Source organism: Phalacrocorax carbo, chromosome 1 (assembly GCF_963921805.1).
Source record: "Phalacrocorax carbo chromosome 1, bPhaCar2.1, whole genome shotgun sequence".
Taxonomy (NCBI): Eukaryota; Metazoa; Chordata; class Aves; order Suliformes; family Phalacrocoracidae; genus Phalacrocorax; species Phalacrocorax carbo.
Window position 1 is genome coordinate 42,588,943 of NC_087513.1, and position 144,179 is coordinate 42,733,121.

General features: G+C 41.0%; 2 protein-coding genes and 1 long non-coding RNA gene across 8 annotated transcripts; 1 reads left to right on the plus strand and 2 right to left on the minus strand.

Moving 5' to 3' along the window:
* Positions 1-20,338: 20,338 nt before the first annotated feature.
* BBS10 (Bardet-Biedl syndrome 10) lies at positions 20,339-22,598 on the minus strand. Its single transcript, XM_064449907.1, has 2 exons — positions 22,387-22,598; positions 20,339-22,311 (listed from the first exon to the last, which is right to left on the minus strand). Exons 1-2 carry the CDS (start codon positions 22,581-22,583, stop codon positions 20,370-20,372), a joined length of 2,139 nt encoding a protein of 712 aa, XP_064305977.1. The 5' UTR covers positions 22,584-22,598; the 3' UTR covers positions 20,339-20,369.
* Positions 22,599-22,717: 119 nt separating this feature from the next.
* On the minus strand, positions 22,718-118,079 carry OSBPL8 (oxysterol binding protein like 8). 6 transcript variants are annotated; one of them, XM_064449863.1, is made up of 25 exons: positions 117,849-118,079; positions 93,822-93,905; positions 87,571-87,669; positions 81,622-81,658; positions 76,560-76,697; positions 56,793-56,863; positions 52,140-52,220; positions 51,176-51,277; positions 49,742-49,945; positions 44,979-45,063; positions 43,677-43,848; positions 39,577-39,811; positions 38,015-38,199; positions 37,164-37,245; positions 36,323-36,421; positions 35,784-35,880; positions 35,349-35,447; positions 33,819-33,916; positions 32,348-32,437; positions 31,649-31,785; positions 31,146-31,331; positions 28,524-28,611; positions 28,022-28,124; positions 27,312-27,417; positions 22,718-27,046 (listed from the first exon to the last, which is right to left on the minus strand). In XM_064449863.1, the coding sequence occupies exons 3-25, from the start codon at positions 87,610-87,612 to the stop codon at positions 26,911-26,913; spliced, it is 2,673 nt and encodes an 890-aa protein (XP_064305933.1). In that variant the 5' UTR covers positions 87,613-87,669; positions 93,822-93,905; positions 117,849-118,079; the 3' UTR covers positions 22,718-26,910. The 6 variants fall into 6 exon arrangements, with proteins under 6 accessions (XP_064305933.1, XP_064305923.1, XP_064305949.1 ...); XM_064449853.1 differs by lacking the exon at positions 93,822-93,905; XM_064449879.1 differs by lacking the exons at positions 81,622-81,658; positions 93,822-93,905; positions 117,849-118,079 and having other exon boundaries at positions 76,560-76,694.
* An 11,485-nt stretch (positions 118,080-129,564) lies between these two features.
* On the plus strand, positions 129,565-133,420 carry LOC135314337 (uncharacterized). The gene is made up of 3 exons (XR_010373858.1): positions 129,565-131,285; positions 132,537-132,706; positions 133,194-133,420. It is a non-coding gene; the product is annotated as an uncharacterized LOC135314337 (long non-coding RNA).
* Positions 133,421-144,179: the final 10,759 nt, after the last annotated feature.

Below are 144,179 nucleotides of genomic sequence, written 5' to 3' on the forward strand. Positions count from 1 at the left end.
AAATCCTTGTCACCAAGCTGCTCGGTCTTGGTTTGTCCTGTTAGCTAGGGTGCTTTTACCCCACGGACTTCATGGGCTAGGTGGGACAGGTGGGAAGAAGCCAGGCTGTTCCTCAGGCCCCCGGGCAGCGACTGCTGCTGAGGGCCTGGAGGAGCTGAGCTCCTGCCTGCACAGCCCTCCCTGCCACGCCATGCTGCGTAGTGGTGCTCGTGGAGTGTAATGGCAGCACTGCTCATCAGCAGACACTAGTTTTTCCTCAGCATTGTAATCATTTCAAGATATGATCAAAGAGCTGGGCCCAGCAGCACTAGTTGGCTCCTGCCCAGACTGCACATTCCCCTTTCCCATATAGACCGGGGGGACTTCGTTGTCATGTCACAAGCTCATCTGGACCGTACTCCTCTCAGACAGCACAAGGACAAGGGACCATGTGTGACATTCTTGATCCTTCCTTTCTGGAGGGTGATAAAACAGCCGAGTTCCAGGACTGCCTGCCAGCGCAGCTGGGCAATCACAGATGCTGCCTTCTCTGTGTTCTCCTACCACTCACTGCCATCTGCCCTCAGCAGCTAGTGCCCAGCCTTTGAGAGCACAACACAGAGTAGGTCCCAACAAGGGGCTTGCTCGGGGACAACGAGGCCACCCGCTCTGATGCTGACACCCGAGGAGAGCTGCGGATCACAGCCCCGTGGTGTCGAGCTGGGTAGTGGAGGAGAGATGATGTTCAGCAGTGCACGCACAGCGCCGGCCCCACCACTGCCCATGCGTGGGCATAGCTCTCTATCCTCGGCACTGGCACGGGGCCAGCTGTGGGCACTCGGGACTGAGACCTCAGAGGCACTGGGAATCATAAAATGCCATCTCAGAGGTAAGTGACGGTCACAAGGAAACAATGTTAGGGGTGACGAGGAGAGGAAATATTATTCTGTGGCTGTAACAAACCTGGGCATGTGCATGCCTTAGGTATCATGCATTGTTCCAATCAGTTCTTTAAAATGTATTTATATAGCAGGGATAACAAATAAAAAGGTGAGGGGAATGAACATAGAGGCATAGAAAGGATTTGTGTGAGAAAGCCTAGACTCTTCTGCTTGGAAATGAGAAATGAAGGAGAAGAGGAGGTACGAGGTCTATAAAATCCCTAGTGCCCCTAGAAGGGACACACAGAAAGTGACCTGCCTCTCGGGTTAGTGTAAACCAGAGGACATGGGTCCTCACTCAACCCACCACTGCACTATAAACATGTTGCCTCAGGGTGCAAAACCCAAGGGTTTTGATCTTGGTTCAAAAACCGAGTGGATGGATTCACCCAGGATAAGGCCAGTGGTGGCAATTAAAAATAATGCAAAAAGGACAAACCTTTCTTTAGACACGGTGAGAAAGTGGCCCTACAGACATCTTTCATTAGAAGGTGGGGAGGAGAATAAGTGCCTGAAAATACCTGTCCAAGACAGTAAGGAGTAACAGGCAAAAAGCCTAGATTAAATGAGCAATTATGATTTAAAAAAAAAAGGTTAATTACTACTAAAAATCCAGCTGCTTTGTGCTGGGTTACAGAGCTGTACCAGAGAGACACAGAAGACACTGATGTCCGGGATGAATAGGGAGTCCAGCAGGACAAGGGAATGACAAGAGGCATTGACCCTCAACTCAGTAAGTTAAGAGGATTCAGTATGCGGCGAGCATATAGACAACTCAGTGTACCTGCAGCTCTTTCATTGGAACCCAGCCTGGGTCTAACCCTAGGCTACATCCCTTGATATGAAGCTTTTCCTCAGCAATTCCCCAATTATCTAGCACCCAACATCCCTGCTGGATCCGTGTGTTGGCAGGTAACGAGGCGGGGAGCTGCACACAAGAGCCACGCCTGGCAGCACGGTGGGCTTGTCTGTGGCTAACCAGCTCTTAGGGGAGTCTCTCCTGTGAGTGAGCGATCTCAGGTTTCCCCTTCGGCCCTCCCTGGCTCCTTCCTTCGAGGATTTAGGTTTGTTTCTCATTTTCCAACAAAACGAATGGGCTGGACTGGCAGCCTCCCCTCTGTCTGCAGGGGTACTGCAGGACACGGGCTGGCTGGGGCTGCCAGGACTTCTCTGCTTGCTTGTGCCTCCCCAAACTGAGGTGGGATGTGAGAGGCACAACTCGATTCAGGAAAATGACTAGAAGCTGTCCTCTTCTTGCCAGTACTGTTGCCCTTCTATCTCCAAAGGAGAAGAGGAGGCAAGCCGCAGGTGGGGCTAAAGGCTGGAGGAACATTGTTTGCATGGTGCAGCAGAGGCTGACCTCTTGATTGCAAAGGTTTGGGTAATGATGTGTAAAACCACTGATGTTTTGCTTCAGGGGCTCTGAGAGGAGGCTAGGAGGGCTCAAGTGGCTGGTTGTGGGGTCAGGCAGGGATGGGACCCAGTGGTAGGCTGGGCAGGGGAAGACAAAAACGTCACGAGATGGAGAACTGGGTGGGGAAATGAGGCACAGTGAGGCTTCTGCCATCAGCCATCACAAATACAGCTGGAATCCTTTTTCCTTACACCATTCACACATACTGGAGGAGGCTCCTACTGCTTAACCCAGGGCTTGACCGGAGGAGATGCTGGAGACTTCAGCAGCAAACCTATGCTTGTGCTTTTCTAATGCCAGAGGTTACTGCGGTACAGTGGCAAGTCGAACGCCCGTCATACCAGCTGCTTTCTCATCAGCCCACACGTGGTGAAATACGGGGACAAACAGGGTCGGCGTTTGGCCGGAGCCAGCTGTACCACCAGGGACCAGTGGCCAGGTTGCCAGCCTAACTCTTCCTTCAGACCCAGCTCCCAAAGCCGGCCAAGCCCAGGAGTCATTTTCATCCTGCGCTGCTTTCTTCACTGGGGCATACAGGTGCAGGATTATTAGCAGATTCCAGCACAAGAAATGTAAAGATTTTTTCCTGATAGGTTAAAAAAAAAAGTAATGCCAAAAGAAGGCTTTTGGGTTTTCCAGAGATAAAGCTGCTGCACTGGATACACCAAGAACAAAACCACGCATGGGAAAAAGTGCCTTTTTCATTTGTATCAGCATCACAGGAGCTAGCAGATTAAAATGCGGCAATAAATAAGGCAAATATGTGGTTTGGATCTCTAACAGCCATTAGAGCCATGTACCCCTTTTTGCAGTGAAGAAAAGGTCAGAGAGAAATATTTCCAGCTATAAGTTGCTTTATGTGCTTCAGCTGAGTAAAGAAAAGCTTAGTTTATACCCTGCTGTTTAGCAACAGCCCATTTCTAGGGCTCTGACTCAGCTGGAGCGCGGCAGCCACGTATGCTGTTTACTGAAATGCCGCAAAATTGTGTGCAGCACTTACGGATAATATCTGATGTTTTGTAGTACAGTAGGCAGCAAATGCCTGCTGTGGTTGATTTATACCTGAAGCAAAGCAGAGGTACAAAATGAAACTCAAAGGCACTGTTGCTTCAAGAAGGAGCTGGGTTATTTCTGAAAGGGAACACAAACCAGCAAATACCTTCTCCCACTCACAGCTACTGGAGGTGCAGCTGGACCAACTTCACCTTTTCCAGAAGCATGACATAAGAAAAAGCCTGGGTTGAAGTCATGCACGGAGGCAGGCTTAAATAGCGGGTTGTGCCCTGAGAAGCTGGCTGGGGAGAACAAAACGAGGCGGTAACCAGGGAGAGGGCCAGTTCTGAGGATACAATATGCAATATTTTAAGATGGTGAGTAGGAGTGCTTTTGTTGGAAACTTCACATTACTCTGTTGGGAAGGACAGTAATTCCTGCTCAAGCTACCGCGCTACTGTATGGCAACACAGCAAAAACCAGGCTTACAGTATGTGTGTCAAGGACTGGAGATACGCCAGTCATTTAAAGGTTATTCGATCCAGTAGCTTACCTGATCGTTTCAGGGCATTTGACGTTTCCTGCTCCTTTGCTGCCACTGCAGGAGTACTACACAGATAGCAAGGCATGAAGGCGGTTGCAGCGCTCGAGTGCTGCGTGACGTGGTAGTGTCTTCCTGGAGTCACGTCCCTCCATGGGGGTTTGGAGCGTGCTCTGCTGTCCTCGCTCAGAGCCACCGCCATCGCCTCAACAGCCTGGAGCCCCGCCGGCAGCTGCCGCACAAGTCCGCCTTCCTCCACTGACAGCACGTGGGGCGCAGGCACCTCGCCTAGGAGCGCTGCTCTGCTCTCCTTTCCACTCCTGCCCAAGGCGTCAACCTTAAAATGCAAGGGCGACCCCTCCTAAATGAGGCTCGGGGAACTGGGGACCCTGCAACCCAGCACTGAGATCTATTTGAAAAGAAAATAATGTGAAAAGGATCAACTGCTAATAAATACCGTAGACTCGAAGGGCTTCTCATAGTGACAATCTGCCACCTCTCAAAATGGGCTGGCAGGGATTTAAAACACTGACAATCAAATACAAGCCATAGGTTTGGGAGGCCCTTCCTAAAAGACTTCTTTGAGCAAATGATAGCGTTCTCAAAGAAAACAACTTCATTTTCAATTACAACTTTTAATACTTTGGGCTTTTATTAATTATTTTCAGCCTTCTAAAATTCAGTTTTCATCCTATTTCTGAGCTGTTATTCAATATTTTCATCAGTATTAACAAAACCCAGGGAGCACTTGCAGTTTTAGCCTGGATTAAGCCTTTATTCCTCATTGTTTTAAATGTGTGAAAGTCAATGGAGTTGTTTTGTTTGATGTTCTCCATGCCACAGTGAATTCTGTGCTGTTAGGACTGTAAATGGGCCACGTCATTCATGAATTACTAATCCCTGTCACTCACATTTTCTGGGGAACACATACTATATTTAGCCTTTATACCTGGAAAAACAAAGCTGGAGAATTTTGCGGCTATGTTTCTCATTAGGAGTCTTTAGAATATTCCCTGGAAAAAAAATGGCAAGATAATTCAGTCACCAAGTGTAAGTGCAATTCATTAACCATGGTGGAAATGAGACCCTTGAATTGAGAGGCTAATTAAGATAATTGGATCTAAAGCCTGAAAAGAAACTATGCAGACATTTCTTAAAATCTCATTTATACTTGCGTAAATCTGGACCAACTCCACCATCATTTTCTGGATTTATACCCAAGTAATTGAAATCACTGTTGAGCTCTTCTAAGCTCTCAACATCAGCAAAAGGTATTGAAGTCTAACAACTAATGGATAGGTGTTTTTCCCTATCTAACTTCTAGATGAACTTAATATCACAATGCTCTTCTTTCCAAAGGTACTTTGCCATTCTGATGGATTACTTATTTTTAGAAAATAAAAAGCTTGACGAATTTAGAGGGCCGTCATCAGTTGAAAGAGCTGCCAACTTTTACAGCATTAGCAGATGAAGAAAGTTGAAATGCTTCAGCATCAACTGCTGCCTCTTCCAGGAGCACCATTATCTTTAATCCATGGCTTTCCTATGGATGGAACTTTCTCCTCTGCTGTTTCTTGCGACTGCCAACTGCATTGAGAGCACCGTTTAGTAAAAAACACCAAATAAATGCTGTACACAAAACAAGTAGAAAAGTGGACATAGTCAGTGGGGGACACAACATAATTATACACAGGTATGAATTTTAACTGTGCATTTATGTGCAATTGCCTGCTATGCAATCATCAGGAAGACGAGCCCTTCTTGGCCTGTATTTAGTAGGGAGCATTAGGCAGATTCCTGACTGCATGACGTGCTCTTCTCCCTCCCACCCCATCTCATCAGTGATATTAGCTTTAGACAGAGCTGTGCCAGTCTGTCTTACATGGAGCTAATGCGAACTGAAAGGCAGCCTGCCTAGACAGCTCTGAAACACTGAGCCCTGCAGTCTGCCTCTCTCACATCCAAAATCTAGATTACTGCGTAATTGTAATGAGAAGTAGGGAGAGCTCATGGCTCCCTCTGACCCAGCTGGCCTAAGATGAATCCAGGGGGCACATGCCCTCACACCTAAAATCTGGAGACAAGCAGGGATTAAAAAGCCTGAAAATCTAAACCCTGTCCATCACCAAAAATACAATGTTATTTCATACTTTGGAGTTGATTTTCCTTTCAACCTCAAAAAACTAAAGGAGCCAGGAGCAAGAAGCAGCCTGGAGGAGACCAGATGCTTCAGTGAGAGCTGTTGGTGAACAGTTTACAAAAATATATTTAAAGAAAGGAGGGGACAAGAAGAAGGGCACAGGAAGATGACAGCAGGACTACTAGCTCAGCCTAAGGGGCTCTCCAGACCTTTACCTGTTGGTTGACACCTCCCAGGTAAATGCCTGCAAAGCCTCTCGGGAGTCCTGGTTCCTCCGTCATCACTCGGTGACATTTCAAGCAGACCAACAACATGGGGAGCATGCACAACCTTTACATGGTATCACATGCTGTGATGCGCTGTCTGGGGTAGGAAGAAGGGCCTCCAGAGAGAGAAAAAAGAAAGAGGCTTCCCTTCATCTGGGGTAAAAAGATGTAGAGGGGAGCTAGGTTAATTTGGTATAAATGTGCCTGCACTGCTTTTGCATAAGGCACTGAAAAGCATCAGGATACCTGAAGCAGACGTGGCATCTGAGGTCAACATCTGTTCTCATTACTAATACGAAGCGTTGTTTCCTTTTTTAAATATTTTCTTCTTTGGAAGGTTTTCTAGAGCTGTGCGCAGCAGTCAGAGACTGCCAACCTCGGCACGGGGGGCTGCTGCATCACGGGGCACGCTGGTAGCTCGGCGCTGGAAGACGGCCAGTTCTGGCTCCTGCAGCTTTGGCAGCTCGGCAGGAACTGGGAGTCATTGCCTTGCAGACAGCAGAAATCCCTGGCTCGCTAAACAAGCACAGTGCTCTCAATGAAACCAGAGACAACTGCAAACAGCCCCTTCAGTCCAATCCCCAACTCCTCTGCCCATTTCACATCACTTACTGCCTGAATTCAAATTTGTGGAGTCAATGCGAGCATTTCATCAGCTCTACCAAGTTCAGGATCAGCCCTTCCCAGCTGTCCCTTGCCTCCTACACCTGAACCCTTCAAACCTCCATCCTGTGGGAAGCCATGGAATTCTGTGGAATACCTTGAATTTAGGAAATAAATTTACAAAACGTAAAACCTAAAAGAGGTCTCCTTTTCACCAAATACGCAGGGGAGTTCAGGCCCCAGGACTGTACACTCTGTACCTTTCCCACTTGTACTCTAGAATTTGATTTTTATGTATTAGGACAAATCACTGCAAGTGACTTCTTTCTGCAGGCAGTAAGGAAAGGCAACTTGCCAGCTACGCACGACCCAGGGCATGAGGCCAGTCTGTCCCCCTGGGCATGGCAAAGCCAAAAAAGCCCTTCCCCTCCTTCCCAGTTCCATCAACGCGCTGACATTTAATGTCACCCGCAGACTGGTGTGGTTATGGTTCTCCAGTCAATCTTCTTTGCGGCAGCAGTCGGATTTTAACCAAAATCTGTTGCTTGTTTTATGAGCAATAATATACATCAACCTTTTTTTTTATCAGAAAATTGGGGTTTCAGTTGCTAATGGCACATGATTCAGTTTTCTCTGACTTTCCCATATAACCTTCTGGGTAATTAGTCAGCTTTTTAACACAGTCATACCTCTCTGTCCTTCTCCTTGCTGCTAGGCTGCTCTCTCTGTCAAGGTACCTGGGGAAATTACAGTTCAAAGTCAGAGCATCATAACAACCTGACTACAACTAAGTCTGTGAATAAACATCTAATACTCTACACATTCAGAGTACAAGAATTGCTGTAGAAATGGCACCCTGTGAATTAGGTATTATACAGCCATCTCGCAAGCAACCCAAGTCATCTCTCATACCCAAAAAGAAAAACAACAAAGGTTCCTTTTGGCCCAGTGGGACAAAATCGGAGCAAAATTGCTTCTTTCTCCTGTGTATATTAGGGCTGATGCACTGAAATTGAAAAACTGTGGATTAGGATCCCAGATAAGTATCTTATTTTGACCTAGAGGTTTGGGTTGGATTTGTTATCAGTGTAAACACAAAGTTTCTAGTCTTTCAAAAAAAAAAAAGTGATCTCCAATACCTAAGGAGAAAGAAGCAAAATTCAATAGATAAATGAGAAATACGTAGGTGTTGGACTCATTATTTTAATGGCAGTTAATAAATTTTCCAAAATGTAGACTATTTCATGGAAGATTATTTAAGTTTAGCAGTCAAAGGAGAATCACAAGACATTTTTACCTGTGCTGATGATTAACATAAGCACATCTTGGAATTACGTGGCAGGCATAAGCCACTAAATCGTCTGTCTCTATATGTTTTATTCTAAGATAATCATCCAGTGTTACAGGCATAGCCTGCTGCACACTTAAGGCTCTCTCACAGCAAACCAAATTACACACTAGAGAACAATTCGTCACGTGTCGTTCCCTCAAAAATTAGACCTGGACTTGGATTAAGGAACTAATAAATCAAAAGATATGGCTGCAGGGGAAGAAGAGACAGAGCTTCCCATGCAGTGGTTTTTCCATACACCTTTCCTCCACTGCTTTTAGGAGACAGAGCAGGTGCCAGGCTGTACGATGAGACTCCTAGCTGGTTGGCTATGGAAAAGGTCATATAATTGAACTGGACACCACCATACCATGCACACGCCATGCCGAAGCTCTGGACAGTCATGAAGGGTGAGGACACACAGTTGCACAGCCACAAAGATGCTGTGTAGTGCCCTTGAGACCAGTTTCCCACCCACTAGCTCTCCAAAAATAATGTTATCCTTCACTTGGCTGTAAGCCAACACTGGCATCTTTAGATGATGGGCATGAAGGTTTAGACAAAACAACAAGGCACTGAACCTGCTCCTTATAGCATTTCTGTGGGCAGTGATGGGCTCAGTGAGGCTCACACTGCAGGCAAACTGCTGTGCCACCAGTTGTCAGGTTGGACACCTGGACCACCTCAACCTTCACAAGGGACTTTGGGCTGAACCCAGCGCTGCTGGAGTACGTGAGGCATGGGCTGAACGGCTCAGGGCAGCCCACGGAGCTGAGTGCAGAAACATCCCTTTGTCAATCCAGGTGATGAGGAGCAGAAGACTGATAATTATACAGTCCATGCAGCTGAGATGTGAATCTAAAGAGCACCTCCAGGGTCATAAACTTATGGTCCCAGAGATGCTTTCCGACAAAATCCCAAGCACCTCATCCAGATGTGGAGGCCAAGGGCAAAACCTCCAAGTTTGCTGACTTTTCTAGCACCTTGAGCCAGCTCAGTGCCACCTGCACAGGCCTCAGCACGAGCACAGGAGCGTGCACAGGGATGGCCACACCACTCCCATGACCGCAGCGACGTCCCTGCCCAGAGCTGTGCCCTGCCACGCAGCCCAAACCGTGGCTGGCCCGGCTGCCTGGGGTATTTCTGTACCGCATTGCACTGCGAGCATGCACCTGCCCAGTACTTTAGGTAAAGGAGGGAGTTGCCTGTAATGTAAGCAATACATTCTGCCTATATTTCTTTTTAGGAGCCTGCGGATGCTCATACGGAGAAAGGTGAAGCATACCCCTCCTCCAGCCAGCTCCGGAGGTGAGGCAGCTCACCCTGGAAGGCTGCCTCAGCCGAGGGACCCGGGGCTCCTCACACCTTTTGGAAGCCACTGATACCTGTCCTGGCTGGGCTCTGCCAGGTATCTTCGTTACCACTTGTTCTGAGCTGCCTGGAGTTCAAGTCATGTGCAATGGCTCAGGGAAAGAGAGGAACAAATATACGGCTGCCCCAGGGGAAAGGGACAGGCTTGTTAAAACCCTTGCATTTTAAACATGTCACCGTACTGCACGCAGAGGTCCTTAATATGCGAGGGAGTTTCTCTTGTATTAGAAGGGAAAGGAATGTAGGAAATGGTGTCTGCTTCCTCGTTAACATCTCAGTTTTCCTACAGTAGTCATGGGTAAAAGAATAAAATACACAATATCTGCAATCCTGGTAGAAATAGTTTTTCACACTTTATAAAAAGATAATTAAGAGACTGAGAGGACATCCAATACATTGTATTTTTTCTTTTAACACACAATGACTGCGTCTGCATCCATCCTCAGATTCCCAGGGATTTAAAGCACAGCCTAAAACCTTTATGAATATGAAGCGCCCTACTATCTCATGATGAAAAATTAATCACACGGGCATTAAGTGACTTACTCCAGGCTTTGCAGTAAATCAGTGCTAGTGATGATAAAACCCTGGGGTCTTAACCTCTGCCTCCTCCTCTGGCTGATATCTTTACCCCATGATATTTAACAGCTATTCCTGCAGAAGGCCAACTGTTTGTTAGTTATTTTTACAAGAAATGTAGGTTGACGTATTACCGTTGCACTGGCTAATTATACCAATAGCAGCAAACTAATTATATGGCGATACTGTCCAACTATAAAGCCATCCTGGAAATTTCTGGTAAATGAAAACCATTTTAGGAGAATCCAGTTATCACCAACTCTAAGATATTAATCCGGTGCTGTTTGTTACTGTGAAAAGTTTGAAAAGTCCTCAGCACTTGTCTTCTTTAAATTGAATATTCATATCTGCTATTCTCTATTGAATCATTCAATGACTCTTGTATTAAAATAATTTTTCAACAGGGTGAGTACAATATATGTTAACAGATAAGTCAGGAGAAATTCTGGCATCTAAGATTTTAACAAACCGTGATAACTCTCAACCTTGAGGAAAAAATATGGATAAATAATGGCTGGTGTCACATGACACATCAAAACAGTGCAAGGAAGGAAAATTAGTGAGGGAAAATACATTTCACATTATGGAAACTAAACAAAGGTGCGCGCGCATGCGCGCACACACACACACACTTCTTCCTACAGATGTGGGTGTTTTTATGAGTGGAACAAATTCATTCCAAGCTCAAAACTGGAGCATTTAGAAAGCTCGCAGGGACAAGAGCAGTAACATTAGGAGCTGTAGAGGCAGCATTTCAAGGCAGCAGCATTTATTCTACCTTGTGACGAACACCCACTCATTCTGACAATGGGAATCCAGAGGGAATAATGATGAGAAATTTCCTTCTCTGCATTTCAATATATATTCAGACTTTGTTATAAACCTGAGCAGTGCCAAAATGTAAAGGTAAAATTGTTACAAAGCTGTACAATATATGAGATACCAAACACAGTTTGCAGATGCTGCCGGTTCAGGACCCAATCCTAACCTCAGGTACGCATCGTTATAACACTCCAGAAGACAAAATTCACTGGTTTTCCCCAATGGTTCATGGTAATAGATCCCCAAGATATTCAGAGGTGTTTGCCACATTTTAGTATAATTTGATCTTTGCAGATAAAATGTTACAGCCAAAGTCAGGCAGTTACTGAATCAATAAAAAGTTTTTAAAATCAGCTATTAATTTTATTTCTAAAACCCTACAGATAACACAGAATGAATGGTTAAAACTCAAATATGTTAAATACAATAGCAAGAGAACAATCTATGATCTTGTTCATGCATTTCAACTTTTTTTTTTCAGCAAGAAAAATGAGAATTATCAATTAAAGAAAAACTGGTATCGATAATATTCTGCTCCGAAGTATCAGGTAATTAATTTTACTGGTCTGGTACCCTGTAAATTCAGTACCTTCTGTTTATAATTACTTGAATAGGTTTGGATTAGATGTTTGGGGTCTGAGTATGCAGAAGTAGAAACCTGCTGTTTTCAGTGGGGATAGACCTTTTTCACAGACATGAGTGCCAGCTATTAAACAAACAAGACACTATCAATAAGACATTGGTATTTGAGATGCTGGAAATATATGATTTTTAGAATAATTGTTTCTCTTGAAACTTTTCAGTCTTATGAGAAGTCAGAACTATACAAGAGAATTATTTTTTTCCTACAATTCAATCTAGGCTAAAAGCATTGAACTCCTGTCATATTTCACTACGAAAAATAAGCTTAGAGGTCCTAGACATGCTTTCTATGCTTTAACACAAGAAAATTTAGATTAATTATCTAAGGCCTAGCAGATGGCAAATTTATCAGATGATGATTTATGACTTCAGTAAGGGTTTGTACAATTATTTTCAAAGTAGTAAACCCAGCAGCTTCCCATTACAATCCTGCGTTATTCACTGCATGACCTGTAACATGAACTTGCGCAGTATTCCCCAGGCACAAGTAACCCCGCAAGCTCAAGCCCAGAACCCCTCCCCACTGAGGCCGGGGAGCAAAACACAGTGTTATTGATGACTCCAGCCTGTATCTTGTAAGTACCTAAGGTTCAAAGCATATTCCAGAGGCTCAGGCCAGTGAGGGCAAGATGTGCTATCTAAATAAACGTAATCCACACCCAGTAATTTCTGCACCCACCCCTAGACTCTTTGAGCTTCAGGAACAGAAATGTGAATCGTTACCCCAGGCTGTCGCACGTTTACAGCCCGGGCTCCCTTGGGATACGCAGGCAGGCAGTCTCCACGTCTCTTAACACTATCTGAGGTAGCTACTCTCCTACCCCAGCACAGGAGAAAATCAGTTTCATGGATTTTTGTTTTTTTTTCCATTTGGCAACCATCTCTTGCCACTCTTCCAAGGGTAGAGCAGAACTTACTGTCTTCCCTTTGCTACTGCATCTCCAGGGAGGGACATGTGGAAGCTGGGGCTGCTTCTTCTCATTCATGTATCTGAGACTCAGTTCTTCCTTCTACATGGCAGTCCTTCTCTGTGCTCTATTTGTCATTTAAGCTTCATCTTTCCCCCTCTCTTCCTTTTGAACTGCATCTTCTTATCTCCTGTCTTCTCTTATTCTTGTCCGTCCTTCTCTCCACCCACACACCCATGGAGTTATTATGGTATTACACTGTCTCATGAGCTCTACAGTCAAGCAGAGAGTAGAAGCAATGACCCAGTGAAACAGGAGGAGAAAAATTCCTGCTTTCTGCTTGATTACAGATCAGCACCTCCTCATAGATCCAAGCCACATACCTTCTGCAACACTTGGGATTATGGCCAAGGTGGCAAGCTTTTGAAAAAGTCCTACAACAAAATGGTGCTGATAATACTTGCTAATAACCACCAAGGCTTAAGAAGTGTCTCACTGAAGAATTCTGCAAGGTGATAAAAATTTCTCAGATTAGAGGGAACATAATTTCCGGTACTTGCTATATTAGAAGCACCAGTTCTTTGGAAATGCCACAAAACCGCTCCAGCTACCTCCACTGCAGCTTGCAAGGTTTACTGAGCTGCCCAAATTCATCCCTAAACACTACAGTAAGCTGAACTGTATCGCATCTAAGCTTGGCACAGTAGAACTCTGCTTCTGTGTGACTGAGCAGCTTTTGTATTTTTCAGCATGTGTCACCAGAGTGAACCTGGTGAGAAGCACATGATTTCGGAGACCCAGGACAGGAAGTAGAGGATTTGGGTTCAGATTCTTTTGCTCCCTGGTTCATACATCCTTCCAGCTCTCTTAGTAAAGAAGTAGAAAACTGTGGTCCCAGCAGTGAAGCAAAGAGATTGCAAAGAATCTCAAATAAAAGATCATAGAAAACAAAGGCAAAACAAAGTACGTTTTCTAATTTGTTTTCCGGAAACAATTTAACTGCTTGGCCAACGTTTCCCGCGTAAGTCAGCAGGAAGCAGTCACTCCTTTTACAGTGTGGGGAGAGACTGCACCCAGGCTGAATTACAAGTGCTAAAACCTGACTTTCATAATGGGAAGCACTGGGTGTTTCTTATTAAAAATTGTCTTTACAGTACCACAGTTCTAAACTTTTCTTTTTAGATGTGTAAGTTACGAAGAAAGGTTTCACATACACAAATTCATCAATCACAAAATTAAATAAGCTGTCCTTTATTTGGTCCTATGAATTAAAAATGCGCTAGTCACACTGAAACAAGAGATCAATTGAAGCTACGTGTACTAGAAAAGCTGAAGAGTGAGGCAACAGATGACTGCTAGAGAGCAAGGGCAGCGCTGCCCCCGGTACCGACAGCAGTGGCAGAAGCAGCCTTGCAGCGAGGCACTGGTCCTCAGGACTGATTTTTAACCAGCACGTTAAAAAACCCTCCTGCCAATAAACATCTCCAATACAGTCAACATTAACAGATTAATTTTTCTGCAGCACTAAGCAACTATTCTGTACTTTCTTCAGTACTGCATTGGCAATCGAGAGCATCAGAGTATTTCTGGCTTTAGGGAATGGATCCCCTGCAGTTTATTTGCCCTATGAATATAATCCAGCAGTTTCTGCAATGACTTTCACTGCTCCAAAAGCCTAAACGTAATCCTCACACATGCTACCAGACACGTGTCAAGTCTAATGTTAAAATCTCAACAGACGTAACTCTCATCTGGAGCTGCCTTTTCCCCACATACACAGAGAAATCCCTGCCATGTGTTCGCTCTCTGCGTTTACGTTTTAAGGTAATACTTAATCACATGCCTTGCCTGGAAAATGAAAACACCCACTGAAAGTAGGTCATGACTATTATCAGAAGAAAGATCACCATGCTGGATTGTTTTACTGGGAATCTCAAAATCAGAACAGGTTAGAGATTCTGTTGGGTAAAACAGTACCTTTTTAAAAATACCTTAAATAGAAGTATTTTTTACAGTGAGCTCTGCTGTAGGTGGTTTAGGATGCAGCCACGCAGGAATCAATATTATTCATGTGCCCTTAATCCCGCACCAAACCACAGCCTCAGCGTAACAGTTGTTTTATCTGCTGGTGATTTCATGAGAAATAAACTGTCTGCTGAACCCGCAGGAATGGTTTTCCTACTTTTGTATTCTTTTTGCCAGGACTCTTTTTAAAAAGAGTGCACTGCTCTATCTATCACATCAGGAATAAGCATCACTTCCCAAGTCTAGTCTTCTGTTGAAATGTATAATAAAGAAGGAGCTATTATATATTAAATAGTCTTTCTTTTCTATCATTATTTTTAGTTTTTGGATGATAAAATTCTTATTCCTGGAAGTAATTATTAGTTTACTATTCTCAGAGGGAAATAATTTGTATAATCCTAGATCCAAACATCTACTGCTCCCTAAAACTACCTGGAAGTGGGTTGTTGTGAGGTGGGTGTTGGTCTCTTCTCCCAATTAACAAGTGATAGGATGAGAGGAAACTGCTTCAAGCTGCACCAGAGGAGGTTTAGATTGGATATTAGGAAAAATTTCTTTACCAAAAGGGTTGTCAGGCATTGGAACAGGCTGCCCAGGGAGGTGGTGGAGTCTCCATCCCTAGAGGTATTTAAAAGATGGTAGATGTGGCACTTAGGGACATGGTTTAGTGGTGGACGTAGCAGTGCTAAGTTAATGGTTGGACTTGATGATCTTAAGGGTCTTTTCCAGCCTAAGCTATTCTATGATTCCATTCTATGAATAAGAGAACACAAATGATGCCTTACACAAAATGCTACTCAAAATTATATTAATACCAGCCAACAGATTAATGAAGCTACTGTTTATAAATTCAGACATTGCTCTCTTGATTTGTTCAGTCTTAATAATGTGGTAAATAGCACAGTAAATAATGCAAGTATTTGATCTTTGGTTTTACTAGTAACAAAAAATGTTTCCTAGTTTTCAAGATAATTAAAGAGATTTTTGCAACTGAACATTGAAATTGTTTCTCTCTTAACATGAGATTTAAAAGAACCTCGCCAAAAGAGATGCAAGGGGACAGATTAACCTGAACATGCATAGAAATAAATTTAGCAATCAAAAATGGAAGTCCCTACCGCTAATAGCAGATTTATTACATAACAGAAAGCAAATTAAGTACAGGCTCAGAGGAACGCAATTCTAGTGAAGTCCAGGAGATATATGCAAGTGAAGAATTTAATCTTCCTTAATCTTCTCGCATGGTATGATTAACCACCCACCTGTGGACTCTGCAAGATGACCATTACAAAGATAACAACAGAAACAATATAAAATTACCAGAGTCATGCCACTGTACAGTTATGCTCGCAAACAAAATACTGCAGACCCCTACTCCCTCTTGTAAATGTGATTCAGCAGTCTGTGAGTTGTGACACAACAGAATAATATTCTTTGTTGCGACTGGTTCCTATCAGCGATATTCTCCGTATAGCTGCCAAAGGTCAGCAATCAGCTAAGCGTAGATGAAAATATAAGGCCATGTTTAGGTTCCATAAATTCCACTGAAGAAGTTAAGCAATACCCATTTGGTGAACGGGGATCTGGTGTCGCTGGAGATCAATGAGAAGGGCCCAGGAAGGTGCTGAGCAGTGAGCTGTGGCGTCAGGCAGTGGGGGAAGGCAGCTGGAGAAGCGCTGGGGAACAGAGGCTGCCTCGGTGCGGTCCCAGCACCTCTAAAAGTCTTCTGAGGCTCAACCCCCACTAAAATCAACAAACAAAAACAGCCCGTCCTTGTCATGTAAGTAGATGATTGCCATTCTCAAGAGCTGTGTGCAGGATGCAGATTCAATCTAGTCTTACTGTATGTTACTACACATGCATCTTAAAACCTGGGTTTTTTTTTTTAATTAAAAAAAAAAAAGGAACTACCTGCGTGTATGTGAGTCTGCTACCTGACAAATGGGATTACCTTGCTTAAAATACACCTACACTCCTTGTGGCTGGGGTGAGCGCCTTTAAAATATTCTCATGAATTTCATGTGAGGTAGAATATAGGTTTGCTGGGGGGTGCAGAGAGGAGAGTCAAACATCAAGATTTTTCTAAAACCAGTCTTTTAATTTTAGGCTATTACCACCAGCATCCTTTTACTTTACATCGTATTTTGAGTTTGGACCTGAGTCCACACACATGCCCACGTGCACCTGACTTTCACTTTGTGTGGAGGCCAATCCATATTTAGAAATATAAAAATACTAGGATAATAGCACAAAACAGAAAAGAAGAAAAACCCATGGACTTTTACAACCTTAGTGCATGCCCAAACATACCACTCCCTGTGGTTTTCACTGAGTAAACATATTCTTCCCAGCTGCCCCAGGTAACCCCTTTGTCCCTGCCGCTATGTCAAGCGTTCACTCTTCGAGTCATCCCCATGTCACCTGTCAAAGGGCAAGTAACATTTATATATAGCTTTAAAATTTGAGATAGCTGCAAGATGTCACGAATAATTGTATACCTAAGGCTTAGGTACCAATGAGCATTAACAGCCTGAGCAGAGTGACTGGGTAACCACGGCCTCTGCAATCGGGGGGCAGCTGCTTAAGCGGGTCAGAAACATCAGCGGAGGAGAAATGGCACCAACAGCACCTGAGCCGCAGCCCAGAACACAGACTGCTGCCACTTCTCGGGGCTACAAACAGACCATCACTTAAAAAGTAGATGGGACAGCAGTGATCCCAAAATATTGTCTAAGATTAGGTCATGATTACACTTCCAGGCTAACTACTGGAGAAGACTCCTAAAGATAAGAAAGAGCCAAATCCAGAAGTAAACCTGCTCTTCTGCCCAAAGACTAAGTTAATGCCTCTTTCTTCCTTGAGCTGGTGCACACCTTGTAATGTGCTTAGACTCCAGGACTGGAAACCAAATAGCCATGTCCTGAACGGGCATCACCCCAGCAGTCCGAGGGAAAGGCAAGTCATGTTCTCAGCTCTCCACACAAAATAGGGGATCAGCAGTTCAAAAGGGAAAACCCATCATTCACAAAATATAAAAGGACAGAGAAGTCAATGAAATATAGCAGCTGACTCAAAGAGCCTTCAGACTCCAGAGTTTTCACCTGAAACAGATCAGAAAAATGTTTAATGTAATTCTCCTTTTTAAACTCTCCCTTGTACCTCTGGCATACCAAACCCTGAATACTGTGTTCAGTTTTGGGCTCCTCACTACAAGAAGGACATTGAGGTGCTGGAGTGTGTCCAGAGAAGGGCAACAAAGATGGTGAAGGGTCTGGAGAGCAGCTCTTATGAGGAGCGACAGAGGGAACTGGGGTTGTTTAGTCTGGAGGAGGCTGAGGGGAGACCTTGTCGCTCTCTGCTACTACCTGAAAGTGGGTTGTAGTGAGGTGGGTGTTGGTCTCTTCTCCCAAGTTACTAGTGACAGAATGAGAGGAAATGGCCTCAAGCTGAGTCAGGGGAGGTTTAGATTGGATATTAGGAAAAAATTTTTTACCGAAAGAGTGGCCAGGCACTGGAACATGCTGCCCAGCGAGGTGGTGGAGTCACCATCCCTGGAGGTATTTAAAAGACATGTAGATGTGGCACTTCAGGGCATGGTTTAGGAGGCATGGGGGTGTTGGGTTGATGGTTGGACTTGATGATTCTAGACGTCTTTTCCAACCTTAATGATTCTATAAAATTTTTTACTTTCTTCTTCTCAGTGATAAGAATGACAGAATTTAAATTGAACAGTCAGAAGGCCATTCACAACAAAATATTTTTGTTTTAACCCTTTCCAAGGAACTGCAGTAAATCTGAAAGCTTGCAGATGTGCAAATGGTATAAAATAACGTGAAAAGGTACAGTATTCTCTTGTTTTACCTGTATTTAGAGAACACCTAGCTTCAGAATACAAAAGCAGCTTCTGCAGCAAGCCCCACGGCTGCCAGGCTTCACACGCTCTGCGCCACAGTTATTAGAGCACCATGAAGCAAATTATTAATTTTTTGGCTAGCAAGTTGGTCAGCAGTTTGAACAGAGTATGCAGAAACCTGTGCAAAAGCGAAACTGTCCCGGCAGCTCATTACAAAGTTAAAATACAGAACCCAAGTGCCTGCTGAAGCGCCAGGGCTGATGGAAGGTCCCAAATGGCCCCGAGGCCATCCGGGCAAGCAGGGAACGCAGCTCCGAAACACCAGCTCTTCCACCACAGAGATTTCTCTTTGCTTATACTGGACCTGTGGCATTAAGCAGCTACCAAAAGCGTGCAGTAACAGCAAGAATGTGATTTTCTTTCCTCTCCTCTGTGTTTAATTCTCCCCCACCTCTGCACCCACCAAAAATGATTCTAAAATAATTAATTACTGTCCCATGTCCTTTGTTAAAGAAATCACTCCAGTGAACACTGCATTTCACTGTTTTTCATATACAGATGTTTGTAAGAATATACAAGTCAGGAAAAAATAATTAAAATATTTTATATTACCAAGAACATAAATAAACTTTTAACAGAAAGTTGTAGTCAAACAAAGCATTGCTGCCAAAATATCTGAAACAACTTTGGTACACAGACTCTTCCAAAGAAGCTGAAAAAGGGAAAGCAATAGCATAAATTAATGGGGAAAAAATCCGATTTCCAGTTGAAAACATCTCACGTATAGCCACAAATATGGTTCGTGCCTATGATTTTCAATATCATAACTAAATTTTATTTAACGATTTTTAAAAATCCAGTTATTCTAAGTATTACACAAGACTGGCAATGGCACATGCCGAACCAATGCAATACCGTTATCAGCTGCAGCTGTTCAGTTACTCAAGATCTCCCACACCAAACCAGTTTTTTTTTTAAACACAGTAGAAAAGGAGGCATATCAGCATCTAGGTGATACTGAGCTTAAAGCAAAACGTATTAGGGTGAAAATCCTGTAGGGACAAAAAGAATAAAAGAAAAAACCAGCCAACCCACCCACCCCAGAATAAAATCCCAAACGATCCAAGTCTGAACTGAAATGTTGTCTCAGGTTTTTCATACAAAACTGCATTATTGGGTCTGTAAACTTTTCCCAGGATTAAACAGCCTTTTGTAGTAGCACCACAACTCAACCCAGGATAGCTGAAATTTATAGTTGTACTAAGTTATGTCACATAAACTAATTTGCTTGAGCATGTGCCAGCCAGCCACAATATGAAATTATCCTTAATCCTGCAAGCCTGACTGAACTCAATGGAAGATAAAAATGCTGCATCTCCTATCAAGACGAGAAAGTTCTTCATTGGGATATAGTGCAGTGGCCTACCGCTGCCTGCCCCAGCGCTGAACAGGCTAATAACAGTTGTATTTTTCCCGCTATATTCAAAACCACAATAGATACAAATATATATTTATTTAAAATAACATTCAATCTGGCGTATTACGAAGGCTAAAAAGACCCCTTGCTTACAACTTGCAAGTTCAGTGGCTCATGTCATACTGGCAACATTTAACATGGCAGAAAAGCTAATGACATCTATCTTGCATGAATACTCAAACCTCCAAGAGGCAAAGTTCACCCTTGGCTAGAATGAACACAGGATCCTCCACAGGTGGATGGAAAAGGCATTGCAGAACTTCTGCAGTGGAAACTGGCTACGCTTTCTCACGTTTGCAACCCTGTTTTCCGCAAATCTCAGCTGGTCAGCCTTTTTTTTCCTTTTCTTCTAAGAGGAAAGAGGCACATTAGGTCTCTGGGCCTAAAAAGATATATTTCAGTCTCTAGCACTGCATTTTGAGACACTTCCATTTGACAAGAAGACACCAGAAAACACATAACCAAAACAGTCTTTATTAATGATTTCAGAAATCGTCATCTGAGTCACTATCCTCAATTTTTTGCAGTGGACGCTTAACACCAATTATTAAATCTACAGAGAGAAGTTGTGTAACGCAATGAAGAACTGAAACAACTAACTGGTATTTGCAGTACACTGACTCTAAGCCTTTCTCATTCACAGGCAGCGGCTGATTTTTTCTGAGTGCATTTATGGCTTTGAGATAGAATTTGGTAAAGCTGTTTCGTTCTGTTGTCCTGTGTAGGGACTTGGGAATACTTAGCAACGCATCAGCAACTACATTAGATATGACAGTTACCTCTGGCTGCTGACACTGTTTTGCATAGTACTGAATATAATAATGTAACAGGATTTCAAAGTAACCTCCTACTGGCAAAACTGATCCTGCTTCTATGAGGGAGCTGGAATAATCCTGTGCAATACTTACACAACTCTCTTCATGTTTGAATGGAACTATATTGCAACTTGTTTTCTCTACATCTTTGCCAATGTCTAGGCATTCACACCCAGCGACTATACTAGTGTTATGTCCTGCTGATACAGCAGGGCTGTAATTCTCTCGATTGTCCAGAAGTAAATCATTTTTATAGTTCTCATGCACATCACCTGGACACTCGCATTTCGCTTGCGGTTTCTGTATGTCTCTTGAAGAGCCATCTCCTTCAGCGGCAACACTGAATTCTTTGACGTGCGAGATGGGATTTGAGGGTATTTGCAAGTTTGTTTGCACACATGCTAGATTTTCACTTCCCTGCAAGGCAGGGTTTGCAATCTGTGTCTGTGTTTCATCCCTACATGGTTTCAGTTGTTGATCAGAAACCTGATTACTGTTAGAAGAAATATTTTCTACCATGATTTGCTTCTGAGTAGCTGGCAAATACCAGCCGCAAACATCTGTGGCTTCGTTCTGGCTTTCACCTTCTGCTTTGCATTCCTCCCTCTGATCAACTCTTTTAAATAGCTGCTGCAGCATTGTAAAAGCACCCTGTAAAGCAGCAGCATGTTGCTCATTAACACCGTCGACCGGTCCACATAGAATTAGGCAATGGGGCTGAAAGGCACACACGCTGGTGAAGCCGATGTGAACGCACCTCTTTGAGCCGAGCAGCAAGGGCTGGCAAAACGTTACCGGTACGGTTTCAGTTATTTCTCTGTGTATGTTATCACCGAAAGGTGTGTATGGTGAGACCCCTGCAATTTCAAAGATGAGGGCCATTTCTTCCGACGATAAGCACTCCACCACAGACACGCCGTATAATTTTGCATAGTAGATAACTTCTTCTGCTTGCTTCACGCTTGACAGTAACAGTTTAACGCTGTTGTTCTGCAAGTGCTTCATCAGGGCTTCTGTCCTGCTGGAGACCCAGCGCAGGGAGGCCCGGTACTGATCCTCGGAGCTGACCACGAGCCGCCCGCCGGGGCCGGGCAGGGGCGGCCGGAGGGGCTGGGTGACCAGGACGGCCCGCAGCTCCCCGCCCGCCGGGCAGTAGGCCGCGAAGTCCCTGCGGAGGACGAGCCCGGGCAGGACCCTGGAGCTCGCCACGGGGACGCCGGGCACGGCGACGTGCAGCTGCGGGAAGCGGCGGCCCAGCAGGCGCAGGGCCTGCGGGCAGGGGCCGGCGGCGGGGGCGCAGCGGCGGCAGTACTCGGCGCAGAGCCGGGCCAGGTGCCGCCGCTCGCCCGGCCCCAGCCGCCCGCATAGGTAGGCCTCCAGCACCGCCTCCAGCGCCGCCTCCCGCCCGAGGAGCGCCGAGAGGAGGTGCCGCCGCAGGCCGCCCGCCACCGCCCGCTCCAGCACCCGCGCCTCGAAGGCCCGCAGCGCCCGCCGCAGGCCGCCGCCGCCCGCCGCCCGCAGGCCGCCCAGCACGCCGGCCAGCAGCAGCACGAACGTCTTGGCGCCGTCCCCCGTCGCGGCGCGGTGGCTGCAGGCGCAGGCCGCCATCATCCTGCGGGCACACCGGCGGTTAGGCGGGGCCGAGCCCGCCCCGGGCCCCGCCCCGCTACCCCACCACCCCCGGTACCTGGCCGTCGGCGGCTCCAGGCTGAGGGCCTCCAGCAGGCGCCGCCCGTCCCGCGTGAGCAGCGCCTCGCCCGTGGGCCGCACCAGCAGCGCCCGCCCGCCCCGGGGCCCCAGGGCGCCGCGCACCACGCCCGCCAGCGCCGCCGCCTCCTGGGCCAGCCGACCCACGTCCACCCGCGACGCCATCGCCGTGGCCATGGACACGGCCGCCGCGCCCCTTCCGGCGGGCACTGCACGCCGCCCCGGAACAACGGCGGGGGGCGGCGCAGCGCCGTGAGGGGACGCGCGGGGGTAGCGGGAGGCGGGGAGCGGCGCACAGAGCCGGCGGGACGGAGGTGCGACGTGTCTTTATTGGGGGTGGGGAAGGGGGAGGCCCTGCCGCCGCCCGGTACCCGTCCCCATCCCTCAAACCGAGGGTGAGCCGTACAGCGCGGGAACGGCGGCGACCGAGCGGAAACACGCAATAGAGACGGACTCTGTGTCGTGATGAGTTAAGTTTCCCGCTTGGTCAGACGAAAGGTCGGGGAGACAGGTCCGTGGCAGGGGGCGGCGGCGGCTAGGAGCCCGCCCTCCGCCTCACGGGTACGGGTGAAACGCCGCAATAATCCGTCTGAGACGTTGTGTTACGTCGTTAAGAGCCGCTGCTGCGATACCACGAACTAAGTACTGCAGCTCCTTTCTATCAAACACCGGAAACCCTCGTCCACTCGTGGCGGGAGGGAATAACGTGATGTGTTTTAATAGTTTTGGTGTGGGTTTTTTTCCCCTCTTTTTCTTTCTTCCCCAGAGTCTGACAAAGCAGGAAAGTTAATCTTCAAACACAGAAGCCCTCACAAAAGGTCAGATGTTACATATGGCACAAACTTGACAAATCTTTACATGTCTCAGAACAGCAAAATCCCATCAAGAAGGCACTGTTTACATACTTGAATACCTGCTAAATTTTCTGTGATTTGAGGATACCCTTGAAATAACAATAATTAAAACTACAGAAGTACAGAATCCTTGTTATATGTTATTTACACAAACAGTGGTAAAATAATAGCCTTTAAGAAACCATATGAAATATTGAATCCAAAGTCTATTTCATAAACACCAGTCTAGCAACAACAACAAAAAAAAACCAACCCTGAAGGCACAGGAGGGCAGCAAACAACAAAAAAAGGAAGAAACCACCATCGCTATATTTTATGGGACAACCTTTCAAATAATTTACAAGATTTAATTGGGAAGGGGGGAAAACAACCAGGCAATACCCTCATTAAGTAACGTCAACTCTTTAAAAGGAATCAGCATGTGAAATGCAAAAAACATCATCCACTGCTGAAACTGATACTTGCTATATTTCACATGGCATATTTACTTTTTCTTACCTCAGGTCATCTGTACCTAACTAGGCAATCTGTACCAAAATGGCAAATTAAAGGCTTAGAGTGCATTTGAAAAAACAACAAAGCCAAAACAACAAAATCACATGGTAACAAGTTCTGAAAATATCTCCTGTACAAGAAAAAAAAACCAAACAAAACAAGATTTGTAAATCAAATGTGAAAACAAGTGCTGTTTTAAACTTTAAAAACTAGCAGGAGGCCAAAGCCCTCAAATATCTGCAAACTGTACAATCAATTTTTATAACTATTTGCAGAGCTCAGGTTTAAGTAACATAATATTCAAGATGAGCTACACGTTGTGGTTAAACAGGACAGTGCTGAAGCACTAAGGAAAAGGCTTCATACGCGCCTGTGACCAGCTGTACTGTAAAAATCAGGCAAGAGATTTCTTTGTTCTATTCACATGAGGGAACATCATACAAAACCCAGCAAAATAGGAATTACTAGGTTTTCAATGTACTTTTTAGAATTTAAGTTACTTAATCATACAGTCAAGCAGAAGTCTGCAATTTTACTTTTCAAAAAGTTTCATCGTATACCCTTTATCTTCCTGGACCATCACTAAAACCACTTTTACAACAAAATTAAACTCTAAAAAGTAAGTTGAAAATAAGCACAGGCATTTTGTCTCACTCTGTTCAAGTCTTACTTAAATCTTAAGCTGAGCGTGAATTTCAGATATGGTGTATCTGTTTAGTCTGACATAGTCCAACACCGTGCTGCCAGCCAGCTGGCTGGGTCAGATCCACACCTTCTACCATGCAGTCCGTGTAAAAATACAAGCGGACTGTGTTATTAACTGATCTTGAATAGAAGTGATTAACAAAAAAAAAAAAAAATCAACGTGAAAGGACAGAAGGACATGTCTATTTACAGAGGAGATAAAAGCTTGTAACTATCAGTCAAGAGTTTCAGCACCACAAATTTAGCAGAGTATTATTTTAGGGGTTTGAAGTTATTGCCCAAATTCTCATTTCCTCTTCTATTGCTCCCATGTACAGAGTGTGCTAAAAGGCTTGTACTGGATCTTAAGACAGGTGAAGCTTTGACATCTGAATGTGATAATGAATGGCCAGATTCCAGGCTGAGAACATTAAATTAATGCTATTATATTCTGCTTTCTTTATGCCATTTTATACATGGCTAACAACTTCAGTTTCTATTTAGAGACTTGGAGGGCTGGGGTTTTTTAATTTTTAATTTTTGTTTAATTTTAATTTAATTTCTTTTTTATTTTTTAAGTGAGGGACTTTCTATATTCACAAATTTTAGATGTAACAGTAGTCCAATCAAGTTTGGTCTTGCCCACCAGATCACTCTGGTTAAGGTACCGCATTCCAGAGGATGATTCAAGACCAAACTATGCTAATATGAAGCTGTAAGAAATGAGCTGAAGTTGACTGCTTAAGCAATGAACTTCTAGCTGAAGCCCAAAGACGGGGAAAGTTAAGAGACGGGGAGCTGTGTGAAGATGTCAGCCACAGGAATACATGAGCTAGACTGACGAGCAACAAATAAAGAGTATTTTCACTAAACACTGGGTGAGACCGATGCAGAACAGAAAGGTAGATCACCTGGAGAGTCAGGGGGGCTGAGGCAGAGGGATAACCGGGCCATGGCAAAAAGCCAGAAGTGACCTCTGAACTGTTCCACTGCCCAGGATGGATTTGATTTCTGAGAGGATCCTCTGAAAACAGACTTGGCTGCCCTTTGCGTTGTGCCGCTCATCTTCCTGTTGTCTCATCTGGGTGACTGAGAGTACCTTTACAATGCTACAGCACCTTTTTGACTTGGTACACTCGATTGGCATGAGGAATTCACCAGATAAACACTGGCACTAAGGTTTTTTTGCTGGAATTTTACAAGTTCTATACATGCATATATTTCTTCAAAGGAAAATGTTAGAAACCCTGGTTTTAAGTTGAAACTTAAGCTTCACATTCATGTGTATGGCTACAGCATAACGAGTAGGTGCATCCGTGTGTTCTGTTAGGTAGTATATACTGCAGTAAGGAGGAATTTAACAAAGACTTAGGGTTTCACTCTCATTTGTTTTGATATGTGTGTTGTCAGCCGTCCCACAATTTCTGAAGACTTTCCCCTTGCAAACACATGTCTTCATTTGCAAGTGAACTCATGATGGTGCCCCAGTTCTGTTCTACACCGTCTGCCTTTTGGGGGGGTTCACCTCAAGCTACTTACTAAGCACCCCTTTACACCTTCGCAATTTGTTTTAAAAAATAAGCACGAGTCCTGGCATCAGCCGTCTGTCTGCTTACTGTGACATGGCCATACACAAATGTAATTTCAAAGCTGTACATTTATCAAGACTTAAAAACATACTGTAAATTCCTTGACATTTGCAATTCATGAGGGAGTGGACCAAAACAGTACCTTCCCTGGTGCTGTACTGTTAAAAATGTGCTCTGTACAGTAGATGCAGGAATGTTTTTATGAAGAATCTGAAGTTTTAAAACTATAAAAATAAAACAGCTGGCTTACAAGCCACTATAGTAATTCAGGATAAAAACTGTCATACTTCCAAAACAGATCATGGACGTTACCTTGCAGAATTCCCAAAGACTTCAGCTTTTTAACTGACTAGTTCCTAACACTCATGATCTTTGTATAATAACGTATTTGCTTGACCTTAAACAAAAGTTTACTTCCAAACACCCCATGCCATTACAAAAACTGTTGGCTACTGCAGAAGTTCCTTTGTTACAAAAATGGTAAGTTTAAATGTAACAAAGTATGCTCATTTATCATTCTATTGTAACAGGAATCGCATCCTACCTACAGGGTCTGACCTCTGAATTTTTAACTTCATCTATCCTGTGGTGAAGATTCATCTGTAGAGCATATGACGTAATATAAAACACAAGGCTGATGTCATATGTCTGCGAGACAGAGGCACACACCAGGAGCAAGCGTGTACTGGCACTTGCACGATTCTTACTTCAACTGGGTAGATGGGAGTATGACTCTGAACCATGGACGCTGAGGCAAAGTTCTGTAAGTTGTTGCTACAGGCCTCTTTTAGATAATATTGCATCATTTAAAGTCCAACCTAAAATATGGTCCCCAGTAACAGTTTGATCATTCCAGTTCAGAAAGGCCCTTGTTCACACTTCCTATTTGAACAAGAAATTAACGATAAGCTGCAGCAGAACCACGAGTGAAATGAAGACATAGTGCTTAAACTGCAAGAAATGGTAGTCCACAGGTGTTGAATTAGAAGTGACTCTATTTCGTAGAGCCATAATGTCTCTGTAAGATAAAAAATAACATCCTGTTAATTACAGTCTAGATAATTTGGCATTTTCTAGTATGCTAGGGCTCCCTACAGAAGACAGTTTTTGAGGAAGATTATGAAACATCATTGAGCAATCAATATTCGGGAAGAAGGGTAGGTTAAAGATATCAGGGCTCTAAACCAGAAAGATACATAGTAGCCCCCAAGGAAAAAAAAAAAAAAAAAAGCTAGAAAATCAGTACTCTCTAAACCATTCTAAAGCATTTGATTTAGTACTACCTCTTAATGTCTTCTTGTGTTTCCTTTATAGATTCAATGGCACTCTGCAGTTCACCAAGGTCTGTCCCTTTTTTCCTTATTCTTGTATTATGCTTCAGAAGTTGCGCTAGAGAGATACAAAAGCCAGATGTAGTTCACAGAAATGACTGCTGAGTCAAAAAAGGAATAAAGCACTAATGACAAACTCAACTAGTTGCAAAACTGAGGAGAAAGTTTTCTAACTCAGCTTCTACTGAAAACTAAACCTTTATTTCACTCACCTATAACACAGAAGGAAAGCAAGGTAAGTTTGTGAAGTACCTTAAAAGAGTCACAGTATTGTTTAATTTCTGCAAGCATTATCAACAATAAAAATCTGCCTGTAGCAACTTACCGATCTACAAATTAAAAGAATTCATGTGCTTTTAAGACAGAAAAGAGTTTACAAACACATTTTTTTTTCCATCAGATATTAATTCATGTAGCACTTGAGCCTACCTACGCTACATACTCAAGTTTAAAAGGACAGGAAAGTTTGCAGTTAAAACCATAAACCATTCTGCTGCTTTTGTTTGTCCTGAATGTGCTTCACATTGGATAAAACTGTGATCTAATACATGAACGATTTCATAAAACAAACATTAAAATAAGAAGAGTTTGTGTGACTACAGAACACACTTTCACTATCAAATACATTTAGTACTTCTATACACAAATATATCTTTTCCTACCTTCACTCCCAGAGGAATCCTGGTTATCAGGCTCTGGGGATGAGAAACCACACTCCCCTTTCTTCTGACTGGCTGGCTTCCTTTTGATTTTTGGAACGTTAACCTAAAATTGATAAACTCATGAATTATCTCCAGAGAACCAGAACTGTAGCAAAGCAGCACGCTCTAACAGTAATAGTTAAAAGCACAACATCTAATAGATAAGTTAAAATTTTTTCATGTGTAAGCAGCCTGAAGTTTGCGCATCTTCCATTTAAGGGAAAATACACATTACACTTTCGAGTTCAAGTCTTCATACTTTATATTCCTATCTAATCCAGTCTTCTCTACCACTTACGATGCAACACACAAATGGAAGACTATGGACTGGGTAAACTACATTTTTGTGGGATAACAGTAGTATTTCCCATCACTCCTAATGCTTTGATGGCTCTTACACACATAATACAATGTATACAAGTCGCTGGGTCTTGCTGCACCTGCTAACAGAACTGGAACATACCATTGGTGTCCGATGTCGAACTTTTGTTTGGATGGTGCCATCTTTTTCAAATTGGATCATATCATTCAAAGGGTCCCATGGTCTGGTACTAGACAAAGTGAATATAATTGATAAGTTATTTACGTAAGAAATATTTTCCTGCTCAGAAACTATTTGCTGTGAACAGGTTGAAGCTCCCTCTCCCTGTATAAAGGTCAGACATGGAAAAGTGATCCTATCTTCCACCTGTAGACCAGTCCTGGACTAAAGGCCCAAAAGCACCAAAATAAACCTGACGTCCAGGTCAAACCCTCAGCCAGCTGGTAAGAGTGCAAGCTACTGTAATAAATTAATAATTATATTGTTGGTTATCTGGCTAGAGATATGTATTTGTCAAACATGGAAAGCTTTCCTGCCTAACGTACAGTTGTTATTCTAGAACTATAGGGAAAATAGGGGATTAAAAAAATTATTATTATTGTTTTGGAATGTTGTTTTTTACTTTTAAAAGATGCCTAGAAAGGAGAGGTTAAGAATCAGTAACCTCAAACCTGCTCTTATCACGAAGTTGCTAATAGTAATCAAGACTGGTTTCAAGAGGCACTAATGAGCTACGCAGTTTGCTGCTTCTGATTTTTTGAGAGTGTTTTTCCAAGTATAGGTTGATATAGAATTAAAAAAAAAAAAAAAATCAAGCAAAAGACACATAGTTCACTGGAGAACAACAAGCAGCCAAAGGCAAAACCCACCATTCCCACTGATGACAGACTTTTCAGGATAGAAACTGCAAGTCAGCTGCATGAAGATTGTTCTAATTCACAGCTTTAGTGAGAACAGATTAAGCATGGATTTCCTTTCATCTCCTCCTGTATGCCTTTTAAAATGGTTGTAGCTGTTTCAGATATTGTGAACATAGACCTGCATTTACATCTTAGCTTAACCTGACGTGAATCAAATGTCATCTAAGGTAACTGGGTAAGAACAAGGTATTGCTCTCCCAAAGGTCTTTTGTATCTGTAATCCAGATGCCTAAATCCATAATCCAGACACTAGCAAATGCCACAGCTCACTGAACACGTCTTTTGCAGTAAGCGTAAAAGACTGCTCTCTACATGGAGCAGGTACTGAGCCAGCATTATTGGGTATAAAGAGAAAGAAGTTTCTTCCAGGGACTGCTGACAGCGCAGACTGCTTTCTAGCACATAGTAGAATTTCCGTGGCACATCCTTCAACCACAAGGTGTCAAGGAGACAAGAAATAACGCAGATTAACAAGATAGACCGTCCCCTGCAGCTTTAAGACCTAACAGATTTAAAGTGCAGTACTTCTCTTGATGGTTTTACACAGGGTTCAAGAGTATGGGCGGTCAGTTCAGCTGGACTAGTCACAACTCCTCCAAAAGAAAAAGCGGCATCGATAGCACTAGAAGGTTCAAACCAAGAGAGGGCGCTTCACAGAGCATTTAGTCTAGTTGGGGAATTCCCTGCTACAGGATGTTCTGGGTAGTAAAAGTCTACACAGACTTGAGAGGAATCCAAGGAAATTAATGGGAAAGAATTCTATTCTGAGTTGCTAAATACACAATCCATGCTTGGTTCCAGGAAACCTCTGAGCTGCAAATTTGCTGGACACATGAAGAGTACTCGGGATTCTTGTACTCTTCCCCATACATACACTTAGGCCACTGCCCCAGTATTGCCATTCTTGTACAGAAAGGTGAAGGGTTCCCAGGTTTAGCCATGGGAATATACTACCAGCACCCATGGCTTCAGAATTACTTACCTCAGAGTGTATCATCTTTGGATATTTTACTTTTACGATCCCTGCAATATAGAAGCGTTCTGGGTATTGAAAAAGAATCAGCAGAATGTGGCTGTTCTGTGACAACCACCACTAGTAAAGGGCTCAGCTCCAAGCTGACTCTTGCAAGCGTTGGTAAGGACACAGAATGCCTCCCAGCAGTCAGGGAGACAGCCACACCTTCATCTTCTGATCCAGATCATCACACAGAGCGATCAGACACTTGTGTGTGCAGGGCATATTTGGCTGAGCAGAGCCACCTGGTCCCAGCATTAACCATTTCTGTAAACCTGTTATTCTCAGAGTTATTCTAACATATTAGAAATTAAAATAGCTCAGTTCAACTAAGCACAGGCTTTTCCGATTTCCAGACACTAGTTTTTCTGGTTTCCAGTTGGTATGCCCATACGTACCATATTTCCCAGGCTGGGAAAATCTGTGTAGCTGCTCTAGTCGGTTGGGGGTGTGTGGGGTGTGGGCAGTAAGGAGCACAATGCATCCCAAAGTGCCATGCCCAAGAAACTCTAGAACATAGCACGGATTTGTAGAGGCACATAACCATAAAGATAAAAGAAAAAAAAGCCCAGTGCAATGGTTACATGAAACAGTTTGCTGCCTTACCAATCACTGCGTTTTTAACACTGGAAGGGCCAACTTTCAGTTAAAAATTACACATTTCAATTAAAACACATACATAAGAATATCAAATACCATTGTGTATTTCATGAGCTTGAATTCAGCTATATATTTGAGTTAGTTTGCTCCTGAAACCACAGGAAGAGGCTCAGCAACACTACCAAGCATTTAACAAGCAGCTTTTGTTACAAGCATTTCAGGACTCACTCGGCATATTTGTAGTGCCATTCTCCTGTGACTGAATCCTGATCAAACAGCTTGCATGTCCACTCTTCACCTTTAAGTTTCCTCTCTTTGGCACTCTTTCTCTGAGCTTCTTCCAGAATGTATTTCTCTTGAGTAGCTTCTGTTTGGTCTTTATTATTTATTGCTCTTGTCACTTGTTGCCAAAGCCTGACAAACGAGCAATATAAAGAGTTACAATCTGGTTGACAAAAATAATTGTAAACATTTCCTTAATTATAGGCTAAGTAAGTGAACCAAACTCTAAACAGAATATTACCATGTTGTAATACATGTTTTATCTACATTTGCATCAGACTTTCCATGAGTGTAATGTTTGTAAATTACAATCTTGTATTTAACGGTGTTGCTTTCTTGTTCTACAGGCCAATATCAGCAAACATGGTAAAGAAAGAAATCATAATTTGGAGAAGATGATGAGTTTTCTTTTGTCAAAATAATTATACGTGGTTCTAAAGTGAACTTACTTCTCTGACTCAAAGTCATCTTGCTCTTCAAACTTCACTGTATATCTAGGTAATCTACGCTGCTTGATTTCAGATGTTGGGTTCCAGAAAGTCTCTGTAACATCTGTCTTCTTGTCACTAATAGTAACTTCACTGTCCTGTAACGTATATAATCCAGTTACCTTAACTGTAATAACCTCAAAGAGTGCCAAGATAACACAAAAGGGAGGAATAAGCAATTTTTTTTGTAACACAAGTTTCTTTTCTTAACTAATCTTAGTTAAGATTAATCAGATATGGTAACCTTAAAATGCAATTTCTGCACTCTGTGCTAGTTCTAACTTGGAACAGAGATGCAATGACACCATTACCATGTCCAAAAACCAGCAGTGCCAGTGTCACCTCACCAGAACTGAAACAAGTTTAAACATTTCATGCTGGTGCCATAACAATTCTTCATAGTACTAATACATACTAAGAACGTTTCACAAGCTGAAATGTATTTTCTTCATAAACTCAAATGTACACAATCTTTTGACCTTTTAATAGTTGCAAATAACACTATGTTGATTCTATATTTTCTTGAGAACTGTCTAACTATAAAGAGATACTTTCTAGAGAAGTGGTATTTTTTTTAAGCTTGGAGTCTTTTATGTAACTGAGTGCTACCTTCACCTGTCTCAACTATCAGCCAGAATTTATAAAATACTCACTACTTACCCAGTGACCCTCCAAAATAGCCAGAACTTCTTTGCCAAGTTTAATTTTCCCTGATATTTGGTTAACACTGTCATTGTTACCTAAAAAAGGCTGCAAAACAAAAATAAATGCTTTCATGTTTGTTTTAATAACAAAAATGTTTGCACCTATGTTTAGTGTTAAGTTAAAAAGTGTGTTTATGAAATGCGATGTAAACAGCCCTGATGGCTTTTAATATTATAACTTCTGCCCATCTAATCCCCCAAACAAGTCTAAAACCACAGGTCATTGTTCTCATGTTGCATTTTTATAAAAGATTTACTAAGAAAAAGCATTTTCTAAGAAAAGTGGAGGGAAAACAAAGTAATGCAGAAACAGTGACACAATTATATCTTTCTTGAAGGAAACAGTCGTTTGCTACACTAATTTCATCACTTTGCCAAGGACCATTTGTTACTAGAGATTAACTCTTGCAGAAGCAACAACAAAACCAATTGTCCAGAATTTTCATCGGCTTTTTTGATAGTCTATACATGTATCCTGTGGGCTGATGAGGCATAATATCAGTTAACACAGCCTCCTAGCTTTTATGTTTCCTTTGTACTTCCAACTGAATACAGTTTCCCTCTCCACATGCACGCTTCTTAACAACTGCTTGTTCAGCTTTAAATCAGTTTCTGACTCAAAGATGGCAAATGTATTTTTCTGAAGCAAAGCCACCTCTAAGTAGTTTAGAAACCTTTGTTTAGCTTTTATGAGTGGGGAGGGGCTCCTACAGCAAGCACAGCTGCCAAAACTAGTCCGTGTAAACTGTTGCTTAGCACTGGGCATTAGGCTGATGTAAGTGTTAGCCAAAGCCATTGCATCATCTTTATTCGAGGTGTCATGAGCAACTTAAATTTTACCCAGGATGGAAGTGTGGAACCTCAAACCTGGGTCTGAGTTCTCCAGCAAGGGGTCACCAGAAGTTTAAAAAGACCCTGAACATTTTTAGAGTACTAAAAATCACCAAAGTATATTAACAACAATACACAAAATACTTGAACCACTGATCAGATAACTAAACACTTCCCCTGTTCTTACACTTTCCCAGACACACACTCTTGCTACTGCTGGAGATAAGACACTTGCTTTTTCCCCACTAGAGCTGTTCTTAAGATTCATACAACTAGCAATATGTTTGCATCTCTTACCCCCAGAGGTGAAGACAGCACTGTAAGTCAGTGACTTTCAGTCAAAACCTTTGGACCCAGAAGAATATATTAAGAGATGACAACATAATTCCTTTTTTTTTTTTAAATAAATAAATAAATAAATCACTATTTGCTAGATACACATAGCTGGATATGAGGAGTTGAAATGAAAAATCCTCTGTTTCCAAAAAGACAATTCCATATTACATAAGATCATATCTAAGGAGTGACCTACCTTTTTTTTTTTTTTTTAATTATGCTTATTCTCCTTCTTGTGCCCACTCACAGCATTTACTAACCTTGAGTTTGAATTCAATTGTGGCACTGTAGCCAGTTTTCTCACAGGTGATGTTGACTGTTCCCCCAAGCTCTAAGGTCATTGTGCCATAAAGAATTCCTGCAAGAGAAAACAGCTAAAATGAATGTTCATAACTGAACAAGACAAAAAACCCAAGTTCTTTAGGCACAATTCCTGGGAGTAAACAAGTCTGTGCCAGAGGAAAAATCAGATGACCTTTCTTAATGATAAGCATGATCTTTCTGCCAAATAAGATAACCCAAACAGAAACCAAAAACCTAAGTGAATTACAGACAAGCAGGAAAAACAGTTTTTAAGAAATATCTTTGGCAGCGTATACTGCTGGCTCTAGCAAGGGTGGTACTTAGTTTTATTGGAGATGACTGGAGGAGAGAAGCTTTAAGGTTAAATAAAGACAGGAAAATAACTCTATAACAAAGACAGCAATGAAAAACTTCACTTGGACAGAAGCAGCATGTACAGTCAGACCACAGGTGAAGACAATCATGGACAACCAAGACAAGACAACACTCACTGCCTCTCTAAAGACTTCTGGAAGTACAAGGTTGAAAATGCTGAGTACATTTTCTTTCCCAGGATTACTGTCTTTCCCTCTGCAAGCCAGCTTTTTTAACACTGAATATATTTTACATACAGTGGTTGAATGTGCAAATACATTTTTTTCACCATGCACATTCTCCTTCCCTGCATTTGCTTCTACCTTTCTCCCTCTCTATCAGCTTTATTAGTCACATTAGTTCTTCCTGTTTGACTTCAGTGTATGTTATGTGCTTTTTAAGTACTATTATTTTTGTCACCAAAGCCACATAAAAAATATATCCAGAGTATTAAAAACATCCATGAACAATGGAAAGAGAAGAGCCTATCGAACTGATGTCAGATTATCTAATTCTGCTAATTCATTTTCATACATCTCAAATGAAGAAAATAACATAGTTGCTGGCTATAAGGCTTCTGGAAGAGAATTCTGGCAGAGAATATATGCGTAGGTATACCTGAATAAGTAACAGTCTAAAAATCAGCAACTCTGCCATGTATTTTGTACTCCTACTGACCTTCCAGAAAGCCTTACAAACTACTGACTGGTTTACCATAGTGAAACTGAAGACAAACGGTCATGATTTACACTCAGATCACAGAGGGAGGTCTAGATACTACATTGCCTTTTATGTTTCAAAGCGGAAAATACTGGAAAAGCTCAAAACTGTTCTTAAAAAACAAAGCAACTCAAACAGTAAACTACTGTCATGTAATGACAGATAGCTATATATATGCTCTTACTATTTATGAAAAAAACCTTTTTCTATGCCAAAAAATAGATCATTGCTTAAAAAATAGATATATTTTTCTCCTGATAAAATATGTGCATGCCTAGAGCTACCAATGTTGCCAATGTCCAGAACAACTCTTCTCAGATGACAAGCTTGAATCCAACACAGGATACTATTTGGAATAATGAACTATTTAGAACAGTAAACTTTGCCACCTAAAGAATGAAGAAACCCCCTACCTTTACAATGAGCATATGGCATTGTCATGACATAATCTTCTCCCCTATTTAGGAATGTTAGCCGTCCTTCTCCATCTAGTATGGCAGATAACGAATTCCCTGAAATTTAAAGCAGAAAATCACATTTCTCACCCTGCAAGACAACAGTCAACATTTCCTATTAACTGAGCAATAAAACTAAGAACATCAGTATATTTAGCATTGCAGTCTATCCTGTTTCGTGAAGCCACTATAATAACACATCTCCCATTAAAATACTCCAAAACTAGAAATTAATATTCCAAAGACCAGTAACAAATATTTGTAAAGAAAGGATAATACAATGATCAAACCCCTGATTCTTCTAACAGCCTTCTTTCAACCACAAAACACAGGTCTTTTGCACCAATTTTACACTCCTCAATAAAGGTACAACCAAAAAACCCCATTATTTACCATAGAATTTGGATTTGGCCAGAATGCTACCACTAAGGCAAAAACCATCCTTGCGGTTGCTAACATAGAAGGCAGATATTGGGGGATGATGGGATACCTGTTGAAAAAAAACACATATTTTAAAAAAAACAACAAAACAAACAAAACCAAACATGCAACATAGTAGAAACCATGAGCTAATAGTGACAATGCAAAATTCAAGCTGCATAGAATAGAGTTAATGTATGTAAAATGTGACTATAACCTCTAAAGATAAAGATCAAGCAAACATTCTCACTGAATTTCAAGAGTTAAGAAAATTAGCAGCTGACTTTTACTGGAGCAAGAGGAAACAAATGCTGGCAACACCTTTCTCTCTGTCTCTCTAGGAAGGCACACTAAGAGAGATACGTAAAAGAACCTACATTCATCAAGAGAGCTTTTAAGATACTATTCATACACTTAAATACATTTTCTGAAACTGCCACATCATTTATCTAGCACAAAATTGCAATATGTTTATTTTTCTTCAAAATATTTGTGCTGGTTATTGCAGCTACCTGTTCTGCAATGTAAAACGTCTTGCTGTTCGTCCTTGGATGAATCCACATGCAGCGGAAAGTTTCACCAAGGATAGGATTGTATGGCTTTTTCAGTCCCTAAACAGAAACACAATAGAGAGTAACCATGCAATACTTACAAAAGATCTTTGGTGACAACTGGTAAAGACAGACACACACACACACACACAAAAAATCCTAACATATATGCTGGAGCACATTGTACTTGATTTCATCGTTTGAATATTATGCTCAGTTGCTCTGCTCTTCATTCTAAGGAAATTGGCATAGATTTAGTATATCTGCTGAACTACTCTAGGCTACACAAAAGGACAAACATAATATAAGAATTTTTGTAGGGTTATTACAGACCTTTTGTTTGAAGTTAGCTAGTAAGTACTTTCTTCTTTTAATACTGTTTCCCACCAACATGACTACAAAGAATATGTAGTATATGTATATGTATATGTAGTATAAAGCTAAATGAAGTAGTGGAAATATTATTCCTCCAACTGCAGCACGTTATCACTGAAGAATGGGGAACATAGAACAGGCTCAACTTTATCACAAAATGTTTAGTTCAACTTTTACTCCAAGCAAAAAAAAAACAACAACAAAAACAAAACCAAAAACTCCAAACAATTGAATATAGTCTATTTTAAGCATGGCTAGGGACCATAAAGGTCCAGATTTATTTGTGTAAATAATGAATACTTAACCTTACTTTTTAAAAATGCATAACAATATAATTTAAAAACAAAAACTTACTCCAGCACATCCCTAAACCCTCAAACTAGATAAAATGACTGAAGTAAAGACAAAATAACAGGTGAGAGGACACCTTTGGCTTTTTGTAGAATCCTGACAAATACCACTTCACTACTTTTTTCATGCGGTTGTAAGCATTCTCTTCAAGAGCAGCTCTGTGAAACAAACAGATCACACAGATCAAAGATCAATATTTTTTCAGTTATAATACACTATTGATCATTGTGATGTATCTTGTATCTAGGTGCTGACCAGAAGAAAGATTTTGTAATTTGCAGTACTGTAAAACTTTCAGCCTGATTGCATCAAATTCAAAGTTTTCAAGTAGTTGTCTGAAAACGGAAATCAAACAAAAAATCAGAAATGGTATTTCCATAAGTGAATCTGTTCTTTGTAACATTAAATCCTGTTCCACCCACACCGAAGTTCTTCCATTTATAAAAGGTACTACTTTAGACAACCAGCCTACTCACATACAGAACTTATTGTGGAATAACATTTCAATTTAGTGTCTTTAATTTATCAGCAGGCAACTATAAAACTGAATGGAACTTTACGCTGTATTTAAAAGGTTAACTGGTACTGTTTTACTGTTTTAAATATGCCTCCTAGAGAAAAAAAAAATTAAACTTATTTTGAGAAGTCTTCTAATTAGTCTCCAAAAGCTAAACCAGAAATGTCTGCAACACCATTGCTATTAGTAAGAGGAGCCAGACTTCAAGATGTACCATATGAGTGCTCAGGCAGTTAGCTTTCACAAAACAAGGATATCTGATGACTGATACATTGTCAGACAAACATGCAAACTCTAAGCAGTCTACGATGTTGTTTAAATAGACAGGATCAAATGTTTCAGCGTATGCTGTTGCTCCATTTTAGTTTAAAAAATTGAAAGAATGAAAACCAGAAACAGGATTGACTCACTCAGACAGAAAGTCTGCATGGTAGTAGTAATCAGACAGCTTGTCCAGGAAAGAACGAGGTTCCAAGATAAATGTAGGCAGTACAACCTTGGACAAGTCCATTCCTGGACGGACTTGCTTCAGCAGTGTCCAGATCAGACTTTTGTTTTCTTCTGACACTACTTCTGTCTGAGCAGCCTCCCCTGCCTAGGATGAACAAAAAACTGCTTACAGAAGGGAGAAAGAAAATAATCCTCCAGAAGACACGTCAACAGATTCTAAGGATGCAATGAGACTGGAAAACTGATACTTGAAATGAATAACTCAGAGAAGCTGAAGCAACTATGGGAGAAAAATCAAGTTTCTTTAAACACACTTACGATACAACTTTAATGAAGGATGATATACTAATTCAGCATCTAAAACTGCATTAATTTTCACCAGCCCTAAAACAGAAAAATTTGAGGTAGAATGTTGTTCAGAAATCCTCCCTTAGTCCTTTCCCAGGAATCAAGTACATTACCCTGTGATCTCATGTGCAGGACATATAGCAAAGGGCTGTTTGTTCTACCAACTTTTCCCCACCATGAAAGCTGCCACATTTATGCTTTTCACTGCCTTGACCAGTCAACAGTATCAACAATCTTCCTTAAAGAAACCCACTACTTTGGGATAAGTGAGCAAAACCAGCAGCCACACCCCAGTATGCTCCTTTCTATCCAAGAAGAAGGGAGATAACCTTATTTATTGTTTCTGAAATCAAAAGCAAAGTTGTAAGAAACGCATCCCTCTTTCCAGAACAGTTCTAAAATGCATACTCAAGAATTTAATGTCAACTTAAACTCCTCAACTTTTCCTAAACTACTACTACTTCTAGAAACAATACTAGAAAGCAGTAAAGCACAAAGTATTTACGACCCATAGGTATGAAAAAAAAAAATCTCATAGTTAGCACTTGAGAAGAAAGGGGAAAGCTGTGAAAAAGCTCATCTCAATTTCTGTTACTAAGGTCTTTTTTATCTTTATAGCAAGTAAAATATAAAAATCGCTGTCATAATTGCCTGTGCAGATATGTAAGACAACCTGCAAAAGTGGAATGGCAGCTCTGAGGCATCAAGCTAGAATGCAAGGTGACACCAGAAACACAGCAAGCCTTCCACTGAATTCTGCAGACCCCATGGCTGCTTAACTCCTCTCTTGCAATATTAAAAATGGAGGTGTCAGCCTGCATTAAAATCTTCAACTTGAAGAAAAAAAAACAACACAGGAATAAGCTAATAAAAACCAAATAGAAATAACAACAAAAGGATGGGTAGACATGGTCAACTCCTGCTGCAGGTGGCCCTTTCAACCTTCTGTCTGAGCAGTATGCCAGATTATCTCATTATCTCTGTCAAAATCTCAGACACAAGCACAGGAGTTGTAAAGCAGAGCAGAACATGAGTGAATAGAACTTATCTCTCCCATTACTGCAGAAAATATGAAAGCAAATCATGCAAGTCAGCTTTTAAGCATAGTCTGACCCCTAAAATATCAGCTTTCTATTTGGAGAAGCTGCTTGATGACCACATCAACAGCACTTACCTCCCCAAGTTCTTCATGACTCTGTTCTAAATAAGTAGTTTCCTTGATATCAATTGGTTCTGGATCGATGTAAGAATCATCCTGTCGCTCCGATGTGTCACTGTCACTTTCCTCGCTTTTCCCCAGTCCATCATTATCAGATTCCTCGTGGTCATGGTCATTTTCCTTATCAGATTTGTCAGAGTACATATCTTGATCTTTAAAGTGGTGCCTTTCAATTTCACTGTCATTTAGCCTACAAAAAATAAAGGCTAAATCAATCTTCAACTTCACACAATAACTTCATGTTTGTAAACCAGGATCTTAATAAAATACACACTAAAATTGCCAGTATCAAGCCTGTTCTGGCAGCAATGTCAAACTAGCTTTGTTGGAAACATATAGGATGTAAAATGCACCAAGTTTAGAATAGCTCTATTGGAAGGCACCTAGAACAGTCTTCTAGTCCAACGGCCTGACCACTTCAGGACTGACCAACAGTCAAAGCAGTAATTAAGGGCATTGTCCAAATGCCTTTTCAACACTGACAGGCTTGGGACATCAACCACCCTTCTAGGAAGCCTGTTCCAGTGTTTGACCACCCTCCTGGTAAAGAAATGCTTCCTAATGTCCAGTCTAAACCTCCCCTGGTACAGCTTTGAGCCACTTCCATGAGTCCTTTCACTGACCACGAGGGAGAAGAGATCAGCACCTCTCTCTCTGTTTCCCCTCCTCAGGAAGCTGGAGAGAGTAATGAAGTCACCCCTCAGCCTCCTTTTCCCCAGATGAGACAAACACAAAGTCCTTAGGCACTCCTCATGCCTTCCAGCCCTTTCACCAGCTTTGTTGCCCTTGACACAATCAAGGACCTTCACTTCCTTCATAAATTATGGGGCCCAGCACTGCACACAGTACTCCAGGCGAGGCTGCACCAACGCTAAATACAATGCGATAATCACCTATTTTTGACTGGCTGGTTATACTGTGCTTGATGCACCCCAAGACGCAGTTTGCCCTCATGGCTGCCAGGGCACACTGCTGACTCCTATTGAGCCTGCTGTCAAACAGCATCCCCACATCCCTTTTTGCAGGCCTGCTCTCCAGCCACTTCTCCCCCAATATATACTGTGACCTGTGTTAGTCTGTGCCAGGTGCAGATGCCAGCATTTGTTCTTGTTAGATTTCATGCCATTGATGATTGCCCAATGCTCCAATCAATCTAGACCCCTCTACAAGTCCTCCTGCCCCTCGAGAGAGTCAACAGCACCTCCCAGTTTGGTATCATCAGCAAACTTGCTAATTCAACTCCTGCATCCAGACCATTGATAAAAATACTGAACAGAACAGGCCCTAGGACTGAGCCCTGAGGAACGCCGCTGGTGACTGGTCGCCAGCCAGATGTAGTCCCATTCGCTACATCCCTTTGAGGCCTGTTGTGCAGCCAGTTCCTCACCCAGCACATTGCGAACCTGCTCATCTCACAGCTGGACAACTTGTCCAGAAGGACATTGTGAGGGACAGTATCAAAACCCTTACTGATATCCCTAAGAAAACGGAATTTTTGGAACTGTCCGCTAAAGACATACCAATGAGCTATGCAAACCTGGCAAAACAGAAGTTGAGGGCCAGAGATGGAAACTGAGAAAGAAGCACTTGTTTTACGACTATATCCTTGAGGAGAGCTGAGAGACTGATCAAAGCAAACATCCTGCCTCAGAAGCTGCTGAGAACGGGGTGATAAAGTGTATAATCAAGGAGAACAACTAATTGGGATGTGGATAAGAACTAAAACAAAGTGCCCAGTAGGGGAAATATCCTCGTTATAATACTAAAAATCAGGCCGATAGGCCAGGAACCACCCCCTTCTAGTAAGTCCCTTAATCTATGAGCATGCATGGTAAATTAAAAGTGGGCTGTACTGTTACATCTAAGTGAGAAAGAAATTAACCAATTATTAGCTGAGGCATGTCAATATTAGCTGTGATTGACACATTTACCTGTATAAATGCCTCGTAGTTTCTCAGTGCAGGGTGCTAACTTTCTAGGTTACCACCTTTGCACAAAAATGACTTGAATAAAATACTGCCACTCTGTGTGTAGTTTGTCATTTTGCACACCGGGCGAACAAACCCGCTTTTTGGGATAACATTACTAAAAATCCAGAAAAACTTCATCTACCACCTCCTCTTCATCTACTAGGTGGGTGGCCTTATCGTAGAAGGATATCAAATTAGTTAAACAGGACTTTCTCTTTGTGAACCCATGTCAACTGTGCCCGATGACTGCATTGTTCTTTAAATGTCTTTCAACAGCATGCAGTATGTTCTCCTTATTTTTTCCAGGTACTGCAGTTAGTCTAACAGGTCAGTAGATTCCTGGGTCTTCCCTCATGCCCTTTTAATAATGCTAGCTAGCTTCAAGTTGGCGGGGACCTCCTCAGACCCAAAACCTTTGACAGATGATTGAGAGTGGTCCTGCCACAACATCCACTAGCTCCTTCGGTAGGCTGGGATGAATCCCATCAGGCCCCATGGACTTAAACATTCAACTGATACAACTGGTCTCTTACAATTCAGTGTCCACAAATGGGAAGTCACTGTTCCCACACTTGTGCTACTCCAACACAGAGGACTGAACAGCCCAAGGTCTACCAGTATTATTAAAGACTGAGGCAAAAAACCACATTGCATTTCTCCACTTCTTCATCCCTGTTTTTCAGGTGACCATCTTCAACACGTATTGGTCCACTGTTTTCCTTGGACCTCCTCTTGCTATTAACATACTTCAAAAAGCTAGCTCTCAGTTGAAGCTAAAATTGCACTCACTTTTCCTCTCCCTCTCCTGCCAACCCCATCAAAACCAGGCCTGCAGGTTTTGTTGCTTAGGTAGTTAAGCACACTGAATACTCTTAGAATATGCTATATCCAAAGATCTGCTTAATTAAACCATTAGTCTTAATTAGACTTAACAGTTGTAGCTAATTGCTGTGATTGTAATCTGGGCCAGCTGCTGATATTAACCTACTATTCATGAATACAGATCTCTAGCTGAATTGTACACAGCAGTTTTGTTTTTTCCATGGGATAATGGAAGGAGCAAAACTGTAGATGAGCCTGTTTGGTCATCTGGGTAGGGCCTTAAATATGGGCCAGGGGCATTACTTTCCTATGCTTTTCTCAGACTATCTATGCCAGAAAGAACTGCATTTCTGCCAGTCCAGGTCTTCTGTCTCACATACAGGAGTATATCCTTAAGAGCAGTATAAAATTCCTGTCCACCCAGAAAAGACAGATGGGCAGCTAAATCTCCATGGGTGAAAGGGATTATTTGAAATAAATTTATATCCACCTGAAAGTACATCACATTGGTGGAAGATTACTGAGAGAGACTCTGCATAGCGCAAGCTTCAGACCCAACAAATAAAGGACTAAATTTTTATATTTCCTAATCTACTTTGGTACCACAAAGTGTTTAAAAACACCATTCATTCACCATGCTTGTTTAATAATGTATTTCCACAAAAGCTTATGCTCTCAAAAATCTGGCTGAAAGTATTTATTGAAATAAACAGGGAGTTATTCCAGGGCACTCATGCATTAGATACCAGATAATTTCAACTTTTGTGCATTTCATTTAATATAATAATAGGGTGACCGAGCATTATTCATTCATCTGATGATTCAAAGCTGAGACATGCTGAAACCATTTAAATAATGATAGGATTATTAACTTCTTTAACCAAAGAACAGCAACTTACATTCACATCTACCAACTTTTGTCACGTGTACTAAACTTCTTATTTTCAAGTGAAGCTAAAGAGACCAACTTCAAGATACAAAAAAATTAAAACCGTAACAGTTTAACTGAGTACTTAAACCTACTGATGTGACACTCAACTTTGAGTTGCTTGGGCCAAACCTCCCTCTGTATCCGCTTGGCTTGAAAAAAAGATTTTTTCATTTTATCCACATACAATATAAAACACAGTGCAGATAAGGGAAATAGAGAGAATTCAGGATCAAAAAGAACTGCAACCTTAGAAAGAGATTCTCCCTGTGGAGAAGTTATCACTACCAGGTTCTGCCTAAACGACAATCAGGTTTAGTAATTAATTCACTTACGGTAAGTTTTCTCCACTGTGCAAGTTGTTAGCACGAAGCAGACCATAGAGAGAGACATGAGTACTGTCTGCTGAAGAGTTCAAATCATGTTCTTTACCTTCTCTAATCATTGTACGTTTAAGCAGACTTGAACATTTCAGTGCCAGCTCCAAAGCATCCATCCAACACCTGCCTAAAGACAAATTTATTATTAGGCTAAAAATTAAGGATTTAGCTGAACTATACGAGTTCTATTTCTTAATTTCACAATCCTTCTGGGTCTGCTTACATTGCCTTTGAAGACATACTTCAGAGTTGTTCCATGTTACATGCATCGGATTTTATAACTTGGTGGGGACATAAAAACAACTCACAACTACCCAGCTCTAGTACAAGGGACACTTCAGGGTAGGACAAGCAAGGTAAATCATGATGCTGTTAGAGCATATTCCAGTGTTTCTTCCTTAATACAAGTATGGTTCCATCCAGGCCCTGGCAGTTGAATTCCTCCAAAGTTGCCTGCAGCCCTGCTCTAGTTTTGAAGACTAAGGAACTGCAACAGTTGGCAAAATTTGCTCATGTAATACAATAACAATGTGGAAAAGGAGCTATAATGATAGCATATAAACGCCATTTCAAGAGAGCAGGTGTTCTAAAGTAACTGAATAAATTTGTGTCTTCTTTCCACTCCTTGTTTCTTCATCTCCATGTATCTAATCCATTTTTCAATACAGAAGGCAGAGTCCTATTTTTAAAGTCTGCAGGGTTCTTCTTAATTAAGCAGCAGGAGAGCAGCTGCTAGAAAGGTTACACAACAGTCTTAAATTTTGTTTCCACATTGTAACCTTTGAAGATGGTTGCACTGATATTGACCACCACTTCCCCAGTGACGAAGGGTGTTACAAAACTATATTTTGAGGGAATTTTTACTACTAGAACTCTGCGCAACTGCTGCACTTTATAACACACAAATGCTTTAATTAGAAAGTATGCCCACATTAGCACTTTAGAAAGGTACCAGCCTGATTATTCAGACATAGATTAATATAGTTAAATCTGAAATAAACCTTTCCCCATCCTCCACCCAGCCAACACAAGGCAACTGCGAAGAGTTCAATGACACTTTCTTCAGGCCAAAATTTTCCTTTAATAACCACCAAAAACTACTAATATCAACACAACTGAATGCACTAAGTTAAGGGAGAACCTTAACAATTAAACTGCAATGACAGTGCTGTGCTAGACATGGTAAGACAGATGAAGCCATCTCTTTATAATAACTAACTGCTGTCACTGCACGAAAACACTGAAATATCTATTTACCATCTGATTCTGAAGCGGCTCGGATGATCAAATAGCTGCTGGGCAATGGCTGGGTTATAGAACCAACTGCTTCACCTTTGGGACCCTTGAAATACACAAAAAAGCAACAGCATCAGATATTTTAATTCAGTTTTACAGTTCATCATTTAATGTAATAACAAGCTGACACACTGCAGGGCTATTTACTGCCACTCAGCAACATCTAATGAAGATATGAATGGAAAGATGGACAGCCCTCTTTTACTGGATTTCTCCTTCAAATTCTAAGTATAGCTCCCAATTCAACCCCACTTTAAAAAGAATGGTCTTTGGGATTCAAATAATTTTTTGGTGGTGTTTGTTTTTCTGTTTGTGTTTTTTTGTGTTTTTTTTTTTTTCTTTTTTCTTTGGTAAATCAGACTTGGCATAACAACTTGGAAATCCTCTGCTAATGCCACTTATAGAAAGATGACAAAAGCATCAAAAGGAATGCCACAGGGGAGTCACCCTCACTGTCCAGCGATTCCTGCATATGAGTGTAGAGACATCACAAGGGACAAGCCATTCCTCTTCCGCTCAGAATTTCAGCTGAAGAGGTAAGATTGAAAGCAAGCATTAAAAAAAAACCCAAAACAAAACAAAAAAAACCCAACCCAACAACAACAGCAAAAAAACCCAAAGCCAAGACATGTCTGTGGGGTGGTTCAAGTGGTTTAACTTTGTATGGTTGTAAGATGTACAACAAATGTGGCCCAGTAGAAGACCCCACGTTTGTACAGCAACTGGCTTTCTCCCCTCCAGTCCCATCCATTCTTGATGAGAGCAAAAGTTCCTCTCAATTGCTACGAGGATGCTATGGTTCATAGCACAGAGAGACATGAGGGCAAGCCAAAACCCTGCAGAGAATGGGAGGCCCTCTTCAGTGATCCACTTCACACTTATTTTACATGACAATGCATTTGGTGTCTCAGCAACATCCTGTACTCCAGAACTGCATAATTTCTGCCTGTCTTCAGAAGACGGAGGAGTCAACTAATATTTAAATAAAATGGAAATAACTCCTCCCACCCAAACACTATGTATTGCTGTAGGATCCCACTCATCCTTTCTCCCTCTCTCCTTCCACTTCAACCTCTCTACCTATCCAGTAGTCAATAGCACACAATATTGAGGTGCCTAACTGATGTCCAGGTCCATAAAAGACATTTAGATGCTTAAGTCTCTCTATAAAGGGTATCAGCAGGACACCATGACATTATGTTCAAATAAAAGACACACAGAGGATGTCAAATGCCGGAGTTTATTTTTCACTATGAAGTTCTTCACATTCCAAATTAAAAGAAAAAAAAAAATCCCAAAGACCTTTCCATGTCAAGCTTCTTTTTGGAATAAAATGCTAAACAATCATTTTAAAGCCTCTTCAAAAAAAAAGTTTACCTATGGTAACTTTAAGACAACTGGTAGGCAAAGAGGGCTGTTTAAACATACTTGAAGCTATTGTTGGAAGCTGGGTTAAGCCTGCCTAACTGACGACTTAACACATTTTGGTCTGGATTGATTTCCCCCAGATAGAAGCCTAATGAAAAGCCAGTATAAGGCTTAGAAGAGGGAATTGGAAAGCCAGCAGAAGTTTTGAGCAAAAGCAGATAAAGGCAGATATTTTAGAAGCAAGCAAATGAAACAGCCAGAACGTTTCTGAGGGTGAGAGGCAGGTAACAAGGAGTCTTGGTGGCACTTAAATACTAATACAGGCAAACTGGTGCTGGTGTAAATAATGTTGAGAAAATCCTGAATAGTCAGTATGGAGTAACACTAACTTGGGTGTTAGAAACAAGATTCCAAACGTCAGTTTCTCTCTGAGAAAGCAGAAAGGTGTCCCTACGAAAAGTCTTTGGTGAAGTGGCAACACGGGGATTAGGAGTTAGCCAGTTATGAGAACCAGAAGGGACAAACCCATGCATGAGCAACCCTTGCCCTGAGGGTGGACAGGCAGGGAAGAGGTCTCACTCTCACCAGGCCCCTGGGGAGGGGAGAGCACTGAGGCACAGTGCGGCACCAGGGGTGGGAGAGGTGCTGGGGCGCTGCACAAAGAGGACCGCAGCATCGTGGGTGCACCAGCGCTGTGCAAAGACCGCAGCCTCACAGGTCCTTGAAACTGTCTGGTCACAGGACACGGACTAAGGACAGGCCTCTGCCCATGAGATCTCCCCTTTAGAGTTATACTGTGGACATGCAGTGTACACCACTTACTCTGTGCTAAACAACTATAATTTAAAGATGAAGTGTGGTTTTGGTGTTTGGATTTTTTTTAACGCAAGAAAGCTATAGGCCCCTAGGTGATTTGACAATAGATTGATTAAAACCAAATGAGTTATCTGCAGCAAACATTTAAGTAGGTTGACTTCTTTTGGAATAACTGCTTGTGGATCTTGATTTCCTCCAATCGACTACTGTTCCAAAGAAAAATTCCAATTTTTCTTTGGTATCACCCATTATGGTTTCAAAATCAATTTTCAGTATGCTTGTGTTCTGTACAAGAGAGACATTAGTTTCCATTTGTTAAGTGACTTTATTTGAACTGTCTCTGTTCCTGACAGAATGATGGTACAACTACTCCAATATAAGGTAGTAGGCAAGTTAAAAATTCCACTAGATTAAAAAAAAGTTGACGTTTCCTTTCTACAGAATATTCATGCCAATAAAACTCAAATGCCACGAACATTCAGAGAAAGCAATAGAAACTGATAAGTAGTCACACTTGACTAAATTCATTCATGAAAAATTATTTGCAGTAACTTTTCTAGTTATTAATTTTAGAAAACTGAAATGGCATCAGGACCAGGCACACGAGGAAGAACAAGGAACAGTGCATCAGCTACCTCAGAAAGCAGGAGGAACATTAAAGACCACAGCAACAGGCTTAAGTTAGTGTGTGAAGTGACTGGCCACAAACTACTGCAGAAGAGAATGTGCAGCCTGCCAGAACACACTGTGGGAAATGTGTTTGAGTCAGAAAATCTCCTGCAGAGCTTATGCCTGTGTAAATGTTTCCTGCAGTATCATCCTCCTGCACTGACTGCAAACACGGCTAATTTTGCCTTAGGCTTCAGGCTCATTCTAGTAAATCTACTCTGTAAATCAGTCAATTTTTATTATGCATATGAAAGTTTGCCTCATGATAATAAACCTGTAACTAGCACATTATAATGGACTAGGTAAACAAGGCAAAAAAGGGTTTCAAACTTCAAGGCCTTCCTTTCATCTAATAAAACCCAGTAATTCTCAATTGCAAATAGCCATACCGAAATGAACAAACGCCACTCCAGCTCTCAGCACATTTAGAATGGACAATATCGACTTGTTCAGGTTCAAAATTTGACCTACCTTAAAAAAGTAAAAATCTGGTGGGGCATGTCCTCTAAATTCTAAATATCTAGTTAAAAAAACAAACAAATCCGTTTCTCATTGCCAAGCAATAAAGAAATATAAGACTGATTTGTGATCTTCTGCAGACAGGCCACCACTTTGCAATGTATGTATATATGATCATAAGTAATTAAAGCACATTAATACCAAACCCTATAGCTTTGAAAAAGGACATGAAGTTTGTGTTCTGCAAATGTGAGATCACCGCTCATTAGGGAAAAGTCCTCCTAAGCAATATTAGAATAAAATCATTCAAAAGCAACTACAAAAGATTTGATATAGGTTTGGTCAATTTAGATAACAGTGACAATGATAACAATTCAGAAAGACCCCAAACAAACATCAGGAACTATACCAGCTGACTGACTTCCCAGTCTGAGTTAAGGAAGATGAAATCAATGCAGCATATTCTACAGATGTGGTAGTACATCTACATCAACTTAAGATTCAGAAGATTCAGAAGATACAATCCCACAATTAGTACCTACCTTAAGATGTATGTTGCAGAGGGCATAATTAATTTATTACGACAAGGGTCCTATTATTGTGCAGTAATTTCATCTAAAGCAAGATGTCATTTCAGGACATAAATATGTTCACTTGTGCTGTGCTTCCCCACCCCCTCTCCATATGCGAACACAAAACAAGGACTACAGTAGTTTGTTTACTAGAGTATAAACAATGAGTAATAGCAAACGTTAAAGATTCTTAGGAGAAACTGAAGTAAACCTTGCTGTGCAGAACACACTGTGCTTTTCAACACCTCCAGTTAAGAGCTTCTCAAAATATGCCATGTATGAGGAAGCAAACAGACATCAGAACTGATGGAAAACATTTATCTTCCTAAAATTGTAGCCAAAAAGGAACACGACTGGCTAACGAGTTGCAATATAAGCTATTATTGCACAGGGAAGTCATTTGAATTTCTACTCTTCCAAGCAAACTGAACAGGCTGCCATTTTATTACATGAATATAGGGTTGGAAGCCAAGAAAGGTTTATAACACATCTCAGCTGAAGGAGGTTGGCAAATTCACTTCCCTCAATTTCTCAGATTTGACTGATGTAAAATACAACATTATACACTCATTCCTTCTGCTTACAGGACTGCCAGCGATGGCACTAACCTCTTTAATGGCATCCCTCTGCACACCACACTTCTGAAGCTATTTAAGTATACAGATCAGCATAAATCAAATAGTTATCATGATGAAGAGGACTAAATGTTGAAGGCTTATATTCAGAACAAACTATTAAAGTTATAACAGAAAATGCACTTCAGCTTTTCATTAAGGTTGTCTTTACTCATAGCTGGCTAATGCTAGTCATCCATTAAGAACCATATATGCTACCACTAACCTTTATAGCCCATATGGACTGCTCCAAAGGATGAAAAAGTTTGAAACAAAAGCCGTCTTTTTTAGAAGGCCTCTCAATGAGTTCACAAGCGTTCAGGAGCACTGTTCCTACCCACTGGCCATTTTTGGGGGTTTTGTAAACAAGCAACACTCCTGGTTTCAGTACACACCACAGTTTGGTCCAGCTTTTCAAAGTACCACGAATCTAGAAGATAAATAGTTACAGTTATATCTCAGTGAAACCAACACCAAAACCATCCCCTTTAACAAAATGAAAATTTAAATTATTTATTAGTTTTTATTTCAAGCAAAGTTTATCAGATCCATCAAAAGTTTACCCAGGTTTATCAAAGACATTAGAAAGGTACAATTTCAATGCTCACTCTTCTATTCTTTCTTGATGAATACTTATTCTACCAATGGGTATACACACATCCAGACATGGGAAGTATGACAATTCATCTGAAACCTTCATGAATTTTCCTATCTGGAACATATTTTATCACTAGCATGAAGACAGGATAATTTTTGGAAACAGAGCTCCTCTGAAAACAGGGCAGACGTCTGTTAAGAAAGACAGGATATTCACAAAATAACTCAGATAAATTTGAATGTCTTAGATAAAATGTCTTATAACAGCTTTTGGCTTCAACCTATATGTGAAATGTAAGATCCTTTCAAGTCCCTGAATTTGCACATCTGATTAGACTGCTTGCATCAATTCTGTCAACTCTGGATTTTAATTACTATTGTGTCCATAGGACTGAACGTCAGCTTGATCTCTGAGCAATGCTGTAGCCTGTTTACACAGATTTTTGCGAAAACTGGAGAAACTTTGTCCAGACAAGCTACTGTTCAGAGCTAACTTTATAAATCAGTAACAGTTCTTTATTCTTGTATAATTTCCAAGGAATATATTTACAATTCTAAGGAATTATATACAAATAAATGAACTGCATTACTGTTGATGACACTGATTGCTATCCTTGAGAAATTAATTCCTCACTTTCTGTACCAGTACTAGAGGACAGTTAGTTCTCAAGAGAGGAAAGGAAAATTACCAGAAATACACAGAGAGATATTTATTCAGATATCTAATGTGACTGAACCATTTTCACTATTATAACGGACATAACAGAGCTTCAATTCTAAGTGTAAAATAAAAAGGACAGAATAAGAATTGCAAAGCCAAGTCATCTGAAGTTAATAGCTATACACACAATATGCATGTGACTATGGTGGCGGCAGTAAATGGGAGCTAGGTTCCTCTGTTCCCCTAGGACTTGAGCACAGAGACCCTGGGATGCAATTAGTGGCTGCTGTGCTTGTAGAAAAACATTAACAGCAAGTAAAAGATTGAGCCTTTTCTATTCTGGTCCGAAAGCAGCGAGCAGCTGCTACATCTTCAACTCAGGTTTCACATTTGGATTCTGACCTTCAACCAGTCAGCCATAACAATAACTGATGGGTCTGTGATAGTGCTAAGTAATTCTTTTGTCGCTCTCTTCTTTTCTTCTCTGTAATTTTTCTTTTGAACCTGTAAATAATAATAATAATATTTACAATGCCACAACCATAAGGCAGTAATCAGAGCACAAGACAACATCTATCAATACAAGCTGAGAAAAAACCTGCTAAATTCAATTTGCAATATCAATACAGAGAAGTAGCTTTAAAACAGCATTTGACTTCAAGTTGCGAACAACTATTTCATGCTTTGTTTCAAGAGCAGCTACAATGTAACCAATTTCAGATTCTTCTGCAATTTGCTTTTAAGACAGAACTTTGAAACTCCTGTTAGAATCATGGGCGAAAACCAACCAACCAAACCCCCTCCCCTCCTTCCTTTCCCGGTGTAAAGTACATAACCAAATTTGGGCTAGATTCAGATTTACAGGCACATTATCTGATCAGTAGTTTTTACACACCAGTTGTTTTCCCTCCTCAGTAGAAATCAGCAGCAATGTATCTCCCTCTTTTAGAGGCAAAAAATTTTATGTTTCTCCTGACATGGTACTTGCTGAACAGTGGAGTTTGGTCTTGTTACAACACAGGGGGAAGGCAGCAGTAGAAAAAAAAAAACAGGTACTGCATGCGAACTGTAATTTTGATAATTCAATTCATCATTTCATTGCATGTAGATGTCCTGCCAACCTGAATAATAATCTTCTGAATTATCCTATAATCTCGTGCCACCTTAAAGACTGCATTATAGAAGCCCATACTCAAGTAACACTACATTAATATTTGAAGCGAATCAACCGCACAACTTCTCACTATACTTAAATATTCCAGAGTTCCCATGACTACTTGGTGTTTTTGTCTTTTCATTAGAGAATATAGTAAAACTATGTGAATGCATTTATAGTCCATGAGGAGTTACTTGGAAATTAATTCACCTTGAGAGATTCTTTTTTTGTAAGTTTGCTTGAAGATAGAGAGATGTCCTTCTCAGAGCCATTGAAAAGCTTGGATTCAGACTGAAATTCACAAAATGCATAATAAATAAATAACAATGATAGATACAAGGATATATTGTGTTGCAGGCCTTCAGAGAGTGTTCAAAGTGCAGTTATGTTTGTAAGGTTCCCGTTCCCATTCACTTTTCTGTTTCTCCCACGTAGGGAAAAAAAAACCCAAAACAAAAAACAAAACACCGAACCGAACCAAAACCAACAAACCACAACTTGTAACATGAGCTCTTCACCACCTATTTAGAGAGTCTTTTTTCATAAGGGTTTTATGGGAAAGAAATCTGAGATTCTTCGTGAAGAAGATGAACTATATGCAGTAAATATTTAGCCCGTGTAGCCTGTATGTCAGTCTTTACTAGTTAGCCATTATTTTAGCAGAGAGAGAAGGTTTTAGGAAAACCCCAGTGTTCAAACACAGGAGTCACTCCCATGTTGCCATGACATATGAATCCCAACATCTTCATTCATAACCTGACAGCTCCTCCGAATGGATTGCTATAGAGGCACTTACCCCGTGACCCATGAAGGAAAATACACCCTCTTCAATCTAGGATTTAGTGCTCTATAAATTATCAGAGTACAACCGACCACCAGTGGCACTTGTTCTGCTCCTTCCTCCCTAATCCCACGCTCTGATTACTTTTTGCAAGTCATCTTCGAGAAGCTCACAGTGGCGACAGACAGGGGAACGAGGCTCAGGTTTGTTCATGAAACCCAAAGCCTTGTTCATGGTGCAACAATATGCTGCCTCAGCACCACATGATTTCTCCCTCCCGCCTCCCCCACATCTTGTAAGGTTCAAAGTTTATTCCTTGGCACCTGCTGCCTACAAGTTGAAAGGGAACTAGAGAGACCAAAGATTCATCCTGGGATACAGAGCTCTTAAAAAATAAATTTTAAGAGTCTATCACAGAGTTATCATCTCATTCCTACTGCAAGTCATACACCACTGAGTAGGTATCCACTATATATAAACTTTAGATAAATTACACAGAGTTGCATTTCTTTGTGCACTGAAATATAAGCCTGATGGACCCAAAGTTCCTGCCTAGTAAAAAAAAAACAACAACAAACAAAAGACAAAAAAAGAAAAATCAACGTAACCTTCCAAACTGAGTAAATTCAAGGATAGTTTATGAGAACTGCTTCTCAAGCTGTTCACCATTTCTGACTAGTCATTTCAAATCTCAGACTACAATGCAAAGTCTATTCAAATTTCTATTTTGGAACACTATTTAAAAAACAGTGAAAAAATATGCAAGTTTTGAGAAAACTTACTGCAATAATAAAATCAGTGCACTTGAGCACTCTTTTTCTTAACACACATGTTGCTCAAACTAACAAAATAAAAACTAAAGATTTACAAGTGGAACAAAGCAATTTAACTTTGATCCTTCTATGATACCTTTAACTCAGTACCAAGACTTTACAGGAATCTACACAGATACCTAGTGTCAAAGAGATATGTGCAATATCTGGCAAAAAGTAATTTTATCTCAAAATCATTTCAAAGATAGCTAAATGTTCTCTAACTTCCATATACATCTTAGAAAACTGAAGGAAACCTCTTTATTTTGTCTTAAAGGTATGTTCTTAACACTTAAAATTTAGCTTTAATACAAGCATACAACTTGAAATATCATTCCTCTGCCTAGAAGTTAAAGGAAATACAGTACTTTAAATGCAATAACGGAAGAGGACAAAATGCTTATCACTGTCACATAAGAAGAGGTAATGAACTCTTTATGCAAGCTATAATGGAGCAACTTAAGTAAAACATTCATAAATATTCTAGTTGCTCACTAACAGAAAGCTAATGCAATCTAAAGGTCATGCATAAAAGCCCCAAACCAGTAAGTATCACAGGTTACAAAGACTCATTCTCTCAGTATCTCAGTTTAAAGCTCACTAATATGACACTGAGTAAAGGTCCATCTTTACCTGTCCAATGGATTACGAGACAGATCAGTGATTCGTGTATTTTTAAGCTAGTAACTTTCTCAGTGTTACATCCACACAAAGTGGATGGGATCAAAATTTAAAAGGAGAAAACATTTAAAGAGAACCTACTGCAACTCCCAGCAAGGTACATTCAGTACCAGATTCCGGGCAAGTCTCATCAGTGCTTTCCCATCCTTACTTAGAAAGAAGGGCTGTTATTTCACCTCCACAGCTGTGACAGTTACTATCTTCTGTTAGCCTGAACTTTGTTTGTGGGTTATAAAGGAACTACTAGTCTCATCAAGCCTCACATGCAGTAATTGTGTAAAATACAGATGAAGAAAAATATGTATCAGAAGTAGGAATATTTCCCTCATCTTTGATGGTAGTAAGACATGAAAAAAAGTAATGGCAAAGCACACAGAGACTTACGATCCTAGAAAGACAAGAACCCAGAAAAATAAATATAAGGAAGAGAAAACACAAATTGTATATCCAAAGGTAAATGATTAATAGAGTCTGAAAGAGATCCAAGTTAAAAGAGAGAGTATTAACTCGATTTCCAAGTAAAAAATGATTTAGAGGTTTCTGGACCAACACAAATATTTTGATGGTAAATATGCTTCCTTGATCTCCCTGACAAGTGAGGCTCTAAGATGCAGTAAAGGTGAAAAAGACAAAGTTTTGTCATTCCAAGACAGATATAAGACACCAACAGATTGAAATGCATACCTACGTACCACAGAACTGCAGCATTAGCTGCAGAAACCAACCTGTTCACCCTAATGCAATTCTGATGACACCATTTAAGCAGGGAAATGCTACTATAATCTTTAAGTCACTTTGATTTCCTCCGATCTCTCTTTAATATTTCTCTTTAAGGCTCTGACACATGAAATATCACAGAAAAATTTGTGTCAAGACCTCGAGTGACTCCGAGGGGTGCGGCTGCCTGTGCCCAGGGCCATCTCTGAGACTGCAGCGCTAACCTTGCAGCAGGCCCCTACGGAAAGAGCTGTGTGTGAAAGCGGTGAGAAGCAGGCATCGCCCCCGTGTCCCTTGGGAGCTAGCTGTGTTCAAGCTCAGGTCCTCCCCTTCCCCTAACAGAGCAGCCCGCGCCTGACAATCTGTTTAAGTGTCCGTTGTCACATTTGCCGCTGTAAAAAACAGTGGATATCCAAGCAGAAAATAGATAACCACACAGCTGGGTAATTTAAAGCCTTTAAACTCTGTCCTGTAGAGATGCCTAAATAAGAAAAACAAGTGAACTTAGCAACTCCATTCAGTGATCAAACCATATACAATCTCCCCCTCCACAAAAATGCAGTCTTTCCCTCTTCTCTTGAATTTCTTGAAGAGAGAGATACACCTGTTTTATGAGGCACCCAATGGAAAATACTTTTTTTTTTTCTGGAATTCCACATTCTTAATACATAAAAATCCCTAGATAAAAATTTAGCGCATTGACATGCCAGGCACTTTTGCTGACCAAAATGTTCGCGCGCTTCAATAGTTACAGTAGGCCAAAAAATAAATAAGGTATAATCAGGGTGACCTATACGATGTCCTAAAACCAATAGCTTCTATAACTCTAAGCTACAAATTTAAAAGGATTTGGGAAAGGAAATATAGCTATGGCAGATTTTCCCCTATACTACTACAATGACTTTTTACACAAATCTCTCATGTACATACTACTTCTATACCATCAGAAAGAACATTTTGTTCCGAGTATGAATGCTATTGCAAACTATTCATGTAAATAATTGCGATCAGAACAAAACACAGCTCTGGAGAGACAAGACCTGGGATCACTACATAAAAAGAGTCTTTTTGGCTGCTCGGGTAGTTTACGTTTTCTTCCCTTTTAAAGTTTAGCCACCCTGAGATGCTATGGCTTTGGTGACTGCAGTGTCCATCTCCCAACTCCACTTTGGATGTTCTCAGCTTTCACTACATCTCAGTGACCCCTTTCCACCTTGGGACTACACAATGATGATTATGAATTTGCCTGGCTCCCGCCTTTTCCATTTCTATTATCCAGACTACCAGAAAGCATAGAGATGCATAGCAGTCATATCCAGTTTAATGTTCCACTGGGCATGCTTGCCTTTGCTCTCTCATTGCCTCAATGAAATGGGCCTTTATACTTGAATTCTGAAGTACAGTAGCCTTTGCAACAAATAGGACAACAGATTATACTTAACTATGTTTTACTGTGGCAATTTAGGCCTTTGCACTAAACCTTTTCCAACTACAGTTTCCTTAATATTCCTCTAAGATGATTTGCTACAGCTCAGTGAACCTATAGCTTAAAAGGATTTAAAATTCTGTTCCATAGCAAGATCTAGCCTCCATCCATTGTTACATTTGGTGAGGCAACATCCCACCCTAAGATGACAATGAAAAGATTCCATTTTTCAATTTTCACTAATTCGAACTGTAGATTTTCATGTGATGTCATCTTGAGAACTATATTAAGAAATTTCCTTTAATCTTTGTCTATTGCTAAATCTGAAGTGTAACCTTCCAGGTTACCTACAACAAGGTTAAACGCATTTGCATTTCATTAAAAATGTACTCAACTCCCTTAAACACAGTCATTTTTAAGCCAGGTTAGGAGGCTGCTTTCCTTACCTTGCTTTTTGACATGGAATGTGCTGTATCATCCTTGCTTTGTGATACATCATCCTTCCCTTTGTCAAAACCTTAAAGAAAAGACAGCATTGTTGCAAATTATTTGAAGACATAACATATTATATGAGCAAGCCTTTGAAATAAATTTGCAAATTGTTTAGCACAAAAAAGTGCAAGCAAATTGGATTTTTAAACAATGTATACACATACCAGTCCATCACATCAGTTACAAACATACCAGCTACTACAACATAAACTAATTTAATATCCACTAAGAGGTGAGAACGGTCCACTGTATTTGGATGGTGTTGCATCCGACCCAATAGCCTGAAAAATCATAAATATGGTGTGCAAATTTTTGTTCTTTTATCTTCTCATTCTCCCCTATCTGCGTACATGCATGCACAGAGCAGAACGCTAAATAAAGCCTTTTTTGGTTTGTTAATTTCTGCAGCTAGAAATAATTGTTAAATACCACCTATATGAAAGCAAATCTGAAACTCTGGTTAAGATCACCAGTCAGGTTTTTTTTGCAAGAAAATGAAACGTGGCTTACGTTAGCCTTGAATTTATGCTTTTAACTTGACACTGCATAAGTGTAACTACAAGGCTTTATATTAAAACAGTTGTTGAAATCCCACATTTTACTTCTGTTAGTGACTCACAGCACAAACCCCACACTTTCCAGTATCCAAGAAGCCAAGTGAGATGTGGCTGCAGCCATTATACGTGTGACAATGGAAAGGGGGGGGTCACGACTGGCATTAGCGCTGCTGCGCAGCTGCTACATGCCACAGAACATAGATACTGAGAACCTAGCATTCTCTTAAGGAAAAATAATCTTCTCTGGTTATGAGACAGAACATCTCAGTGATCACTTCTCTTTGAAGAGGTTGGTGGTAGCATAAAGGTTTTATAAACACGAATAAAAGAAATTGCACAATGGATTTATCAAAGTAAGCAAAAATGATGGCATTTGCATGCCCTCCAGACAGAAGGCAGATAAATATGAAGTCATACATGAATTTCAGGAATCCACTGAAAAGCCTTGCCCGATTCCGACAGTGGTACCCTAGAGCTTTAGCCCACCAGAGGGCACTACATTAGCAGATAAGTTGCATAAACAGACACCAAAAGCTCTTCCCATTAGTATCTTCACCCTTCCGCAACTTACAATACCCAGAAACTCTAAGACAGAACTGATTCATCTATCACAAATACACATCTTGGGGAGTTTCACTGAGTTATAGAGGCATTAGGTTGGTCTTCAGGTTACATGAGAGATCCAAGATTCCTCTTAGTGTTGGTCTGGTAGTCAGTCTTTTGGGATTTTTTTTTTTGTTTATATTTATTACCTTTTGCAGGGACTCTGTTTTAAGACCAGATTTTAAAAAATTATATACTGGAATACAATGATACGTCATTTTATGTTTACATAAAGTAAACTTTACATGTCTTCAAGGAAACCTCTCCATGTCTTTATAAAAGCCCTCTGTGCACAGTTCAGTAGACCCTTCCCTTTTGAAATTCTTCCAACACATCAGTGACATGTTTGTTCAGCCAATGAAAACCTATAACGCATAAGGCTACTTGATCAGAGGGAACAAGGACCTAGACAGGCAAAAGATTTGTATTATTAGGGAATCCAGAAAAAAAACCAAAAAGGCACGTCATGGTCCAGAGGCCAGAAGCCACATTTCCTATATAACACCAAATACAAAAGCACATTTTCTACAGCACCAGTCATCAGGTGCTGAAACAAACCAAAGGTTGCTTCAAGCTTTAGAGGGCAGACCTGTCTCAGTTCACTGAGAAGTTATTAGATTTGATGCCAGTCTTAGGCAGTCAAACACACACCAGAACCATAGTCATGGGGTTTTCTCCCCACCTTCCCCCCCACCCCCAATAAATCCCTCATTAAAAACCAAGTTCCACTGAAAATGTAATGCAGGAATTTGATAATGGCTTTCCAGTTTTTACTTTTTTACTTATAGGCACATACAGATGACTTAGTGATAGGAATCAACGAGGAAGTGCTAAGTCAGGTTTGTTCTTACAGAAGAGAAGCTGTAATTCACAGCTTGATTTCTAGAGCACAGCAGCTTTAAGAGCTTTACACATCCTTATCTAACATATATATGTTTTTATTTTCATACACAAGCTTTCCATTGGTATCACCAATGAAAACAGAATGAAGTACAAAGTCTCAGAGAATCAGATACGAAGACACATTTCCCTGAACTTCACCTCCTTGCTTCCAGTATCTCAAGGCCAAGAGATGCGTGTGCTTGCAGATTTATAAACACACCACCACAGTCACTGTTCCCTTCCTTACTCACATGCACGGCAAAGGGCTGTCTGAGGGTTTGCTAGCAAACCCGAGCCAGGGTGCTGCAGATCCTGGTACACCTTGCACAGCTCCATCTGGGTCTGTGAGGAAACCCAACCAGCCAGCTTCACATCCCACAGCAGCCTACTTGTAGGCTCCCTCTCTGTAGAATGGATAAGCTTACTCAGAATGCAGACAGAAGGCTTTTCTCCCCATGTGCTAAAATATAATGTTAAAAATAATAAATTGTAATTCAGGTGCTGATCCAGACACAGCCTCACCCACTGTAAGGATGCCTTTTCCAGGAAGCCTCTATTAAGATGGAGGGACCTCAATACCATACGCATAAGCTTCGCCTGACAAGAACAGCTTGAAACTAATACCTGCAGTGAAATTTGTACTGAAACATCACAAAAAGCTATATATGGGCCCAAACTGAGGACAATATGCACTTTGCTGTGGAAATACTTGGTAAAGGAAACAACAACAGAACAATTATATTCATAGAATCGATAAGAAATACTGTTTTCTCCCTTCCTACCAGTTTCTCTATGGATTTCTGACAAAGACAACAGCAAAGCTGCACCTTAAATGATGCTTTGTGTTATTGCCCTTTTTGTAATTTTGTTCACCCCAGAGGTACTGAAAATTGCACCAGAAAAAGTCATCGAATCAGTGTCTGTAGCAGAGACTGCCAGGATATGAGAGGCTAGAGGCAGGGTCTAATAGAAAGAATGAGTTTCATGTTTTTCAGTGCCTATCAGCAGTGGTTTTGGGCTTAATATTTTAGCTTACCTGCTGTTTGCCGTGCTGTAATTCAACCAGGAACTCTCTAACAAGATAACCTGAGCGCACTTTTCACAATGTAGAAATTCAGGTGTTGAAGATACAGTCCCTTTCTGTAACTTCCTCTCTATTAAATCTCTTGAATTTATGTATCATTTTCTACCTAAAATCCTGAAAGCAATCTTCAGAGTTAGGAGACAGGGAGCAAGTCCCATTTGAATCAACGTTCAGAACTGCAGATTGTGCTCCCAGTATTATTTAAAACATTTGCAAATTTTTTTTTAAAAAATATTTTTAAACACGAGCTTCACTACTGTAGCCTCTAAAGAAGTTCTGGACATCAGGTATTGTGTTCAGAGCAACGCTATGTTTTAACAGACTTTCTCCTAGTGTGACCTTCCTTGTCTGAACATCACAGACCCCGTGAGCTCTGAAAGCTGATCCCAGCCCCAGTGCAGTCAGCCACAGTTCATGGTGTGACCTTAGAAGCCAAGGGAAACTGTCCATTCATTAGTACATTCCTACTGTGAGTGCTCGGCAAGTCCTTCCAAAATTTGCAGGCAGAAACTACATGAAAACTCTTGATGAGCTTTGAGATAGATGCAAAAGCCTGACAACCACATGTGGCTGGAACAACCACAACTCCATTTGCACAAGATGTCAATGAAACAAAATCAGACAGCACTTTACAGACTGAGCTGGGAGGCGCAGTCAATACCAAAAGAAAAAACTCCTCCAAAACATGGTCTTTGACAAAAAACGAGGAGTATATACATTTTATGATTAATATTAAAGAATCTTTAGGATAAAGGTAGGGTCCATTTTAAAACAAAACTGTTTACTTAAGAGATTTCAATTTTGAAACATAAGACAGGTATCATTCTTTAAAGTCCTGCCCACAATCCATCCCTTCAATCAGTCTTGAGGGAAGGGAAAACCAAAACCAACCACATAACATCGCCTATATTTCAACTACTGGTTTTGTACCTCTCGACAAATAGCATTTGCAGTTAGGATACCTGAGAAAAATACATCAGATAAGACATGTTACTTTTTAATATCAGATCTACTTAATTCAAAAAGAAAGAATTACTATCCACTGGAGGCTTTTTTTTCAACAAACAGAAGAACCAGTAAAAAAGCAACGCGATGCATGAAAAGATCACAAATAGCAAGTCAAGCAGGAATACTTCTGACTTCCAAATGAAAAGCAAGGAACTGCCTGATTTGATTACTGGTGTGCATATGCAGTTGTGAAGAATGAATAATGGAGCTGAAAAACTATATGCTTCTGGAAGAACTATGAGCTATGCTTAGTGGGAAATATCAACACTGGTGTTATATAATATACATGGCAGAAAAGAAGTCTTTTTAAAGAATTGAGCACAAGAGTCAATAATCTTTTTAAGTGACTGATTTTCAAAAAGCTTGCCCACAACCAGTTTTAAGAATACAATTCCATATTTCCTGATTCAGATTCCTCCATGGATTTTGAAACTGAAGTAATCAGAAAAGCAAGCAAAGTCCTTTTACATATTTTCTCATAGTCATGTTTTCTTTTGCAAACACCATATAAAGTAAACAATAATAACCAAAGATTGTCCTCACTGTAACTATACATGAGTATCTTTTAGACAGGCAGTAACTAATCCTTGCTTAAACCAAACTGAAAGAGTATACCTTCCAGCATATTGTTTACATTCTTCAGATATACGGAAGATTCCAAAAGGGAAAACATTTCTAGTTATGTGTTTACACTTGATTTTTGTCATTAAAAACTGGTTTCCATTTGTAGTGCATTTTAAGAAGTCATTCATTGTCCACTTAGGGACAGCAATCAGCTTTAATGTAGAATTCTATGCAGGAAGGAAGCAAAAAGGAAATTAATCCCTTCTTGTTTCATTAATTACCAGACTACATGCATTTATTTTAAAGGTAGGGAGGATCTGTATAGCTGCCAACTCCATGCTTTCAAGCTCTGAGATCTTTGTTTCCTGAGTAGCCTGAATAAAACTCAAGCGTTACGTTCTTGGTAGAAGACTAATCATTTTCTGAAGCAGAGTGAAAGGAAACCTTATAGGATAAACCATGAGCTTTAATAGAACATGGTGTCCCACACAAATGCCCCCGCCCGCCTGAGGCTGAACATGCTGCTCCAGTGATTCTGCAAGCCAGCACTGGCCAGCGATGCAGAGAGCTCCCTCACCCCCAGCCTGCAACCTCCCCTATGCTATGCACCCCAACTCTTCTGCGGCTTCAGAGCCAGGGCGTACAAATTCAGTGAGCCATTCTGCATAAGGCATGCGATGAAAGGTGAAAACTATTTTATCTCCTCCCCCCCTCCCCCAGCATTCTGGCCCCATGGGACCACGTAACAAAGTGTGTATGCGTGCATGCGCTAGACAAATCAAACTGAGTAATTTTGGTAAGAACATACAATTTCTACAATGTTCCTTTTCAGGAAGAGGTGACCTTGTCATACATTTTCAAGCATCGAAGTTTCCTGAAATAAACTCCTGAAATTCAGGTACCTCTATCAGAAGTGTGCGTTATGGACAATGAAACTCTAGAAATTCATTTCAACATTCCAGTACTCATTTTCAGGACAACACAAATCTAAGCAAAGGAGATTCAAGCCCTTTCTGGTGTTAAATGGCTTAAAAATCTTGCACTAGAGAGTTTAGCAAGGCTATGCTTTTAGCCTTAACTGATTCTATCTTGTTATTTTATGTTAAACCACTGATGACAAGCCCACAGATTCTTCAGCAGTTATAGCCAAATTAAAACCTTCTGCTGTACTTTACTATTTTAAAGCAAGTCCATTGTGTGCAGAGGGAGTGGAAAGTACAAGGGAGGAAGGCGTTTATAAACCACATCATAGAACTTCAGTCATAAAGGCACTAACAACCAAAACAAATACTCCAGTCAGTACCAAATACACAAATGCCTTTAAAGAGAGATTTGCTGTCATGTAAGCTTACTCGCCTGTCTACTAATCTTGCCACTACAAAGAGCTATTATCTAAATGCATACAAGCAATATTCTTTCGGATTTCTACCAACATCTCAGTACATTACTTTCATTCAAGGTGAAAAATTTGAGGTGGAAATTGTATTCTCTTCTGTACATTTTAAGAAATGCAAGACCAAAACAAACCTGGTAAAGCAGGAGAGAGTTCGTTATATCCTCCAAATGAAGCATTCCGGACAAGCTTTCGGCCATCAGCTCTTGGAGAAAACACAGATGAAATCCCAGCACATGAGGAAAACCTACGTCGCACTGGACCCTCTTCCTTCATGAGTTAAGGTGTTTGTGTAAGGATTATTGTTCTCTGTGAAAGCTGGTTAGCATTAGCTGCTTGGAACAAGAGTGTTGCAGTAACAGCCTTTTACCTCACATTCTGATGAGTAAGATACAAAAGGAAAAAAAAAAAAAAGAAACAAACGAAGGGCACAGGTGAAAAATGCAGTGAAGAGACAGAGGCTGCCAAATCAGCAGCAAGCCAAGCAACACTATACTCCTCTCATCAAACCCATTAGGACGCTTAAAGCAGAATAGCTTTGCTTCAGCTCCTCTCTTCCACAAACACCACATATCATTTTTTACATCTCAGTTTTGGTCCTACTCATCTCTGCTTCCTAAGCACACAAAGATGGTGCTTATTTAGATTTAAGAATTCATTACATCAGTTCTTTTTCCCATTAGTCTTTCAAGTCTCAATTTTATATTGCACAAAGCACAACTCATGAGCTATTCGGCTTCCCTATTTGATATTGTGGTACGCTACAGGAATCTGAAAAGGGAGCCAATGTTTTGCGTTATGCAGCCACGTTGAGTGTTCTTGATTAGGTACTTACCTAGTCAGTTTTCATCAACTGATTGCTGTGGCTTCTGCATCTTCATTTCTTTTTTTATTTAAACAGTGAGCTATGGCTTTTTCTTCTCTAAGACTTGACCATATTTATATATACAGATCAGCCTGACTCCTGGAGGAGCTGGACAAAATAAGCTCCGCAAAAAGGTTTTTTTATTATTAATGCCCCAAATACTTCATGCAATGAATAAAACACTTAGATGAACCAACTTAAATTTTAAACATAAAAAAAACCAGTAAATTGTGCTTCAAGACTAGAAATCAGCTGATCCAAACTGCTTTTACTTATAACTACCAGAATAAAGTCAAATAAGCTCTCCCTAACCTCCTTCATCTACTGCTTGTTATCCTCCATCGGCTGCTTCTTTGCCCTGATGACTGGCATGCATGGCCACTCTCTTCCATATGTGGAAATTCCTTCCTGTCTGGTGCTTCTCTGCTGATCCCATTTTCCCCACCACACCCTGTTTCTTACAAAATACATTTTGAAACCTACTCTGTTTGCTGGAATGCAGAAAAATAAGACACGAAGAATTTGCTTGAAAATAAGAACTTGCGTTGTCCCTTACTCTGTATCAGAGGTCTCCTCTTCTTACGAAGTGAAACACATCCCACAAATCAATGGTAGCGTGAATTTGATTAATCCTTAAATAATACCGTTTACTCCAGCTGCTTAGGCAAAGAAGTGTATTTACTATTTGTGGCTCTGTAATTTCAGTTCACATTGGCTCAAGGATAATACAGTACACTGAAGTATTTTATAACACCTATGAAAGGTTTTAACTGTGCAGAGTGTATGTGCATTAGTACCTATAGATATATACACTAAGACACATACAGAAAACACCGAAAATAATTTTTCTGATTATGAAACACAGTAGCTTCCAGGATCCTATGAATCACTAGAATTTCTTCATGCCCCTTAACAGACTAATGTCCCAATACATGCCAAGGAAAAAAGATGTAACTGAAAAAAACAATTATGAGCCATCAATAGAAACTATTATATGTGATATGTAATGTTCACTTCTTTTATACAAGAAGTGAAAAACTGTATTCCCTTGGGCACAGGGAGGAGGAGAAACTGGATGAGCGTGTCTTGTGTTCGGGCCTGCCTCCATTTATCCATTACTGTGTCTCATACTTCCCTTGGCTGAAGCAGTCCTTGTCCAGATGTCCCGGAAGGAACAGAAAGAGCAGCTGAAAAAATTAAGGAGTGGAATGGCGGGGCAGTGAGGAGGAAATACAAGGAGGGAGAACACCACTCTTTTTTTTTTTTTAAATAAACACAGCTCCACATCACTTCTCCAAATCTATCTTCTTAACTACAAAATAGAGCAAATACCTGGGTCCAAATCTCTCCAGAACATGCATTTTCTTTTTTCTATTTAAAATCAAAAGAAAGCTGCAGTAGAAAAACTCCCCATACACATGGAAGGAACTGTATCCTCTCATTACAGACCTATCTTGCTCAGTTAATGGGTCTGTTATCTCATCTTTCAGAGTCAGGGCTATGACCCCACCCGGGAACACTCTGCTGACACTGGTATCACGATGTTTCCATGTCTTGTACCGGAGCGGCAGGGTCGCACGGACTAACGGGAGGCTCCGCTACCCGCCACCCGCACCGCTTCGTCTGCATCTGCCTCCGGCCGCTCTGCCAGCCGCTTCTGGAGCCGCTACTGAGGATGCCTGCCAACCGACCAGGTTCTTCCACAACATAGTCTTCTCTGCCACCTTATGTTCACGTTACTAAAAAGTGGCTAAAGTAGACAGACATCCAGGGGTTTGAGGAAACAACGTAATCCTGAATGTTTTCCCCTTACGTCTGTCCATGCCCTCTCAGGTGCCCTGACACTGTTCATGCAGCCAAACTGTAAACACGAACAGATTAAAAACCTCTTTCTCCTTCCTATGCCCTTTTTTCCATTTAGAAGTGAAATTGAAATCTTTGGGTACATCAAATGAAGAATTTAAATATGGATAATGTTACGTTTCCCCTCTCTGAAGCTGTCTCCCAACCAAGGGAACTGTTATCAGGGTATTCTGACTAAGTATCTTCTGCTCTAACTTAACAGCAATATAGGACAGGCAGGCTCTATGCCTTTTGCCAAAATAAGACTCTGACTCACCACCACAAAGGAGGGGGGAAAGAAAAAAAAAAATCTCATCTAAGCTTCTTCCTTCATCTCCCTCCCCTCCACCAAGTCATCTTCATATTTCACTTAATTAACTGTTTTACCACTGCAGATTTACATGGTTTGGCTGTAAAAAGTCACTAGTTTTCAACAGATTGTGATTTATTATGCCTGCTAATACTCGTATACACATGCTCATTTGCTTTAACTACTTCAAAGCAGTATATGTTGCTAGAGAGACAGCTGACGCACTAAGGCTGTTAGATCAAAAGGAATCTGTAACATTTGATAAAAATAAGCATTATTCTCCATGGTGTGATTCTAAGCTAAAGTTTATTGTAACTCTTGAACACCAGCCTGTGATACTAAATGGGTTTCTGCTCTCCACATAACCAGCACCCAAAGCTCTTAGAAACTCTCTTAATTCCTTGCAATAAATTTGATTCCTGAAGGGACAGAGAGGTACTTTTAAGTAGTTGGAAGTGTTTTTATTTGCATTTTCTGTACATCACAATGGACAGGTGAACTTCACTAGTCACCACATATTAGACAAGAAGAAAAAAAAAATCAAATTCTTTTTCTTCTCCCCTCCCTGAAAATAAATGCAGACAGAATAGGTCAATTTACTGATAAAGTCAGAATTGGTATCATTCATTAGGTGACCTTAGACTAACGCCCCAGGAAGCCTTCCATCCTTTTGGTATCAGTTCCCAGTGCCTTAATAATTGATATACTTAGCAAATGCACTAATGCACAGAGCTTCACATGGTTTCAAAATGCTCACAAATAGAACTACAGCCAAGTTCAGCTGAAGTAGTCAGACATAGCTGAAAACCTTGCATAAACGGGAAAGTATCTGCACTCTAGCCTAAATGCATCAGGTGTGTGCCATAGTGTATCTGTATGTGAAAAAATAAGGTTCCTCATAACAAAAGTTAAAGTACTTCATGAAAGCAGGCACTAGAGTAAGTATGCCACTGAAAGGGAGAAAAAGTCTCCTGGTTTCTCCGTTTTATTTAATACCTAAATCAGTAGGAATACAAAAAAACCCAACTGAAATATTTAGTTCATCTTCTCGGGGGGAGGGAATTCCACTCTCAATCTGTTGAATATCTCTTTAGAGAAGGAAAACTTTCTGTTGTATACATTTTTCTAAAAGACAGAATGTATTTCTCATATCAGCTACTCAGTCAGGGCTTCTTCAGCGGTAAATGCTGACTGAAAAACAAATCATAATCCCATGCCTAAGACATTCTTCCAGCATATTGCCTGGGGCAAAACTTAAAACTTAGTATATAAAACAAAGGCAAATAGAAGACGTGCAATATTCCAACAGCGCATGAACACTTTTGACAAAGCCTGGTTTTAGTTTTAAAACATTTCTCCAACTGAAAAAGATTTAGAGCTGAAAAAAACCATAGACTTAACAAAAAAGACCTCTCTGAATTACGCAGGTATGAATTCGAAGCGTGGAAATTGAACTCAGATAAATTATATTCTGAACAGGCCAACTGAGGAATTTTAAATATAATAATCCTTTCTATATAGACTTTAGAAGTTTAAAATAATGAGCACATTATACAAACTGATACTGATTCAATAATACTGAGAGTATATGCGGTGATTTGAAGTAAAAAAAAGAATTCCTTTTCCCCTTAGAGGTATACAAAGAAAACCCAAAACCCTCTTAAAACCAAACTCTGTAAAAGTTACAGGGAGAAGGAGGAGGGCAAACTGATGGTGTAGCAAAGAATACAGACGCTTTTTAGACTCGCCCTTCAAGTCTGACAGTAATTTGCCCTGACATCTCGACAACACTCGGTTTTCCAATAGCGTTCTCCCCCCAGTCCAACAGAAGAGAAAGTCATAAATAATTCTCCACATGCAGCACACAGTCTTAGTGATACGCAGAAAACAGAAAAAGCAAACTGCTAGACTACCATACCTATAAATGAGTTTTATCCAACACCTGATTTTTGTACATGGACTCTAAGTAAAAATGTTTTTCTACTGAACAGAAAGGGTATTAAAGGTATACTTGCCTTTAGACACCAATATTTGATTCAGAATAAAGACATCTGAACCATGGCGCTACCAGTGTGTTGGTAGTTTACAGTGGCAAGTTTCTTTCACCAAATATTCTTCTGTTCTCTGGTATTTCCAAGTTGAGTGCAGTTTAGCTGAGGAGTAATTCCAGAGGCACGCTTGACAGTGGTTATGAATGAACACCAAGGCTCCCAGTGCCCAGCAACTGTACTTGGCTGCACCTCGTCGCTTGCTAATGCTCCTGCCCAGCTCCTCCCACACAAAGTAAACAGGCTTGCTCACCCCTCAGGTTTCATCAGTTTTCATCGCAGCCCTTATGAAATTCTCAAGGTCATGGTTCAGTTTCAAGTAGGCCAGCTCTGCAGAGATTGTCATGGAGAAAGACAACTTGCTTGAGAAGTTTCACTGTAATCAGCCCTGCTGTGCTTTTCAAACCCAGTACTACACTTTCATAAAACTGTAACCCACACAGAAAGGAGCGTATGCAATTTAGCCAAGCCACAAATACTGGGTGGAGTAGCATTTCAGAAATGGAAAGTTTTAATAAACACAATGACTTGCAGAGGGGAATATGCCAGAGTATGCATTACAGTAAGAAAGCAGGAGGTCAAGATAATAGATTCAGGAGACTAACCACACACAGCAAAACTTAAAACATTTCACAAGAAATACTGCCTGGTAACACAAGCAAAAACCAGATTATTTAGGCATCAAACTCCTTCCTTGATTACTGTGACTAGAACATCACTCACATCCCATCTGAGACAAGCATCACTAAAGCTATTCCAAGTAAGTCGCACAATTTTGCGAAACTGGGGCTTCACGTCCATGAGGTACGCTCTGTCATAAAACTTAGAAGTGACCAGCTGTGTCGCTGGGGTCGGGTCCCTGCAGCACTACAAGAGATATTAATCCAGAACTACGAAAAGAACAACCAGTCCACATGGCTCCTATGTACTGCTGATTAGAAAATACTTCCTCAGCATCAAAAGACAAGTTAAGGCAAATTAAAACACCTCCCAAGACTACAGCAAGACACCAAGACTCTCCAAGTGCAAGAGCTTGCAAGGTTTTAGACAGAACTCCCATGCAGCAGAAGAAAGCAAAAGCATTAACACTTTTCTAAGACATTAGACACACTTACTCTACAGAGAAGGTGCCTGACTTCAGAAGTAATATTTACTGTTAATATGGAAGTGTTAAAAAATATACTTGTCAGAAAGCCTCAACAAGTCCTCTAGCAGTTTCTTCTCCAGTGCCAAGACAGGGAGACATACTTACAGAAAGATAAAGTGAGGTAAAAAAGCATGACATGCTTAGTAATAAGTTACTCTTACTGCGTCAAGATAGAAATTATTTAGCCATTCCTCAGCTCCTCCATTCAAAGGACAGATATAGTGGAGGCAAACAGGAGACTACATGAAGTTACGTCCATGACTAAGTCTGTCTAGGTGTAGGGAGTAAAGTCAAAGGCAACAGGAGAAGAAAACCAAAAAAAAATTATCAAAGATTAGATATAACCCAACTACCCAGGAAACAGCTTGATTTGGAACCAGATATATTGGCAAGATTTTACCATCTGCAAGCCAAATACCATTATCAAAAGGAAATACCAACACATTGAAAGTGTTAGTTGAAAGAAAAGCAGGAGCTGGCATTTAAGGAGTGATCAGTATTCTACCAGTGGAGTTGCAGCCTCCCCCATGCTCAGTGAATGCATCTGCTGCAACCACAGGCATGCAGGATTTCTCTCTCCAGCTCCACTGCAGCACCTCTCTTCTGTGACTTCAGTCTCCTGCACCCACATGAAGGAACAGACTCTCATGACCTCCTGGCAGAAACTTGGCCAAAGCACTGAAGCCAAGTCACCATCTCAAGAACAGTTGCTAATACTTTGAAAAGGCTTTGAGTTCACTGACACAGGCCTGTATCTTTCCTTTCGCTGGACCACAGTAATTCCTCTTTCTCCTAACAGCTGTTAAAAGATGACGTGTGCTATATCTTCAGAGCTTCTTGCGCACTGACCACCAGTGAGCCAGAACAGGGATGACAAGTCAGGAGCAACAGGTATTTCTTACCACCCAGACAAACAAAACATGCTGCTGTTGCTGTCAACTGAGCCAAACACCTGAAACAAACATTTTTTTAAAGGCTGCAAGTTGTACAGGTCTACAACAAATCACATTTAACTTGTTAGCTGCCTCAGGTAGACAGCAATGTCCAAGTATTGCATTTTCTTGGTCATTATCATTCCATCATGCTGAAGGCATCTCATCCCTTCAGTAGTTAGTAAGTGTTCTTTAGGACCTAGTGCTTGAAAACACCTATTTTTCACTGTGCCTTCTCTCACACGCAAAAATAGTTAAATTTGTATTTTCTCCCCAAATGCAGCATTCTACAGATTAAAATCATAACATGTCCTTTAGATGTATGAAAGGCTGTTTGCTCCAGTGTAGACAAGCTCAGCAGAGCCAAAATTGCCCTTACTCTCCACCAAAAGCAGCTTTCCCCCTCCTGCTTTCTATTCACTGTGATCATCACTGTTACTGGCAGACCTGTAATTCTGCTTCCACTGTCAATCCACCACCCTGCACCAAAGCCGCTTCTGTATCTCAGTCATGTAACACAGAATACATTATTATCATACCGCAAACTGAATTAACAGCTGCTACTACTACTCCTCCTCCTCTACTGGAAAAGGGGAGCAGATCCTGTTTCTTATCTCAGCTTAAGCTCCTTCTGGGCACACACTTTTGCTGCTTACCTTTACTTGGAGAGCTGACTTAAAAAACCAAAACAAAACAGACAACAGCAAGATGCTGTTAATTTAGCTCAAAGATTTACACTGTTGTAAAATATCTCCTCCTTAATCTTTATCATCCTAACACACTTTTCCCAGATACTACTCACATTTTCAACCCATCTGCATCTCATCAATGCTTTAGATAAAGATAGAAAAAATACTGAGGGCTGACACAGTCAAATTTAGGACCCAGGAAGCTTGTCAGCACATGTCACTGTTCTCCACATGAAAGACAGAAACTAGAGCTCCAAAATCTTAATGCATGTCTCCTGAGTTGCCAGTCTTAAAGTATCAAATGCAATACTGTCAACACAAGCACCACTGCTATTTGTTCCCATTTAAGTACGGATGATGCTCCCATTAGTGCCACCTGCAAATTAAAGTCTTCATACAAAGCTACAAAAACTTAAAATGGCAAAGTCTTTCTATAATGCATATAGTGAATTTGCATTCTTCATACAGATTTTCATCTCCTCACACTCTTAAAAAATAAATCCAGAGATTATCTCCCAAGCAAATAAACACGTATATAAATTACTACCAAGTAAAAAACTAGAAAAGCATTTCATCATTATAGTTTTGTTACTGTCATGGTTTAACCTGGCAGGCAGCTACACCCCACACTGCCCTTTGACCACTCTCCACCCCCTGCAGTGGGATGGGGGAGAGAATCAGGGGAAAAAAGGGGGGAAAAAAATTAAAATTCACGGGTTGAGATACAGACAGTTCAACAGGACAGAAAAAGAAGGGAAAGTAGCAGCAGTAGTAATAGTAGTAGTAATAATAGTAATAAAAGGATATACAAAGTAAGTGACACGCAATGCAATTGCTCACCACCTCCTTACCAATGCCCAGCCCGTCCCTGAGCAGCAGTCGTTCCCACCCCCACCCCCAGCCATTTCCCCCCAGTTTATATACTGAGCATGACATCACATGGTGTGGAATATCCCTTTGGCCAGTTTGGGTCAGCTGTCCTGGCTGTGCCCCCTCCCGGCTTCTTGTGCATCTGGCAGAGCACGGGGAGCTCAAAGAGTCCTTGACTAGTGTAAGCACTGCTTAGCAACAACTAAAACATCCCTGTGTTACCAACTTTATTCTCATCCTAAATCCAAAACACAGCACTGTAACAGCTACTAGGAGGAAAATGAACTCTATTCCAGCTGAAAGGCACACAAAGAACAGCACAAACTTTCATTAAATAAAGCCATAAACAGACAATACGAGTACTGGTGAAAAAAGTAAAGTCAGACTTTTTCAAACATCTTATTACAGAACTTTTAGTATTACTATCTTAGCTAGATTTCTCTCTTTACCACAAATACAGCTTATTATTATTTAAGCACCTATGCTCTTTTCATAAAAAGTTTGAAGTAACTTTTAACAGCATATTTGTAAGTTCGAAAATATTAAAAACTGTCTCCAAGGAGACTTCTGAATTTTTCATAAATTTTAAGTGATCACTATTTCTATGTTAATCCATTTTATCAAACAAATAAAGCGGTATTCCAATGTAAGTCTAAGTTAACAAGATTTACAAGAATCCAATTTACCAGGGATAATTTGTGTAACAACATAAACAGCTTACATCAGCAAGCAGAATTCTGCTCTACAGCTTTTGAAAATGCAGTCTCAGACTTGATATTTTTCTTTTTTAAACTATAATAAAATAGTTTTCTCAATGATTCGTTTCTGTCACACTTATGGTAGGTTAAAAAAAGTAAAAACCCCTAAATAAGCTCGATAAAAGTTTAGTTGTTTGCCCATTAATGGTTAATAACATTTGCAGCCATAGAACGCAAACACAGAAAGTGAGGTAAATTAACATTGTTCAATCTATGTGTCAGCTGCTACAACTGAAAGATGTTTTAGCAATCCTAACATCTATATGCACTGAACTTAAAAAAATATGGTCTTGGTGAGTTGGCAGGGCCATGGTACATCACTAGTGCCTAAAAACACACCATCCCACAAACATAAGCAAAGCCTGACAGCAAAAGATACCTCCCCAGGCCTGTTGAAGTTTCCATTAAAAGGCTACTGAATTATTTAGGTCCTATGCCAAGTCGGACAATTTTATATAAAATATTTAGAATAAACCACAGTATGATCATTTAGTATGTTCAAGGCATGGACAAGTAGGAAGCTTTCATTGCCTGGCAGGTAAGGCAAAAAAAACCCCAATGATCTGAACATACAACATACCAGAAGGTAACATTCACATACGATATGCAGCATCGACAAGTTAGAGACAGGACTAACTTGGCAGATGTTATGAAAGGATAATTAAAGACCTCAAAAGTTAGAATTAAAGACTGTATGTGGGGAAAAAAAGCAAAATTTCCTTTAAAAAACTTGATCTTGCAAATTCTTGTCAAATCTTTGTTTGATCATTTCCCACCTTGATTTGGGAAGCAAAGTAATCCATTTGAGTGAGCTGTTGAGTTAGAGTCTAGAAACTGCTTTCTTAAACATGAAGAATGAGCAGTGAGGAAAATCAGTAAAAGTTTTCAAGATCAACTCAGTGTGGAGCTGCTCAAGGCCACTTTCACACAGAATTCCTGAGTTACAATGATGAGAAGCTCCCTTGCTGAAGCTTTCTATGCAAGCAAGTCTGACCTCCACACCTTTAACAGCCAGTCTGTAGCCTAAAAGATAACCTAGTCTTCAGCCTCAGAATAAAGGACAGCACATCTTCAAGAATTTTAAAAACATGTAAAATAAGAAGGTGCAAATTCTTCCTGCAAATATTAGGCAGAACAATGATGGTGTAAATAGACTTTTGCTGAACAATCACTAGACAATGCTGCCAGACCAAGCCATACACTACATTCATAAAACAGATCTATACTGGACTCCAAAAATAAGACCCCCATCTCTGGCTCAGATGACATACTAAGTTCCATCTCACAAGAGTGAAAGGAGAGAGGAAGGAACAAGTCATGTTTTTAAACTAAGAGATCAAGCACAGGAAAATAGGAGCTTTCTGAAATCCAGAGTTATGGTCACATAAATGAAAATCAAGTATTTATACACAGGAGCATTTTAAATCATTAAATACATACCACTTACAACTTCACAATGACACATTACAGCGTTCTCCCTTGGTTCCAAATAGAAAACCAACAGTCCAAAGAGATGTTAAATGCTTATCTCCACTCCCTTGTATTAAGACTCAAGTTGTCATCTACCTTTAATCATATTCCTAATACTTATAATTAGGATCTTACTTAAAACACACGCAGAAGACACAAATTCAGCTTGTTCCAGCAGATTTTTCAAGTGATGGGCACTGAGCACGCTTCTCCCTGGACTGCTGCTGGCCAGCCAAAGAATCTGGCACATGTGGTGGTGTTTCCCCACTAACACCAAAATGCTGGTTGCTCCAAGACTGTCTCTTCACAGGTTTCTTTTAATTCCAGTTCATTTATTTTTAACTACAAGCTCTATACAAAACTGGCTTTGCCACACAAGGTCTTTTATTCAGGCAGCAGGAAACAACTTAGGTAATGGTGACCAAATAGCATCCAACAATATCCAACTGTACAGCAGCAAAAGCTGAGTACCCATGTCACAGCTCCCCTTTATATACATTTAATCAGTTCTTTGTAGACTGTATAATACATTTTTCTGGTTTGATTCTCTTTTATCCTGTGCCTAGCACATTTGTGAATTGTTTATGTCACCCATCTCCCAAGGATGCATTCATGTGCCAATGACTAAAGTTATCTCCGTTTAGTTCATTGTAAATGCCTTTAAATACTATATCTAAACATTTCCTATATTTCTGCATATTCTCATCATACTACACTACAGGTATATTGTAAAGATCTTTATTAATTGGATTTCAGTTACAACAGTCAATCTCAAGTACTCCATCACTTCAGACTCTGTTCTACTTCATATTTTTCAGGCTTGCACAGCCTATCTTTTTCCCTATGTATTAAGTTCACATTTTCACCAGCACTGTCATTTCCCTGTAGGAATAACTACCACAGTAAAACCACGCAACTTCTAAACGCGGGTCAACCACCTCGATAAAAATCGAGCCTACACCTCCCAAGTTGCAGACAGGCTAGAAGTTCATAATTAAAGATTGCTGAAGCCTAGCCCACATCCTACCTTTTCACTTCTGAAACCGGCTGCAAGTCAAATTCATTAGTTCATGAAACTACAGCCTCATTTCTACTAGCACACCTGGAAGACTAAGTCAGTGATAACTGATGCTAAAAAAGGCACAGATACATTTAACCAGCTTAAAATGACCTACATAAGCCCTGAAATAATCGGGGGGGGGGGGGGGGGGAGATCAGAAGAGGAGGCTTAATATCTGCAAGGAGTTTGATGTAGCACAATCAAGTCTTAGTGCTTTTCAAGCCTGTTTTAATGACTTTCCTAGGAGTGAAAGCCCTCAAAAAAGCACAACAGTTTGCCTTTATAAATTAATGGGGATAGCAACATTAAAAGGAAGACTTTACTACAATATTCAAATACACTTATATAACTACAACATTTGTCTAGTAAGAGAGACAACACAGGACATAGAGTGAACAACCAAAAGTTTCTTTAAACATAATAAAAACTCCAAACAAGTTATATAGGTATATTCTACAGAAAATAATTCCAGACTAAGTGCAACGGAAGCCAGAGAACATCAAGTGCTGTTCCAGTGAGATAACAGCAGCTTTTAGAAACTAGATCAGAGCTAGCTGTGGGTAGCACTAAAAATACTACCATACTGATTCTTAAAATATAGGAAAAGACTACCAGATTGAACATGGTAACAACTACCTTTGGTTTCAAAGCGTTTTTCATTTTATCTGAATGGTACTGAATGGAAAAACAGGAAAGTAATTCAAAGTTACCTGAGAAGCTACCTTTATTACTCTGACAGAATAATATCACTACTTTGATAAAGCAAACTATGGGAGGCTCATAGCAAAAAAAAAAAAAAAGAAATAAAAAAAATCTCAGAAACACTACTCCTGACAAGAACTAAAGGAAGCATAGATGACTAGCTTGTCTGCCAAGAGTAAAAGGCGAGAGAATATTAATAAAAGCCTGAAGTTTTCATTAAAGGACTCCACACACCATAACAAAACATGTCTAATGATATCCCAGGCAATAGGACAAGACAAGCAGTTTCAAATGCAAATAAATGCAGGGAGAACAACTATGGCTTGTTTTGGGGTTGTTTTGATTTGGTTTTTTTTTTTTAAATAGACTATCAACACATCAGGTCTACTGACAAGTTTTACTTTGCATCCCATCAGTTCACATGGATCCACTGAGAGTTTGTTTTCAACACATTTAGCAAGGCAGAGGGACTGTTTGAAAGCTGACAAAAAGTAGTGCTGAGACTTTTTTTTTTCCCCCTGCATTTCTAAAAAGAAGGATCTTTCAGTAGAAGTAATTGTTAAAAGATCTTTACACAAAGGTCGCAGGCTTAGGTGGTGTATCATAACACTTCAGCGTAACGACACAACTTAAATTGTGAGACATTAACATGACCATAGAATACAGGATTATGCACCGATAATAATTTACTATCAGGTGGACTGTTCTCTCACAAATCATAACATGCTTTGATGAACTAGTACACCACATAATGCACTTACTTGTCTTTCAGATTAACACACAAGGATACAAAGGATTACATACAGTATTTCAATATGCTTTCTTCCTTACCTCTTTATTGTAAAAAGGCAGTGTTTGTGAGCCAACATTGGGAACAGATAATTAATGTCAGCATTTAAGTTCTTTAAAACCTCTGTAAAAAACAGCTTTGTCTTACCATGACTGTGGGCAGTTCCTGGGCTGAGAGATGGTTGGAGTAACTCTTTGGTTGGAATAAAATAGCCTTCTTTCCCCTGGCGCTGGCTCATTTTTCCTGGAGTTAAAAGCTGTGATTCATCGCTGCTTGTTACCACTGCTGAAATACAAAATGGATGCTCATTCAGTTATGTTATGTGCTTGGGCATACATTTCTATTGACAGCTTCACTGCTATTTATGAAACTGGTATTCAAATGCTGTCTTGCAAAATTTTTCATTTTAGGAAATGAGGATTTCAAACAAGAGATTTGCTTTGGAGGGGATGGCAGAAAGCAGCTGACCAGACTGGTCTAAGACATAAGGCAGAAGATGAAAACAAAAACTAGGAAGAGGTAGGAAAGGCTGCTACAGAATACAGATACAGCACTGAACTGTTACTTAATTTCTGAAATCCTGCTTTGCCACTTTTGTGATGGTTCTTAGTTTAACTAGCCACAACACAACCATCCCAGGAAACAGCTTGCTGGATCAAGCTGTGCCACCATTCCAGAAAGCTAACATGAACATATTCACGTACATCACAAGAAAAAAATCTTAGATAACGTATAGACTCTGCCAAGGGAGAGCTTAAAGCAGAATAGTTACTCTCCTTGACCTTCATCAGTCTGAAAGGTTTGTTTGATGTCTTGTAGTTTTGTGTAAGATCGCCTGGCCAGCCATCCTGTTTATGGTGTCTGTACATTTCCTTAAGCTGCACAGAACAAAACTGTACCCTTTTTGGTAGTGGAAGAATGGCTGACTCAGTAACACCTCTCTTGTGGGAGCAGATATACTGACAAAAAGAGATGTGAGGGGTAAACAAAAGATGCATACTGAAGAAGAGCCTGCCTAAGAGATTGGAACTTACAATGCAGCTCATTTTAAGAGTTCCCAAGCTTTCCTCAAACAGTTTTAAAAGTTCAGCACAAGATCTAGTCTAAATGAACAAGTTCCACTTTCTGGATGGAATCTGCAAAGCACAGAGGCCCTCCTCATAGCTACAATGCAAGGATGCCAGGATACTAACCTGCACTATTTTTCTACATCAGATAAGCCCTCTAAAGCTCTGCTCCAGACAAACTATACCCTATGCAGACTGGTGCTCAGGAAAAATACATGAGGAGATAGACAAGGGAGGTAAAGAGCTCATTTTACCAGTTCAGAGTTCAAGTCTAGCAGTGCCAGAAGGCCAATACTTCAAAGTAGTGACCGACTTTGCTCTTCTTGTAGTACTACCAAACTAGCTTTTTATTTTCATGGAGCTACAAATAGGGGAAAGGCAAGGAGTGGGGGGATTGCTGAAGTCTTGGGAAGGGACTGCACCACAAAAGGTCCAGTATCTGAACTGAAAAATAAAAGGGGAGCCAGAGAACAGCTGCTTTGCAGGCTCACACAAAGCAGGTCCCTTCAAGGGGAATGAGTTATACTCATTTGTTCTAAAAATGTCTGAGGTGCACTGAAGTAGCACCAACTTTCAATCAACTGGCTGAAAGCTGCTCTCAAAGAGCCACCAGCCATTTAGCTCCATAGGAATGGGATTTCACAGCCCCTCCTGCAGGTGCCCCTGGTCAGCCCCCCACCGTGGGCAGCGCTCCAGCTCTGCCAGTGGAAGTGGCAACTCCATGGGTGGGAACATTGACTGCCGCACTGCCAGCCCTGCCGGAGACCCGCTCTGCAGCGGGAATTGCACTAACAACCCTTCCTCAAGTGACCTGTGCAGAATGCTTGTTTCTGAACGGGCAGTGTGCAGCACCACTATCTCTTTTTTTAACCTTTAATCTTTGGAAATTCCTATGGTTTTTTTTAAGCTTTTGAGATGCAATCATTTCTCAAGCAGTACTGGCCAGTAATTTGAAGTGCAAGCAAGCTCTGCACGCAAGTTTTACCGAAGCATGAACTGAATTCAGCATTGTAACTCAGTAACACCCACAGGGTTACAAGCTCCACGGTCACTATTAAGTTAATGCTCCTTCGTTAGTCTGCAGACTCAATTTGGGTCCTGCAAAGACTGTTAGCAGAGTCAAAAGGCTCCTTTCCTAACAAAGCACAGTTTATGTATCACCTCACAGAGTATCTTGTGGTAAGCACTTTGCATGCCTATGGATTCAAGATGAACTTCTTAAATCAAGTGGGCTGTTGAGAAATTCAGTCTATAAAGCTGAAGGATGATTAGAGGAGAGTTCTAAAATCTCCTTTTTATACAAAGCATCATAAAAGTACTAAACAAATGGAAATAAATCAGTTAAGAACATAAATGGCTATCCACACTGTAGCAACCACTAAGAAGTTGACCCCCTCCTTCAAAATGCTGCATCCTGATGTTCAGACATCTGCTTTGGGGTGAGGGAGAAGACAAGGCAAGGCAGAACATACCTGTTGCTTTGAGCAGGGGATAGTAAATAAGAATACTAAGAGGCCTTCATCCTTTTTCTCTAAAAGACCGACTAATGACCTGAATTTTACAAGTGCCTGTGTAATCACAGCTGTAAAATCAGCAGGACCTTCAGGCAGTTAACAAGCTCTATAAAGATATGCCTTAAGCATCTTAGGGCAGGGGCTCTGGGTCCTTAAAAGACAGAGCTGGAAACAAAGAAAGCTATTACAGTGCAACGGAAAAAGTACTTAGAAAAGAGAGGGGAGGGGAAAAGTTATGCTAGTAACAAACCTGAGTTTTCAAGATGCCATTAAATCAAACACCTAGCACTCAGAAGCAGACCTTTTTAAGAAAGCAGCTCTAATTAGTACGTACTAATAGATAACTCAGCAATTTGTAGAGGCTCCTTGGCTGCTGTTTATAGCTTCTGATGGATTGATTTTAGAAACACTATAAAAATGTATGGCACATAGTTAAGTCATCCATTTACTGACAATGTTTGATGGTCCTATAGCTAATTTTGAACTCACCTGAAGCACAGAATTATTTTATCTTGGAATTTCATTACATTCACAGAATAAAACCAACAGTGACACTGAAAGAGAGCAATAATCATTTTTTCTAGGGACCTTGCTCCTTATGAAATAAAAATTAGCATGAATGAATAAACGATGTTCCTAGTCAAAGATTTTTTTTTTAATTTGCCCAAAATACTTAACTGAAATTTACAGTTTTGGACTCATGTGCCCCACGTATCCACAGCGTACCTCAAAAACCACACTCAGTTTCTGACTGATCTTCAAAGCACTCACGCTTTCTAGTGAGTTTTGGTGACAAAAATACAAATTTTTTTAAAATGTTCCTGGGGAATGCCTCACCTACAGAAATGATCAGATAGCTGGAGCACCTCCCCTTTGAAGAAAGGTGAGAGAGCTGGGGTCGTTCAGCCTGGAGGAAAGAAGGCTCCAGGGATACCGTATTGCAGCCTTTCAGTGTATCAAGGGGGCTTATAAAAAAGATGGAGAAAGACTTTTTACCGAGGCCTGTAGTAACAGGACAAGGGGCAACAATTTTAAACTGAAAGTAGATTTAGATTGGACATACGAAAGAAATTTTTTACAATGAGGGTGGTGAGACACTGGAACAGGTTGCCCAAAGAAGTTGTGGATGCCCCATCTCTGGAAGCTTTCAATGTTAGGCTGGACAGGGCTTTGAGCAACCTGATCTAATAGAAGATGTCCCTCTGCACTGCAGGAAGGTTGGACTAAATGATCTTTGAAGGTCCCTTCCAACCCAAACAATTCCAGGATTCTAATTCTTCTTAGGTTTCACATGCTATCTCCGCAACTTTAAAGATGGATTGGGTAGGCATATGCTCAACATCTCCAACAAGACATACATTAGCATTGCCAACCATTCTTTCTACTCAAAGGCCTCAAAGTGGTGACTAATTTTCAGATGTTCACTCAGGCTTCAGAGCACTCATCCAAGAGAAAAATCTCCATTCATCCCCCCCTTTACCTGGGTGAGTTTAAACCCATACCACCTATCTCCTTGAAGATCAGCAGAGGGTTATTTTAGAGAAGAAACATCACTTAGTAAATATCAAAGCCTCCGCGGAACTCTTTGGAGGGCACATTTCAATACTAATAGAACTATTAGAGTTGATAATCCATACTTTGTTCACACTGGCCATCAGATTACTATATATACATAGTTTGCCAGTAAGATTCACGCATCAGAAGAAACACAAATTGGGGTCTTCACAGCCAATTTATTTCATCAGATAAAGCAATGAAAAGAAAAAAAAAACACCCTGAAGTGGTAGATTCCCAGTTCTTCTGTTTCTATAATGTGCATGTGATAGTGCCTACACTCTTGAAAATAGCACAAGGACATCAGATATAGGAAAAGGTTTATTATAATTAAATTCCACATTATTTCTGAATGTCTATAATAAGTGATATCAGCTGAGACCATGGCTCCTGCATAGATTTCTCAACAAAAAGAAAGAATTTGTGCCTGCATCTTTCCCTTCCCCACATATGCACGTTCCAAATCCCAGGCGAAATTATTCTCCCAATAAATCATGGGCATTAGGCCCATGAACCAATGCCATTAATAAGCCTTTGGCTGTGTGCACGCATACATACACGCACACTTAAATTTTCCTTATTGCCACACCAGATCCAATCCTTACTTGAGAACTGCAGTATATACACCTGTTGATTCCTGAAGATGTAAATTTACTGAAATTAAGTGAACCGTATAGCACTATGAACAGACAACCTCAAAAATTAAACTGTTTCTGAACCATTATTTCCAAGTCTTTATTGTCTACACTACAACAACATTTGAAAGTTTCATTTCAGACTGATTTCGATCTTTTTCTCTTCCAGGTAAGTAATTTAAAAGATTTACTTTTTTTCTAGCCATGACTAGGGAAGGCGAAGAATAAACTTTTCCCACTAAAAAAATAAAAGTTAATGTAGAGAAACATTTAGATTAGTAGTATGCCAGGTAGAATCTTTTCCAACAGTAAATTTTCATTGTAGTTCAGCTTCTCAATTACAATACAGAAGAAAACCTAGTTTTGCATATAGGCTGTTGGGCTGAATACTATTATTAACATATGTGCAAACATACTGTAGGAGAGGGGAGTCACTTACTTGATGGTCCATGAGAGTCTCTGTTATCACCATGAGGCTGTGCACACATACAATTGGAGAACGAAGAACAGCAAACAAAAAAATCCAGGCCAGGAAGAAGCAAGTGCACAAAAGCAGCAGCAGCGGGAAAGAAGGACAATGAAAACAGTGTTAGTTCATAACTAAAATACAACATGCACCTCAATACCAAAGGCAAGACCTCAAGAGACTTAGCAGTTCAGAAAGGTTGAAGCAAAAAAAACTGACAAACATGCCTAGAGAGAAGCCATTAATAGAAGCCATCATCATATATGGTTAGTAAACAGCAACTGCCCCAACTGCTAATTCTGAGTGGAACCTCTCCATCAGCAATTTAGTGCTCCTATGACTTGATATGCAATATATTTTGAGAGATTTTTAGCCGGAATGTTTTCAGAAGACTAAAGCTCTAAGAAAGCTGAAATAACACAAAATTTGTTTCTAAAACAGCTCCACTTTCAGACAAGTGTTTCGGAAAGACAAAAACTTTTAAAGCCATCAGTAATGTGGAAGCACCCACTACCGCCAGATCCAAGCCTAACTGCTTTTGCACATAAACATGAACTTGGAAGCCACAGATTCAGTTCATCGACAAACTTTTAAATGGCTTAGGATACCAGACAGGCAGTGCAGCTTTAAATTTAAGAGGACCTTTTATATCCAAGTATTTCCAAAGAATCAAGTTGTATAAAAAGTTATCTCTGTCCCACTGAATGCATCAAATATCTGCACTACAGGAGAGTAATTATATAGTAATAGTCTGTACTCCTTTCTACCATTTGATCTGAAATCTTTTATAAATCTTTTGTACCCAAAGCCACAATCAGGGCTAAGATCCCACTGTGCTCAGCTGTATACAGATGTAAGGTAAGTTCCACCTATGTCTTAAAGGTTTTACTACCTCTGAAACCCATGAATAACAGAAAGGAGGAAAAAACAAGCATACTGATCAGCATGAACGTTTCCCACTTAAAAATAAAATCAATCTAAGCATGCTGTATCTTCTATATCCCAAACAAAAAAAACTTCTGCACCATAAGGAGAGAAATCCTTCCCCTGCTTTAAAGAGGATCTAGTCTCGCCTCTGTTATCAGGACTAAACACCAAGAGACGTAAAAAAAGAAAAATAAAAACCTTAGCAAGCGGGAGTCTGTTCTTACACTCCTGATCTCAAAACACAGATTTGTATTCCTCATGGCTGCCTAGTGGTGTTAAACTGACATCGCAATGTGCAAATGTAAAGTACTGCAATGAGAATACAGCAATTGCAGTACACGTCACTGGGAAGTTGAGGGAACCCTCCTTTCATTATTTTGCACTTTCTGAATAGGCTTGATTAAACAAGAGAGGCTGAAGTAAATTGTAAGTGCATTTGGTAAACAACCTTCCATCCCTGTCAAAGACTAAATTTAGGTTAAAGAGTGAAATACTGCTAAAGGAACCCATGAACTTACCAGATAGGTTTAGGTACCAGTACATGACGTGCACTCAAGAATTCAACAGTTTTCAAGGCAAAGTGTTTCTTTTTAAGGTACAGGCAACATACTGCAGAGCAGGAAACAATTCATGTTCGGACTGGAACTATATTACCCTATGGTGGTTTAGATTCAAAAGAATAGTGACTGATAAGAGAGCAAGATAGAGGAGTCTGCAGTAACTGTACAGAGATCCAGCAACTGACTGAAGGACTGGGAGCACCACTATTCAGCACTGGTCTGCTTTATTTCACACTAAAAGTTGGAAAGCAAGAGATGAGAACTGGAGAAGTAAATCATTAACAGACACATAGGATCGGACGTTCCTAAGACTCAGACAGCATGTTCACTCGCAGTGCCTACTTACGCATTGAAGAAAGAGTGAAAAAGCACCACAGCAGGTCCTGTCTCCCTGCCTGCCTCTCAAGCAGCCTTGACCAAGATACAACATGACACCACAGAGCAAGGCGCCAGTCACCTGAGACGATGCAGGGGCTTTTTATGTAAATATTTTAGCACTGCATGGTTAATCCTATGAACTGGTACAAACAGCTCCTATGCCAGAGGCTGAAACACAAGCCTGCCTAACTCTGTCCCTGATGTTCTCCAACAGACATTCTGTTTACACACCAAACTGCCCCTGTTGCTGGTCAACCCCCTCTCTTCACTAGCACTATTTGGGCCTGTGTATTTTCCAAAAACCTGCAGACTCTATATTTCTAGTATTGATGCAAGATGTTAAGATGCTGAAATGAGACTATTTTGGCCAAAAAGACCTCTTCATGTTCCAATAGCCTATTGCACCTCTTTCATCTGCAATTCATATCACTGCAGATTGGGGATCCAAAACCCTAAGGGAAGAGAACATGACAGTTTTACTACTTGAATATTTTTTTCTGAAAAGAATGCGCTCAGGGCATTTCTGTCCATCATCTCCCACAATTTTTATACCAAATATAAGAAATTCAGAGAAACATACACTTATTTCCAGATACACAGCCTACCCTTATTTTCACATTTATTTAATTGATGACTTTGATCACAGATTACAGAATAAGTCCTTTGACAAGGGAGATTCTCAATGCTACATGATTGATTTAGCTTCTGCTGAGGCACATTTAGTTAAAATGTTGCTACCAAAACATGCAAAACCTAGCCCTCCTCCTAGTAAAGTTTTAGGTTAAGACTAAGGAATAAAACCAGCAATATAAACCATCACACAAGACAGCAGCCATAATTCTGTTTTCATATAAAAACAGCTCTGTACTTCAGAAAAGTGCTATTTTTAGACATTCATTCCTCAGCAATAAAGCTTGTAACAACTGCTATTAAACCTAAAATTGTATCTGCCAACTTGTCCTACAAAACAAAATCCTTTTCCTGTTGAAGACTAGGGTAAAAGCAAAAACATACATCACACTAGCAAATCTGCATCTCACGCTACAGAAGGTAAGTTTGTTAAAAATACTTACTAGATTTACACTCTAACCTACACCTAAAGTCTTAATAGGGTTTAAATGCATGTTTTAAAGCCAAGTTAGAGTTCTCACCCTGCAGAAGACAGACTTCTCCTGAAAACAGTCTCTAATATTTGTAAATCACCAAGATTAATCATGTTACATTTAAATTCAGGACCACTAACCCAGCCTACAAAGCTGATCAGTAAAACGGACCTCTATTCTATGCTTTAAGGAAAAAAAGGTACTTTTATGTCTGCTGATGTATTTAAATAGCAAGGATTAACTGTAAAAATTATATCAAAGACAAGTTTTGGTAAAAATCAGAGCCAACTAGACAGTTTTCTTAAAAAATAATTCAGAAAAAGAATGGTTTACATGAAACATTTCCATGCAATATTTTGAGTTCTGGGCAAATGAGGTTTGTTTAATTATTATTTTATAGAAAAATAGGCAAAAGCTGTTCTGAGACAAGAAGTCAAACCAAAGTGTCTAGTATTTTGCACTGCTTTAATGGTGCCAGACTACAAAAATAGTTTGCTAGGCATTCATAAAATTCGTGTTCAGGTACTGTGTCCATAAACCTGGTTATTAGACAGGAAAAGCATTTCATGCAAGGCTTTTCTCCCTAGACTGGTTCTGGAAAGAAAAGCCCACATACGATCATCCCCCTGTACTTGGAACTGGTGAGGCCGCACCTTGAATACTGTGTTCAGTTTTGGGCCCCTCAGACACTGAGGTGCTGGAGCGTGTCCAGAGAAGGGCAATGAAGCTGGTGAAGGGTTTGGAGAGCAGCTCTTATGAGGAGCAGCTGAGGGAACTGGGGTTGTTCAGTCTGGAGAAGAGGAGGCTGAGGGGAGACCTTATCGCTCTCTACAACTACCTGAAAGGAGGTTGTAGTGAGGTGGGTGTTGGTCTCTTCTCCCAGGTCACTAGTAGTAGGATGAGAGGAAATGGCCTCAAGCTGCATCAGGGGAGGTTTAGATTGGATATTGGGAAAAATTTCTTTAACGAAAGAGTGGTCAGGCATTGGAACCAGCTGCCCAGAAAGATGGTGGAGTCACCATCCCTGGGGGTATTTAAAAGACGTGTAGACGTGGCACTTCAGGACATGATTTAGGAGGCATGGTGGTGTTGGGGTGACGGTTGGACTTGATAATCCTAGAGTTCTTTTCCAACCTTAATTATTCTATGAGTCCATCATTAAGCTCTGTGATCACCTCCTCTGTTTTTCTTTTACACACAAGCCAAAAATACATTAGAAAGCTGACACCTCTGAAAACGACTTTTTCAAGTACCTCTTAGAAACCCCCCAAATGACTTAAACCATGTAGCAAAATGTTGATCAGTGTTCTTCATGCATATTTGAAACTCATGCATTTAATGAATTTTAATCAGAGAAATGGAACTTAAAAAATAAAATTCAGATTGTTCAGTTTTACAGACTTTTAGCTGCAATCTCAAACATGACCCTTCAAAAAATTTAAAATTCTAGGAATTGTCAGGATTTGTACACACTCAAGGTCTTCAGAATTACTGGGTCCAATCTCTCTTAAAATATATGCTTTTTTGTTTTTTTAATATGTCAGTTTCAAATTTTTATTATGATGTACAGACCAAGTATATCAGAATCCCAGATAAGCTTTCAGAAATGTTTCTAACAGCTGTAGTGCAACACACAAAACTTCACACTGTAACTAAAATTACAGTAACTAAAATAAATTAAGATAGACAATTACCCCACTAAATGATATTTTGGGAAGAAATGCTTGGAGTAGTCAATCACAGTATACTATCAGCTAAAAAAATTTTTTTCTTAGATGACACTTCAGATACCTAATCACATAGGATGAAAAGCAAATCTATCCTTACAATCAGAATTCTGCTGAAGCAGACTTGGTAAAACATATAGAGCCTCATTTCAAGATAGCTTCTTAAAATTATGCTATTGTGAAGGCATGTCACAAAAAGAAAACTAGCACATTTCAAGTTACTTTCAAGTTTATCATAAACTGGTTTTTTTTATTATTATTATTATTTTAGGAAACAAGGAGCCCAGCAACTGAATTGACAGGATTTTTAAAAAAATATATCCTATTACACAGTCGACAGATGATATAGTATGTTGCGCCTGAGATGTAGATGCATTGGCCCTGCAATAAATCAATGAAAAAACCCAAGGATTTTCTTAATGCACTGCAAACCAACTTGTCTCCAAATTAATCACTTAAGATAAAAGCAGTAATAAGACACTTGATCAAATCAATAGCTCCATGTAGTAGTTGAACCATCACAAATCAAGTTGGTCACTAATGAGGTGTTAAACTTGAGCTTCACCCTCAGTCGCAGAAAAAGTATCCTATTTTGCCTTAGGGAGGCAGTGCTTTGTACCAGAAAGCAGCTTTGGAAACTAAAAACATTTCCTGCTTCAGCCACTAGGGTGTTTCCATATAAGCCTGTGGAAAAAATGAATTCTTAGATAATGTCAACATTATGACGATGATTAAGTGTCATAGTACTCACTAGCCTTTCCTGTTTTTCAATTGTGCTTAGAAAGGAAAAGCTGGTATTTTCACTTCAGAAATTTTATAATTGGCACAGATTATTAACTCTTGCACCTGAAATAACTCTCATAACATATAATTATCACTTGTCCTACCTTTTCTGCTCCTCATTCCACCAAGAAATACATTAGTCTTTTTTTTTTGTCCAGAGTGACTAACTACTAAAGGGCCAATTAGTAAGACTGAGAGGAATACCTTTTTCTTTCAGGACTCAGAGACATCAAGGATCAAATCCAAGAACTGAATGTTTCTTGACATCCAGCCCTCTTGCCACAACAATCTAGCAAATAATGGGTGATACAACATGATATTCCAAATGCATTCACCAGAAAAGTATCAATTCAAACCAGAACAGATTCAAGGCGTTCAATTCTCTCCCTGCTAAAGCATCTTCACATTCATATGATTACCTGAAACCATATTTAAGTTACTCACTGAATTTCTATCAAGTTCCCCGTCAACTGGAACGGTCTCCATGCTGAAAGGGCGTGTTGTCTGTTCTATTAGAGTTCTTCCATCCTGCTACTCGAGATCCTGGAGGGTGAAAGAAAAATGCAACAATTTAATTCCAATGGCTGAAGCCTGTCAGACCCACCGACTCTCTCCTCTATGTTTTAAGAGGGTAAATAGTATCCTATTACAAACTTGTGTATATTATGGTTCCTTGCAAAACATGCACATTACCCATAAAAATGAACTTTTTAGGAACAAAGGGAGAGCACAGTTTCAAATAAAACAGCCAAAACAAAACCCATTCACAGAAGCAAGTGCTTACTTTTAACCATGCTTACATCAAATAAGGATGCTGGAAGAAAACAAGCAAAAGAAGAAAAAACAAAACAAAACAAAACAAACAACAAACCACAGGTTTTGCCCCATATTTCCCCATCCCAGAGTCCCCAGCAGCACACCACTCCTGCCCTGCAGGCACGTGAACACGACCTGTTTGTGTATGTAAAAGCTATTCTGGAGCAGTCAGAGTTTATACTCAGCATAACTCTTCAGAAACAGCCACGTTTTGCTTTGTGGAACAGAAACACAGAAATTACATCATTTGTGCAAGCCAGCACCCCCTGTGGCAGAGCGGGCACTCAGCTGGCAATCACCACACACAGCCAGAAAGCAATGCCTCGTTCTCTAGACATTTCCTATTTACTTTTTTTCCTAAAGAATGAAAACTACAATAAACCTTAGTATTCACACCACATTTGAAGTCACAGGTTAGACAAGAAAACGGTCTGGAATCAAGCAAAACTTGGTGGAAAAAAACATGCCTTAACCATTCGTTCATTTCATAGATATGAGGATGGAAGCAGAACAGGATGGGATGCCTGCAGAGATGCCCATCTACAGCCCATTGCTCTGCTTCTCTCTCCAAGGCTCCCATCAGCAAAAGATACAAGTGTACAGCTGTAAACTGGCCTGTTCAAAACAGTAAAGCCAGCATCCTGCAGGTAAAAAACCCTTCAGTTCCACCCTCACACTGCCCTTCCCTCCAGCCAAAGCAAGTATTCAGAGAATTAGCCCAAGGACATTTTTTTTAGTTTTTGTCCTGGGTGGGGTGAGTGGGCAGGAAGCAGCTGAGTTACAAGCCAGATTGCTGAACCAACACTTGTGCAAAAGCAGGGGTAGCATGGAAACAATGACTTTTTTAAACTATGGTGTTAGCATACATCAAGCTGCAGCTTCAGCTCAAGCTTTAGCGGAAACAGATTAACTGAGGACACGGGTGAGGAGGGTGGAGGTGGGAGGAGGCATCACAGCTCCTCCAGGGAGCCTGAGGAGCGTCCTGGGTGTAGGAGGACAGGAAAAGGGCAAGGAGAGGACCGGGAGAGAACACAAGGTCTTGTGGTTCAAAGCCTGCCTCAGGAAATACACACTCATGAAAACAAATCTCACTATAAAGAACAATCATTTATTCAACTTCTTTCCATGTTTTTATTATCATATTTTGTGTTCTCATATTATGTAAAGCACATGAGAATTAAAAATCCTTTAGGAAGAACACACAGTATTAACACACTATAGCAAGTTACCACATATGCCGCTAAAACACAAAAGAAAGCGTTAATAAAACGTTTAACAAAAAGAGTGTGTGCTAAAGAAACTGCAAAGTTTATACTTCTGACTCAGTTCAAAAAACTAACGAGGATCTTACTGAAGTACCTGAGTAATTACCGAGGCAGCACGTAACTGGGAAGCATACGGCTAGATGCTTTCATGTAAGTTAGAAACAGTAGACATCTGAAGGGTGATGATTACAAGTGATTAATTTGCATTAATAAAATGAAAGATGGCATTACCACAGAGAGAGGAATTCACCCCAGAAGCTCTGTTTCCCAGAACGGTAGGTACTGCAACATACCAATGCTGGGGATGCAGAACTGGATAACGTCTCCTGGAGATTGCTCCTTGTCATCTCTCCCCGCACACCCATGTTAGGTTCTGTTATTAGCAGGCAATTCAGCAACACCAGGCTGCGTACGTATTCAATTTATGGAAACACTAAACTCTCTTAAACAGTATGAAAAAATGAGTGGCGCTGCAAACAGAGGTATACCCTGATATTTAAAGCAGTTAGTCAGCTTTTTTAGTTACGCAAACTTGCAGCCATACTCAGTTATCCAAATAAACAGATCTTTCCTGACACAGGAACATTCACCCTAAAAGAGTTTTAAACACGCCTCTATTTTTAACAGACATTTTTTAACTCATAATTGTTATTGTCAACACTTCTGGTGTACTCTGCTCCTCTGTTCATTCACATGACCACAGCCGCTACACCCTGCCTTATCTCATTCCAGAGAGTATTACCATTTTACAGGTACCCTAATGTTTAATTCTTAGCAGCCATGGTTGTCCATGGTCCCCAGGAAACTCATCATCCACCAGGGTCCCAAAGACTGAAGAGAAGTTATCTGGAAGGAGAGAGAAAATTCTGCCTGCTCATGTTTCAACAGACATGCAGAGTAAAGGAGGTGCACAAATGGTTAAGGACTACCTTCCCCCACATTGTTTGGCTTGTGAGCAGACAGCCAGCTTGGCTTATTTTTCTTGGCAAAATGAAGGCTGAAAGTGAACAATATTGCTTCTGAAATATGCCAAAATAAACACCAAGGAGGGAAAAGGACTCTCTCAGCAAAACGATATTGCCAAAAAGGCAATATGTACTTAGAGAACAGATTTATTCTGAAAATTACAGACTGCTTCCAACCATTCGAGCCCCAAGGCTTTGAAACAACTTCCCCATCAACGTAGGGAAGGGGAATTTATTTATTGGTAAATACAGCCAGGTTATTATGAGGGGTGCTTCTACAAGTAAGTGGGCTCTTTTCCACTTCAGCTAACCCAACCATTAGATTTGAAGACACAACCCCAAATTTAAATAATCATCTTTTTAGCTTTTAGAAGACATTTATGACATGCCTTTTCTGCTCTCTCCACACTCACAAGTGTTTGCAATTCAGTTGTCTGCCTGGTTGGTTTGTTTGGGACTTCAGTTAACAGATGTTCCTGTTTCACAATCACAATTCTGAAGAGCTTAATGTTCAGAAAGGCACACATGAACTGAAATTATTTGTAAAGAATTATATGATGGCATCCCAGCTAATCACCTGTGTTTCTTTTATAGACAAAGGATATGAACTGGTAGTTAGAAAGGTATTGCTCATTTTATAGCAGCTGTACCAATTGGCCAAATCATGCCACAAAATAAGGTATTTCTCACCAATGGTGAAGAGCGTCTAGGGTGATCACCTCAGGAGCACATTTAAAGCAGAAGGGAGATGCATCCTACTTATCATATGATCAACAACCTATCATGTTAACACCTGTATTTCATCTTAATTTATTTTAGCAAATTGCATCAGCCATTGGTAGTTTGCTTTTTGTAACAGTCTGATTTTCAGTTAGCTGCCCCTTAAGAACCTTATGGAAAATCTTGCTTGGGTCTGATAGAAGCAAAGGAAAGCAAGCTCAAGGAAAGCTACTACTCTGTGTGAACAGAATTTTATCTATCTATACATATGTATACTGAAATGTCTTACGTGACTTCCTACCTCTTCCTAACTTCCAATTTAAAAAAAAAAAAAAATCTCAAAGGCCGTAAGAGTTTGCTTCATGTCCTGCATTAGGGTCACAACAACCCCATGCAACGCTGCAGGCCTGGGGAAGAGCGGCTGGAGAGCTGCCCGGCAGAGAAGGACCTGGGGGTGGTGGTTGACAGACAGCTGAACATGAGCCAGCGGTGTGCCCAGGTGGCCAGGAAGGCCAACAGCATCCGGGCTTGTATCAGGAATAGTGTGGCCAGCAGGAGCAGGGAAGTGATCATGACACTGTACTCGGCACTGGTGAGGCCGCACCTTGAATATTGTGTTCAGTTTTGGGCCCCTCACTACAAGAGGGACATTGAGGTGCTGGAGCGTGTCCAGAGAAGGGCAACAAAGCTGGTGAAGGGTCTGGAGAGCAGCTCTTATGAGGAGAGGTTGCGGGAACTGGGGTTGTTTAGCCTGGAGAAGAGGAGGCTGAGGGGAGACCTTATCACTCTCTACAACTACCTGAAAGGAGGTTGTAGTGAGGTGGGTGTTGGTCTCTTCTCCCAATTAACAAGTGATAGGATGAGAGGAAACTGCTTCAAGCTGCATCAGAGGAGGTTTAGATTGGATATTAGGAAAAATTTCTTTACTGAAAGAGTGGTCAGGCATTGGAACTGGCTGCCCAGAAAGATGGTGGAGTCACCATCCCTGGGGGTATTTAAGAAGACATGGAACTTCAGAGACATGGTTTAGTGGTGGACTTGGCACTGTTAGGTTTACAACTGGACTCAATCTTTCCAACCTAAATGATTCTACGATGCCATAATGTTACATGATATTCTCTGAGGTATAGTTGCACAGGTCACAGAGCAAAAGCAGCAGATGCTGTGGCTGTGTCAGAAGTCTCTGTGGCAGCCTATCTTTATTCACACCTTTATAGAAAAGTGGATTTGGTGGTGTTCTGTACATTCTGTATGGTAACCAGATTTTTATTGTGGCAGTGTTTACCGCAGCAATAAGTTCATTTAACTTAATAAAGGGGTATCAGGAAAGATAAGCCCTTTTTTCTCCAGCATAAGGCAGGCTCCTCACCAAATAAGTAACTTGTACCAGGCATACTAGAGTTTAAACCTGAGTCCATGGCAGTAATACCCTATTGGAGGTATGCTTCCAACATTAAAACTGTAATTCACTGCACAAAAGGACTCCTCTTCCCCTTCTCCCACAGAAGATTAGCTTCTGTTCAAACACTGCACTAAATTTGGAGAATTTCATCAAGAGTCTTTGCCTGATCTCATGTCTCAGGCGCTTGCTACGCTACCCCCTGTATCCTCACTGCCCTGCCACGAGTTCCTGAATTTCAGCCAAGGTGGAGCCACAAAGTGAAAGTAGTAGAGATGACCCCTGAATCTAATACATTTTCTGTTTAATCGATGGACCAAGTTACTTGAGCACCTGCATACTTCATTATATAGGCAGGTTTTACCTTTCTCCCTAAGTACTATCACCTACGGTCACTAGATAGGGCATTTGCACCGTGATACTGTTTTGTGATATCTTATAATTGTCAGAGTACCTCTTACACTCCAGCACCCCACCTCATAGGCAAGGTATAGCCTCACCTGTGACCTGCTAATGGGCTGCACTGAGTACATGGGCAAACAGCTACTGCACGCTGATCTTTTCCAAAGGCAAAACATTCTCCATGGCTCTAACCTCCCAGCTCTAACTGACCTGCTAAGCTCTGCTGGATGCCTGCCTTCTTTCTTTAAGGCCTAAAGTAAGTTAATGCACTTATCCGATACCCGTCTTGGGTAATTTAAGAGTATATTGTAAATTTCTTTAAGATGACACAGGCATAATTCATTGGCTTCAAAGATCAATGTGGCAACAAGCATGGGCAAGGCACTCTAGGTGAAAAGAAACCTAGTTGTTTACATTGGCATCAGGAAGGGTAAAAATCCACCTAGGTCCTTGCTGGAAAGCAGAGTCACAACAGTAACAGAGAAATACTATTCCACAGGGAATCACAGAATGGCTGAAATAGGAGGAACCTCTGGAAGTTACCTTGTCCAACCCCCCTTTTGCATTAGGGCACCTAGGCAGCCTTTGAGTATCTCCAAGGATGGAGACTCCGCAACCTCCCTGGGCAACCTGCGCAGTGTTCGGTCACCCTTACATTAAAAAAGTGTTTCCTGATGTTGAGAAGGAACCTCCTGTGTTTCAGTATGTGCCCACTGCCTCTTTTCCCATCACTGGGCACCACTGGGAAGAGCCTGGCTCTGTCACCTTTAAATCCTCCCACATTGATGAGACCCTGCCCCGAGCCTTCTCTTCTCCAGGCTGAACAGCCCCAGCTTTCCCTCATATAAGAGATGATCCAGACCCCTGATCGTCTTCATGGCCATTCACTGGACTCTCTCCAGTATGCCCAAATCTTTCTTGTACTGGGGAGCCCAGAACTGGACCCAGCACTCAAGTTGTGGCCTCACCAGTGTTGAGTAGAGGGGAGGGATCATTACCCTCAACCTGCTGGCAATGCTTTGTCTAATTCATCCAAGGATACGATTCACCTTCATGGCAAGGGCATGTTGCTGGCTCATGTTCAACTTGCTGCCCATCAGGGTCACCAGGTGACCCCTAGGTACGCACCTCTCAGGTGTGGTTATCAGTGCATTCAGTTCAGTAAGGTCCATCAGGAAGTTTAAAGTAATACTTGAGAAAGGTATCCAAGTGCTAAAAAAAAAAAAAAAAGAAAAGTTTAAAAAAAAAAGAGCTCATGGGGATAGGATCAGTTTTAAGAGATTAAAGGAAATCTATATCCTAAATCTAACTAGGGTGATCAAGCCAAGGCTCTCAAATAATCTAAGTGTCATTCAACAGTCCTATGACAGGGTGAAGGCACTTCATGCAGTGGGGGAGCAGCAATAGCACAAAAGGTAATAAAGGTACATGTCTCACTTTCAAGGCTGTCTGAATCCAGTGCACCAGAGGAACTACAGCCCCTGGATGTAGTATGAGGCCACAAGTCGTCTCTCAGGCCAGCTTCTTGCACATGACACAATGTCACTGCATGCCAAGGACCCCACATATGCTGAGACTAGTTCTGAGACAACAGGAGCTGAAGCTGAGTTATTGGTAAAAATGGAGTGGGGCCAACAGGGTCAAAAGATTCAGCAAAAGATCTGGTAAACAAATAAATTATAATTTTTTCTGAACATTCAAACTAAGCATCTTACACACGTGAACAAGACCTTGGAGTAACTAGGAAGGTGATCTATTCTGTCATTATAGAAGAGACATTTGAGAGCTGAGTAAATCTCTAGGTTCAATTCCTTCTGCTGTAAAGTCAGGCCAAATAGGAGAGCTTGACAAAACCAGTAATAATACAGGGGAAGTTGTAGATAACTAACTGCATGGTTGCATTAACCCTGAACTGCAATGTTTGAATGCTCAAAGGTCTGCTACAGGTATAACCACAGCAGACTCAACAACTGCTTCATGCATATCCCCCAAGTACATTGTGATAACTTAATGTTATCAGTCACCAAATACACCCTTATGAAACATTTCCTTCCATCCTCAGTTTCATCACCTGCCTTCTCATTTCCTGAACGACCAGTCCACATGCAAAGAAAGATGTTTCCTCTGTTTCTGTGTTGCTGTTGTCGGGGGGGAGGGGGGGGAGGCAAAAAACACCCACACAAATGGAGTTGAAGTGCTTAAAAACAAGGACTTGAAAACATCTCTCATCTAGAAAAAACTTGGAAAGCAGAAGCACAGTTCAGATACCTCAGCTATCTTTTGAGAGTGATAGATGGCAGTGAATGCCAAGAAAAGGATAGAAAACTTCTGAACAGCCACTGCAACTTTAATATAAATTACTACCTTAAACAGGTGCCCCAAAGGTAAACCCGATAAAAATGAAGGAGTACAGAAGGGGTGGTAAGAGCCACCTCCAGGTATTAAAACCCAGCATCCTCTCAAAACTCAAAGTCCCAGGTATTCTGGAGCCCTTTCACCATTAAGATGCACTTCAGAGCTCCCCAACCTGTCCCAGTCTTTGTAATGCATTATTTTGCAAGACTGCTCCCACAATCCAAAGGAGCTGTAGGTCTCAATACTAAAAATGGTTATTTCTTCACATAAGCGTATCTGGTTACCTAGACCATTATCCACTTTGCCTCTACAGGCCAGTTTTATCTAGGGCTCAGTCTAACTTTTGAGGATAAGAACAAGAGAAGCATTAAACTCTTTGCATTTATTAAGCTTGAACCAGAGAACACCTATGAAGCTTCATAAAATATTAAAGATTTGTTCTGCTTTGTTGTGATGGTGTAGGAAAAGAAGATTCAATCAAACCTTACCTACGCAAATCTAGCATTTTATTTTTACATTTCAAGATGCTGCAGTACCAACCAGAAAAATAACCAAGTGGATGCCAAACCAACCTTACAGCAGATACACTTGTACGAATACTAGCATTGTCTAAACAAGGTTAAATTGGGCAACAACAGCGTCAAAAAAAAAAAAAGCAAAACAGATGCAGACTAAATGGTTAGACACATTGCAAACCATGTTTTTATTTCACAACTCCACCCCAGACACAAAGGCACATTTGCTATTTGCGTCTTGTGTTTTTCCTGTCCAAAGATGACAAACTAAAGAAGCTTTAAGAAAGCAACATGACGAATGTAGCAATTTTAAGTCAGGGAATCCTGCCTTTCTTCTAGCAGCATTAGAAATTTTCTTTTACAACTGTAAAGGTACTACTAATAGCTTCCCACTCCCTGCCCCCATCTATCTAGTCAACCCATGTTCATCTAGAGGTTTGCTTTAGAAGCCTAGATACTCCTATTAATATCTCAGAGTAAAAAAAAAAGTTGTTCTGCACTGTGATGAGAGGCCAGCTCATACTCCCTGTGGTTTCTCACCTCCGCAGCCGCAGAACTTGCAGTGTGACACGCTCCTCTAGACACAGCTGCAAGTGGTCAAGAAGACTACTAGTCCTCCACACCTGGTTCTCACCTCTGCCTTCCCCAATGCAGCTGACACCTTTCTGACTGGCCCACAGGCTGGTCTGCGCCGGTGCTCCTGAACCCTCTTCTGTCAGAGGGACACCCACTGTTGCAAATTATTTTAAACAGACACTCTCAAAACAGATCACTTAAACTGAGCTAGGCCATGGGACTTTGCGCCTACCTTTCTGCTTGCAGGTCTGGCACAGCAGTGGTAAAGGACAGCTGAGGGCCACCTCTTAACACACCTCTGTTCCAACCATAACAGCCTGTGCAAGCATGGACTGCGTCTACAGCTACAGACTGGCCCAACACCAGCTGGAAACTACTGCAGGAAATGAAGGGAGTTAGGCCAATGCAAAAGGAAAAGCAATGTTGTTGTTGTTGTTAAAAGTTTTTCTGAAATTAAAAAGTCAGTAGCTACATTTCCACAGACAAGATGAATGGGTGGCAGAACAAGTCCTTCCATTTCTGATGCCGAACTGGAATCAGTTGCTGTCCTGAGACACGAGACAGATATGGATTTCCTCTACATGGAACTTTCCAAAACAAAATCCAACTTTGCTTTTCCCAAAACAAACATTTTTCTCTTTTCCCCTCAACAGACGTTACTGTCAAATACATAGTCAAAGCATTAAAAAAAGACACTATTTCAAGGCTATGAAAAATACTTTAAGCATATAAGAACTAATTCATTGTGCTGAAAAAGCCTCAATAAGGGGATGCTAAAAGTCTACTTTAATACTTCAAATGATGCAGAATACTACCTTCAGAGATGAAACCCTCTAAACATCTCAGTTATAATGCAATCACAGATATAGAAACATTTTAAGTCTCACACGCAGGTCAAGAATACAATTGACTTTGTAAGGAATAAAGTTTCGGAGAGCCATTCTGAGATTTTATCTATAAATGACTGCAAGCAATCATACTATTGAAGATCAATTAATTACCAACTGCCAGGTGAACTATACGTGACTAGATGAGTGCTCTTTACCTACTGCAAATAAACTAAGAAGTTAGCTTGAACTACTGTAAAGTTGCTGTATCTCAGAAGCTGCAGTGACTTTGTTTGGACAGATAGGAACCATTATGCAGACAGTTCATTGCCACATCAACAGATATTGCAGCTAATTTCCTACATTGCTTAAGTCAGCTCAGAGAGAAACAAACACAAGCAAGATTCCAGCTTGTAACAATTTCAGAATATGTACCGGGCCAGACAGTTACTGTAAAACATTTTGCTTACTAAGAGTTTACAAACAACTTGCAGTTTTAATATGAACACCAAGCAACTATCTCAGGCATTAGAGCACATATCACTTATGTTACAATACCATTTATGTTTAAAAAGTCTCTATTGCTGGGGATGGACAAGAACATTTTTCCAAGACTGTCCAAAAGACTACGCAGTCCTCTCCTTAAGGAGAGCCATCTTCTTTTCTCACAGATTACCTCTCTGGGTCCTGCTAATAAGAACCAAGAACCCACTTCACAGGGGCTCAGCTAAGAGAGTAACTGCAATCCTAATTTCCACTCTAAACTGAAATACATGAAACAGAAAAATCAATGCAAGTTCTAACATTAAAAGCATGAAAGAAGACTTAACAGACAACTCTCAGTCGAGCTCTGCTTAGCTGCTATACAGTTATATTGTGTTTGAGAGGTTTTTATGAAATGGACTTTCTGTGGGATTAAACATGGTGGATATTTCGAACAGGAACATAATGTTTATTCTCACGTACAATTTAGTTTTCTTATTTTGGCAGCACTGTCTCTCCTTTATATTAAAATACAGCTGATGACCATAATTTAGATTTCTTTTGGCTAATGCCAGAAGGTAGTTTCCACAGTTTCAAGATACAGGATATCTGTATGAGAATTTAGGAACAAAAGGCCAAAGAAGCTTCCTGCAATAGGAAAAACCCTAGAAATTCTAACTTAAAGCAGCAGCAGGTTCAAACAGGCAGCAATAGTATCTGGCTTACACATCATGGTTTATTAAAAAGATTTAGAAAGTCTAATTTAGATTTCCATTGTTTATGCCAAGGTTACAGGTTTTTTCTTGCCTAATTAAAATGAGCTGATGAACCTAACTTCTGGTTTTCACATGTCAATGCTATTCTACATATTTGCAATTCAGGACCTTTCACAGGCTTTTGGGGTGTGTGTTTTTTGTTTGGGAGGTTTTTTGGGGTATTGGGGGGTGAACTGGAAGGTTTTTTGTAGGTGTGGTGGTGGTGGTGTTTTGTGGGGTTTAAGTCACGAACTAGTATTTCAAATAGCCTTTGTACACAGGTTTAACAAGCACTAGTGCTTTTAGCATGAAACATCCAAGCTTGTCTTTCTGAAGCTACTGAGTAACTGCTGATCGACTTTGGTTTGGAACTGCTGCAATAATCTCTCATAGCTTTTAGTTTAACAGGATGAACCAATAGCATTTAAACAATATAACCCCTTCCACAGCAACAGTGAAATATTGTTGCATTGCAGACTTGACAAGTGACCTAGCACTAGACCTCTTATTTCCCCACCCATTTCTCTTCAACAAATTACATGCTCCCCCATGGCATTTCTTTGGGTGATGGGAAGCACCTAGCCTGCCACAACAAGCAGCTATGGAAGAGATACAAGCACAATCAACTGACAAATTACCTGCAATTCGTAGCCCTCAGAAATCAGCTCAATATCGCTGCCTAATCTAAATTAAGGAACTGGTCATGCTATTTGCAACAATAAACAAGTAACTTATATAAAAATCACTTTTGCCAGAGCTGAAAATAGAAGCCGAGCCTTTCACAGATCAAAGGCAGCCCTCAGGAGCTAAACATATTTGTTCCCAAAGCTATCCCATTTCTGAAAAGCCGAATGCTCTTCATTCTGGGAGGAGACACCAAGATTCTCCGTAGCAAGAACCACACATTATCATGGTACATTTAATGTTCTGTTTCATGGACCAACATAAAAGATACTAAATTAATTCAACCAGAGGAGGAAGTATGTGTCATAGTTGGAATAATAGGGTTCTGTTCCTTAACAACCAGGGAGTGGTTATAAGGTCACTTCACATAGCACAGCCAGGAAAACAATGTCTTGACACTTCCCTGGAAGTTCTTTCAAATGCTTCAGAGAAGAAAACAAAGAGAGGGGAAAAAAAAAACAACAAAACCTAGCACCCAGGACAAAGAATTATTCCCTTCAGGGCCAAACAAATATTGAAAGGACAAGAGACCCTCTCCTGCCCTTCCACCCAGTCTACTCAAGTAGTGGGAATTCTCTTTCCCATAAAATGGGTTAGCAGGGCCATCAGAGAGCTTGAGCACGTGATTTAAGGTGAATGTTATCCTCTCAGCTCTGCAATCCCATAGGACTATGTGATATGCAATCTTGAATCTTGCTTCCTCACCATTGCCTATCCATCCCCTCAATACTCAGCTAGTTAAGGGAAGTCAGAATAGCATGGTGCAGGTTGTCAGAGACACTGCACAGTTTGGAAACCCAGGGACAGAGTGAAGACAGGCATCAATGCCCAGAAGGAAGGCTGCAACCCTTGAGAGCTCCAGCAAATTCAGTTGGTGTTTTTACAATAAATAAGGGAAAGAATACTTCCTAGAGAGAATGTACTTATTTTTTAAAGAGAAAAACTACATCCTTCCCTTCACAGGATTACCTCATCCCAATATTGTCACCAAAACTGACAAGAGTTATCAGTTTAATAGCATTTTACAGTTTACTTTCACATTTAAAATCACACATAATACCAAGATAACGCTAGCTTAACTACCAAGATAATATTAGCATAAAGCAATTCAATACCCTGTATTTCTGCCACAGCAGTTAACTACACCTCTAGGTATCATGTTACACATTTTATTCCCTTGAAGGCAGTTTACGCATGTATTTCAAAGTCTAGCATTTAGGAAGAGAATGAAACGCTTATTTCCATGCTTCATGATGTAAATGGAGCTAGGCAGCATCAGCGCAGGTCTCAGAGCTATAACTGAACGGCAATGTATGTCCCAACCTACTCATAGCCAAGCAGCCACTTCCTGGGGCACATCCCATCTCTGACGCTCATTTTCACACACTGCACTGCGATGTCAGAAGGACGAAAAAGGAATGTACCTGTTTAGATTCCCTGCAGGAGTAGCTGTAAGAATAACTGGTGCTACATGTTTCCAACTGTGTGCTATGCTGAAAGTGGCGACTGGAGAAGTCTTGTGTCCTGCATTTTCAATCCATTAACTGAGTGGCCAGACTGAACATCCAAAACCAGTGGTCACAGATGCAAACCAGTGAACTTCAGCAGGTACGCTGTAATTACAACTAGAGGCTCTAACTTTTAAAACCTCTGATTTCTCCAGGAAATCTTGTAATGAACATGTAGGAGAAGAAAAGGTTTGTTGTTTGGCTGTTTGGTTTTTTGTTTGGATGGTTTTTCAAACTTGTCAAGCAAAAGCACATGTAATACCAATTTCCATTAAAGCAACAAGTGTGCAGAGCCCCTTATTCTCAAAAACACCTAAGGATGCATGATCTTTCCCATGAGAAAGGATTTCTTTCCTTCGTATTGCAGACCTCAGTAGAATTCTGTGACATTTGTAACTTCAGCTTTTTCATATCCAGATTGTCTGCAACACACCTGGAATATGAAATTAAGACCCGGTAACTCTAGGAGTGCTATTAACTTCATAAAATCCCGTTTTTAAGTGAATAGCCACTTGGATATTTCAATGCCATTTATAAGCACCAAACTGTAAAATAACCAAGAAGCTTATCCATCAAAACCACCTAACCAAGCTAAGCACACAAGCATTCTTGTTACACCATGAAGTAATAACCCACTTTCCCCCCAGGAGAAACGCACTGTGCCAATGTTTCACATACAATGAGAAACGACTGTTTCCCAATGTTGATAAGTGTAATTAACCTTCATAACCCTGTCTTTGGCCTTGAACATTAAAGCTGAATTCAGCTTGAAAACCAATTAAAATGTTAAGCAGTCTATCCACTTGGGGGCTGGAGAATGGCATACTGCATTCAATTAAAAAAAAAAAGCAAAGCACAATTGTCTCCTTAGACACCTTCAAGGATCTGTTAGTTGTTTTACTAAAAAATATCATTCATTAAAAAAAAAAATAATCACATTTTAACAAGAACTGAAGAGTTCTTCAATTCTCCATGAAGACCCTGAAACATTAAAGGTTGATGAAGGGAACTCTCTGACCCTAGCAGAATTGAACGTTTAACAGAAAAAAATGGGCACAGAAACAAAGGATAAAGATGAGCTAGGTGGGCTGTGAAGTTTGATTTTGCCTTTTCATGTATCTATTACAACAGATATTAATCATATCAATAAGGGCCAGAATTCATTCTCAGCTTGCACAGTGCGGTTCACATTCAGAGAGCTTAGCTTCATTCTCCGCCAATAAGGTACCCTTATTCATTCTGCCTTTTGGATTGAGTATTGACAAGGAAAGCTACTTAAAATTTATGTTGCAAAACCTGCTTTCTCTACGGTTGCTATTTTTAAATTAGCAGAAGGACTAGACAGGCAGATGGACCTGGAATTCTCATTTTTCTAACTGCTTCTTTCCTAGATGTGAAAAGCACGGAAAATCCTGGGCTACAAATCTTAATTGCAAGGTAAGGCTTCAGACAGACGTCACAGCCAACTAAAAGCCTACATATTCAAAGCTTCATTAAAAAAACAAAAGCACATTTCAGAGTGGTAGAACATCCTCAGAAATCACCTCTGTAAATCCAACTGGCTTTCAAATAATAAGAAATACCACAAAAATACAACCAATTGCCCATTTCAAAAATATCTCTAGGACTGGTGCCGTTCCAGTTTAGACACACAAAGTGCTCCAAACTGATCAGAAGTCATTCTGAACTTTTAAAACATTTTGTTGTATATTTTTCTTCCTCATTGAGACAAAAACATTTTTGGTGACTTTACAATGGGTATCGTACTTCCTCCTACAAAAGTAAAAAGCATAAGCATGTTGACCTGACATGAAATTCAGACACATGGATCTCCAGCTGATGATCAGGTTTCGTTTCAACCCCTTGGTTTTGTTGCAGCTGGGGCAACCACTATGTTATTCTATTACCACACCCTGAAATGAAGGTAATAGAAGATTATAGTCACACCCCTAAGTAACGAAAAGAACAAAAGATTAGAGTAAACCAATACCCAGCCACATACAAGAGCCTTTCAGAGTATCCAGACTCTGAACAAGAGCTATTTTGCATGACAAATACTATCATAGGTGCAGACCAAAAGCACTCTGTGGCTTTACTGAAAAGTAAATTACTATCATTCCTGGTTTCCACACTTTCCCTTTGGAGCTGGAAATTTATACCATACTAACAGATTTTAAGCCAGGTATGAAATTCTACTCTTTTAATAACATTACAATTTTTCCATGCTATTCTGTATACAAGGCTGTCACATCATGACAACAGAAGAAAAATCTGCATCTCTCCATAGTTCCTTGTTGCATGTATTCCTTCACATTAATCACCATTATTAGTGTTTAGGGTCAGATCAAATAAATTAACGGGGGTTTCTTCCCAGTTAAAACACTAGGTAGAAACTCTAAGGAGTTGACTGGTGCCAGGTTACTTTTGACAGCCCTTGTACAAAGCTGTGCTGTAGATGGCAGTATTTTACACAGCTCAGCTCTTTACCTTAACCTGGAGGTAAGTAGCACAATATACAGAATATACTGTAAGGTTGCTGCAAGAACCTTCAGCTTAAGCATTTGCAGAACGTACTGTATGGACTAAGAAAGTATGTAAATTATATTAATTTGAAAAACAAAATCTTCATCCCTTCTCTGCTGACTTACTACAGACATGTACCATAATGCCAATTAAACATAAAAATTTAAGTTACTGCAGCTGAGATAACATCCTTAAAAGAGACTCTCAATTCCTGTTCCCGTGTATGTGATTTGAGCACATTCAGACATTTTGCTTCAGCTGACCAAAATCAAAAGTTTTCTGTAAGAGCCTCAAATTCCTTGCTAGGAAGTGCTGTTCTAATACAGAAGGATCCTCTGGATCCTCTGGGCTTCCAATTTGCCTGGAATCAAGGCATGGACTTTCCAGAAAATACTGGCCTGAACAGCAAACACCTGAGTTTCATGCTAATCTCTCCAACTCATTTCTTTAAGACGGCTCTAGTCCATCAGCAGCAAGCTTTCCATGCAGAACCCCCCAGAAGCAGTCACTTTTGTCTGAAAGGTGACTTTGCCTACTTTATGACACACATGGCATGAGCTTCACAAAAATGAACCACCTCTCAGTCCTGGAAAAGTGACATGCATTCAGGTATATATTGCCTTGACCTGTAATTCCCTTTCTTCCTAAAATTTTAACTGGAGTTCTTTGACAAAAGGAAACTGTGCTATATCCCACTGCTACAACTCTTACACATTCTGCTGCACAAAGTCAATTAAGAGCACAACTGTGAAAACACCATGCCTCCATCATGGTGGGCCCATATTTATTTCATAATGGGTTCAAAACTACTCAACAACTAGCAAGCCAACAGTTTTAGGAACCACCTCAACAGCAACTTCAATTTCCTGCAGCTATGAACACTCACCTAGCTGTCAGCCTCATTATGCATCTCAAGTGACGTACATAAACGCTAGCTCAGACAGGTTCTCCCAAGATACCAAGCATGAGAGCTTCTCATCATAATGCTCACAAATCAGAAATCATAAGAGACCAGCATTTCCACTTCTTATGAGAAAGGACAGCCTGCTTCTCTGAAGATCAAAATTGCTGTCATTGCTGCTCAGCAAAACATTTGCTGGGAACTGCAAGAGGTATGAGACATCAGAAATGGTGATGAAGGAGGAGCAAAAGCCAAGACACAATAACGTGGCATCTTCGTTAAATCTGCGAACATAACAAAGTCCAAGGCTGCAATGCAGAGCAGCCTGATATCACTGTGTTCCACCAGAGTATCAGCAGTAGGGCTGCTACAAGTGTTGGTCCTGGCAAATAAATTTATACTGATAACAACCTCCCTGGACACAGTCCTGGGAGGAGTGGAGTGTTACTATTTTTGCTCGTACAGCTTATGCTTATAGTAGTTTGTTTGGGGCAGGAGGATACACTTGCTGACATAAGCTCCTCCACTGCAGCTTCTCCCACACTGTAACAATAGCGTGATCTTTGCAAGTTAAGCAGCAAAGATTGCCACGCACACAATTCGAGCAGGGGCATTTAGAATTGCACAACAGCAAAATATGCATGTGTGTTGGCAAACTCAAATCAGTGAACACCTGTATTTTTCTCCAGAGAAAGTAAAGCAAAGCATAAGACAGAGAAGAATGCTACTAGATTTCTGAGTTGCTAAGACAGGTAGGACAGCAGCCAAGAAGAAAAACAAATATGTTACTGTATGCTTAAGTGAAAGAAGAAAAAAAGAGGTGTGCATAGGGCTAAAGATAAAATTATTATGGACATGGAAGAGGATGGTAAGGCAAGGTAGTTGTGAGTGATGCTAAACAACGTGGTTATCCAAGCAGGAACTTGAGAATTAAGCTGGGATGGAGAAAAGACATTTAAAAGTGTCAGACAAGTGTAACTGAGGCATCTAATGACACAGAGCAATCGTCTAAAAGATGGCCACAACAGGACAAATGTGGAAATAAAAAAATATATATTTTTTTAAAAACATAGAATAAATTTCAAGCAAACATGATCCTTTAACAGGATGAAGAATAAGCCCACCAGAGCTGAAGTAGGCTTTCATTCAGCGTGGATGGCAACAGCAACACTGTGTCACAAAAGGGCAGATGCTGAAGTTGAAGAACTGCATCTACTACACCCTTCAGTGGTAACACAAAAGTCCCATCTCCTCGTATCTCCTCCTCTAAGACTCAACTCTTGGGACCCTTGAAAAGGGGGTGAGGATTCAGTGACAGCTTTCAGACTGCAAGTTAAAACCCCGATAACATAGACACATATTCCTTCACTGAGGTCTTTTTCCCAGGTTTCACTGACATGAAACTTGTTTAGTAATTACTTTTCACTGCTCTGGAATTTCTGCTGCCTGGGCTGCCCTGCCACAGAGCACGCAGCGCAGGCTGCAGAAGGTCAGCTAAAGCAAGTTGCAAGCATGAAAACACCAGCTGCTCCCTGACAAAAAAAGAACCCAACCAAAAAAACCACCTCCCTTCCTTCCCTCCATCCAAGAATTCAAAGGCTCAAATTCAAGCATCAACTCTATCAAGGCACTAAACTATATTCAGAAAATCATTCTATGAGCCAAAAGCTTGCTTCTACAGAACTTCCTCTAACACCTTAGAGCCCTATGAACCACAACAGATGCTACTCATTTTGCAAGAAAGACAACCCAAGCTTCTTAGGTCTGTATTTTTAAGATAGAAATATCTGCTAAGCAAGTAGTTTACATTTTAATCACCTACGAGAAGCTAGCAGCAAAAAAACAAACCTAATGAAACGAAATTGGTTGTTAACAATGGAAATGCAAGCATTTTTTTTAAACCCACAAACACGTCTATAAAAACTCCTACGATGAATAGTGGTCCAGACTTACGTGCAATATCTCAGACATGTTTCAACTATCACTTCTGGACACTACACCTTGAGAGTAACGTCAGGTCTCTGTCACTCTAGTTTCCCTTTCCTCTACCGTGCCTGCCAGCACAAATGCTTTTGTACATACCATCTTCACAAAAGGTCAACTGCCAGACAATGTTCTGTATTCAGAATTAAAAAAAAAAATTAAAACCTCATTGTTTTTAGTTTATAGTTCTCACGAACAATACACAATAACCTTTACACTATTTACTTGAGATGCAACAAGCCTTAGCTTCCTGAAGTTTAAAATTAAGAACAAAAACCAAAATAGCCAGAGGTTTGAGAGGCCTGAGCCTCCCATTGCTACTCAGCAATACCAAGTGACCACGGTGTTACAGAAGAGCTACTGGTCTCTTTTTCCAAAAGCAGACTAAGCCATGCAGTAGGGTAATTTTTCTGCTGGATCTTCAATAACCTGATACATAAGGTATTGTTGCAAGTTTTACTGCAGAACAAATGTATTAGACAGAAAGACAGGATTTTCAACTGTTCACAGCATGACTATTGTCGTGCTGGGAAGAATTTCAGAGGCATAATGAATTCCTGTAACAAGAGGAAGGAAGACTCCACAATTTATTACACAGAATAATTAAGGAACAGAGCTCAGAAATAAATCCACATAAGGGAACAAAGAACGACAGTGCAGGAAGATAAGTAGAGCAACATCTGCAATATATTTTTCTGAGCTTCCTATTGGCAAATATTTAATCTATATAGGATGTAAAGATAAATAATTTCTTCTCTTTTAGAATTGAAGACTACAGGTGATACTTGGAAGCATTCACAGAATAGAGGAACTGAAACAACACAGCTGAATGTTGAATTTTGCCTTATTCTATTCATGCCCTGATTCCAACTGTGCTGCTTATATGACAATTAAGAAAATGGAGGTTATTTCAGTATATTTACATTACAAGATAACACAAGTCCTGTTCAGAAGTAGGTTATATTTACAAAACCAATCTGTCAGTCACAGAGGAAATTGGCTTAAGAGAAGAAAAAAAACAACCAGTTTGCTTTATTTCATAAAGAGGGATCAAATATCATTTGATAATTAATAAAATACATAGTAAAAAAATGACATATAAAAACTCTGTTCTGGTCACTTTTTAGTAAGAAAAAACAGATATTTATACTCCTTAAATGCTACAACATATATTCATTGATTTATTATGCTGGAAAATATTGACCACCTACCCAATCTTTAATCTTCTTTTTGATATAAATCAAGCTCTGTTTGGGAAGAAAGTAGAAATTAACAATAAGATATACAAGGACAACTTTTTGAAGCTTACTGAAGACAAATATTGTTTATATGCCAAAAACAGGGGAAAATGTACTAAACCTTGTTTTAATTCAACAAGAACATGCCTCGGAAAACCGAAGTAGCACAACTTGTAACCTGTGATCCAACAGTGACTGGAGCACAGGTCTTCTACAAATTTAAAAAACAGAACAAAGCAAAACCTCCAAAACCCAAACCTTCTCTCACCACAGCCCTCATTTCCTTATACCAGTCCTCAGTTTATACAAACAAGAAGAGGATGTTTTCCTGTTCCAAGCTGAGAACTAAACAGAGCTGATAACACTGAAAGGAACTGATTAATAAGCTTAAAACAAAATATTCTTTTTATGCATAGAGAGGAATATCAAGCACTGGTCTTTAAAGCACTGACGGTAAGCATATATAGATAATATTTAATTCAAGTAGCTGACATGGTACAGACCCATCTCTACACTCTCTCAGGTTTATTTTTCACCAGTTTTTCCCTCATTTTGTGGGGCAGCTCCTTGCTCTCCATTCTGTTTTCTACCTTGATCAGCAAGTATAAGCTTTCTACTCGGTGCTTCTTTGCCTCAGCAGGCTTTCTTTTTTAATGAAAGGAGAACTTTTTTTCATCAAGGGAGAACATTCATTCCTGATGATTTCAAAAATCTGTCTTAAAAACCTCTCCTTACATGCAATAGTTCTGTGCATTATTCAAATAGGATCGGCATTTGTGTAGAGGAGGTTTATTTTTACTTGTAAATATCACAGGCCTTAAGCCTATGTTTTCCCCGATGATTTTCTATCACTGGTATTTTAATATAGTAGTTTGCATTAAGATTTATCCAGCCTGTTTTCAAGGCAGCACAGGTTAGTGGCAGTTAAGTATAACTACAATCCTATCTGCAAGCTATAATCAAGGTACCATTTTTAAAACCAGCAAGCAGTAAATCTTTATAGGTAGGTTAGTGTGGGGTCCTTAATTCGCATACAAAGCAAGATTCAAATGTTAGCTTACTAGCTCCTCTCTACAATCACAAAGACTACATTTTAATTACTGGTGAGTTTTCCACTTGATCACAAAAGAAATATTACAGAAGTGTATTTCGGTACAGGAAATATGTACTGTTACATGAATCTTTCAGCCTCCAGCAGGTCATAATGGACAGTCTAGCAAAATCTTTGTGTGAATTTTGAAGCTAGAATTTCTGGCTTAGAATTGCAACTCTTTCTCACATTTTGCACAGATTCAATTTAGATTATTTTTTTAAAGATGCTAATCAAAGCAAAGAGGTACCTTGAAAGTCTACAACTTGCATCATACAGATTAATCAAAGTTGCTTTGCTTATCCATCACAAAAGCTTCTTTTTCTAAGGGAGACTGCAAATAACATGAAGAACTTCAAGTCACAACTACCCCTACTGTTGTGTTAGCCTGAAGACCTAGCCAAGAGCCCTACCCTGAGGACTGCCAGCTAGCAGTTTACAGGAGGTTATCTGCTTCTGATGTATTACTAGTACACTTTTATACACACAAATATATACATGGACACATGCAGATTTTGACAGGTTAAGCAGGTCCTTGAAGTAAAGCAGATGCTACATAGGCACTGTTTGTATCACATACAGACAGCACATACTGCTGTCTATATAAGACAGGCAAGGATAATGCTTTAAAAAAAGAACTAAACCACAAAAACTAAAAACCCCAAACCCTTCCCCCAGCTAGTACTTCTCCGCAGTGTCTGAGCTATCTGGTGGGAATACAAGGTTAAGATCAAGCCCTCTTCTAAAACTATAACCTTCCAAAAACATCCAAAGTCACAATTAGCCAGACGGTGCCTAGGGTTACAAGAAACAAGACAGAAAATTCCTTGCAGCAGTTTAACCATGATCTATGTAGGAGACCAAAGCAGGAGAAAGACAGCAAGTAACCAATAAAATTGGAACAGCTAGCATAGCTGGAATTGCAGGAGAAAGTAGACAGGTCATATTATCACAAGAATACAGTAATCCCAGATGTCTTTTCCTCAATAAAACTAACAAGCAGAAGGCCCTCACCATTCCACTTACTCAGAAGAACGGATGAAAGAAGCAAAAAGGCCACCGCAACATTGGTGTCAGAATATGCCATTAGGTTAGGCAAGTGATGCAAGTCATCTTCACTCACAAAAAATACGCCTCTGTTAGTGATGTGCACATTACATCCACCTTAAGTACGTCAGATGTCACCTACACAAAGCATGGCCAGATGTTCAGTCACACCAAAGTAACCCCACCTGCTGCTTCAGGCAAGAATTTAACAGCTTTGCTCAGTTCTCCTTCTGTTTACCTCCTCCACATTACCATAACTTTCATGACATAGCCTGACTTGGAAAAGTGTATGATTGGGGGGGGGGGGGGGGGCAGAGAAAGCAATACCACAGAGAAGCGCAGAGCACTGTAAGCTCTCCCCATAACAGACAGAAATATCAGAAGAGCGCATGTATCTTATTCAGAGACTTATGGTCTGGCATCTGGAGAGCTGGAAATCATGCAAGTCTAAACACTATTATTGATCTTGAAATTTATTCTTGTAGACCTTGGATCTTGGCTCCCCAATACAAGACCTAAATGACGACTTCTGATGCACAGACCTCTCTCTTTCCCTCCCAAAGAGGGAGAACATTAAGAAGAATGAGCATTAAGGGAAGAGAGCATTTCTACATTAGCCTCTGCTGCAGCATAACCAGTTACTCAACTGTCCTGCTCATACTAGCAAGATTTAATGTATTGTCCAAAATTAGGCAGATCATGGTATATTATACTCTGAATAAATATATGTTGGCCATATAGCACATGCAAAAAGCTCAGAGAGACCAGTCAAGGCTAAATTATCACTGCATTTGCCCCAGGTTTACAGTGCAAAGACTGCTAACAAAGCTTAGCTGATGTGCTGTACCTCCACGTGCCAACATCGGCTAGAAAGAGAACCAATGAATTCACACTGAGTGGATGCCTGTTTCTGACCCAAGTCTACAAAACTTTTTCTCTGCAGTTTTTCCTCCCAATGACACTAGCTATTATTTGAGGTCTTCAACAAATAATTTTCAAGCTTTTATTTTCAACTCTGCTTCAGATTCTGCGCAAACTTTGTCTCCTCCAGACGTGGGTTAAACATATCAGTAATTACTCAAAGTTTGCTAAAAGGAACAATAGCTGTGCCACTTTTCTTCAATTCTTGTCATTTTCATCATGTTACTATTTCAACTCAGACCACCCCTATATTTCTAGGACTAGCATACTAGAAAAAGTTAAAGTTTCCCTTAGTTACCATCCTATACGCATCACCTTAATGTTGGTGGATACTGTGTTCTGTATTTATACATGGACTATGTATTAATAACATCAGCATGTTTTAAGTATTTAAAGTACATATTTTTTTAAAGTTACTTAGTCTTCTAGATTGTAAACAAAATAATTCCGTAATCTTGAGTGTCCAATAGTCCCTCAAAGAGAGCAGTGCAGCAGCTTCCAGGACTAGTGGAAAAACAGGGTAACACTAGCACTAGCCATGTTAGAGTACAGAGCAGGTGACTTATTCCAAAAACATTAAATTATACATCCACCTATTCAGGGGAAGAGAGGTCCACTTTCCAAAGTGCTTGGCTGACTTCGCAGGCTCTCTTCGACTGGAAATGACGAAAGCCTGAAACAAAGCTTCCCTGGTCCCCCACGCCACCTCCACCCAGCACCGCTCCTAGCAATTACAATTAGTTTAGCTCCTAACTGTAACTCCAGAGAGTAAACGCTCAGCAAAGCACACACACGAACACAGCTTCACATTCAGCAGCCAGGGTGCAGGTGACAAGTCAGACAAGGAGTTGGAGCTGCTGCCTTCTTCCTACACAAGGAGCACGAAGATTATCTGGGCCCGTCTACAAACTGAGATACACACCAACAGTAAACTGTCTAAGAAAGGACAAATCAATGAATCCATCAAGCAAATGAGCTGCCTCATTTTCACGCTACACATGTGAGGAGGAAGAAAAAGCTAAATGGTTCATACTCCGAGTCAGGCCCAAGTAACATACACTGCATAATATACAATAAGTCCTAATAAATTTGCTTCAACAAACATCTTCCATGCATTATGTAGTTGATTGCACTACTCTAAAGGGATATTTAAACTGGCTTAGTTCAGTTTAGACACAAATAAACTTGTTCTTGTGTTAGCTTTCCAGTGGAAAATTATGCTAAAATATCACAAGAGATCTCAATTACGCAAAAGAAACTGCCTACCTCGAAAGCCTTATAATGGAGCTCTTATCAGACAAAAATAAAGTCACGCAAGGAAGGAGGCTGGCAATCTCCTAGACCCACGTTAAATATTTGTTTTCAGGCTGTAGTCCTTCTCTTAGACTAGTTCTCCAGTGACAAACAATGGTAAACCCACTCTCCTGGTACAGTATGGTGCTGTAGCATTCAACTCCCACAGTTGCAAAACAACAAACTGCAGTTTATGCAGACTCACTGGTTTAATGTCTAAACAATATCCTAGCTATCCCTCTGTGTTTAAGAACAGTATTTGCTTTATGCAACATAAAGGTTCACGAGACACTAAAGCCTCCATTACGAGCAAACTGCCTCCTCCTCCTCCCAGCAGCACCAACATCCCGCCGTACAAGGAATAAGACTCACACCCTGCTCCTTTCCACCACACATATCCATGCATGGAGGGGCAGGCCACAGCAGGGCCCTTGGGCAGTCACCTCTGAGACAGATCTAGAAGGAACTGCTTGAGCATGGGGTGAAAAATTTGTGATTTATTTGAGACTGAAAGCAGCATTTTTCCTTAACTCTGGGCATCTGCTCTACAGTATTTACACCGCCTGCAGAAACAGATCTTGGAGGGCCTCTCATGCTATGGCCTGCTTCAAAGAAAACACTGGTCCATAAGCAGGTATTTGCCTCAAAAAGGAAGACAAAAATATGCTATTTAGTACTGAAAAGGGCTTATATCTATCACTGCATATCCTCATACCGAGTGATCTTTTCCACTATACCACAACTAGACAAGGGAGACTAAGCTCTCAAGTAAACATGTTTCTTAATTCAGTGCCACTTGAAGGGTATACCATTACAGGTTTACATCACCATCATAGGTTTTTTCTGTAAATTTGCAAAGACTGCAAGAGCAGAAAATCTGAATTTATTAACTAAAAAACTGAGATCAGTCAATGCAATATTTAAGCAAACATCGCCCATGTTTTACCTAGAAAAGTACTCACTTTGCCTGTAAAAGCCTCTTTTTTACTGTGTGTCTTAAGTAATTTCAAGCAAAGCAAGTTGCTGTGTACCTGGCAATAAGTGTTTCACAAATCTTAAAATGTCACGTTTCTCCTTTGGAATGCAACCAGCAATCTTTTATAATTCATGACATAGACACCAACTGAACCTATAACTTACCACACAAATCTTGTATCAACAGCGTAACACTCTTTCTAAGTAGTATCATTTAGTTGTAATGAGCTGTTTGTCTTAACTCTCCATCTGTACAAAAGACAACATCTAAAAAACATCTTTTTGAGGTCAACCACTGAGATGCGGCCCTCTGTAGGTACTTAAAAAAGGACCCACCGTACATGACCTTAAAGGTTCTTTCCAACTTAAATGATTCTAAGAGACAAACCCAGGTTTGCAATGATGTTTCTGCCATTTGAAGAGTCAATTAAATCATTTACAGGTGTTATTTGTTACTTTGGAGGTGAAGCGTATCCTTTAGTCTATTAAAGCTATTCCTAATATAAATGATGTCCCAGCCACAGTCAAGTACCCAACTCAGTAAACTGGACCACCCACTTACTATCAGCTCCAAACCGTTTAATATTAAAACCAGCCTATTTTCTCCGATGTACAATTCCTTAAATAGCTAAAACCGTCAATCAAAAAAGATACCTACAATATGCACAGTTCCCAAAATTGTTCAAGAACACTGAATTCAATAAAAATATTTTTTCACATTTAAATGACCAGTAATGTAGCTGCACTTTCAAGTCCAAGCCTTTTAAAGAGCAGCCTGCTGGTTTTTAAATTAACCTTCAAAATACCATAGCTTCAGTTTGCAGGCAAGCAAAAGATAACTCTGGAAGAAACAAGCTGTTTCCCCTTATCTCAACTGAATAGTCATATTAACAACTTCTGCAGTACTAACACACAAACACTGGGTGACAGGATTAATGCACTGGAAAACGTATGAACATACAGATAGCATATAAGCTAGCCCAAGCTCAAATGCAACAGGAATGCTTTAAAATGGATGAATGAATGGTTGGATGCAAAAAGAGGAAGATCAGGCACCCACACTCTCGTACTGTGTCAAAGTCACCAGAACCATAAGAACTTCCAAAGCAGGATGTAGCATTTTCAGTGGATGAAGGATCAGTGCTGCGCCCTGTGCTGTGGGAACAAGCTGAGATAAAACCTCACCTCCACAATTAAGAGTGTGAAGAAAATGAGGTTTATTTATTCCTCTCCTAGCACCCGAAGTCCAAGCTACTTCCTCAATACGAAAGTCTCACTTCCCAAATGCCTCTTACCATCTGTCAAACACTTTTAGCTGCTCTCAAGAGGCTTCTTCTGCTACTATATACATTACATCTGCAACAGATTTTCTTGTTGTAGAGTACAGATGGAATAAAACATTGTTTTGTAACAAACATAGCAAAATACTGCACCGGATTTCAACTGTGTGCGATCCAGAACCAGTTACTCCGAATAAAACACTTCTGACTAATATATCCGCTGCTAATCATTGCCCTATTACGTGCACCGTTTCCTAAACATCACTCACTCAGCTTATGGGGTTCAACACTGCACATACACATTCCTTTTAAAAGTCAATGTCAGTCCTCAAAATAAGCTCCACAAAGTCTCTCTACTACGGTATGAAATTACAGAAATTAATTTGTTGAGACAAATTTCCAGAAAAGCATGCAACTTGCTGTTCCCACAAGCTGGCCAAGTGTTTGTTTTAAGATAAAGCTATCCAGAGCTGCTTCTACTGTGTTTAAGCTGATGGAGCTTCTTAGGCAGAGAAACCATCCTTGATTAGAAGTTCATTTATAAAAACATCCCAAAATGAGGCAGACTCTTCCAAGTCCAGGGTCAAAGCAAGTCCACAAAGCAGCAACAATACATCTCTTCTACTAGTTCCCAATATCATGAAAGTGAATGTTAATTTTTCAAAGTAACTAATTTTTTCTACTTTACAATTAGACCTTCCAACATTGAAAAAAACTTGCGAATGTCACTCTAGTCTCAATATTTGCTCACACGTTTTCAATGCAAGCACGAGGCTTACAAAGCCCTTTGCATTGCTCCAGCTGTAAACTCTGAGCATGACTCTCCACTCTGCACTGGTGGAAGAGCTGACAGCAGCAGAGGGAAGGAAGGAAACTATTGACAGGCTGAAGATAAACAGAGAGGTTATCAGCTTTACCCAAAACAGGAGGCAACAACAAAAGAAATCACTCAAGCAAAATCCAGAAACAAGCCTCTAAAATTAATCAAAGCGTTTGGGAAAAAACTACTTCTGTTGCTGTGGGGTTTTTGTTTGCTTGTTTTTTTAAAAAAATAAAACAAAACTAAGACTGTGCCCATCACATATCTTAAGAGATGTATTTCTGAACTATGTTATCATCAACCACCTGTTAAAATAAAATTTAATGGTAAAGGCTGTCTAACAAAATAGAAAAGCTTTATTAATTCAACATCATTATGGCCACAACAGAACGGGAGGGGAATTAAAAAAAAACAAAACACAAAAACACCAAGAGTTCACTCAGTAGAAAATTGTTTGACATTTAGAAGTAGCATTTTTACTTCCTCACCAATTCACCGGAACAGCCTAGGTGAAGAACTATGCTGTTTCATTTCCTGTAAAAACAGGGACTGCATAAATACCCGCCTCAGAAAGCTTTCAGCTACTGCTCCCCTCCCCTCCAGCAGTACATCTATCGTACGAGCAAGATCTTCATTAATAGCACACTGTATCGTGAACCACAATTTACCTGACCAAGATTACCACATTACAGTTTGGGGAATGGGATCATCAGCTTCTGTGTTTGTACTACTTCTATCACATGTACACACTGAAGGAAAACCCTCACTCTTAGGAGGTAAGACTACCCTGTTACCCAGAAAACAGCTGTCATTATTTCTTCACTGAAGGTCTTTTTCTACCTTCCTTCACAACTCTCTGGTTTGTTGAACACTAAAAGTTGTTCTTTTGTGTTTAAGTATAAATTTGAGTAACCCAGAGCTTCATGTAGGTTCATTTAAAAAGCATAACCAAATTTAAAAAAAACCAAACCACACTGCTTGGCCCATTGGGAAGTTTTAACTATGTAATGTAATTTTTGCAACAAATTTATTTCCTGTTCTGAAACAGAAGCCCAAGAGACCAACAGATAAATTATGTATTAGACAGCCTAAAGTGACAGAAATTTCACAGCATGGGGAAGAAGGAAGAAAAAACCCTTAGAAAACTCCCCTGCAGGCTTCAGGAAACAGAAGTTGTGGGAAATGCAGTGGGAGGGCAGGTAGTAAAACAGTAGTCAGTGAAGAGATGAAAGCCTAATAACTGACTTGATGCAGTTTATTAAAACTTGGCTGAGTGCTCCAAGCAAAATATACTGGAGGGAGAGGGGGCTGGAGCACAACTTCGCAGAACACAAAACATGCATCATTTCTTGTACTAGATAATTGCACTAACATTTCTTTGCAAGCATAAAAGCAGATCAAAGAAAAAGGATAAGTACTGCAACACCCAAGAACCTTCTTTATCACTTCAACAGAATTTTAAAAAAAGCAATCTAAAAAAGAGCAATCTTCAATTAACTTTTCCCCCAAATTTACTTTCTATTAATTTCAGCATTTTATTTCCCTTTGGAGTAAAACCCTGAGATAATACAGTAAAAGCACTAATGAGAGCACAGCGGTCTGACTTTCTGCCCCAGTTCAGTTCCCCGTAAAAAGTGTGTGTAAGTGTCCAACATTTTTTTCCTGCAAGATCAGAAAATTCCTCCCCATACTGTAAAAGTTAACAAGCATTTATAAAATGGAGTTTGAAGTACCCCAGAAGTTCACGTTTGTGGCAGAAATACGAGCTGGGTGGCTCTTGACTGAAAAGTCAGTTTTCAACTAATTAGGCAGAGCAGCACGTTTAGAAAGAGCTCTTTCCCCGACCTGTGATTCAAGTAGGAAGATGATCTGTCTGTTGCCAGGTCTAAGCTATACCAGTCTCAACAAATTCAGTTTGCATACAACATTTTTACAACCCCACAACAACAGAAAAAAGAAGCCAAAGAGCCCACAAGTGACCACAATCACGCACCTCTCTTTTCTCAACTAGTGTCCATTTCGAAGCAGACTGCATTAGATCAGCATTTGGAAAGGAGGGCTCTCCAGCTGCGTTTTATAAAGTTGTATAATCACAAAACAAATTACTTCAAAGCTCAGGAGTTTTGATGAAAAACTAGTACATGGCTAAAACAACAAACACCCTCAGAATTTTGCAGGGAACTCCAAAACGAAACAGCACACAGAGAATGCCACCAGTCCCTTCTACAGCTACTCGATAGCCGACAGGTGACACCATATTCTTCTCTTCTCCTTTTTCCCCCCTTCATTTAAGACCAGCGCTACGTGAACTCTAAACTCTCACTAGCTGGAGAACAGACCTGAGGAAGACAAGTGGGGAGCAACACCCCATACACACCTCTCCCACTGCCCAGAGCGTTTGCTGTGGGCTAACAACTCAGTAGCAACTACTGTCATTTCAAATCTCTGAAAATTAGTTTGATACTAAGCAAGCATCAGCAGGGCCTCAACTGTGCCAAACACTTATTGGACCAAAGAGATTTATATTTCCTGTGATGAAGTTGAAATGATTGCAGTTAAGAAAACTTCCAGAGGAAAATCAGCAGTTTCAAGAGGCTTCCCGGCCTCAGTCCCAAGAACTCTGCTTTGTTCACTGCTGTGTTCACAAGCAGCAATATCTCACGTCAGAAACATCGCCAGTGACACATGGGAACCGACGGCTTTCCTCCTTTCAGAAAAGGAATTCTACACGGCATTTCTATAACATACAATTTCAGGAAGACTATTATTTTCTAGCAAACGTCTGAAGCTCACCTGAATTATCACCCAGTGCATTAAGCAAAAACGCCTTCAGAGCAACGCGCCAATGCACTCTTTTGGAAGCGAGCCATTTATAAGGCCTGCTAATAAAGACACCGAAGAGCGGCTGGCAGCAATAAGGGAGCAGCGACGATAATGGGGAGTTCGGTTTGGTTCCCCAAGGCACAGCTGAATCAGAAGGCGATTCCCCCAGCGCGGGGGGAAGGAGGTTACCGACAATCAAAGGAGCTAAATTTTAACCGCGCTCGGTACTTAACCCGACCGCCTTCAAGCCGCGCCTGGTGGATCCCCGTGGGCCCAAGGTGTCACCACGGCAATTAATAAAAGCGAGGCGACGGCGACGCCGTGCCCCGAACGCGCCAAGCGGGGCTGTGCAACGCCGCCGCCCCCCAGCACCGGCCCTACCGGCGGCCGCCAACAACCAACCCCCGCCCCGCCAAGGCCCAGCCGCTAACGGAGACCCCGGGGGGGGGCGGGGGGGGGGGGCATCACCACCCGCCCCCACTGCAGCACGGGCGGGGGCTACGGCCCGGGGCCCGACGGGGCCGTAGCACCCCGCCCTCCCGCCGGGCTCTCTCTCACCTCTCCCCGCAGCCAGCTCCGGCGGGAGGCAGGGGGCGGCCCGGCCGGTACCGGGTATGGGGTGGGGAGTGGGGGGGGCGGGAGGAGGGGGAGGGGGGCGGCCGGGACCCCTCCCCTCCCCGCCGCGGTGCTCCGCCTGCCGCGCGCAGCACCGAGCGCTCCTCCCCGTCGCCCCGCCCCTCTCCGTTCCGCTCCCCCCGCGCGAGGCGGCCGGTCGCTGCTTGATCCGCTCATCCGCCGCGGCGGGCGCCGGCGCACGCGCGCCCTGCCCCGCCCCCTCAGGAAGGAGGGAGGTGGGGGGTGGCGGCGGCGGAGGTTTGGGTGTGCTGGGTGTTGGTCGGCTGTGTGAGGTGTAACGCGGCTACGTGCGCTTCGGTCGCAGCAACCCCAGGCAGCGCTGCAGGCCTGGGGAAGAGCGGCTGGAGAGCTGCCCGGCAGAGAAGGACCTGGGGGTGGTGGTTGACAGACGGCTGAACACGAGCCAGCGGTGTGCCCAGGTGGCCAAGAAGGCCAATGGCATCCTGGCTTGTATCAGGAATAGTGTGGCCAGCAGGAGCAGGGCAGTGATCGTGACACTGTACTCGGCACTGGTGAGGCCGCACCTTGAATATTGTGTTCAGTTTTGGGCCCCTCACTACAAGAGGGACATTGAGGTGCTGGAGCGTGTCCAGAGAAGGGCAACGAAGCTGGTGAAGGGTCTGGAGAGCAGCTCTTATGAGGAGTGGCTGAGGGAGCTGGGTTATTTAGCCTGGAGAAGAGGAGGCTGAGGGGAGACCTTATCGCTCTCTGCTACTACCTGAAAGGAGGTTGTAGTGAGGTGGGTGTTGGTCTCTTCTCCCAGTTAACAAGTGATAGGATGAGAGGAAACAGCTTCAAGCTGCATGAGGGGAGGTTTAGATTGGATATTAGGAAAAATTTCTTTACTGAAAGAGTGGTCAGGCATTGGAACAGGCTGCCCAGGGAGGTGGTGGAGTCACCATCCCTGGAGGTATTTAAAAGACGTGTAGATGTGGTGCTTCAGGACATGGTTTAGGAGGCATGGGGGTGTTGGGTGGGTGGTTGGACTTGGTGATCCTAGAGGTCTTTTCCAATCTTAATGATTCTTTGATTCTATCTGTGGGAGTTCTTTCCAAAAGGCACAATATAATCTGATAATCTGGGCAAACCCCAAAACATTTTGGGGGGCACCTGGAGGGAGGCCGAGCCAGGACGCGGGGGGCTGTTGAAGTTCACAGTGTTGATGTTGTATGTCTTCCTTACAGGAGTAAACCCCTTTCTTTCAACCAGCACAATTCCTTCAACCAGAAACTGTGAACTGTGCAGAGGGCTGGAAAAAGTACAGACAAAAATAGCAGGGCAGCATTGTATTAATCATCAAGTCTGGTTTTAAGTGATAACTTGGGCAGCCAAAAAGTCATAACACTGGAATTAAAATGTGTTCTGAAGGATACCCGTAAATCAACAGGGGAGATGGTCACCAATTAACAGACCCAGCAGGAACCCTGCTTTGGATTATTTTTTTTTTCCACCTCAAAACATGTCCCCTCCTAGCACTTTTAAACTTGTCTTGGTAACATGAAACCACCATAAGCAGCTTACATATGTTACCATAGTTAAAATAAAATCAGTGTGTACCTCAGGTTTTCATCACCTGCCACCTGGCATCACTAAAACTCCTGCAAAATGCTGAATAACATTTGGAAATGCTGAGCGTCCTCTTTCCACTTATGTCAAGGGAAAGTACTGTCAGTGCCTTCAGAAAATGCTTGGCACTTTCAGCACCGACTTGCTAACTAATGACGCAGGAAAGTTGTCAAAGGATTAATGTTTCCAACTCTGAAAATAAGCCTTCTAGCCCAATCTATTTTTCATAGAATTATCTGCTGTACCTCAGTTATGTAGCAGTGTCACTATAAGTCCATTATCTTGGCCTAATGTTCCACTCACAATCTTTTCATTCTGTTACTTGAATAATCTGAGTTAATTAAAAGGCTGAGTATTCTTTCCTCGGTACTTTTTTCTTTTTCAATGCTTCTGTAGAAAGATATGTTTATATTCCTGAATTGTGGAAGATTGCTTTTTCCTCTCAGCAGTGAGGTATAAAATGCTGAAAAATACAGGGAACAATCTTGTTTTCCTCATTAGATACAAAGTTTCTTTGTACAAAGCTTTCTACAATTCAACCATACTTCGCCCCAAAGGAGGGCCCTGGAATGAGATAATTTGCTCCCACAAGAGTTACACACGCGGGCTTTCCCACTGTAGAGGTTTAATTCACAAGGCTGGTCGTGGTCTAGCAAATGGACTGAGTCCAGCTCATGTGTGCAATTAATGACTCACTCGTGTCTTGCCTTGTGACAGAGCAGTTCTTTTAAAACTATTTTCAAGGACACCATATTTTGCAGTTTCACACTTTGAGAGTTCTGTAAAAAATGTGGAGTTCTTCAAGTTGTGCTAAACACCCGCACACAGGTTACAGTTTTAGATGTATAAAGTATGTGATACCAGGCAGCTGTGGGCAGCCGGCAAGTGGTTCACTTAGTGAGTGTGCCGGGTGAATTCATACTACACTTTTGGCTTCTCCTGGAGGTCACCAGTAAACGCCTGTTACTCATTCCTCGGAGTGCTTTCCTAGCTTTACAGACTTCTTGTATTCCTGTCTGTGATGGAAGCAGGAGGCTGGCAGCCCACCAAACCAGCAACAGCTTATGGAGAAGCTCAGCCCTCTGCTCACATGGCTTAAACTGGATTACATAAATGCAGATGTTCTCATAGGTTGCACAATGCTGAATTATGTCACAGAAATTTTGCATTAAAGGGCTTCTTATAGGGAAAAAGGAGGGAAATGGCCACAAAGTATCATGTTTTCACATTTGAGGACAGAGAGCTCTGATGAGTAGCGGGAGTTTGTACCTCACTAGTTAGGGCTGTCAGGCTGTGTTGACTTAACTGTCACACATGGACTAGGGAAAGTGCTTAACTGCATTGTATGCACCTGTGGTCAGGTATAAAACAACAGGAGGCCCGGGGGTAGCAGGGAAAGGATGATCTATATTTTGTCTAGGAAGGTTACAGCTACCAAACCCTGTTAACATGGGGGTCAGGAAAAGGAGGTGGAAACTGTTGTGTGAAAACAGAGATGCTCTATTGCAGCTTTGAAATAGGCTTTTAATTAGGGCATATTTCCACTGCCTTTAAAACAGCAGGGGTTCAGGTAACTTAAGGGTGGACCTGATGTTGGAGGTTGTCAGGGAGCAGCAAGGACAGGATTGTTCCCTAAGGGGAAGTCAGGAGCCAAGGTGGATACCTTAAAAGGCAGGGTAGGGACCTCACTATCCAGGACCCACTCTGACAGCACCTAAGCAGGACAGACTTGGAGACAGAGGCCACATTCAGCCAAGGGTCCAGATCATAAGGTGATGTCTGGATGAAGAGAGAGGCCCAAGGTGAAGCCAGGAGCAAAATCCCTCAGTCACGGTTAAAACTGGGTCCAGCAACCACAAAGGCAGAGCTATAGCAGTGAGACCAGGCTGAAGTCAAGCCAGGAAATCAGTCCACAGGTTGGGGCCCAGATCAAAAATTGCTACAGCACAGACACAACTGAAGTAGAAAGAAGTACTCTTCTAACACAGCTCAGGTGAGGACTGAAAAGCCATGGCCGAGCTTAAATAGAGCTCCTGGGCCCATGGGTGTGAGTAGAAGCTGCAGGTGAGACTGCTCAGATCCACTAAAGCTTAGTGCATTTGGGATCCACAAATTGCTTATCTAGCCCCTTTCTTTCTTACAGGATAAAATTTTCATTAATGTATTGAAGTAAGCCTTTCACCTCAGTGACCTACAGCTGCTCCTTCCTGACTCAAGTCTTGCAAAAGGAAGGGTGAAATGGTGAGCAGAAGAGGTATATGCTGTGTGATAGGTGTGTGGCTCAGCCGCAGGCAAGAGCAGCTTCCACCTGGAGGGTGGGAGCATGTGACAGTGCCACCATCTCACGGTTCCTTCCCAAGTTCCTGCATTCTCTACTGCATGCTCAGAAAACAAGATAAAGGACTTTAGAGTTGAAGGTGAACAACTAAAAGGCAGCGTGTTTTGTTCTGTGGTTGTGCGTACCTTTGCAGGCTATGATGAGGACCTTGAGGTGCTGTAGGAATACAAACAAGCTCTGTTTGGAAAATGAGATAAGAAAACTTGTGTTATTCTCACATAATGTACTTGCAGAGTCACTAGAGGATTATTCACTGTAATCCTGCTCGGTGTTATCTTATTATCTAGTGGTAACACATACCACATGGGGCTTTACTGGTAAAGGAAAATAGAGAAAGACTAAAAGTGACAAGAGAGTCTGAAGTAATGTGAGAGCTTTGCTATCCTAGCAGGGGAGCCTTCTGCACCCTCCTTTTTTTTCTGGTTTCTCTGAAGTGTATAATAAAGCTTCCTGCTACATCCTTAGGTGCAGACAGCTCTGAAGATTACAAAGAAAAAACAGAAATAAACTAGACATATTGTATTAAAAACATTATTATGAAAGATATCAAGAGTGTTATGTTTTCAGGGAAACTGCCCTTTCCTTGCTCTTCCTGGGAGTCTCAGCTTCCCACATCTCAAAGAGAATTGAGGCGTTTGTTCTCAGCTTGAGGACTTCTATAATAAAAGTAGAAATTGGGCTTTAGTTATAATTAACAAAACTTGGTTATAATTAAAAAGCAGCCGGGGTTAGGCAGAACAGCAAAAGACTTTTTAGCTAACTGTTCACCTAAAATGGTTTTAGGTACTTCTTATAGAAAGAAAACCCGTTTCAGAGGTCCTCCGTTGCCCTCTGCGGGAGAGCCTTCACACTGCCTCTGGAGCAGTCAGCTCTGCAGCCACGGCACGCTTCGTGTCTTGCTGCATTTCCCAGGTCTGGTTTAGTGAAATTATCTGCCATGTGACATTAGTAGGATGAAAATGTTAATTAAGCTTTAAAAGGATTATTATTTGGTTGTAAGAACATTGTTCATCATAGAAGACAACGTTTAGTAATACCCTCTTTGGAGTTTGGTGCCATATGGCTGTTTCAGAATAAATGTTTTGAAGCTTTGAAACTACAGACATTACTAAGAATGGTTTGAGTTTATGATTTGAAATCAGCATGGTTGTACTAATTAAAATTAAAAACAAGATGACAACATTTCAACTCTGATTCAAAAAGCTGTGTTGCAGGTATTCTAATTTACATTATTACACTAATTCTCATTGTCTTCAGTTTGTTCACAGTTGCAACTGCTATCCTTATGAAATTTCTTTTGCCCACAGTAATCCATAATTTACTCTATTCATTCATGGGACTAACAGAAAAAAAATCCAAACTGTTAGATCACATTTTTATTTTATAAGGTGCTAGAACTACTCATTCTGTCACAGGCAGTGGCACTCCAGAATGCCATTACGTATGTTCCTCCTTCCTTTAGATCTAAGCTTGTCTCTATGAAATATGTCAGTCCTGCTCTTCTGCATTATATTTAGTTGTTTAAGACATGATGTTATGGGAGTTTTAATTCAACTCAGGCATTTTTCAAGCACCAGCATATTTTTATTATTTTGCATCCCTAGTGTTCTGTGTAAGTATTCTTAGCCCTGATCTGGCTTGTCATTTTTGCAGTTTGCAGTGTGCTCCTGTCTGACAAGTCTTCTTTAAATATCTGCTGTATCAGCTTCACTGCTGTCTTGGAAAAGCTCCTTCTGTCTCCTTTTATTCTCCAACCTTTGTGTAGAGAATCTCACATTCCTCATGTACAGTGAACTGAGGTTGATAAGATTATATTTAGCTGTATCAGTAGGATTTTAATCCAATAATCCTTCTGAGAGGGAGTTCTTGGCAGTAAGGAGACCTAATGCACCTGTTTCACTTGCCACTTAGCTTGCATACCTTTGCAGTCAGTTTTCTCGGAACTCTTTATATTAGTATTTGGTATCATAAGGAAATAGAAAACAAAAATGCATCTGCTCTTGCACTGAAGGGTGAAGGTACATAAGGGATGTAAAACATTCACGTTATATAGAATGTCAGCTCTCTCCTGGGTTTGAAATAACCCTTGCCAATAATAAAGTTCATGACTCTTCATTCTAAGGCTTTCTGCCACTACCAGATGCATCAGGCTTAAGTGGCACTGTCAGACTAGCTCTTCCCCAGGTTTGAAACATTTTGTTTTGGGAAGTTCAGATTGGCCGGGGTCTTGAAGGGGAGGAGGGGAACAAAAAGGGAGAAGGTGAAAAGCCCCAGTGCACTTCTAAGCATAGAGTTATATCTGGTTGACAGCAATATCGATCGGAACCTGTCAGGCCAAGAGTACACAGTCGTTAACGAATCCAGATCTGAACTTCACAGTTGAAGAGTATAGGTCTGGTTCTGCACCATCACATAACATTGGCAGTTATTCCTACATGGAAGTGTAGATAATTCTTCCTCTGCCTAAAAATAGTTAAATTATTAACATCATTCTCCCCATCTGAAAAAGTAATGTGAAGGAGCTTTTCAGTGAGAAATCAAAAAAGATGCTTGCTGATGAAGTAATCAAAGTTCTTAAAATATGAGATACTCACTGCAGAGGGAGAAACTTCTAATCCTTGTAACAGTATCACAGAAAACCAAAGTGGGTTTCAAACTGGACCACTGTAAGGTAGCGATCAATCTAAATTCTTCTCAGTCTGTTAGCAGATGCTGGCAGGATTGGATTCTTGCAGGTGCTGCATATGTCTCTCTAGTGTCTGGGCAAAGTCAACTCCCCTGCTTCCAAAGGTGTTTTTTTGTCAGGACTTTGTGGTGCCAGTCTTCTAGTCCAGGACCAGGATCATCACAGTGATCAGGCCATCATAACTGGATTTCCTCATAGAACATTTACTGCAGAAGCCCGATTTCATTGTAAAGGTGATGAGCCATGGCAAAAAGCTAGTGGCCAGGACCACACCTGGAGGACTACATGGTGGAAGTCTTCTGCACAGACTATCCCACCTGCCTGACTGCTGTCCTCCATGTGTTCTGTTTTCAGACAGATACTGTGATCAGGCACCCCCATCTGATCCTAATGTTTGTCCTTTCAAAGCTTAGCATTAAGTCCCTCGCTTATCTGCCACCCCCTGACTCCAAGTGGTGCGATGTTAGAGTGGGAGGAATGTAAGTGGTCCAGCACTTACTCCTGCTTGCATGGCTTGCCAAGAATGTAAGGCAGCAGATTTTACAGAGATCTGTGGGATTGCTGGAGAACTGTTGTGAACTGGTTTTGGCTGGGAGACAGTTAATTTTCTTCACAGTAACTCCTATGGGGCTGTGTTTTCGATTTGTGACCAAAACAGTGTTGATAACACACAAATATTTTAGCTATTGCTGAGCAGTGCTTACACAGGGTCAAGGCCTTTCCTGCTTCTCACACTGCTCTGCCAGCGAGTAGGCTGGGGTGCATAAGAAGTTGGGAGGGAACCTGGCTGGGACAGCTGACCCCAACTCACCAAAGGATATTCCACACCATATAATGTTGTGGTCAGCAACAAAAGCTGGGGGAAAAAGGACAACAGGGGAGACATTTGGAGTTATGGTATTTGTCTTCCCAAGTAACCATTATGTGTGATGGAGCCCTGCTTTCCTGGAGATGGCTGAACACCTGCCTGCCCATGGGAAGTAGAGAATTAATTCCTTGTTTTGCTTTGCTTTCGCACACAGCTTTTGCTTTGCCTGTTTGTCCTGGTTTTGGCTGGGATAGAGTTAATTTTCTGCACAGTAGCTGATATGGGGCTATGTTTTGAATTTGTGCTGAAAACATTCTTGACAATAGAGAGATGTTTTAGTTGTTCCTAAGTAGCGCTTACACTAGTCAAGGACTCCTTCAGCTTCCCATGCTCTGCCGGGTGCACCGAAGCCAGGAGGGGGCACAGCCGGGACACCTGACCCAAACTGGCCAAAGGGATATTCCATGCGATATGATGTCATGCTCAGCATATAAAGCTAAGGGAAGAAGAAGGAAGTGAGGGGATTTTTGGAGTTATGGTGTTTTGTCTTCCCAAGTAACTGTTACATGTGATGGAGCCCTGTTTTCCTGGAGATGGCTGAACACCTGCTTGCTGATGGGAAGTAGTGAATGAATTCCTTGTTTTGCTTTGCTTGTGTGTGCGGCTTTTGCTTTACCTGTTAAACTGTCTTTATCTCAACCCAGTTTTCTCACTTTTACTCTTCTGATTCCTTCCCTATCCCACCAGTGAGGAGCGAGCAAGCGACCGTGTTGTGCTTAGTTGCTGACTGGGGCTAAACCATAACACTGTTAAATCTCAACCCATGAGTTTTCTCACTTTTGGTCTTCTGATTCTCTCCCCCATCCCACCGGGGGGAGTGAGTGAGCAGCTGCGTGATGCTGAGCTGCTGGCTGGGCCTAACCCATTGGCATAATTCCTCCATGACATGTCAGTTTTGCAGGAAGGAAGAAGACGTGCACATTAAGATCAAGGTGCTCCAGGCTGAACCTTCTCCAGAACTTCTTGCTGACATGTTCTTTGTATTTTCCTTCTCAGTGTGGACTCTTGTACAGAATGGAAGAAAACATACTCAAAGTCATAAGCCTTTTTTCCAAAAGGAGATAACCTACTTGTGGGGGGAGGAAGGGATCTCCATAGCTGTGAGGCTTCTTTCTGGTCCCTTGTTGAGTCAGTGGGCAATATTTGCTGGTCACTCCATAATAGGCTTTTTATCAAGGCTTTTTTCTCAGTCTCCTTTTGTGGTTCTTTTCGTTCCTTGGGGTGATTCTTTCACGTTATTTTTTCAATAGCTGTCTACTACATTGGATGCAATACCTTTCTATGCCCCAAATTTCGACAAAAGCTAGTGCTTTTAACTCAGAGTGAGTCCAGGCCCTCCCTTCTCTCAGACCTATTATCAGTTGCTGACTAAGAAAGCCCATTCAGCTAGACCATGACAGCTACAAGTACGGTCCCCTTGTGACTAGCTGTTGAGATCAATGCTTCAGTTGAAGCAGCAACTGCAACTGATCCTTAGCAGATTGCAAATTAAAGCTTGTGTCTTGCTGTAAGCTTCCCTCCTGGCTCTTGATTGTTAGCTTGATTTGTACCCTTAAAATAAGTAGGTTTTTGCCTTTATATTGTATGTTCTTCATGCATAATCCTCAAGGCATATTCTATTTCCTGGCCTCATCTTAACCTTAAGCAGGGTTACTATGCCTTAGTTCCTTCATTTTCTTGGTAGATAGCTAAGTTCACTTAGCTTGTAAATGCTTGGTCTCTATCACATCATTACTGAGAATAAAACTTATATATTCACTGTTCAGGGTGGTTATCTAGTCAGCACTTGGGGGATTTTGTCAAAAAAAGTCTACTGTCACATTTGGTTTTCCTCTCACAGACAAGCGTTTATTAATTCAGTGCAAAGCATAGGCATTTCTCAGAGTCTGTTAAGATTTTTATTTAGCAGTAGGGCAATTGAATCAAGACTCCATCCACCTCTGCCAATGTGTTTTGTGATTATGTAGTCTCTGGCCTGTCAGAAGCTTATGAAACAATTTTCTGATCAGGGATAGGCAATTCAGGCAATTTTCTCTATTTTAGCTCTGTACCACACAGCTCCTGTGTTTAAAGCATGGAAAGCAGCAACCCAAACTGAAAAGAAGTTAGTCTTGCACAAGTAGTACACTGGGAAGGTGTTGCTGTGAAAAAAAACACTTTTGAACAAATTGGAGACCAGGAGTAGGCCATAAATTTAAATCATTATTTAACTTGAATTTAGCTTGAAGCTTTAGTCTTTTCTAAAAGTGTAACGCAGTGGGATTCATAGTTAGATCATCCAACTAGCAGATTAAAACCAGAAACATTTTGAAAGTTTCCAAAAGTATACAAAAATCTAGTGAAGCTGGTAAATGCTCTTGTTACTAAGGTGGTCCATGAAGCTTATTGACAGGCCAAAAAATGCTGCTCCCTCCTGAAAAGAACTCCTACTTTATGAATGGTATTTCAATATTCATGCGGGGCCGGGTGATACCTGGAAATCAGGAATTCAGGAAGGTGATTGTGTTTAATCCCTCAGTGATGGTTCCAAACTGACTTTTCTTAGCGGAGTTGTTATTATTGCAATTATAGTAGCAGGTCTAATGGGTAATATTTATACTGTGTTAACCAGCAGTATCAGTCTCTGTACCACTGGGTAACTGGCTTGCCTATACGGGTAATTTTTCTTTTGAGAAAGCAGGAAAGCTAGAATCTAGCCTTTTTTTTTTCCCTGTTGTTTTTGAATGTTTGATATTAAAGGTGTTATTCTACTCAAAGAGCGATTGTCAGTGACTAATAAGACAAACTGCTTTCAGAATTGTGCCCAGTAATTACTTTTCAAGTGACCACTAGTCAATGTTCAGTTGGTTAGGAAATGTCTTTCAATGGTTTAAAGAAGAAATCATTGCATAGTTGTGCTCCATTCCAAATTCTGTGCATATGATACTCTCTAGTCACTAGTGACATTTACAGCAGTTATGTTCTAGTCTTCTTTAAGTGAAGCATGCTTTGTTTGGCAATCGATAGGACTGGCTTAAGATTTTAGGGGAACTGAAAAAGGTGTTAATCATCTAGTTCACTGTAAGTTTTTACTCTAGTTGGAATTAAATAATTTTTTTGAATTTTTTTCTCAACTTAATTTTGTGTCATGCAGTGCAATGATCTAGTAAATGCTTAATATAAAAATAGAGAATTACATGTTCCTGATGTAAATAAATGCAAATTCTTATGTCTTTATAGCTGTTCGGAGTGTTTAAAGATTTCTCCACAACAAAATCCAATGGAAGACAAAAAGACACAGAGGAACCCTCCAATCTTAATTTAGCCCTATGTAACTAAGGTGGAAGAAGGCTGGAATCTGCTTAAATATATTGATGAATTAAGGTCTTTTGCTAACATAACTGAAGATAATTTCTAGTCATAAAAATTTTCCAAGAGAGGGAGGAATGGAAAAAACACAGAGGAATTCTGGGAGTATCTGCCTGGCAGGTAGAGCTACAAAAACCCACATGAAATGTCAGCACAATATTTGTGGTTTTGAACAAGCTTGAATGCATTCAATAGAAAAGTTAAAGAACTTTAATGATTTCTTGCTTGTGTGAAGGCAACTTCATGTTCACATGCCTATGCACAGTGTTTATTTGTTCAAGGAATGGATTTGCACAGTTTCAATTGTCTTCAATAGCCATGAAAACATATATTTTAAAAAAACACCAAACATCTGTGGTTGGACACTTTATTTTGTTACTCTACAGCATGTTTTTCTGACTAGATTCTGCTCTATGATACTTCTATACCACAGAAATGAACCCACCTCTTCCAGTTGAGTTACACAAGTGGGGGCGGGTGCAGATTCAAGCTTAATGCATGCAGAAAGCTGAAAAACAGGATTTCCCTGATTTTTTTTTAAATGAAAGTTTTAACTTAGCAAATAGCTCCATTAAGCGTCTCATCACTGAAAATGGCGGGATCAGAATCAGATGATTAGTTCTAATAAATTGTAGTGATTTTAAATATGATCCTGCCTTCATGGGTAGGATTCTGTTAAATCAGTGGAGTGACCAGTGCAGTGTAACTGTGAGTAGGACTAAAACCACCTGCCCCTTCCCCAGCACTCCCTGTGCTCCTAGGAGGAGCGCTGCCTGTTAGGAGAATGTGTTTTGTACTGCAGTTCATGTATACTTCATACAAATGATACAGCTGTGAAGTACAGAATGAAAAACAACAGCAGAGGGAGGCATATGAATAGGAACAGGAGAAAAAATGTGGAGGTGAGACCTGAAAGCAAATGAGAGGAAAAGAGAGAGGCTGCATGACAGCAGGATGACGAAGGGCAGGGCTGCACAAGTGGGAGAGAATATCTGCAGATCGGCACCCAGCCTGTGAGGCTCAGCAAAACCAGCCCACTGGTAGGATTAATAATAGACTGGGGAGGGCAGGCAGGGGTGGGCAGGGGCAGTTTTGAGCTTCCGGGGATTGCAAGGAGGGGAGATGGCTGGGTTTGGTTTTTTTTTTTCTCGTCATCCTACTACAGGCAGAACACTCTCAACTCAGGGAAGTTTTACTTAATTTGCGGCCAATTTACTTAATTTACCTTGATTCAGGTATTGGGTGAAAAAAATAAAAGAGTACATAATTAAACACTATAAGAAACCTTTCCTTCCCCAGGCTCCACTTTAGCCAAACATCTCTCCTGCCCCCATCCTAGTCCCCTGTTTCACTGTGGGTCACACCCAGTGATCCGGGGGGAGGTGGTTGTCAGTGTGCGATGGCTGCTCTCCCGTGCTCTCCCCTTCTCCTTTCCCTTAGGCCTCCGTGGAGCTGCATGTCCTCAGCTGCATCTTCCACTATGTCCCTAACTGTAACAAGGCCTCAAACACCCTCTCCTTCTGGTAAATTCATGGTTTTGTATGGTACTGCAAAAATGGCTAGACAGGCTGTTGGTAAAATTTTTGATACCACTAGTCATATATGTGCAAAAAATTTAAAAAGAAAATGTTGCTTATAAAAAATTTTAGACAGAAAAATTCTGAAATGCTACTAATGACATCCAAACCAAATCCAGGTGTAATTGCATATTTCCACCTCTAAATACCCTCCTCTGTCTTCCATCAGGTACAACTCTGGTGTCTGGTAAAAGCAGCCGTCAGCTTATTGATGATGGGGTAGAGACTGCCTCTTACTAAACCTTTCTGCGACCTAAGGCTGCATGTGGTGCAAACCAAATTCAAGGCAAAATACTTCCAGATACTCTGCCCCTGTTATGGCACTCACTTGTAAAAAATAATGTAATCAAGTGGTAGCTAAATTTATTTTTTGTCCCCAGAAGTCTAACTCCTTTCTTTAAAAAGAAAGTTATTTTTGCGTGACCTGCTTTCTTCTATGTCTGCAAATCGGGTACTACAGAAAACCACTCTGTGAGGGTGGTGACTGGCTGTGAAAATGTCTTGCCTTCTTTAAGAGATCTTAATCTAAAACCCCACAGGCACAAAGATTTTCCTTCTGTTTCTTTACTTGTGGAGACCTCAGGTGGAGGACAACCTCAGAAATCAGTTTGCCTTAGTACTAAGAGTATATGGGGGTTTTTTTCTTGCTAAGTTGGTGTCCTGGTTTCAGCTGGGATAGAGTTAAATTTCTTTGTAGTAGCTAGTATGGGACTGTTTTGGATTTGTGCTGGAAACAGCAGTGATAATGTGGAGATGTTTTAGTTGTCGCTAAGCAGTGCTTACACTGGTCAAGGACTTTTTCAGCTCCCCGTGCTCTGCCGGGTGCACAAGAAACTGGGAGGGGGCAGAGCCAGGACAGCTGACCCAAACTGGCCAAAGGGATATTCCATACCATGTGATGTCATGCTCAGTATATAAAGCTGGGGGAAAGAAGAAGGAAGGGGGACTTTTAGAGTAATGGCGTTTGTCTTCCCAAGTAACTGTTACGCGTGATGGAGCCCTGCTTTCCTGGGGATGGCTGAGCACCTGCCTGCCCATGGGAAGTGGTGAATGAATTCCTTGTTTTGCGTTGCTTTCGCGCACAGTTTCCACTTTACCTATTAAACTGTCTTTATCTCAAACCATGAGTTACCTCACTTTAACTCTTCTGATTCTCTCCCCCATCCCACGAGGGGGGAGTGAGTGAGCGGCTGCGTGGTGCTTGGTTGCTGACTGGGGCTAAACCATGACAGTTGGCACCTTAATGCCCCAGTGTCTAGATTTCCTCATTTCCTCAATGTCAAGACTCCCACCTTCCTCAGGACTTTTTAAGACATCACTGAAGATTTGTCCACAACAGTGAAGAGGTGCTTTAGCCCTGGGCCCTCCCTGTATGTATTGAATAACGGGGCAAAATGTCTCTCTGATAGTTTTCCACATTTGTTTCCATGCTTTCCAGCCTGTAGTTTTTGAGAGCCATAAGGATGCACTTACAACAGTCCTCTTTCTATTTTAAGACCAGAACATAATATTGTTTACTCAGATCCATGGGCCAGGGACTGAGGGATAACAAAAAGACATTGTCAAAACTTTCCATCCCAAAGTGCTAAAATAGGAGATGTGGCAAGCTTCAGATTAAATTCGATAGGGCCAGGATTTTACCCTTATCCGGATGCCATGGGATTTCTCCTTTATACTCTTTTTACATTTTCTACTTTTCCCATGTAAAAGGTAGTTATTAGGATACTACATTTTGTAGAAGAATGTCATAATAAATTTCGTTGTGTGGATGGACAGAAAGAACCTTAAAACACCCGTGAGCACTTAGAAGATCTCATTTGATTATTATTTTCCAGTTCTAATACATCAGCACACTGTTTTATTAGAACTAGTGTTTATATCTTTTTCTAATTTCACTTTTCATTGAGTATTTTATAAAGCATGAACAGTGTCTGCTCACAGGAGGTAGGCCTGACCCTGAACTCCAAGTCTAAATAACACAGTGTTTTGGTACAGTATGAGCCTTGTCTGAATTACTCAGTTTGGACCCATCTCTACTGTGCATAAGAAAAACAGTTTTGAAACACATGCTTCATATATCCTAAAATGTGGGCTGGTGGCCTTTCAAAGTAACATGCACTGTATTCCACTGTAGAGTGCATTTGCATGTTAAAAGTAATATAGAAATATAAAAATGTCCTCACATTATCTATATGATGTAAATAAAGTATCCTTTTTTTTTTTGTAGATGAAATATTGAAGTAGAAAGTCAAAGGATTTGGCCCAAGTTACAGAGGATGCCAAGATTTATGACTTTGTTTCTCAAACATAGGAAAACTTTACCCTGAAAAGACTAGTCTGTGAGTGACACATGGGGGTGTCTTCAGCAGGAGCTTCCTTCTTCAGAAAAAGACTGAGGTAAGACTCTTCCTAGGGAGCTCAAAGTCTTCATTACAACTGATCTTACTACACTTCCACTATAGTTCACTGCTGCTTGTGTACTGAAGGATCCTCTTGCTGGTGTCAGGCCCAAATATAGTGAATGTGGGATCAGTATATAAAGCTGCAGATGGCTCCTATAAACACTCTCACTTATTCTGTGTTCCTGACAATGCATAAATCACTAGCTCCATCTGCCTGCTATTCCTTTCAACGTCTTGGGCATTATAACTCATTAGGAGGTGGCAGAGAAACTCATCCCAAACTGCAAGGGTTTTGCCAAAAAGCACAATACACTGAACTTGACCCTCAGGAAAACCCATGCCTCAGCATTTTGCTGATCACTCCTTTGCAGGAAGAAACGCCTGCTTTATTTTGTATTTTTATCAAGGTAGGGAGCAGGCTATTTGGAAGCCTGTGGTATCAGGCGGGAGATCCTTATTCCCTATTTTTCTGTGCTTTACAGTGAGAGGGAGTGATGATGAGCTCATATCCTGACAGATTTCACCGTCATTGTGTTTGGCCTGGAGTCACTTGCGGTCACCCCTGTGCTTGCCTGCTTACTATAAATATCATACTGTCAGAAAAAAAGAATTCACAGCTTCTTACTCTGTTGCCAGCAATAGAAAGCTATTTTCATGCTGCTTGCTAAGTATTTTGGACTTTGCTTGGATTTCTACAACCATGTCTAGAATAAATGACATTAAATGCAGATTGGTTGTGCTACACGTTGAGTTTTGTTAATGGAAATTTTTACTTGGGGGCCAAGACACCAGGTGAAGAAAATTGTCTCAGTTGCAGAGAGGGAGCAATATGGGATGATGCAGTCTGAGAGATAAAAGGATATAGGAAAAAAAGCAGGGTGAACAGAAACCCTTAGGGTTTGGGAGGAAAAGAGCTTGAGGGTGAGGGCAAGGCATCTATAGATGGAGCAAGGCTAAGCAGAATGGCTGTGAGAGACAGTGACTCCAACTTGCTGATTTGGTAAGGGTAAGCTCAGGTGAGAATTGGCATCTCTACTGACAGGTGTGTTTTTTTCCTAATTAAAAACCTTTAAACATTTTTAATGATGGTGACCTTTTGAACATGATTTGGACACTGAATGAATGTTTCTGGTGTCCGAATGCTATTATTAGCATGTTACCTTTGAATATATCCCTGTTTTTACCTCTGAAGGCACCTACTGTTTACTTACTGTTGCTCACTGTTTGCTTATCCCCAGGGCAGATAGGTCCTCTTTGCTGTGTCGGGCAGGAGTCCTGACCTGAAACAGTAATCGTGCTGGGTGAAGACTGCATCTTACCACATGCATGTGAGGAAACTAATCAGCACAAGCACCCTTCTCTTGGTTGTTTCCTGGCTCTTACTGCATTTCACAAACGCTGGTGTTCTTCTGACGCCAGTTTTGGGGGATGTGTGGCCCTGCATCCATAAACCCGAGTGGTGTCAAGATTCCTAGGTATCTCAAGGAGCAAGAGCTATCAAACAGCTATAAAACAAGGATATGCTTACAGCCATTTCACTCACATGCCTAAGAGAAAAACGCATTTTTCTCTAAGCTTGCTTTCCAGAATGATGGAACTGATATCAGTGGATTCCTCCGAAGTAATTTTTGCTATTTCGATCAAGCACTATCCAGTGAGATATTTCAAGTCTTAGCCATACACAGAATTAGATTACATTTTTAGAAATTGTTTAATGACACCAATCCAGGCCAATACGTAGGTAAGTTGTTTTATGTTGATTTTTCTCAAGCTGGTTATCCAAATAATGGATAAAATAACATGGGTGTCTGTATAGAGGTATTTACATTAGATAAGCCAATATAAGTAATAATTTAGCTGAATTAATAGAGGTGTGTCTGCAGGCAAGATTCTAGTGTGTATTTTCTATCCTCACTTTTTGTTACTTCATAAGAATTAGCTGTTCTAATTCTTCCAGGTTTTTTATTTTTACATCTTTCCTGCATCTTCTTGCAATGCAGCAGCATTTCATAACTAGATATATGCAATTTAAATTATTTACAACATTGCTTTCTGACACCTCTGAGAAAATCTATGATGTCCCTGTTTAGCCTGCCTTATGCACACCCAGGGACTGATTTTGGTGCAAACAAATATTTTTGTTGCATTTTTTTTTCAACTCTGTATGTGGCTTTAGATCAGAAGAACCCACTTCCATTAGAATCTAAAGCATAAAAAGATTCCAGAATTATATTCCTTTCTCATTGTATGATGCAAGGAAATTATAACCTCCATCAGTGGGAACAAGCTTATAACAGGAAAAATGTCCCGTCTAATGCCCAGCACTCTCTAGTCAGGCTGAAGTTTATGCTAACTGCTGCATTGCTCCAACCGTGCGGAACAGAAATTGGTGGAGGCGCATCTTGAAACTACCAGTCCAGGCTGTAGCTTTGTAATGAAATCTCCCAGAGCCCTCATTCCCTGTCAGCTCGTAGTTGACTTCCTTCATGTAGAAAATTCCCTGGGAACTCAACGATCTGCCAGACTTAGATTATTCAGGCTTTGGATATACTGCAGAACTCTTCTTTGCTTTCGTTTTTCCCCGGCTGTCCAGGAAGCAACAGCTGTGAGCTGGATGGATTTCACCTTTTCATAGAAAAGATTTTGGATTGTTAGGCAAGGGTCCTTTTACATGATCTTCTATTATTATTCTAGGTATAAGATGCACAGAATGCAGAGCAAAACCTACTGTTTTGTTTTGTGTGCTTGAAGAGATAAATAATATATGAGATCAAAGATACTTTCACTACCTTCCTGGATTTTTTTGTGCTCCTTTTTGTTTTACTGTTTCATAATGCAGAGCGCTATGTATTAGGGCATAAATCATTCTGTTTCTTTTGACAGTGTTACTGCATACAGCCAAAGCAGAATGACGGTGTTCAAAATATGGTTCACTTTGCTTTTGGTTGCCTTGCTTTACACATGGTAGAATGAATAATATTATTTTTTTTTAAATCTGTGACTTACAGAGTCATAGAATAGTTGGACTCTTGGATAGTATGTCCTTATAAATAGTGTTTGAAAAATGGAAGTGTAAATATATATATGTAGGATTCTGCAGTTACATTTTGGGCCTTACTGAAACTGAGGGAAAAAGCTCCTCTGTCTGCCTGGCTTTCTGCTGGTTTTTCTTATGCCATATCATAGCACACAGGCCTGGGGTTAGCTGGATGAGAAAATACCAACAGGATTTACATGGATAAAAGGGTAGATACAGTTGCAATAAATGTCTGCGGTACGGCAAAGCTCCGAGTGACCCCGGCAGGCCCATCCAAGAATGCATTCCTGGTGTCTTTGCTCTTGGGCTTGCTGTAGGTGTCGGGACTGTGCTACTGGAGAAGTCTAAGAGGGCCACAACAACTGCTCTGGCTCCTACTAATGCATCCATCAAACCTCTGGCAGTTGGGGCCAGGATCCACGAACAAGCTTGCAGGCACGTATGTGTGCTTGAACGTAAGAAGTGGTGTCCTGTGTTTGAACCAGGATGTAGACACCATGTGCTTGGGATGGCAAATATGCCAGCCTTCTGTTTTCTTTAATAAAGGTGTGGAATTTAATACATTAACATAGATGGGGGGTCACTGTAATGTGTTCTTTCTTCAGATAACCCAAACTATGTTGAAACAGACACCAGGATGGCAGGGCAGACAAAGAGAAACTGTTACCATGCTTCAAATATGTAATGGGCATATGCTCTATACTGGGTTGGGGGTCTTGAAGAAAGCTGGCTGTGAAAAGGATCCCAAAGAGCTGGATTCTGGGTGGGATGTCTTGTTCCCCAAAAGCAGTCAGACCATGTTAGTCTTCCATAGCATTCCTTTTGCTGCAAGGGACAGGCAGTGCATGGGTCGGAGCTGCATTTGCTGTGTGCTTTAAGAAGAAATGGTGGGGAAGCCTTGCAGCAGTTTATAGAGTGCAGAGGCTTCTCTTTGTTTTCGTGTTTAGAAGGCCTCTAAAGTATGAAAAAGTATCTGCTGTGACAAGTGCTTTGCTCAAGCACCTCAGTCCACCTGTAATATTGGCCTGGATTTGAAAAGCTGACTCAAGTTGTTTCTGTTCCCAGACAAAGGCACCCATAGGATTTTTGGTCTTGCTTCCTAGGAGTAACCTAGTGGGAAATTGAAACGTGACAAGTAAAGAGCTGTACTGGATTGGAGTGCTACTATTAGGTTAATTTGCTTGTATTCTGTTCTAGTCAGGATGAAAAGCCTGCTTTTCAGAAACATACTAGATCAAGTCACCTTATACCTCAAGAAATAATAAAAATATGATGAAGTAAGCTCTTTTTTCCCCCCATGAAGCTTCTAATTGCTATGAGGCTGTGTTTGTCTCATTGTGAAACAGCAGTGGGAGTTAAAGAATAGATGAACATCTGAGATATCAGCATGTGTATGCTCACAAAATGACTTAGCCAAATCGTTGCACACACAAGATAATTAAACCAACAGCTTACTTAAAACAAAAAAGGTGCTGAAACAAAGATGAAACAAGAGCACAAGAGGTGCAGAAGGATGAAGGACAGTTACAGCTGCAGGAACCAGAGGGCCTTGGGGGTACTGGTGGATGAAAAGCTGGACATGAGCCAACAATGTGCACTTGCAGCCCAGAAGGCCAACCGTATCCTGGGCTGCATCAAAGGCAGCGTGGCCAGCAGGGCGAGGGAGGTGATTCTGCCCCTCCACTCTGCTCTGGTTGGACCCTACCTGCAGTGCTGTGTCCAGCTCTGGAGCCCTCAGCACAAGAAGGACATGGACCTGTTGGAGTGGGTCCAGAGGAGGCCGCAAAAATGATCCAAGGGCTGGAGCATTTCTCCTATGAGGACAGGCTGAGAGAGTTGGGTTGTTCAGCCTGGAGAAGAGAAGGCTGCGGGGAGTCCTTACTGCAGCCTTTCAGTATTAAAAGGGGGACTAAAAGAAAAATGGGGCCAGACTTTTTAACAGGGCCTGTAGCAGTAGGACAAGGGGTAATGGTTTTAAACTAAAAGAGGGTAGATTTAGACTAGATATGAGGAAGAAATTTTTTACTATGAGGGTAATGAAACACTGGAACAGGTTGCTCAGAGAAGTGGTAGATGCCCCATCCCTGGGGCATCAATGTCAGGCTGGACAGGGCTCTGAGCAACCTGATCTAGCTGAAGATGTCCCCGCTCACTGCAGGGGGGTTGGACTAGATGACTTATAAAGGTCCCTTCCAACCCAAACTGTTCTATGGTTCTGTGATTCTATTTTCTTCTCTCCAGCAGATGGTAGGATTTTCTCATCTACAAACAGGCAACAGCAAGAAGAATCACCTGAAACCTAATCTTTAAAGAAGCAATTTCCAGCCTTTTTTGACTTGCAGATTCCTAAAAAGTCTGGTGGAGTTAGGAGTTCAGTAGATAACAAAAGTTACTGGAAGAAGTTTGGAGGTTACCTGTCAGGACTGCTAGCAGTAGTCCATGTAGCTCAGGTTTAAACTACAGCTGAAATGCCATACCTTGTCCGTAATATGTATGAAAGCCCACAGAAAATGTTTTTCCACATAGCTTTGACAGGCAGTTTAGGGAGATCAAGTAAGAAAATATGCCAAGTAAAAGGATATTTCAGCTTTTGAGACTGAACTTTCCTAATGATCTGAACCCTTCTGGGTGCGATAATTGTCGACATCTATTTTCAGCTACTGCTAGAGGATATAGGATACTGGGCTAGATAGACCTTTGATCTGACCCCATATGGCTGCTCTCATGATACTTTTCTATGTTACTTACTCTAGTAAATTGTTTAAACAATGTGAGGAAATTAAATTTTGCTACAGGTGTTATTTCAGTTCTTACTCACCACTATGTGGTAAAGGAGCTGGTAGGTAAGGCAGCAAGGCTTAAACTCCAGGCGTTGATATGCATATTCCCTGTATGTCTTTTGGCAAGTCACGCATCAGTCAGTTTTTCAGCTTTCTACCTGCAAATTGGGTACAATGCTCTCAAGAGATAAGGATATATTATTTGGATGAGTTTGTCTTTATTAGGTGCTCAGATAAAATAGAGAAGGGTTAGAACAATGTCTAGGAAGATGGCCTGTAAGCATGAGCTCTTTATCTAAATACATCCTTTTAGCTAAACTTTGAAATAACTCCTGAGATCTCATCTCCCACCAAATGCTGCATTTTGTGTTTGCTAACAATAACCACTCATTCATGTTAAAATGGTAGATTAGGCAGGTTTGTTTTGGGTTTTTTTTTCCATTTTGATTTATTTATTTTAGGGTGTTCAGCCACTATAACTGTACTGGTACAAATCTAAAGTTGCAAAATAGACTTAAGCCTACTGCTTTCCTCATAAACAACTATGTGCAAGAGTAGCCTGAGGAAGTAGGATAGTTATTTATTTTTTCTAACATATTCCTACTGTATTAGGTGGATTTGCATGTTTAAATTCTTATTTTATTCTGACTTGACTACTAAAACCATTACACTGATTTCCTGGGTGGAGTTCTCTCACCTCCACTCACAAAAAGAGGAGTCGCAGGACGACAAAACACATCTGAGTTTGGAGAGGTGAACCTCTGCAACGTAAGAACAGCTCTCCTCCATGATACAAGGCTTTTGTCTGTAATTTTCATTTTGTTGTTGAAATTGTTTTTTGAAGGTTTAGAAAATTCATAGAATCATAGAATAGCCCACGTTGGAAAGTTTCCTGAGCAAATGGAAACAGCAACCAGGGATCATGTACTTGTGTAACTTCTGCCAAAGTTGTCTCTTTCTGTGTTGCCTGATTTTTATGATAAATAAATAACACTACAGAAATAGGTGGTCGAATACTTTTTTGCTCCGGGGTCTAGTTCTTGCACCTTTCTTATAGTGTCCTACTCTGCAAGTCAACCCAGATAACTCAGCAAGTAGAGTGCTGTCCCCTGCTCTCCTACCAGCTTCTGTGTCTTACTCAAATTGTAGCCCAGCTGTGAGACCCTGCACCAAAAGGTAATGCTGTGTTCTCTTCATACAAACATAATTTAAAATAGATGGAGATTTAAGGACTTTTTCCCCTCTCTTCATGAAGATAGTAGAGGAGGATTGAATGCAGTGTGGTTCTGCATGAATTCATGCATTCTTTTCAAAATCAAGGTCAGTGGAACAGAGAGAGAGTCACTTAAAAAATCAGCTCTTATATTTTTCGTGTGTTTCTAATGAGCCAGGTTAAGTAAGGGTAAGGAAGCACTAATTCATCTCTACAGATGTGTAAGTTTTGGTTATGCTCTTTGGTTTCTGAGTAAGCCGTACTGTGTATCTTTTGTGCAGGTTTTGAATTTGTGGATTAGCAGAACTCAGGGTTTGCCATAATACTTTCCTGTATTAGCAACTTCTGAATAGAGAGATATTCAACCATCTGTCATGAGCATTGTTTAAAAGGTGGCCAAGGCGCTCCTTCAGCTCTAGTAAGGTAAGAGGCCCTGAATAATTTTCCTGCTGCTTTTATTGTGATTGTTCCCAGCCATCTGCAGTCCCTGGAGCATCACGGATGTCCCCAGAGCTTCTAAACCTATTTTCCATCTGTTGCCTTCTCACCTACAGCAGCACTAATATGCCCCAGAAGGCTTTGCTGTTTTCACTGACAGCAAGAGCAACATTTGGAGCCTTCTGCTGTGTGCTGATGCTGCTGGGAGCTGGCAGGCAGGCAGCAGGAATTAATGGCTTCAGAACCCTGCAGATTACTGCTAGTCTCAGAGTTAGACTGTGGTCAAAGCCATATACTTGTCCTGGGAAATGAGAAGCTCAGGTACAACCAACCGTAAGGGTGCCACCAGGTCCTGACACCTGAATGTGCAGAGCTGTTAGTATGATTCCCCTCACCATGTGTAGCTGGGCAGAGGGCAGAGCCTTGATTCCATTTTGGTCTACTTGCTGGTCAGAGCAGCTGACCCAGCAAATAAAAAGCAATTTATTGTTGTGCAACCTAAGAATAAGGAGGAAGAAGGGTGAAAGTGAATTTGCTGTGTCTTCTGGGCATAATGATCTGCAAGATGGCCAGCTGTCCTGTCTGTTGCTCAGAACTGAAGCTGTGAGCGCAGCTGAGCTCTCTGCAAGGTGCAGGGGGAGTGGAGAATTGAGGGGGATAGTTTCTTGTGTGGGTGGGGATGGAATAAGATTGGAGACAGGAAGAAGGAAGGAGCCCTCAGAGCTAGCAGAGGGGGTGACTTGGGAATAATACCCCAAAAAGAAATAATATCTGTTGATTCAGTGATCTTTCCTCTGCCCTGGGACAGTCTTAGAATTAATTGATCTTTCAGCCACAGATGCACTGTGGTAGTTCATGGCTTCCATATAGGCACCCCTTTCCTCAGTGCTTCACCTTGTGAGTTCTATACCAGCCATATGGTGAGACACTGGAGGATGTTGCCATACTTCCTTCTCACACCTGCTTCTCTGTCACAGCTAGAGTCACATATCCAGGTTTCATAGCAAAATTGTTGGTGGCGCACAGAAAGCAGCACTGGAGTTCTCATTCTTATTTTCCCCCAGGTACTAAGGTGCATCAATAAACAGCCAAACAGTTATTTCCTAATGTTACTTTTCTCTGTAAATGACTGCAGGAGTTGGGATATTATGTGATTGCGTTGAGGAAATGGGATGGCATCAGAAACCATATCTCAGTGAAGGAGAAAGATACTTCACAAGCAAGTCCAAGAGTCTGATAAAGTCTAATGGTGGAAAGAAAAGAGGGATAAATGGAGAGGGAGATACTCATCCCCAGTTTCAGAAGCCGAAAAGGTGAAGAAGTACTTAACAGAGTGGAGCTGAAAGTGGTGTGCTAGGAATGTATTACAAAACTTGTGCTGTAATAACACAGCAGTGAATGTTGCCACCCCAGTTTGATTCAGTATGACTTTGGGTAATAATCTGGCCCTTCATGGTGATCTCAAGAGCCTCCCTTGGCTAATGCTGACATCTAGGTTTGCATGTACTTCACCCTTCCATCCAGCTGTACTTAGGAAGAGCAGCCACCAGTTCCAGGAAGGCATGGAGGCTCTTCTGCTGCCACCTTGCTGGTCACGCAGAAGTTCCCCATCCTGGCAGCCTCACTTGACTCCATGCCATGAGTGAGTGCTGCTCCACGCTTGGTCTATCTCTGCCTCTCCTGGTGAATGTGGTAATGCTTCCTACAATGTTGTGAGAGACAGTCTGAGGGTGAAGGTAATAGGCAGATGATCCAGTCTAGGAAAGCTTCCTGGTCTTACTGCAAAAAAGATTGTTCCCTCTGATGGCGTGACTCAGCTGGAGACAGTATAGAGCTGCAGTATGTACCAGCCTGTATTAGGTGGACTGGCAACAGCCTTGAGAAACTAGTGTATGTCAGTCAGGGACCAACAATGCAGGAACAGCATTTGTTGTGACCAGCTTGAGGCACAGAAATCAGTTTTATGCTGCCTGAAGAGCTGGGGAGGTCTCTAGTAGTCAGCTATATTCCTTTGTTGTCAAAGCAGAACAAAAATTTAAACAATTCCAACAGTGCTTCAAAAATCAGCAAGATAAATTTCTGAGAACAAGAATAATAGAAATTATATTTTTGGTCCATATTAAAAAAAGTTCTCTACTGCTTTACTGCTTTAGAGGTGGAAGTTGATATTTGGCAGGGGAATGCCCTCATGTCAGAAATTTGCTATTTTCTTGTCTCCTGACAACAGAACATTTTGAAAAGGTTATAAATCACTGTGATAGCTCTGTTAATGTACACTCCATAAAGACTTGTCGGAGTTTGGTACCCGTTTTCCCAGGAAATTTGATCTGCAGTAAGCACATATGGTGCTCAAGCTGAGATGTAGGGGCTAAGAGCCCTGCAGCAGCTGCTTTTGGCTGATGCAGACTTCGTGGTACTTGACACAAGATCTGAGAGCAATGAGCCTGTCTCTCAGGGATTTTCAGTGCTCCTTGTGCTGCACCAATCCTGGCAACAACAGGACAAGGACTGGAGTACAGTCAGGAGTGATGGGGAGGTGGCAGAGGGTGGTGAAAAGGGGCAAGGCACCTAGAAGAAAGACCGGAGCAGGGAGCTGTTGGAAGAGGACAGACATTGGGACCTGTGTAATGCCAGATAAGAATAAAGGATTTGGCTGTTACAGGTGCTTTGAGAAAAGCGTCTGGAATGCAAGAAAAATTAAGTTCTCCTAAGGAAAAGAAACCACATTGTGACACTATGAAAGACCAACAATTATTCTCCAAATAGAATGGAAGCAAAACTCACAATAATTAGCTAGTCTTGGAAATTAAAAAGTAGAGGATACAAGAAACAGAAGGAGTAGCAAGAAACTAGAGCTGCAAAGATAGATGTTGCTCGAAACACGGATATTGAGAGGGCAGTGGGAAGAGAATAGGAAAGTGATTTAAAATATGAGACTAATGGTGGATAAACAAAGTAAACATGAAGATGACAAGAGCTGTCATGAAGCTTTACCGACCAGCTTTGAAACCAGAAACAGCAACTTCCTGCACATCTACAAGACTGTACCACATATGTGTCTTCTTTTATACAACTGTTCTTCCTAGAAGAATTTGCCCTCCAGCTTCCTATGCTAATTGTGGTTGTAGGACATTTATGCCTATGGTTTCTTTTATAGTGTTGGCAATGTAGAGGAACCGGTAATGTTCAGTCATCAGTAAAATCATCAAAATTTTCCCTTCACTTCAGAGCGCTCCAGGCACAATAAATAAAGGAAGGAAGTTCAATTAACAGGATACTGGGAGCTTCATTACTGTTTCTCTGTAGAGTTCTTGCAGAAAGACTAAACTAAATTAACTGCTGAAATGGAAAAGGAGAATGAAAGGGGAAGAACAGAGAGACAAGTGAAAACAGACCCTTTAGCACGTAACTATCTGATTAGGCACTCTCTTGTACTGGGAGTTAGACCAAAAGAAAATTCATCCTTGCTGCCCGTCTTTTGACTTCACAGGAGACAGAGCAGTACTGAATATAGCCTTGGCATTTTCAAATATATGTTTTCTATGTAGTGAGCATTTAAGTCAATTGTGCCTATGTAGAAGAAAAGTGGGAGAGAAATGAGATTCTGTTTCTAGTTCTGCCACTGACTTGCCAAAATGGTACTATTTATACAGGTAACTTATATGTGTGAGTGCCTTTCTCACCCCTGCTGCTCAGAAGCCAGCACAGACTTTGTTCTTTGTGCCAAGCCCTACTCCTTGGCCAAAGATGTGTGCTTCAGGACTCGAGGAGCCCAACACTGCCTGGCACCGAGGAGATCAGAGATGGACAGAGCTCTCCATACAGCCTAAGATCAAGAGTAATGTTTCAAAAGTAGTAGTGTTCCTCTTGTGAAAAGGTATCAGAGTACAGCACTTCTTTCTGCAGTCATGTTTTGTTTGCTGCTGGTAAAAGGCCTCTGTGAGAGACCACAAATGGACACACAGCTCCACCACAACTTTCAATGGGAGCAGGAACTCAG

Bases quoted from the DNA above. Each gene is read 5' to 3' on its own strand.
- BBS10 (XM_064449907.1), bottom strand. From the start codon at position 22,583: ATGGCCACGGCGATGGCGTCGCGGGTGGACGTGGGTCGGCTGGCCCAG. The intron at 22,312-22,386 runs GTACCGGGGGTG...GTGTGCCCGCAG, and splicing joins CTGGAGCCGCCGACGGCCAG to GATGATGGCGGCCTGCGCCT.
- OSBPL8 (XM_064449853.1), bottom strand. From the start codon at position 87,612: ATGGAGACCGTTCCAGTTGACGGGGAACTTGATAGAAATTCA. The intron at 37,246-38,014 runs GTGAGTCAATCC...TTTGTTTCACAG, and splicing joins CATGCAGACTTTCTGTCTGA to AGCTGCTCTTGAAGAGAATG. The intron at 28,612-31,145 runs GTGAGTCCTGAA...CACTTTGTCTAG, and splicing joins TGGCACTACAAATATGCCGA to TACCAGACCATGGGACCCTT.